Source organism: Zootermopsis nevadensis, unplaced genomic scaffold (genome assembly GCF_977971745.1).
Source record: "Zootermopsis nevadensis isolate Lab colony 2312 unplaced genomic scaffold, Znev_1.0 Znev_ptg000057l, whole genome shotgun sequence".
NCBI lineage: Eukaryota > Metazoa > Arthropoda > Insecta > Blattodea > Termopsidae > Zootermopsis > Zootermopsis nevadensis.
Window position 1 is genome coordinate 872,708 of NW_028259188.1, and position 122,714 is coordinate 995,421.

The 122,714-nt window shown below is 42.4% G+C and overlaps 5 protein-coding genes across 12 annotated transcripts in view; 2 read left to right on the forward strand and 3 right to left on the reverse strand.

Moving 5' to 3' along the window:
* spz5 (spatzle 5 Toll-1 receptor) overlaps positions 1–40 on the reverse strand; it is a 21,612-nt gene extending 21,572 nt beyond the window's left edge. For both annotated transcript variants that reach the window (XR_002546118.2, XM_022081667.2), the window contains exon 1: positions 1–40. This exon is cut by the window's left edge and continues 117 nt beyond it. The gene's annotated coding sequence lies outside the window, so the exon portion shown is untranslated.
* A 9,843-nt stretch (positions 41–9,883) lies between these two features.
* Positions 9,884–17,224, forward strand: LOC110838464 (uncharacterized). Of its 3 annotated transcripts, none has more exons than XM_022081668.2 (4): positions 9,884–10,107; positions 12,179–12,249; positions 14,750–14,900; positions 16,790–17,224. In XM_022081668.2, exons 1-4 carry the CDS (start codon positions 10,055–10,057, stop codon positions 17,040–17,042), a joined length of 528 nt encoding a protein of 175 aa, XP_021937360.1. In that variant the 5' UTR covers positions 9,884–10,054; the 3' UTR covers positions 17,043–17,224. The 3 variants fall into 3 exon arrangements, with proteins under 3 accessions (XP_021937360.1, XP_021937361.1, XP_021937362.1); XM_022081669.2 differs by lacking the exon at positions 9,884–10,107 and adding an exon at positions 10,726–10,943; XM_022081670.2 differs by lacking the exon at positions 9,884–10,107 and adding an exon at positions 11,651–11,732.
* Positions 17,225–20,242: 3,018 nt separating this feature from the next.
* On the reverse strand, positions 20,243–21,295 carry LOC147871368 (uncharacterized). Its single transcript, XM_087361262.1, has one exon. The coding sequence runs from the start codon at positions 21,293–21,295 to the stop codon at positions 20,243–20,245; it is 1,053 nt and encodes a 350-aa protein (XP_087217388.1).
* Positions 21,296–21,365: 70 nt separating this feature from the next.
* Positions 21,366–21,803, reverse strand: LOC110838457 (protein CFDP2-like). The gene has a single exon (XM_022081661.1). The coding sequence runs from the start codon at positions 21,801–21,803 to the stop codon at positions 21,366–21,368; it is 438 nt and encodes a 145-aa protein (XP_021937353.1).
* A 2,309-nt stretch (positions 21,804–24,112) lies between these two features.
* On the forward strand, positions 24,113–116,007 carry sfl (N-deacetylase and N-sulfotransferase sfl). Of its 5 annotated transcripts, none has more exons than XM_087361391.1 (17): positions 24,114–24,499; positions 81,103–82,100; positions 87,781–87,981; positions 89,360–89,612; positions 90,650–90,850; positions 92,199–92,402; positions 93,055–93,181; positions 93,593–93,708; positions 94,371–94,556; positions 95,859–95,987; positions 97,231–97,413; positions 97,502–97,722; positions 101,084–101,210; positions 102,991–103,142; positions 104,481–104,657; positions 106,445–106,565; positions 108,856–116,007. In XM_087361391.1, the coding sequence occupies exons 2-17, from the start codon at positions 81,859–81,861 to the stop codon at positions 108,964–108,966; spliced, it is 2,751 nt and encodes a 916-aa protein (XP_087217517.1). In that variant the 5' UTR covers positions 24,114–24,499; positions 81,103–81,858; the 3' UTR covers positions 108,967–116,007. The 5 variants fall into 5 exon arrangements, 4 of the variants coding, with proteins under 4 accessions (XP_087217517.1, XP_087217520.1, XP_087217518.1 ...); XM_087361394.1 differs by having other exon boundaries at positions 24,114–24,382; XM_087361392.1 differs by lacking the exon at positions 24,114–24,499 and adding an exon at positions 58,764–58,933.
* Positions 116,008–122,714: the final 6,707 nt, after the last annotated feature.

The window sequence follows — 122,714 nt, forward strand, 5'->3', positions numbered from 1 at the left end:
GCAGACAACCTACTTGCCGGGGCACGACAACTTTCACTGCCTCGCACTGAACTGAGTCCTCGCTCCTTCGGCCGATCGAATTTTACACATCAGGTGGGAAAGAAATTGTGGAGGGGTGGGAGGGGAGTGGAGACCGAGCTGCCTCGTGTCTGGGAGGTCCAGGGCTCGAACCGGGCCTTCGGTCCATCCAGGCCTCCTTCCGCATCCTTACCAATTCATCATCCGTCGTCGTAAACAGACGAAGATTTGGAAACGATTTTCGTTGGGTCGATTGTAACAAGAAATTGTTTGGACGTTTCGGAGGGTAGACTAGGCATGTAGCACGCGAGGGAGATGAAAGAAACTCAACACGAGGTTTTTAGAAAACCCGATCGTCTGTGTGTAAATGTGAGCACAAGATTCAAGTGCATCGTAAAACAGCGGGGTGTGATAGAGTAGTTTGGATTCTTCTGGCTTAGGGTTTGGTACGATGAATAGAGTAATAAAAGCGGGGAATTTATTGACGAGATGAGCAACTATCAGGTTCTCAAGTACTCCGCTCCGTGGAGTTGGCTGGTTACGTACGGGTTCAACAAATTACATTTTTAGGCGACGTTTTTCCGTGACTGCAAATACTAGGCTTTAATTTTCCCAGTATTCTGTAAAGGTATCCTGACTCGGTTGTCAGAGCCTCGTTTGTAGACACCTCCTGGTGTCTGAAGCAGCCCCCCCTCCCGCATCAGACTGAAACCTTTTAATCGATCTACCATTTCGCTGCTATGAACGTTAACACACGCGCGAGGTTAGGTTAGGTTAGTTTAGGTTAGGTTAGGTTAGTTTAGGTTAGGTTAGCTTAGTTTAGGTTAGGTTAGGTTAGTTTAGGTTAGGTTAGGTTAGGTTAGGTTATTTTAGGTTAGGTTAGATTAGGTTAGGTTAGGTTAGTTTAGGTTAGGTTAGGTTATTTTAGGTTAGGTTAGGTTAGTTTAGGTTAGGTTAGGTTATTTTAGGTTAGGTTAGGTTAGATTAGGTTAGGTTAGGTTAGGTTGGGTTAGGTTAGGTTAGGTTAGGTTATTTTAGGTTAGGTTAGATTAGGTTAGGTTGCGTTTAGGGAGGACGAACGTCGCTGTGTCATTAATAAAACTCACGCAGACAGTCTGAATCGGCCACGGTCTCAGACCCAGTTGTTCCACCTTCTTCCGCGGCAGAAAAATACATTTCCTAAAGACTCTTCTGGGGCACAGAACGTTCACACTTTTCGATATGGAATTCATTTGCCGTCAGCTTCTGAGTCGGTGAACACTTTTCGTACCACCCGGTAGGACCTCGTCCCGATCCGGTAGAGCCGGTTTTTGTAATTACAGGTGGGGGAGAACCCGCTTGGATCAGCAAGCGTGAGATTGTGCTGGAAATCAGTTTTCTAGGAGACCTGCCAATCAGGAGACACGGATTTATAGGCTGCCCGCGTCGCCTTAAAGGCCGTTCTAGCTGCCAAGACAAGCTTGTAGTCACTCATCTTGCCAAAACATTCCCCCCCTCCACTTTTACGGTGAACGGAAGTTCATTACCCTGTTCACAAAAGAGCGCCAAATGAATCCAAGTCTCCGCCCCCACTCCTTGTTTGTAGTCATTTTGTTCCATCTATGACCAGGTCTTACAAGTTACGTCTTCTGCGTAGGTTATCCAACAATTTTCCTTTGACTGATCGACGCCTGGTTTTGGTAAAATTATCAGTCGTTGAGCTTTTGGGTACGAGACTACAGAAGCAGATGTCGCTGTGTAGATCTGGGGGAATCTCTCCTCTGATTTAATCCGACGCCCGGCGCCACACACAAACGGGCGGACGCACGGACGTATAAATGATCAGCCATTGATGAGTTGCTCCAAGTTCCGCTCTGGGACTGAGACTCGGCATGTGCGAAGGTCCTTTCATTTTGCGTACTCAGAACTTCGCCGCTCGCGTGGAATGCGTAAAAGACCCGGAAACTACTTAGATTCCTGGACTCTGTTCGCGTTCTCAAAGAGACAAAGGAAATCCGGGATCAGTCGCCTGGCGTTCAGAAGAACACGACGTTTCGGAGACCGAATATGTTTCCGTCCTCAGGTCGAAAAGAGCTAACCTCAGTCACTGGACTGAAACCTGACGGTGGAGGGAGGATTATCAGATGGGCTAGTCATTTAGCACATACAGTCAGATGAGAAATGCGTCCAAAATCTTAGTAGGGAAAATGAAGACAAGAGACGCATCTTCGAGAACGTAGTTGTGTATGGGAGGATAATATTAAAATGGATCTTAAAGAAATATGGTGTGAGATGAGAAATGCGTCCAAAATCTTAGTAGGGAAAATGAAGACAAGAGACGCATCTCCGAGAACGTAGTTGTGTATGGGAGGATAATATTAAAATGGATCTTAAAGAAATATGGTGTGAGATGAGAAATGCGTCCAAAATCTTAGTAGGGAAAATGAAGACAAGAGATGCATCTTCGAGAACGTAGTTGTGTATGGGAGGATAATATTAAAATGGATCTTAAAGAAATGTGGTGTGAGATGAGAAATGCGTCCAAAATCTTAGTAGGGAAAATGAAGACAAGAGACGCATCTCCGAGAACGTAGTTGTGTATGGGAGGATAATATTAAAATGGATCTTAAAGAAATATGGTGTGAGATGAGAAATGCGTCCAAAATCTTAGTAGGGAAAATGAAGACAAGAGATGCATCTTCGAGAACGTAGTTGTGTATGGGAGGATAATATTAAAATGGATCTTAAAGAAATGTGGTGTGAGATGAGAAATGCGTCCAAAATCTTAGTAGGGAAAATGAAGACAAGAGACGCATCTCCGAGAACGTAGTTGTGTATGGGAGGATAATATTAAAATGGATCTTAAAGAAATATGGTGTGAGATGAGAAATGCGTCCAAAATCTTAGTAGGGAAAATGAAGACAAGAGATGCATCTTCGAGAACGTAGTTGTGTATGGGAGGATAATATTAAAATGGATCTTAAAGAAATGTGGTGTGAGATGAGAAATGCGTACAAAATTTTAACATGGAAAATGAAGATAAAAGACCGTGTCCCGAGCAAGATTGGTGTAATCCTCACCATCACACCTCATCCATTTTAATATTATCCTCCCACATACGCGGGACTTCTGTGGAAACAGTAATGAACCTCTCGGCGCCATAAAAATCGAGAGGTCTCCTGACTGTGTGAGCGACTTTCAGCTTGTAAGAAAAGGACCTCGTTCCGTGACGCTTTCGTCCTGAACCTTTCACTAACACGCCAGGTCGTGGACAGACAGAGTCTTCCCTTGCCGGTCGCTACGCCTGGCACGTCATTTGTGACACGTTAAACAATGCGACACACGTGACGTGCTTGGGCGCAGCGAACATTGACAATAAGTCACAGTACGAGGTGTCGAAACAAGGACCTTGAGGCAGACAGACCCCCGACCTCTGGAATCAAGTGGCCCACACGATCACCTGACCTCATCTTGTGTCAGGAGAATTTGGGCAAAGGCAGTCATGGTCGGAAAACTAAAGCGTAGGAGGGAAGATAATATTAAAAAGATATCTTGAGAAAACAGGGCAATGCCAGAATTATCTTGATCAGTCGACTTAGATCCTGAACAGAGTTTGGCCAATTAATGGTCTATCATTAACCGTAGTTGCGTCACGTGACAATCGCTCGATGCATTAAACAGCTCCATGCAATGCAACAGAAGTGGACTAATCAGAGATTTCGCTTACGTGTAGACGTGTCTTCACGATAATTACACAACTCTTCGTCAGATTATGATAATCGTGCTGACTCCACTTTAAACACAGACCTTTGCGTGATGCTGGTATTCTGGGCCGTAACGCCGTGTTGAGTTATAATGAAGCCCTGAAGATGGTAGCAGTATTTTGCCCCGAAACATTGCTATGTATCTAGAAGTCAACAGGGAGTTCGGAAGTTTCCTGGGATGGAACTTTTGTTGGCTCGTGTAGGTACTTCCCACTCCACACTCAGAGAAAAATGCTTCGAAAATTTTGAATCTGCAAAACGTGATCTCTTGTCGCAGTGGGGAATTTTGAATAATCTGGAAATAGACGAATGAAGTGGATTAGGGTGGGTTGGGTATGTAGCATGACGGAGAAAAGGCAACGTATGGATTTTAAGAATTGTTTCGTAGAAAGCTTGCAGAACCGGGGCATGGGTGGATGATGTCGTGACGACTATTAAGGGGCCACATTAGTATTCAGGGTCAGTAGCCGCCATGCTTATTTTCCTTTTATATGCGAGCTTGTTCAGGTCCAATGTTTCGGGTTTAATCAAAGTTTATTCTCGTGTAATGGACAAAGACACTGACAGGTTATTGTATTTTTTTAAGAGTCAAACTTCGTGTTTACCACAAAAAGTCTGTTGCCGAAACTATTTTAGATCGGCGCATGACAGGCGAATGTGAATTAGTCTTCCTTTCTATTGTTTCTAATCGTCTCTTACTGACTGAATGGCTTTTTGAACGATCAACAATTAATATTTCGTCTCTTAGAACGGAAGCAGTAACTTCGTAAACAACGAGTCAGTTTTTTTAGTGTTCTGTCTGACGACAGGTCCATATGAAGAGGATCCTTCCATCCTTTTCTCGGACTGGGACCTGTTCATATACGTTCTTGGCAGATGATCCAGAAGTGGTTTGCCATTGCCTTCTTCTGTGTGTGAATGGAGTAATTGTTGGGATGCCACGGAGGAAAACTCCGTGATGCCTAGACCTCGGCCTTGTCCAACACAAGTTATAAATTCGGGCACCGCCGGGAATGGAACCCGAGACCCCAGGATTACAAGGCCAGCGTTCTAATTGCTAGACCACCTCATCTTATTATTATTTAGTGTTCTGTCTGACGACAGGTCCATATGAAGAGGATCCTTCCATCCTTTTCTCGGACTGGGACCTGTTCATATACGTTCTTGGCAGATGATCCAGAAGTGGTTTGCCATTGCCTTCTTCTGTGTGTGAATGGAGTAATTGTTGGGATGCCACGGAGGAAAACTCAGTGTTGCCTAGACCACGGCCTTGCCCAACACAAGTTATAAATTCGGGCACCGCCGGGAATCGAACCCGAGACCCCAGGATTACAAGGCCAGCGTTCTAATTGCTAGACCACCTCATCTTATTATTATTTAGTGTTCTGTCTGACGACAGGTCCATATGAACAGGATCCTTCGATCCTTTTCTCTTCTCGGACTGGGACCTGTTCATATACGTTATTGGCAGATGATCCAGAAGTGGTTTGCCATTGCCTTCTTCTGTGTGTGAATGGAGTAATTGTTGGGATGCCACGGAGGAAAACTCCGTGTTGCCTAGACCACGGCCTTGCCCAACACAAGTTATAAATTCGGGCACCGCCGGGAATCGAACCCGAGACCCCAGGATTACAAGGCCAGCGTTCTAACCGCTAGACCACCTCATCTTATTATTATTTAGTGTTCTGTCTGACGACAGGTCCATATGAACAGGATCCTTCCATCCTTTTCTCGAACTGGGACCTGTTCATATACGTTCTTGGCAGATGATCCAGAAGTGGTTTGCCATTGCCTTCTTCTGTGTGTGAATGGAGTAATTGTTGGGATGCCACGGAGGAAAACTCCGTGATGCCTAGACCTCGGCCTTGCCCAACACAAGTTATAAATTCGGGCACCGCCGGGAATGGAACCCGAGACCCCAGGATTACAAGGCCAGCGTTCTAATTGCTAGACCACCTCATCTTATTATTATTTAGTGTTCTGTCTGACGACAGGTCCATATGAAGAGGATCCTTCCATCCTTTTCTCGGACTGGGACCTGTTCATATACGTTCTTGGCAGATGATCCAGAAGTGGTTTGCCATTGCCTTCTTCTGTGTGTGAATGGAGTAATTGTTGGGATGCCACGGAGGAAAACTCCGTGTTGCCTAGACCACGGCCTTGCCCAACACAAGTTATAAATTCGGGCACCGCCGGGAATCGAACCCGAGACCCCAGGATTACAAGGCCAGCGTTCTAACCGCTAGACCTCCGTGGCTATAATGAGTCAGTACAAAAGGTTCTTATTATTGAAAATAAACACGCACGGAAATCTTGCCTCGCGTCTGTGAACGGGTGGGATTTAGTAAGGCTACGTACAGACTTTGGTTAAGGCTCTTAGCACAATAACATTTTATAAATAAACCGAACGTACTAGATCAATACGTTGTGTCACTTCAGAATGGTCATAATTCTTACGGATATATCTTTACTACTAAACACGATATATAATTTGACCCGCATTCGATAATCGATAACTGTTGTTTCGATAGTATCGATAACGCAGGCCTTTTTTTTAAAAAAGATTCCCTCTGGATGCAAGACCAGACGGAAAGTGTAATTATCCGCCAGTCATTTTACTTTGAGGTTAAGGCTGCAATTTAAATATTCTCCTGATGAAGGTATAGTTAGAGGCGTAGGCTGTACAGTGTGCGTGTTTCCTTTTGCGTCCTTGAAAAGTAATTTTCTTGAACTTACACGTTCCCTGTTGCAGCTGTATTAAACAATGGCGTTCATGAAAGTATTGAAATAAACGCGTATCCTACATTCTAACATACAAATAATTGAGCGATCTAAAAGCAGATGGCGAACGCGTCGCCTGCCACACGACGCGAATGCTCTCAGTGTCATGGCCACCTTTGTTTGCAAGCGAACATTTCTACCCAGTTCACATCTGAATCTCTTTCCATTGTCACTTTCACTCAGAAATTTCTTGGCATTTCTGTTTGTGGGTTTCCCTACACTGAAATGTTGCCAAAATTTTCGTATCACCTTGGGAGTCCTCACTTTCTATTCTCAGTATTTTTACTGACAAGGAGTGTTTTGGCCGTCACCGTGTGTTCAGGAAACCGTGGAATTGTGCGTCTGATTTCTAAACGGGGCCAAATTTGAATTATCCTATGCCAGATATCCTAAATTCGGGATGGACTCTTGTAAACAGCCATTTTTTGTTCTTAAACCATGTTACTCTGTAAAAATTGTCGTAAAAGATTAATTATGTTTCAGGCATCGAAACTGTTACAGCGGATCTGAAATTCCAATTCATAAAGAAGACTTCTTATTAATTTTATCTTTTCCATTCTATATCAGATCCGATAACTTGAGGCTTTCTATATCTTAGCCCACGTCCATTGTCATAACTTTCACAACACTGCCATCTCTGATTTTTTGGGCGTAACTCATCTACTTTAGTTCCAGAAATTCACGTCTCGATCGATACAAGGCATTATATCGATGAGGATGGCAATGAAATGAGATTCGATTTTCTATTATTTCTGAATGCGTTCACGTCTGAATACCGTGTCAGAGAATGTTTGAAGGCCGAGAAGTGTTTAAGAAACTTTTGAGCAATTTACGTGGTCATTAATCACTTGAGATATGCAAATATCTCAGTATGTGTTCCAGATGTTATCAAATAGTCTGTTCTGTTAAATTACGACACACACATGAAAGGATTGTTTGTACCTCGCAGATTACAATTGCAATAAAAAAACAGAACAAAACAGGACCTACTCACTCTCTTAACAAACGACAGCTGATGACGTACGAATCCTTGATCCATTATTATAAAGACTTAAATAGTAAAAGTTGGAGATCGATTACGATATTTGTACGCCCATGTTCTGTAGCCAAGCCCTGTTGCCTCGTGTTGATTGGAATGGCTCAGATTTCCTGTCAGTGATCTTGACAGTAATACGATAGAGCAGTTCTTGTATCAAGATGGCGTGTCCATTCGCTACTGTTCAGGAGACAATGCGAGCTGGAACAGGGAATAACAACATCCCCTGTTCTCTTTTCATAGACATTTCCACTGTACGGACGTTTTTAAACCAACGATGGCATTTGTTGATAGACGTTTTCCTGTTCCAACTACGAGGTGCGATCAGAAAGTTTAAAGACTGTGTCAATAGAGGGCGAAACGGAAGTAGGACGAGCTTCTGCCGCTAGGGGGTGCGGCCTACATTCATAGTGAATCAGTGTGCCAGCCGGCATCATCGAATTAGCATTTGTTTCTTAGTTACGGGCGTTTTGGTAGTGCATTACACCGACCCTCCTGCGATTTCGGAATGGCGTGTGCATCAAATTTTGCCAGAGACTCGCCAAAACGGCTATGGAAACCTATTAAATGCTAAAGCAAGCATTTGGGAGTCCGCAAACTTTTGTGTGGCATTCACGTTTTAAAAATGGCCGAACCTCTGTCGATGATGACGAGCGTTCTGGACGACCATCTTCGAGCACAACGCCCGAAAATGTTACGAAGATCGACGTCGTACCATCAACGACTTGTGCGACATTGTTGGGACCTGTCAGCTGATTCTAAAGGAAGAACTCCACATGCGACGCATCCTGTCTGAGGACCAGAAGCAGAATCGACTTGACTTCTCGTTTGTCAGGAGCTCAAAGATCTTGCAAGAACCGACCCCAACTTCCTTCCTAAGCTCCGTGTGACTTCTTCCTCTTCCCAAAGATGAAAATTCAGCTAAAGGGAAGGAGATTTGAGACGATAGAAGAGATTCAGGCAGAATCGCAGATGGTGCTTGACAGGCTGACAAAGAAAGATTTCCAGGGATGCTTCCAGGCTTGGCAGCGGCGCTGGGATCGTTGTGTTCACTCCCAGGGGAACTACTTCGAGGGTGATGGATGAATTTAATACCTGAGATAAGTGTACGGGTTTTTATACGCGCAGTCTGGAAACTTTCTGATCGCACCTCGTACACGTAGACAGTATAAAAACGAAAATGAGGTTATATTCGCCCAGCTGCTGAATAATTTCATACATTTTGAGGAACTCGAACGTGGACCCCACTCTCAGCCAATCCAGATGTGTTTCTTTGTAAGATCCACTTACCATTATCCTTCCATTTACTTTTGGTTCATGCAAGCAGTGGTTTTCTTTCAGTTATGACGAGCAAAATGTGTGTAATCGTCTAGTCAGGAGGTCGAGCCCAGACTATGACCATCCTCAAAGAATGTCACGAAGGTTCAGACCTACATTTGTCACTGTCAGCTGTCATTTTCGAAAAAATCCACATTCAAAACTTCTTTCAACTGGCCGTTGAAGTATTTCACCCCTGTGAGGTCGGACCCCCTATTAATTGGGTTTTATGCAAAAAGTAGGCATAAGTGACCTAGTATTGAACCGACCAATCAGAGAAAAGTTATTTTGACTTAAATTTGAATTATTCCACCAATCACGGGATGTCGAAGCAATGCCGTTTACAAAATTCAAGATTTCGGAATGATAGACGAACTTCTTTTAAAGTCGAGTCGTCAGTTTTTGCAAGTTGAAACTGTATCACGGACTCATCGGTGTATTGCATTAACTTTGACCAATATCGTGAGGAGAATTTAATTCAGCAATCACTTGAAAATAAATACCTAAAGCCACAGCTGATGCGATCTTTAATTAAACCCCTGTAAACCGAGCGTAAGATTCTCATAAATCCCTTCATCGAACCCGATCCCACCTTGGCAAAGAAAGGAAACATTACATGTGTTTCCTACGCCTGTTATGCGCGCAACATCTGTTCAAAGCCACGATCCTAGAAGCTTGCTACACGGAAGGGTCATTCCAACAATGTGTAAATATGGAAAAAAAAAAACCAACCGACAATGGTCAGCTTTTATATGAACACCTGCGTCTACAACAATGTAAGAAAAATTATTCGAATTTCTAACCCACGCCTGCAACAATGTTGGTTCACCATGCCATAAGGCTCTTTTCTCGTTCCTTATACATGCAGTATAATAGCCTGAATGAACCGTATTGCACTCAATTCTTTTACCGAAGAAACTAATTGTAACGTCATCTGTTTATTCGGCATTGTTGTGGTACATTATCGCCGTCAACAATCCGCTTTCGTTATTGTGGAAAGAGCTGAGCTGTGAATCGGTTGTAGAAAAAGTGCGTCGTAGAGAAGATAATTTTGTGCTCTTAAAAACCTTTTAGAATATCACAAGTGTTTATCTTACATAAGAATTATTAAGAAATCTGTGAAACTGCCCTCAACTCTCTCCATTTTAGTTTAGATAAAATGGATCATTGCAGGTGGACGTCGTGGTCTGTCAGAATTCATTACGGTATGAGGTAAGAGATAAATGCGCATCTCACTTCACGCTACTCCTGCGTCTGCGCAGTTGCGTTATAATACGTAGAGATAGCAAGATGGATGACATTGAAGCTAAGAGTCCGTAATGCAGAATATACGAGACAGTACGGAAAACTTAAAAAATAGAAGTATTAAATAATGAACCTGAAGTTAATGTATAAACAGCCTTTCATTGTATTTATTGCCTAATTATAATTTAAATACAAAGACGTATTTACGTCAAATTCTCCGGAACTGTGGTTCCACTGTCACTTTTTTTGTTTTGAAATCGTCGGCAAACAATTTGTAATCAAAAAATGACGTCACCAAACAAACATTTGTTTACTCGCCATTGTTGTATTCTATTTATAATATAAATTGGTTGTTTACTTGCCATTGTTGTGAACAACCAATTTGTAGCCATTTGTTTACTCGGCTTATTATTATTCCAATAATAAGCGAAAACTGCAATTGGTATGTATTGTACACTAGTTTAGTAACTACGTAGTTTGTAGATATGTTGATAGATGGCTGTTACATCCAGTCGAGTTTGACGTTTCTCATGTCTTGTGAAAAAATCCAGAAATATAAGTTATCGATTCTCGATGGTCGACCATGGTTTGTCGATTGTGGAACGCATTCATCTAAAGCTTGTTTTTTCAAATCACTGTTGTTCTGTCGTCAGCTGGGACATTGCTTTCTTTCATAGATTCTGCTCACTGGTGTGGTTTTAAAGTTCGGATAAAATAAAATTACAAGTGTTCTACGAAGCAGCAAACATTTTCTTTTAATTTCGAGATATACTAATAAACTTGTTTTGTGCTTTGCAAGTGAGGTATGGCAGTAATTTGTCTTGTTTAGTTTTGTCAAGGAAATTAAGAATTTATATACATTCCTTTGCAGTGATGCAAGCACGAATGGGAATTGTATGCTGTTTCATGGGTACCACGAAATATTACATAGCGGCATCCAGGGTTTTTGAAGTAGCAAAAATATTATTGCTGTAACTTTTACAGGAGGAGATTTCTTTTAAAGTTGAAATCAGAGTTTTGTTATTTTAGTGGTTTCCAATGAATTCCAATATAATCTTTATTTTCATCTTGCGCATATTAACAAAAATGTTACATGTTCATACAGCGTTATATAACTACGAAAAGAACCCAAATTTGTATACCTTGTAAATGTGCACATTCATACTTTTGATTGAACACACTTTTGTCATATTTGTGTTTTGTGTTCGTAAAACTGTAAAAACTATCATTGGGCTGTAAAACACAAATGTTCCTCAGCTTTTATGACAAAGTACTCTCAGAAATGGAAGTCCATCAGCTGTTTACCAAGGATGTAAAATGAAGAACATATGTTTGTTGAACTTGGTTAATCTTTGAAGCAGATTTTGAAACTGTTGTCAGTTTGCAAGAAGATGGTGAAACACTTTTTGTGTAGTTCAACTTACTGTTCATGCAACATTTTGTTCAGCATGTTAGCAAGTTAGTTTGTTTTAGGTTATGTTAAAATAATAAACTTATCGATCTTCCACGTCTACAGTCCAGCAGGCTGTTAAAGTATCACGCCAGTGTTTGTAGTTGATAAATTAGATTTCACAACCCACAAGCTAATGCAGGTAAATATAACAATAATGGTAACTGGCATGTGTTGCTAGAGGCTCGTGTTTGTGTATGAGCGAGAGAGAAGGGCATGAATTCTGTAAGCATTGCGTGGTTAAGTATTTTTTCAATGCTTGTGACCTTGATGATGTAGGCAGCAAAGACTTATGAAATGTTGGTAAACTTCTATCAGATTGCACGGTGCTACAACCCAGAAGATGGCCATCATTTGTCTGGAGACAGCATGTCATACCCATTACACCCTGAGAAATCCCCCACATACATTTTCAGTTTTTGGAGAAAATTGTAGGTTATGTCTGAATGATGTAATATTACAAAATAGTGCCTAGTTACACGTGCCCCTGAGTTTCACCATGTTTTACATGTTTGTTGTTGTGTGTCTTCAGCTGCAGTTGTGTGGTGATATTAACAATTAAAACTTTTTCTAATTCTCAAATTCTAGCTGTTGCAATTGCAGGATGACTACAAAACCAAGGAGAGAATGTTGCAGGCGTGATATGAACTCTGATCCAGGTTTGTACAGAAATTTTCTGCACTTTGTCACTCTGTGTTCTAAAGACGGTTAAAATATGTTCCTGTTAGCTGCAAACTTTCTTCGTGTTATATGGGAAGAAGTGATTTGAAGTTATTCACATCTGAAGATGGCTGTTTTTTGGGATTGCCCTGATGATGGAGGCAGCGAGGACCTCTGAAACATTGGTAAAATTCTACCATACTACATGGCGCACCAACCCAGAAGACAGTCATCTTCAGACTCACCACCGTGAAAACCTGAAATCCTACATATTTAAATTTGGTTTGAGTTTGCTGCAATGTTGCTTTTTGTTGGATCACTGCTCCAGAAGCGAGGTGTTCAGTTCTTTTATGTGTGCAAGAATATTTATGTAAAGCAGTGAAAGTCTGTTGAATTTTGTGAGGTACTGTGGTCCGATAAATGGTATTGAACTTGCAGAGGTAATTATTCAAACAAATTTAGAATTTGCCAGTTCAAGACTGGTAAAGTTGGTAGACTGCAACTAGCGACAATTCTGGTGACTGTTCTTGTAGCAACACCGTATTTGCGTGCTCCTAGTTATATTATTTTGTTCTTATGTTTTCCATGCAAAGTATAACTTCCTTTTATGTGCCAATTGTATGCGCGGTAGCTTGTATTTATTCAGTCTGTCTTCAACGTCTTGTATGTGTGGCGATCACTCATCAAACAGCATCATCACTTAACAAAAGCACAAAATGCTATTTATTTTGCTGATGGCCTCACCTGGGTGCGAAACATGGTCTCTCACTCAGAGGGAGGAACACAGATTGCAGGTGTTTGAGAATCGGGTGTTGAGGAGGATATTTGGGCCTAGGAGAGAAGACGATGGGGCGTGGAGAAAACTGCACAATGATTAGCTTAAAAATCTGTACTCCTCCCCCAATATTGTCAGGGTGATTAAGTCGAGAAGAATGAGATGGGCGGGGCATGTAGCGCGCATGGATGGGACAAGAGGTGTGCACCAGGTTTTGGTTGAGAAGCCTGAGAGGAAGGGACTGCTGGGGAGACCTAGACGTAGATGGGAGGATAATCTCAGGCGGGATCTATGGGAGATAGGAGTTGAAGGAGATTGGATTTTGTTGGCCCAGGACAGGGACCGGTGGAGGGCTTTGGTTAGTTCGGTGATGAACCTTCGGGTTCCGTAAGCCATCTGGTTGGTTGGGTCCACTATTTGGGAAGCCTGAGAGGAAGAGACCTCTGGGGAGACCTAGACGTAGATGGGAGGATAATGTCAGGCGGGATCTCTGGGAGATAGGAGTTGAAGGAGACTGGATTTTGTTGGCCCAGGACAGGGTCCGGTGGAGGGCTTTGGTTAGTTCGGTGATGAACCTTCTTGTTCCGTAAGCCATCTGGTTGGTTGGGTCCACTATTTGGGAAGCCTGAGGGGAAGAGACCCCTGGGGAGACCTAGACGTAGATGGGAGGATAATCTCAGGCGGGATCTATCAGAGATGGGAGTTGAAGATGATTGGATTTTGTTGGTCCAGGACAGGGTCCGGTGGAGGGCTTTGGATAATTCGGTGATGAACCTTCGGGTTCCGTCTAGTTAGTTAGTTAGTTGATAGCCTCACCAACAACTTTTTTGCTTGCATTAGTGATAAAGGACAAAATCTGAACCTCAATTACGAAAAAACTCACATGAATACAGATGCATCAGTGTGTAGTGGTCGTCTATGGCATTTTATTTAATAGAAGAGTTTATTGAAGGCATGGTAGTTGTGGGAGGGGAGAAGGTACGAGCCAGTTCTAATGCCAATTTTCCCTCTGACAGATTCAATGCTTTGTGTGTGTGACAAATGCTGGATCCCACATTGAGCTTTGGGTCCCAGCTGGTGGCCATCATCATCCTCAGTGTCATTCTGTCATCACATCTGTGGTCAAATGCAAGCCTCGCACATGTGCTTCCGTTCCTTTCTTTGTGTCTTAGGAAAGTTGTCAAAGAGCATACCTAGAGGTGTGAGAGCCATAACACAGCGCATGATTAAAAAGCAAGCATTTGTATGTTCATGTTGAGCTTATTTGTTGTGTGACCTGAAGCACAAACAGTAAAGTAATGTAAAGCAGACCAGTTTGGGGGGAGACGAGGTATAGCTTGACCTTGTCACTAAATGGGGATCAGCGGTCAGTATCACACCCTGGCCGCGCTTTACCCCCAGGAAAGGACCCTGGTGCTCATTGGATAGGAGGCTGGGTGGGCCCCAGAGCCAGTCTGGACTCAGAGGCTCTGCCCCCGTCGGGTATCAAACCCCAGTCGTCCGGTCCGTAGCTAGTTACTATGCTGAGGGAACTGTCCTGACTTGAAGCACAAACAGTTACTTGGAATAAAATGCTGATTTGATGATCACTGTCATTGGGACATTCAGAAAATTGAAACGTGTGTTGCTCTCTGTTCATGGCAGTGAATTTGTTGATGTTAGTTAGTGTTAGATGAGAATACATCCATCACAGAGCTAGGTGTTATGAATTGTGTTTATTTCAGCGTACGTGGTTGACCTGACTATAGACTCTCCTATGAATCATCCCATACAACATGAATCCTTGCCTCAACGACGGGCCAGAATGCAGAGGAGAGAAGGTGTCCCTGTGATTGATGACATCATTGATATTTCCACACCGGTGAAACAGAAAAGGTAAAGATGCGTATTAAGTTTAGGGCAGTTGCCTGGCACATGGCACCTCCATCTTTTTGTCTTCGCTTGTGTTGCGCGGGATCCGATACGGTTAGGTACAGATCTACAACACAAGTGTAGGGAATATTTTAGGTAACATGAATAAGTACTTCAGTGTGTTTTGAATTTAAGTGCATGCTTTTCTCTTTTTGGAAAATGTGACTGGGCTGCTTAGGTGGACCTGAAAGCTTCTTCAGTTCTTTCGCTTTTTATGACAAAGTGGTAGGCGCATGTTATATGACTGCCTTGAAATGCAGTTTTACAGGTATTTCAGTCTATATACCATGCATTTGGATATGTTGCAGTTATTATTATTATTAAGTGTTCTGTCTTACGACAGGTCCATTGCTCTGCCCAAAAAGAGCTCTCCAGTTGTCCCTATTCTCGGCTTCTCGTTTTAATTCCTGGAACGTCATCTTCTTTCCTTGTTTAAGGTCGTCGGTTAGCTGTATCCGTCTTCTTCCTAGTCCTCTCTTTCCCTCAACCTGGCCTTCGATGATATCACTCATTAATCCATTCCTTCTCATAATATGTCCCAGCCAGTCAGTATCACACTAAAAATATATAAATGTTTTTGGTTCACAATCATCGGTCAGCCAGTGTAAAAGAAGTGGCGATTAAAATTCCACTGTCGTTCTGTAGCGGTTGATGCTTGAGAGAATTATTTTTCTGATGCACCCCGTCATCCCATCTCTATGGGACATGATGTTGCACAGAACTATGTCCATTAAAAATGAAGTAAGTTTCCTGCACACTTCGGTTGAATGTAGTTCACTGTTGCCACCATTGTTTAACTGTATTGGTATTTATGAGGTTGGCATTTTTTATGTTGCTGGTGTACGGTCAAATTTTGATGTCTGGTTGTTATTAAGCTTGACTGTTACGATTCATGTGTTCTTTGTGCTAAAATGTTTCTTGTTGAGACAACAGTCCTGCTTAATGCCATCATCAACATTTGAACAAACTTTATGTAAGTAAAGTAAAACTGTCCCGCTGTATGCCATGTAGGCACTTGGGGGGGGGAGAGGTGTTATAGCTCCTACTCATTCTTAACCTTGGCACTAGATGGGGGTGAGTGATCAGCTTTACGCCTCGGCCACGCTTAACCCCCGGGAAAGTTCCCCACACCCCATTGGATAGGAGGCTGGGTGGGCCCCAGAGCCGGTCTGGACGCACAGGCTAGAGGAGAAATCCCCTGCCCTTGTCGGGGATTGAACCCCAGTCATCGGGTCCATATTAATTATAACATTTGGTTTGCTGTCGTGATCTCTGTTTGTTGTTATCAAAACATTTACATGCAATGAATATACTTACTATTCTCCATTAACGTCCATTATATATTTGTCTAGTACATTTAATACACAGTTTATGCTAGGGTTCAGGATTATTTGAAAGTAAATTGTAATGTCTTGTTGACTTTTTTGTAGATGCAGTGGTGTTAATACTTATTTAAATACATTAGTATACATTTTTATCGGGGTTCGATCCCAGACGGGCAGAGGATTTTTCTTGTAGCGTCTGCGTCCAGATCGATTCTGGGGCCCACCCAGCCTCCTATCCCATGGGTACCAGGGTCCTTTCCCGGGGGTAAAGGGCATCCAGGGCTTGAAGCTGACCACTCATCTGCATCTAGTGTCAAGGTTAAGAATGAGTATGAGCTATACTGCCTCTCCCCACAAGTGCCTACATTGCGTATAGTGGGACAGCTTTAATTTTTTTTGCTTTTTATTCATTGGGATATAAAATATTCCATGTACACTGTGTCGCAATGTAAGCTACAAGAAAACATGATAGACCGTGTCCAGATGTGAAATTTCATGACTGTGGTGCAAAATGTGTCATTGTTACAGGGTAGAGGAGTCACCTAGGAAATCCTGCAGGAAGAAAGTTGAAAAAAAGTCTTCATTGGTATGTGGAATGTGTCCGGTTTGTATGGAGGATCTGGAATTCGTTAATCCAACACCAGAGAGGCAAGTCATGTCAACACTGTGTGGGCACACCTACTGTCGTGCATGTATTGAGCAGGTCCTCGAAAAGAAGGAGGAGTGTCCCAAGTGTCGTAACAGGCAGACAGTTGGAGATATTCATCCCTTGTACATGTAGTACGGCAGAATTCCATGTGTTGTATTTTGTTTTATAGATCATTTAATCAGAATTTCAATGACTAAATTTGTATCAATGTATTACTTTACTTACTGAAGAGTTTGATTAGCTTTTAAGGTTTTGTTTATGCTTTGTGTGGGTAAATTGTCTTGCATGTGTTAGTAAAGGTGAATTAAATTAAATTATTATTATTATTTATTAACTGCAAATGGGTTTTTACCCAGTGGCAGTGGTGCTACAATAAGACACAACAAAACAATGAGACACAAGTAAACGATAAGACACAACAAAACAATGAGACACAACAAAACAATGAGACACAACTAAACAATAAGACACAACAAAACAATGAGACTCAACAAAACAATAAGACACAACAAAGCAATGAGACACAACTAAACAATAAGACACAACAAAACAATGAGACACAACAAAACAATAAGACACAACTAAACAATAAGACACAACAAAACAATGAGACTCAACAAAACAATAAGACACAACAAAGCAATGAGACACAACAAAACAATAAGACACAACAAAACAATGAGACACAACAAAACAATAAGACACAACAAAACAATGAGACACAACTAAACAATGAGACACAACTAAACAATAAGACACAACAAAACAATGAGACTCAACAAAACAATAAGACACAACAAAGCAATGAGACACAACTAAACAATAAGACACAACAAAACAATGAGACACAACAAAACATAAGACACAACAAAACAATAAGACACAACAAAACAATAAGACACAACAAAACAATAAGACACAACAAAGCAATAAGACACAACTAAACAATGAGACACAACAAAATAATAAGACACAACAAAACAATAAGACACAACAAAGCAATGAGACACAACAAAGCAATGAGACACAACAAAACACCATACTCAAAATGAAACAACTCATAAGATTACAAAACCATAAGGCACAAGTATTTAAACACAACAGATAACCTAAAGTAGATAACTTAAAAATTAATACCAACTAGACATAAGAAAGTAACAGTAATGAATTACATACGTCGTGAACTGATGCACTCACATTTCATCAGGACCTTGACCCAATTCAAGGCTTTCTTATATGTTCGCTAATGTTTTGAAAAATACCTCAGTTAAATTATTTGTCACCAGTGTCAGTTTGGCATTCCGTTGAAGTCGGAAAATACTTCGACCATAATACTTTTGTTATAGATTGAGATTCCTTTTGACATTTTGAAAAAGAGAGAAACATAAAACATAGTAAAATAAAAAGGAGATTTGTGATAACATAGATCATGAATTTGGAGTATCAGTGGTGGTTCTGAATTGTGAAGCTCGTGACTGTCTGCCACAGAGTCTAGACACTCTCTGTGCCTGCATTCTTCTAACCTGGTACAAAAACTTCCTTTTAGCCAGAGTGGACAGTGAATAGATACGAATATGCCAACTGACTTAAAGACGCTGTATGTTTACAACATTATTCAAGAGAGACACCGGGTTAACAATCATATAGAGGCCTAATTAATTACATTCTCTGCTGGTTTCCAGTCTTGCCATCATTCTATTATTTGTAATCTTGGAGTGTGTCTTTATGTTCGGCCACCTCAAAAATCGATTCTTTCGTGTAGCTAGGCGACCAGAGAGGCCAACACGCAAAACGGGTGATTAAGAAGTCCCGAAGTAGAGGAGTCTTTGAACTGATAGAAAGGATTGGTTGATGATATTTTCTGGTTTGATTTTAAAATCTGATTTTATTTGCACAAAGTGATTGCATATTTGTGATCAAGGAGCGTAGATACGAGGCTCGTCCTCAAAGTAAGTTTCCCTGGGGCCGTTTACAGAAACAAAACACAATTTCATGGAAATATTTATTGCAACAGATACAGCAAGTGTCCAGCTATTTTTCAACATATTCGCCACCGGAATTGAGACATTTGTCATACCGTGGGACCTACTTTTGAACACCTGTGTCGTAGAAGTCTGCCGCCTGGGATTGGAACCACTGTGTGACAACCATCTCCGCCTCTCTGTCATTCTCAAAACCCTGACGCTGACCGGACAGGAATTTCTTGAGGTGTAGGAAAAGATGGAAATCACTGGGAGCGAGGTCCGGGCTGTAGGGTGAATGATTAAACACCTCCCAGCTGAACTCCTGCAGGAGACTTGCTGTCCGTCGAGCCGTGTGCGGCCTAGCGTTATCACTGACCGCACTTCACAGTCGGCGGGAGCTGGAATAAGAACCTCCATCTTCAACAGCTGCAACGATGCTACTGTGAGAACGCGGGAGGTGCCGTTAGTGCATGCGCCATGCTACGGCATTGCTCTATCACGTACGCACAGTCGCTTCGCGCAATATAAGGTTTGCTAGCTGTGGGACGAGTGGGAAACTTACTTTTGGGACGCGCCTCGTATTTGAAAGACTCCACCCTTTCAAATTCCCTCCCAGCAATCTCTACAACCCCAGGTTCATTGGTTCCGCTCGTCTTGTTCGGCATGTACTTGCTTTTGGTGTTGTTGATCTCAGGGCCTACTTTCTTGGCTGCAGTAATTATCTCTTCCACTGCTTCTGTGAGGTACTTCATGCTTCTTCCCAACGCCACCAAATCATCTGCGTATGCGAGTATCTGACAGGTTCTATTAAAGATGTGTCCTCCAGGGTTTGTTTTGATTGCTCTAATGACCTTTTCTAGACAAATGTTAATTAGCTGTGTAGACAGAGGGTCGCCCTGTCGTAAGCCTGCCACTGTTTCACAGCTGTCAAGAGACCCTACCTTGTATTTTCACCTTATTGCAAGTATTTGTCAGGGTAATTTTCACCAATCTTACTAACTTTGCAGGAAATCCGAATTCTCTCATTATTTCTATTAGCTGATTTCTATCTATGCTATCGTAGGCCTGTTTGAAGTCGATATATAGTTGATGCACTTCGATGTTTCATTCGCATGTCTTCTCCAGTGTAGTTCTAAGGCGATGAATCTGGTCAGTTGTTGATCGGTTTTTCCCAAAACCACATTGGTAGTCTCCTAAACAATCTTCAACATAAAGCTTGAGGCGCTTAGATAATACTGCTGCAAATATTTTGTGGGTGACATTGAGGAGTGAGATCCCTTGGTAATTCCCGCAATCTAACTCGCTGCCTTCTTTGTGTATTGGGCAGATAATTGCTGCATGCCATTCTTCAGGCATGGTCTCCGTCTTTCACAGCAATTCACATAAAGAGTGTATGTGTTTCCACAGCGTTCTAGCACAGTATTTAATCAACTTGGCTGAGATAGAGTCTTCCCCAGGAGCACGATTTAATTTCAATGCTCTTATTGTTACAGTTACTTGTAAAGAAGGTGGAGTGATTTCCCTTTCTGGTCCACAGTATATTTTTCCTGCTTCTTGCGTTGGTGTTCCTTCTCCTGGGTTGAGCAGCTTCTCAAAGTATTCCTTCCAAGTATTAAGGACACTCACTTCATCCCCTACCAATTCTCCGTCCTTGTTTCTGCACGTAGATGTTCTTGGTTGGAAGCCGCCTCTCACCTGCCTTACACTTTCATAAAACTTTCGTACGTCGCCTCTTCTTTGCCTGTTTCTTACTTCCTTGTACGTCTGTACGTTTGATCTTATACATGTTTGTACCATCTTCTTGCGTGCTTCATTTCTCTTTTCCAGGGCCATTCGACATTCGTCATCATACCAGTTGTTCCTTTTCTTCTGTTTGTATATTCCCAGCGTGTTTTCAGCTACTACGTGTACTGCATTCTTGATTTTGTTCCACCTCCTTTCAACCCCGTATTCCTCCTCTGTTTCCACTGCCTTCTCCAAGGTGGATTCCAATTGTATTTTATATTCCCTTGCTATAAGACCATCTTTTAGTTTATCGGTGTCAAATTTTTTACTGGTGTGTCCTTTTGTACCACTGGCCCTGGAGATCCGTTGTCTCATCCTCACTTTCGCCATATTATGATCGCTGTCGCAGTCTGCTCCTCTGTATGTCCTGACGTCCATGACATCAGAGGCATGTCGAGCATCTGTCAGCACGTGGTCTATTTGGTTGTGGGATTGTGCATCTGGTGAGATCCATGTTTCTAAATGTGTTCTCTTATGAGAGAAGAGGCTGCTACTGACGGTCATATTTCTGGTGGTTTCAAAGTCTACCATCCTCCAACCATTATCATTGGTTTCCTCACGTAGGGTATACTTTCCTACGTTTGGGGCCATTGCATGGTCTTTCCCTACTTGAGCGTTGAAGTCACCGATAACCATTTTTATGTCACTTTTTTGGGGCCTTCATATAGATGTTATTTAGTCTTACGTTGAGACCATTCTTTTGCTCTTACTCCTTGTCTTCTGTGGGCGCATGAACGCAGATTAGGGTTGAGTTGAAAAATCTTCCTCTGATTCTTAATGTACACATTCTCTCATTTACTGTTTTAATACTTCTATGTACCAAGAAGCCAGTTCCAAACTCCGCTCTTGTTATCTGCCCACTGTAGCAAACCGTATACTCGCCAGAGCCCATAATGCCACCTCCGTTCCACCTCATATCTTGCACCGCAGCAATATCAACTATATATTTGCCTAATTCTTCCTTGAGCCTTGCCAAAGCGCCCGGTTTTCGTAAACTTCCGATGTTCCATGTGGCCAAAATCATGTCCTTTTTCCGTTTTCCACGTCTACCAAAGGGAGTCATGTTTCCGAGGCCTCGTCTCAAGAGTGTCTGAACGTCATCTTTTTCCAGAATTGGGTTGTTAACCCAATGTCCAACTCCCATCTTCCTGGTGGACCGGAAGTTTTTATTTAGGGTCCATTCCCTTAGAAGGGTTCAAATATCTAGGCTCCTTGATCACAAGCTGTAATGACATCCTCACAGAAATAAAAGCAAGAATCGCTGCGGGTAACAAAAGCTACTATGCTCTAGGCCAAGTTCTCAGGAAAAGGTTTATCCACCAAAACCTTAAAGTGCGGTTGTACACTACTATAATACGACCTATAGTATTGTACGGTTCTGAATGCTGGACTTTAACATCTCTAGCTGAAAGAATGCTTATGTCCTGGGAAAGGAAAATTTTAAGGTAGATTTTTGGTCCAATATGTGACAATGGCCTATGGAGAATTAGAATGAATATCGAGCTGGAGAAGCTATTCAAAAGCTCAGATATTGTAGCTGTAATAAAGGCAAGAAGGATAGAATATACTCCGAGTGAGTGACGATAGAGGATGTAAGATGACCATCAATAGTAAACCTCCTGGCAAATTAAAGAAAGGAAGACCGAAACTCCGGTGGATCAAAGACGTGGAGTCTGATCTTAAACAGATGGCCGTAAGAGGCTGGAGAAGGAAAGCACAGGATAGGGAAGACTGGGCATCGATCGCAACAGAAACCAAGGCTACACTGAAGGGGCCGTAGTGCGAAAGAAGAAGAAGAAGATTGCATATTTAATGTTGCTGGAAGCAAAACACAAACACTGAAAGACTAAATATAGGTGGCTTTTATGATATTGTAATGTTCCTACATTTGTTTCTTTAGTTAGGATAGTTTCCCTACTTTACCCTTGAGACTGATGTATAATTTTGAAGAATGTAGGAAGTCTTATTAATTAGTTTGGGGACAATATTTAATTATAGTTAAATTATTTATTGTAATAAAATTGCAGAACTTCATATTTATGTCATTTTTCCGTTGTCGCTGCGTAATCGATGTATTTAAATACTGACAACGCACCTGCTTCACTCTCTACAAATTGGGTTTTGCTTGAATGTTGAGGTTGCGGCATACGGTTACCACTAGCACAGTTAATATAATGACGCTTTATGTACATTAGAAAGTGAGAGAGAAATTATATATTTCACTGGTATGAATGATGATTGAGGCACACACATTTATTCAATTATAAGGTGACCTTGGCAAATTTAACTCTGTCAGAATTTGTACTATGCATGGAAATTTATTATTGCAAAGTTGAAAGGTACCCACTGGACGGTCTAGACATGGTAGCAATGAGATATATCACTATCCCTGCCAGGACTCAAACTGTGGAGGTTGAGCCTGTAGCCTGATCTCTGTAGTGACTGAGGTACTCTGCTTGTCGACAGTGTATAATTATTAATGTGTAGCTACTGCTGCCATCGACCAGTATAAAATGGATACAGTGTTTGAAGCGAAAGTTGATGTGTCCATCCTGATCAAAAGTGGGAATCAAAGTTCATAGAAATGGCTGTCTTCTGGGTTGTTGTGCCACATAGTCTGGTAGAAGTTTACCAGTGATCATCCTGATGGAGGCAGCAAGGACCTCTGAAACGTTGGTAAACTTCTACCAGACTACATGGCGCAACAACCCAGAAGACAGCCATCTCCATTAACTTTGATATAATGAAAACCTCAAACCCTATAAAGTGCATGGAACTTGTTGTAACATGTTGAAAAAAAATGGGTGCTAGGATGCTGTATAGTTTCATATTGCTCAAAAGCCAGGGCCTTTACCATTAACATAAATAGGTGTATATAGAAATTTTCAACAGTATTTTGTTTATATGTATTATGATACGTGTTCATAATGTACGGTTAATCTAATACTTCTTCTAGTTGTCTTGTCTTGCCTTGCAGCAGACTGTATGTGCTGTAAATGAAGCAGTCTTTGAGAAGATATTTGCTTAACTGGCCAAGAGAGCATAAATCACTTTTAATTAAGTGTTCGGCCATTACATTTAAAACAGTAGTGGGTGGTGCTGTTAGCGTACTGTAAGTGGTATTTAAAGTATAAGTCAGATTTGTGAAGGTTATGTTGTGTTAGAGGTGACACCCTTTCAATTTTAATTTACTAACTTGGAACTGCAAGGATGTGTTTGTTAGTGGATATTTTGTAACAGATTATTTGTAACTGCATAATTTTAAGTACCCACCACAGTAAACAATTTGGTTCTTTATTAAGCAGACATATGGCTTCTAACGTTGGTTATTCTGTTGCGAGATACCACGCCCATTATGTTGGTATTAACTTTGCCTATTAGTGCCGCCTGTTGATAGAAGTATTAACCATTATTGAACGTCTTATTTTCCTGTATTTTAGCGGCGCGTGGCGTCAATAGTACATACTATGAACAGTGTTTATGTTTGCTGTGAGTGGAATCGGAAATTTTGCCAAATGAATATTAACAGTTTCTATAAGATATTTTCTACTTTCGATTTGTCAGAATATATATTGGGAACTTACGTGAATGTTACCACATAAAAAAGTTTGGCATTTGAGTGTGAAAGATGTAGTATTTATATAGTGATGTGATTTGTGTGTTGGTGCATCTGATCACTCGCATTTTACGTGCGCATAATATACAAAGATTATACCAATATAGGTAAATTATATCTGTATTTATGCTTTAAGGGTGTAATTGTGAGTTATTATTATTGAGTGTTTTGTCAATGCGTGGAATGTTAAGGATTGCCTGGGCCACTACTGATAATCTTTATATGTAAGTATATTTTCATACTATTGGGTGTAGAATTTTATAAATATAAGCGAAATGTGTTTTGTAGTTTATTTAAGGTGTGTTCAACTTGTGGCATTTGTTCACTTTGTAACACAACTAAAATTCTTTAGTTGTTGCAAAACTTGTCGCGTCATTTGAGTTTGCAGGAAACGTAACTATAACTGAGGTTATGTATATCGCTGTATGCTGATGGTTAATTGCTTGGTGTGCCTGGCTGCAGTTTGATCAGGGGCAAGAAATGTTCTCTTGTCATCCATGTACAACGGATCCTGTAATGGCGTCCGTGACCCAGTGCGAGTGGGGAGGGGGTAGTTCTACACGCCGTGGCGCAGAGTCCTTGCGTAGCTCATAGTTGCTCATCTGGCCAAGAAATATGACGCTTTTTGTGAAACCTACTATTCCCGTGTCCCGTTGCAGAAGCACCATGTCTTGAACAAAATCCAATGCCAATTCTCATACTCGATTTCTTCAAGATTGGTCGTAATGGTATCCTGCCGTCGACTCTGTTGCTGCTTACAGCGTCTTTAAATAAACCGCAAATAAATAATAGTATTGCCATCTATGCCTAGGTCTCTCAAATGAGTCTCTATGACAAATTTTGTATAGATTTGATGTTTCTGCTATGCGTGTTACATGACGTTCGTCTTTTTCCTCCGTCTATGGCGAACAGTACGAAACAAAAATCTCTTCATCATTGCCTCAAACCATGTTCTCATAAATTCTCAGTCCATGTTATTCAGTTCGTGGTGAGAGACCAAGTGTCTTATCAGCTAATTTTTATAATCTTAAGTATTTTCCGTCTCTGAATTCAAATTTTTTTGGCGAGATTTATTTTTTCATTCGATTCTTTACCATTTTCATACAAAGTAAGTGAAGTTGTCCCACTATACGCCATGTAGCCACTTCGGGAGGGGGAAGGTATAGCTCCTACTCATTCTTGGCCTCGGCACTAGATGGGGCGGGAGTGGTCAGCGTCACACCTTGGCTTTACCCCCGGGAAGGGACCCCAGTCATCATTGGGTAGGAGGCTGGGTGGGGCCTACAGCAGGCCTGGACGGAGAGGCAAGAGGAAAAATCTCTCTTCAGCACGGTGTATTGTTTAACTTCCGGTTTTCTGTTATAATTTAATTTCTTCCGTTTCAAAATTCTCCAGAACTTAATTCTTGCTGATCTCTACAGCCAGCCAACCGGGTATTAGTACGACAGACCTTAGGCTGGCCTTAATAACACGTGGTTCTCCCACCCCTACGTCTGTTGGTCGTTGTCGTCTTCCGTCTGACGTGAATATCCGCGGACCTGCAGGGGCAGGAAGCCAACCAGACCCTCATCGACGATTGGACCCGGTCCTCAGCGTGTCCTGTGGTCGTCCACGTGAGTGATGTTCCCGGAGGGCGACGCGACGTGAGCTTTTAAACTGCCGGGACTTTATTTTTATCCGGCCGTAAATATTACAGGGCGCGTGTTTCGGAAACTGAAATGATGCACGCGTAACCCCCCCCCCCGCCCCCATGTCTAAACGCGTTGTCATTAGTTACCCGGTTCTGATCCCGGTTTTCTTCAGTCGCACCAGGTAAAGTTAGCGGAATGAGAGTTTCCCGACGAGAAGAGACCACTCGAAAGACCTAAGCGTAGATGGGATGATATTAAAACGGAGGTCTTAAGGAAACGGGGCAGGTGGGTGGATACGGACAGAATTAAAATTCAACCTGGAAGATGGTGACAGCGTGTTTCTCCGAAACGCTGGTTATCTGTCTATGTGTCTACACGGCGTTTTCACTGCTGTGATAACCTCAAACCTAGTGTGATAGCCTGGGTTTGAAGCATTTGCATAAATGCGGTGGACTGTCGCACAGGAACTCGTTTTGGAAGTTTCTTTATTGCAACGTGGCGATGTTGAAAGCCAGTTGAAAGCTCGGCAAAATAATATTTAAGAATTCAGTCCGTACCGCGAAGAAAACACAACTCTTCACCGTTACATCACACCGGTGGTGGGCAAACGCGGTCATAGAGCTTTAAAGGAGATGGTACAGAAGCCATTGGTTTTTAAAGACGAAGGGAGACTCTCTTCTGTCCACAAGTGGGTGTTGGTGACGTGCTTACAGGTGGTCATGGAGCGGAAGTGACGTCAGCATTTGTCGCCTACGCTCGAATCTTTTTTGAGAAGCGTCAGGTATAATTTGTGTTTTGACCACTGATGTTGTGGTAAAATATCCGATGTCCATGTACACCCTCGTTAATCGCGGGGGGGGGGGGGGGCGTTGGACGAACGTAGTATTGTGTGGGATGGGCTTACAGATACGCGACCACGGAAAATCATAGTAAATAAATAATGAAATCTTAAACTCACTGTTATTATATCAACAACAAAAATTATACTTTTAAATAAAATGCCAGGCACAAAATTTGGCTCCAAATTCCATCATATCGGCAAACAGTAGGATAGTGGCCACCTGTAATAGATTTTTGGGTCTTCGGAAAATAATTGTTCCCCCCACCATAAAGATCCGCTGTCAGTTGTTACGGGCAAGCTTATGGAAGAACAAAATTTCAGGACGGTTTCTCCTATCAGCGGTTAATTACCGAGTTCGATATTAAAATGCGTTGCAGTCCATGGATCATGCCTGAAAACACTGCGCAGATAGACTTATCCATTCATATCAAACGCCAGTGATTGAGTGATGCGATCCGCGAACCTCTCAGGTTCGTGTCTCTGTTATCGGACGATAGATGGCATTACCGTACTGAATGCAGTTACGTCCTCTCTGAACCAGTTCATTATCATTTCTGGCAATATGACAGAAACCATTCGCGAATGTCTTCACGCGTTATGACGTCGTAAAACAATGCGGACACATTCCATTTTTCAGCCCGCGCCACCTCCAGTCTATACTGATGAGTGTTCGTGTCACAATCGATAGCTCGAAGATGGATGAATGGAGTCGATTCTGGTTTTGAAAAGTTGGTAGCATCTATCTACGACGTGGCAACTGATCACTGAATGTAAAATGAGAATGTTTTGTTTCACTTGAAAAATGGTGTCGTATCTTTTATAGAATAACAATGTGGCGTGTTCCATTGTGATCGAATCGTAACTAAACACAGATAACACGATGACAAATGCCTGTCGACAATGGGCATTTGGCATCAGGCCTCTGGGCTTTGCTGTCTTGGAACAGAACGACGGTCGATTATGACGTCAGTGATTGATAGGATTTGGGCGGGCGTGTGTCATGGCACGATGTGTCGCAGGTATAAACCATTGGCAACACTGTGCCTTTATCGCCGGTAACATGACTCGAGTTGCGCTGTTGCCAAGATGCACGCTGTAACTGCCTAATTCGGTTTAAACCTTGTTCATCATTTGGTTATCGCTTGAGCTACTGGATTTTGAGTGTTAAGTCAATAAAACAAGTGACGTACAAACCGACTCGAAAGACAAGCCAACTTTGAGGCTGATTTAAAGTGAAGTAGGCGTCTTAAGTTATTTTGTGTTCAAAGCTGAATATGTTTCGTGTTTTTTTTAAAGCATGTTTGTACATTTATAAGAGGATGTTTTTTATAATGGGATAGGACTGAGGGCCAGATGCTTTCTCGATGGTTAGTACGCGGCCCCGTTATTGATTTTAATAACTGTAGTTTCAGGAATCTGTGAGAGGAAATTATGCTGCTATCTTCACATTGCGACCCCTCTCGTAAGTTGGCAAAGTTTTGCGTAATTCGAACTGCTACGTGCTAAAGTGGCGTTAATTAGACGACTTTGTGCCCAATTTCCCGATCCCAGAGTGCACTTAATGTGACGTAATTTACGAAATTTCTCTCAGAGTGCCGTGTGTCTTGTTGACAATTTCTTTTGCTGTTTGTAATTTTTTCCGTCTCTGAAAAAAAAAGAAAAGAAATATACGTCCCGCAATGCAAAACAAATGGTTAATGTCCTTTTATCTCTGTCTCTCAACTCCATTGTTTTGGAAAGGTGACGACGTGATACAAGTTTTCTGAATCCTATTTTTGTCTTCATTTGACAATGTTCTGTTATAATTCCCACCGTGAAGGCAGTAATTTTCTCTGTTTCCGCCAAGCTTTAGGGAAATATTGCAAGCAGGATTAAAAGAAGCGAAAATTTCTTGAAGTAACGAACTTTCTGTTAAAAATACGACGTTTCAGAGACGACTCTTTCTCCGTCCTGAGGCAAAAACCTACTCTGTTTTGGGCCCAATCGATGTAGCTCGCCCCAATCTCCGAAACGTCGTGTTTTAAAATAAAAATCAAGAAATTTCTTGAAGTAACGAACTTTCTGTTAAAAATACGACGTTTCAGAGACGACTCTTTCTCCGTCCTGAGGCAAAGACCTACTCTGTTTTGAGTCCAATCGATGTAGCTCGCCCCAATCTCCGAAACGTCGTGTTTTAAAATAAAAATCAAGAAATTTCTTGAAGTAACGAACTTTCTGTTAAAAATACGACGTTTCAGAGACGACTCTTTCTCCGTCCTGAGGCAAAGACCTACTCTGTTTTGAGTCCAATCGATGTAGCTCGCCCCAATCTCCGAAACGTCGTGTTTTAAAATAAAAATCAAGAAATTTCTTGAAGTAACGAACTTTCTGTTAAAAATACGACGTTTCAGAGACGACTCTTTCTCCGTCCTGAGGCAAAGACCTACTCTGTTTTGAGTCCAATCGATGTAGCTCGCCCCAATCTCCGAAACGTCGTGTTTTAAAATAGAAATCAAGACGAATTTCTTAACTAGTCGACCTAACTGTCTCCTCCTAAAGAAGATTGTCTGCCCATGGAGTTAGTTTAATATTTAAACCCCTCGTTATGTAATTTTCTCCAGTCTTGTTTTGTTTTCGAATTCCCTCGTTCAGGGGCGCCGTGTCCGCTCCATTTCAGCTGAAGATTGTTGTTCCTGCTGGAGAATTTTCTGGGCGTGGCCCCCTGTCACGTGACAGCCCCATCCCCTCGATTTGTGTACCTTTCACACCGCCATCTGTGTCAATTTAGGAACTAAGATGTCTGTCTTCTGGGTTGTAGCGCCGTGTAGAAGTTTACAGACGTTTCAGAGGTCCTTGTTGCCTCCTTCGTCAGGGCCCTGATGATGTAGACGGGTGACAGCCATATTCAGACTTTTCCAGTTCCTCCGCATTCGAAGTGATCACTTTCGAGAAAATTTTCTTATCAAAATTACGTAAGCACATCGTGTGTCTTCTTCTCCGGGCGCCCTGACTTTAAATAACGCCACGCGGCCGAGATGTCCTTCCTGAGTCCTGTTGACATCCTTTTACCTTAAGAACACTTTTTTTACATTAAATACCCATCACGTTATCACTTTAATGATACGCATTCATCCTCCGTCCATGTAATCGACCACATTTGACTCCAGTATTGAACAATTGGAATGTTCAAGTCCTTTACTCGTTATCAGACTTATTTTTTTTTACTATAAAAACTCGTGATTTGTCGTCTATCAAAAAATGACGTCATCAAACAATGTTACGTTATAAAATAGTGTAGTTGCGTCATATTGTGATTTATTAAATTAAAATTAAATTATTCGGTTATTCCGTCAAATCACAATGTATTTAAAATAAGATAAATTAAAATAATTAAAATATCATTCTGTGTTCCATATCGAATAATCGATTTACAATTGGAACAGTTACGAGGTGCGATCGGAAAGTTTCAAGACTGCGCCTATAAAAACCCGTACACTTATCTCAGGTATTAAATTCATCCATCACCCTCGAAGTAGTTCCGCTGGGAGTGAACACAACGATCCCAGCGCCGCTGCCAAGCCTGGAAGCATCCCTGGAAATCTTTCTTTGTCAGCCTGTCAAGCACCATCTGCGATTCTGCCTGAATCTCTTCTATCGTCTCAAATCTCCTTCCCTTTAGCTGAATTTTCATCTTTGGGAAGAGGAAGAAGTCACACGGAGCTTAGGAAGGAAGTTGGGGTCGGTTCTTGCAAGATCTTTCAGCTCCTGACAAACGAGAAGTCAAGTCGATTCTGCTTCTGGTCCTCAGACAGGAGCCTTGGCGTCGCATGTGGAGTTCTTCCTTTAGAATAAATCAGCTGACAGGTCCCATAGCCTATCCCAACAATGTCGCACAAGTCGTTGATGGTACGACGTCGATCTTCGTAACATTTTCGGGCGTTGTGCTCGAAGATGGTCGTCCAGAACGCTCGTCATCATCGACAGAGGTTCGGCCATTTTTAAAACGTGAATGCCACACAAAAGTTTGCGGACTCCCCAAATGCTTGCTTTAGCATTTCATAGGTTTCCGTAGCCGTTTTGGCGAGTCTTTGGCAAAATTTGATGCACACGCCATTCCGAAATCGCAGGAGGGTCGGTGTAATGCACTACCAAAACGCCCGTAACTAAGAAACAAATGCTAATTCGATGATGCCGGCTGGCACACTGATTCACTATGAATGTAGGCCGCACCCCCTAAAGGCAGAAGCTCGTACTACATCCGGTTCGCCCGCTATTGACACAGTCTTGAAACTTTCCGATCGCACCTCGTACAACATGTTTCGGTTTTATTAAACCATCATCAGGTGTAAAATTATATTAAATTTAAAACTCAATTACAATTTTGTTTACAATTTTTCGTAGTGTAGTTTTTTTTGGAGGTCGTGTCCAGATATTTTCATATAATGGATCAACTTTATTGTTTGAAGTGATGCTTTTGATGTTTACATCTGTCAGAGATGAAATAGTAGACAACGCAGTTGTGTCTGGAGGTGATCCAGAAGTATTACCGTATCTGATCAAGGTTTATTACTGAATCTGAATACTTTATATCTGTTTACTCGGTATTGTTGTACCAACACAACAATGCCGACCGCTGGTTGAATAATTTTTTACGAATTTAAGAATGAATTAGAAAGGCGTTGTGATTATTTTAAGGCTGGTGTAAGGAGAGAAAATTACCACTCAATTTACGTACCTAACTCTTCATAAATATGTCAGCACTTTTGGTGTGCGTGGGAAAAGTCAAAATATCTTGGAGGTTTTGGTTGGCTCATTTGCATATCGTCTGAGACTTGGTCCGTTCTCGCTCCCACTTCATTTAGTTCAAAGACGATGAACAAAGGACTAATTGTTAGGGAAGTTAGAAGTTGAGCGGTTATAATTCTCATAATGTCAGCACATGCGCAGGATCCACTCCCTTTGATTTACGTCAGAATTTTAAGTTCTTAATCCTTATGTAGAATTTCTGTTTTATTAGACGGAAGAAATGTAAATTTACTCTTTCAAATTATTTTTGGTGCTCGATTTAGTTGATGCTGTAAGTTTCTCATACGAGGTGCGATCGGAAAGTTTCAAGACTGTGTCAATAGAGGGTGAACCGGATGTAGTACGAGCTTCTGCCGCTAGGGGGTGCGGCCTACATTCATAGTGAATCAGTGTGCCAGCCGGCATCATCGAATTAGCATTTGTTTCTTAGTTACGGGCGTTTTGGTAGTGCATTACACCGACCCTCCTGCGATTTCGGAATGGCGTGTGCATCAAATTTTGCCAAAGACTCGCCAAAACGGCTACGGAAACCTATGAAATGCTAAAGCAAGCATTTGGGGAGTCCGCAAACTTTTGTGTGGCATTCACGTTTTAAAAATGGCCGAACCTCTGTCGATGATGACGAGCGTTCTGGACGACCATCTTCGAGCACAACGCCCGAAAATGTTACGAAGATCGACGTCGTACCATCAACGACTTGTGCGACATTGTTGGGATAGGCTATGGGACCTGTCAGCTGATTCTAAAGGAAGAACTCCACATGCGACGCATCCTATCTGAGGACCAGAAGCAGAATCGACTTGACTTCTCGTTTGTCAGGAGCTCAAAGATCTTGCAAGAACCGACCCCAACTTCCTTTCTAAGCTCCGTGTGACTTCTTCCTCTTCCCAAAGATGAAAATTCAGCTAAAGGGAAGGAGATTTGAGACGATAGAAGAGATTCAGGCAGAATCGCAGATGGTGCTTGACAGGCTGACAAAGAAAGATTTCCAGGGATGCTTCCAGGCTTGGCAGCGGCGCTGGGATCGTTGTGTTCACTCCCAGGGGAACTACTTCGAGGGTGATGGATGAATTTAATACCTGAGATAAGTGTACGGGTTTTTATAGGCGCAGTCTAGAAACTTTCCGATCGCACCTCGTACGTCTACGAAATGATGCTATTTTAGATTGCAGTAAATTAACATTTTTGTTGTGTTGTTTTGAAACACGAAATCGAGGACTGCCTGAGTAAACTCACGAACTCCAGAGAGAAATATTTGCTGATGAAATAATCTCGTAACAGAATGAAAGATGTTAAGTAATTACACGGGTCATTTGAACAAGAGAGATTACAACTTGTTGCTTAGAAACGTGGAAACAAGAAATTAAACATAATTTTTGGAAGAAAACTCTCAGTGAGAAGTGACTGAAGTGGATTCTGTGGTCCAGCGGGTGTTCCCTGCACGTGCCAAGACGTGTCTGCCTCTGGTAGTTAAGATTCCAGGTTCGTAATGACATAAAAATGCTCCTTCAGAAGATATAATAGGAAGAATCAATATTTTATGTTGAAGGAGGGATCCAGTCCGAATCGTCTGTTACTAGGACACGTGAACCGGTCGTGACGAGGCTTAATTTGTTCCTGGTGTCGTGGTTAGAGTAACGAAGGCTCCGACGCGTTCAATTAGCACGAGAGTGTGACGTCTTTATAGACTCACCGTGTTTCGTGTTTCGACAAACGCGCGTGTTTTCGTGTTAACAGACGAATCCACATTTCATTAAAGACGTCTTTGTCAGTTGTGTGTTGTTTTGCACAGAAGAAGACGTGAGAACGCGGTGAAGGTAGGCTGATCACTTTTACGTTCGCTTCGAAGGAGTTTGAAACAGAAGGACAGTTTTCTGCTAGCCGCCATCTTGTGCAGGTATCACGTGACGTTCCGCGCGATGTGCGCGCGCCCTAACGAATAACTTTGCTGTGAATTAACTAACGCTTTCATAAAATAAAATTATATAATACATGTAACACGTATTAAAACCAAAATGTATTTCGGAAATAGCTACTGCACTATGTACCTTAGGTTAGGTTAGGTTAGTTTAGGTTAGGTTAGTTTAGGTTAGGTTAGGTTAGGTTAGTTTAGGTTAGGTTAGATTAGGTTGTATTAGATTAGGTTAGGTTAGTTTAGGTTAGGTTAGGTTAGGTTAGATTAGGTTAGGTTAGTTTAGGTTAGGTTAGGTTAGTTTAGGTTAGTTTAGGTTAGTTTAGGTTAGGTTAGGTTGGGTTAGGTTAGGTTAGATTAGGTTAGGTTAGGATAGGTTAGGTGAGGTTAGGTTAGGTTAGGTTAGGTTGAGTTAGGTTAGGTTAGGTTGGGTTAGGTTAGGTTGGGTTAGGTTGGGTTAGGTTAGGTTAGGTTAGGTGAGGTTAGGTTAGGTGAGGTTAGGTTAGGTTGGGTTAGATTAGGCTAGGTTAAGTTAGGTGAGGTTAGGTTAGGTTGGGTTAGATTAGGCTAGGTTAAGTTAGGTTAGGTTAGGTTAGGTTAGGTTAGTTTAGGTTAGGTTAGATTAGGTTGGGTTAGGTTAGGTTAGTTTAGGTTAGGTTAGGTTAGGTTAGATTAGGTTTGAAGTAAATACCCTGTAAGTGGGGAGTAGATGGGATATTTAATAACTGATCCTAGTGGGATTCGATCGTATGATCATCGAGCGATTCCGGGAAGTTAACTCGTGAACTACACCTGAGTTATTTGCAAGATCATGAACTCACATGTAAATATAGCATAAATCCGTAGGGTTTGCGAGTTCGACATGGATATACTTGTTCTGAATGTGATGGAAGTTTGTGTAGTTAACGTTACAAGGTAGATTAGAGGCTTGGCAGTGTTGCCAATGTTTGGAATAAGTGGCGTGCCACACTGCACCATCTATCGGCGTTGTTTTTCAACTGCTCAAGGACGTTTTTCTGTACAAACGTTGGCTGTGTAAACAATTTCTGTACCGGAAATAGGTCCATTGTTTAGATGCCAAGATATGACACGTGTTCCACTTTCGATTTTGTGAGTGCTTCATTGTTTATGACAACAATGACATTGGCTTCGAGATGAAAACGTACTAATTGCAAGCAAAACAAGATTACATAATGTAACTACAAGCAGAATTAATTTTAAAGTGTTTCGAAGTCGTAAATATCTTCAAACTTCACGAACCAAACATGGATTTCGTAATGAAAAAATAAAGAAATGTTTAATCGGGACGGTAACAACAATGAACGAAGTAAGTGAATTGTTGCTTGCACTCAGCAAAGTTGCGGTGTGTGTGTTCACTGCATTGAGTATTTTTTTAGGTTTAACGACGCTGTTTCAAGTGCAGAGGCTCAGAGCGTTGCGTTGTAATTCTCCGCTTTTGCAGCAGATGGTGTTAAAGAGAGTGGCGAGGTGGCCCGGAGGGGGGGGGGGATAACAGGATACTGGAAAATGCAAAGAAACTTTTAATCGTAAAACCTGAAGATGAGAGTCCATTTGTGGGGGACAGACTTCGTCCTCTTGTTAGTGTGTCCGGTCGATATTAAGACCGTAATCCTGTTGGAATAAACTAGGCTTAGATCCCGTAGGAAGTTACGTGTTTCAGCGCTGTTCTGATATTCTTAGAATCACAGACGAAGAAGTGACATAAGATGGAAGTCTTTCGTAGGATTTTAGGTTTCAACGAAGATGGCTGTCTTCTGTGGTTGTCTTTAGTCATCGCCCTGATGATGGGGGCAGCAAGTACCTCCGAAACTTTGGTAAACTTGTACCAGACTACTTGGCGCCATCTTTGAAGGCAGTTCCTTAATGCAGTGGAAAATTTATCAAGAGGGAGCACCGACTGTTTTGAGGAATGTTTGAACAATAATCGATCTCCACGAGAAGAATTAATTTATAAAACTCGATTTTTACTCGGTTCTTCCAATGAAGACTAGTTTTCGGCGCACTTAACTCTCTTTGCCTCAAATCCCTCTCATTCTTGACGTAAAGACAGCGTCTAATGTTGCAAGTAATGTTATTAAGGAGGTAGGAATTTGAAAGGAGGCGGTCATACTAACTCGGCCTTACCTGAAGACGTGTAGGAACAGGATGGTTAGTATTTGAACTGGATGTGGCAAGTATATGGCGTTTTACCGCTGCGTTAACCCACTAGGCGAGTGGACTTTGTTAGGTTAGAGTTAGCCTACTTCTTGCGTGCTGGGCTGGTGGTTATGAAATATGTCTGCCCCCGTTAAAAGTAAGTTTACGTCTTGTTTTGGTCGAGTTGTGTGGCAGGATATGTTGGCACTTGAAAGACCAGCTTTTTATATTTGAACATGGTAATTAGACGTCGGGTTCTTTGAAAGTTGTGGAATTTTCTTGGGAAGGTGAGAAAGTATATCGAGATGCCACTTATATCGCCATCAAATGGATTAAAACACACAAAATGCACAAAAATATTAGTAGGTTTCTGCCCCTGTAGATTTATTTCGTAGTTAATGTTGGGGAGATTAGTCTATTTTTGGAAAGATATATCAGAAACTCTTAAAAGAATTTAATTTTAAAATCTCCGTTACCTTGCTGTTGTAGCCACAATAAAATTGTAATAAATAAATTGGAGTAAGAAAGATGTTCTGTCTGCTAGGAGTTTAAAGCATTTGATAATATCGACAAAATAAGGGGGCAATGTATGATTAATGTAACAGCTGTAAACAGGAGATAGAGTTGAAAATTTTTTTTACCGTCAGTGTGGTAAATATTACAAAAGAGTGAACTGTAACTGATTATCACAAACATATATATATTTTTAAAGGGCATAATTGGCGGAGTAAGTCAGATGAAAATACACAATTTTTGTTTCTAGATACTAAAAGTTTATACGAAAATTACTTCAGAAGAAATTTAAATGGGTTAATGCAAATTTGGAGGATTTAATTGAGGTCTTATATGACCAGAGTTTAAATAAAAGGATATTTTTAGAGGTAGATCTGAGTTACATAAAATATTTAATGATTTGTCATTAGCACCTGATTTAAAAATAAAAATAAATTCAAAAGTCATGGCAACTAATTTTTTTTTGGGGGGGGGGCAAACACGTTATATTGAAGAAAGTTCAAAATATTCATATGAAAGGGCACGATGTACTCCTCCGATTGGCGTAGTCAGATCAGGAAGCTGTGAATGGGGGTGGGAATAGTAGCCAAGAAAAGAGCACATTACGGAATGACCTTTATTCATTCTTTAATCCTCGAAAAATTCAATTGTGATTAAAAGAATTCAATGTGAGTTAACTCAGAATTCTTACATTAAGACTAGCAACCTTCAAAGTAGTCTCCGAGTGTCTCTAGTACTCGCTGCCTTCGACGAGGAAAACGTCGAATACCATCAGCTTCACCATCTCCAAATCTTGTCATCTCGCGCCGAACTGCGTTCGAAATGTCCTCTCGTGTACGAAAGCGTTTTCTGGCTGTTTCAATTTTGGGTGTTAAGTCAAATTCGGGTGAACATTCTTAAGGGCTTTTGTGAGATATGTTTTAATCACTCTGGGATGTGTTTCGCTCGTGCAATGCTCAATATATTTGAGATACTGAAGGAGATAAATGATGAACTATGAATATTATATCCTCTCAAATCACATTCCACTCCAATATTTCTCATAATTGAAGCATAACGAATATAAATTAGGTTTATGGTTGGACATTGAATATTAGACGAGACTTTGACTGACTGGAGTTGATAAGGCAGTGGCTGTTGTCATGTTACTGGGTGTTATTCTTTAATATACAAATATTTTGCTGAAACACATTCTTATCACATATCAATACCACTCTCTCCAAATATAAACAGTGAGATTAGTTAGGGCCTCCAAAAATGGAGCGTAATATCAATGCCTATAGTTGTACAGGACGCACAAACACCTTTAATAAGGTCAACAGGACAGTGTTTGAATTTTTAAAAGAAAAAAATAGGCTATATAAAGGGTCTCGGGTTCGATTCCCGGCGGTGCCCGAATTTATAACTTGTGTTGGGCAAGGCCGTGGTCTAGGCAACACGGAGTTTTCCTCCGTGGCATCCCAACAATTACTCCATTCACACACAGAAGAAGGCAATGGCAAACCACTTCTGGATCATCTGCCAAGAACGTATATGAGCAGGTCCCAGTCCGAGAAAAGGGTGGAAGGATCCTGTTCATATGGACCTGTCGTCAGACAGAACACTAAATAATAATAAGATGAGGTGGTCTAGCGGTTAGAACGCTGGCCTTGTAATCCTGGGGTCTCGAGTTCGATTCCCGGCGGTGCCCGAATTTATAACTTGTGTTGGGCAAGGCCGTGGTCTAGGCAACACGGAGTTTTCCTCCGTGGCATCCCAACAATTACTCCATTCACACACAGAAGAAGGCAATGGCAAACCACTTCTGGATCATCTGCCAAGAACGTATATGAACAGGTCCCAGTCCGAGAAGAGAAAAGGATGGAAGGATCCTGTTCATATGGACCTGTCGTCAGACAGAACACTAAATAATAATAAGATGAGGTGGTCTAGCGGTTAGAACGCTGGCCTTGTAATCCTGGGGTCTCAGGTTCGATTCCCGGTGGTGCCCGAATTTATAACTTGTGTTGGGCAAGGCCGTGGTCTAGGCAACACTGAGTTTTCCTCCGTGGCATCCCAACAATTACTCCATTCACACACAGAAGAAGGCAATGGCATACCACTTCTGGATCATCTGCCAAGAACGTATATGAACAGGTCCCAGTCCGAGAAGAGAAAAGGATGGAAGGATCCTGTTCATATGGACCTGTCGTCAGACATAACACTAAATAATAATAAGATGAGGTGGTCTAGCGGTTAGAACGCTGGCCTTGTAATCCTGGGGTCTCGAGTTCGATTCCCGGCGGTGCCCGAATTTATAACTTGTGTTGGGCAAGGCCGTGGTCTAGGCAACACGGAGTTTTCCTCCGTGGCATCCCAACAATTACTCCATTCACACACAGAAGAAGGCAATGGCAAACCACTTCTGGATCATCTGCCAAGAACGTATATGAACAGGTCCCAGTCCGAGAAAAGGATGGAAGGATCCTGTTCATATGGACCTGTCGTCAGACAGAACACTAAATAATAATAAGATGAGGTGGTCTAGCGGTTAAAACGCTGGCCTTGTAATCCTGGGGTCTCGGGTTCGGTGCCCGAATTTATAACTTGTGTTGGGCAAGGCCGTGGTCTAGGCAACACGGAGTTTTCCTCCGTGGCATCCCAACAATTACTCCATTCACACACAGAAGAAGGCAATGGCATACCACTTCTGGATCATCTGCCAAGAACGTATATGAACAGGTCCCAGTCCGAGAAGAGAAAAGGATGGAAGGATCCTGTTCATATGGACCTGTCGTCAGACAGAACACTAAATAATAATAAGATGAGGTGGTCTAGCGGTTAGAACGCTGGCCTTGTAATCCTGGGGTCTCAGGTTCGATTCCCGGTGGTGCCCGAATTTATAACTTGTGTTGGGCAAGGCCGTGGTCTAGGCAACACTGAGTTTTCCTCCGTGGCATCCCAACAATTACTCCATTCACACACAGAAGAAGGCAATGGCATACCACTTCTGGATCATCTGCCAAGAACGTATATGAACAGGTCCCAGTCCGAGAAGAGAAAAGGATGGAAGGATCCTGTTCATATGGACCTGTCGTCAGACATAACACTAAATAATAATAAGATGAGGTGGTCTAGCGGTTAGAACGCTGGCCTTGTAATCCTGGGGTCTCGAGTTCGATTCCCGGCGGTGCCCGAATTTATAACTTGTGTTGGGCAAGGCCGTGGTCTAGGCAACACGGAGTTTTCCTCCGTGGCATCCCAACAATTACTCCATTCACACACAGAAGAAGGCAATGGCAAACCACTTCTGGATCATCTGCCAAGAACGTATATGAACAGGTCCCAGTCCGAGAAAAGGATGGAAGGATCCTGTTCATATGGACCTGTCGTCAGACAGAACACTAAATAATAATAAGATGAGGTGGTCTAGCGGTTAAAACGCTGGCCTTGTAATCCTGGGGTCTCGGGTTCGGTGCCCGAATTTATAACTTGTGTTGGGCAAGGCCGTGGTCTAGGCAACACGGAGTTTTCCTCCGTGGCATCCCAACAATTACTCCATTCACACACAGAAGAAGGCAATGGCAAACCACTTCTGGATCATCTGCCAAGAACGTATATGAACAGGTCCCAGTCCGAGAAGAGAAAAGGATGGAAGGATCCTGTTCATATGGACCTGTCGTCAGACAGAACACTAAATAATAATAAGATGAGGTGGTCTAGCGGTTAAAACGCTGGCCTTGTAATCCTGGGGTCTCGGGTTCGGTGCCCGAATTTATAACTTGTGTTGGGCAAGGCCGTGGTCTAGGCAACACGGAGTTTTCCTCCGTGGCATCCCAACAATTACTCCATTCACACACAGAAGAAGGCAATGGCTAACCACTTCTGGATCATCTGCCAAGAACGTATATGAACAGGTCCCAGTCCGAGAAGAGAAAAGGATGGAAGGATCCTGTTCATATGGACCTGTCGTCAGACAGAACACTAAATAATAATAAGATGAGGTGGTCTAGCGGTTAAAACGCTGGCCTTGTAATCCTGGGGTCTCGGGTTCGGTGCCCGAATTTATAACTTGTGTTGGGCAAGGCCGTGGTCTAGGCAACACGGAGTTTTCCTCCGTGGCATCCCAACAATTACTCCATTCACACACAGAAGAAGGCAATGGCAAACCACTTCTGGATCATCTGCCAAGAACGTATATGAACAGGTCCCAGTCCGAGAAGAGAAAAGGATGGAAGGATCCTGTTCATATGGACCTGTCGTCAGACAGAACACTAAATAATAATAAGATGAGGTGGTCTAGCGGTTAAAACGCTGGCCTTGTAATCCTGGGGTCTCGGGTTCGGTGCCCGAATTTATAACTTGTGTTGGGCAAGGCCGTGGTCTAGGCAACACGGAGTTTTCCTCCGTGGCATCCCAACAATTACTCCATTCACACACAGAAGAAGGCAATGGCAAACCACTTCTGGATCATCTGCCAAGAACGTATATGAACAGGTCCCAGTCCGAGAAAAGGATGGAAGGATCCTGTTCATATGGACCTGTCGTCAGACAGAACACTAAATAATAATAAGATGAGGTGGTCTAGCGGTTAAAACGCTGGCCTTGTAATCCTGGGGTCTCGGGTTCGGTGCCCGAATTTATAACTTGTGTTGGGCAAGGCCGTGGTCTAGGCAACACGGAGTTTTCCTCCGTGGCATCCCAACAATTACTCCATTCACACACAGAAGAAGGCAATGGCAAACCACTTCTGGATCATCTGCCAAGAACGTATATGAACAGGTCCCAGTCCGAGAAAAGGATGGAAGGATCCTGTTCATATGGACCTGTCGTCAGACAGAACACTAAATAATAATAAATAAATTAAGCCTCTAATATCTGATACGTCTGTATTTTGAATTAATTTTATTGGAATTCCAAAAATGTCCTAATTTCCAGTGAGATAGCTATGTTGAGGGGCAGAAACCAATTTATGTTTTTCTTAGCGTGTTTTTTAATTAAATTTATTGGGATTCCAAAATATCTCGCTTCCCATGCTGGGTGTTGTCTGAAGATGAAGCCTCACAATTTGTAAAATCCATTGTAATAATTCAAGAGAATGGCTGATGTTCTACCGGAAGTTTTTGTCGATGGAAATAAATTGTTTAATAACTCATTTGAATAAAAAATTTTCTTGGATATTATCCATCGTCTAGTAAATAAAGTATAAAACGTAAAACGACGTTTCGGATATGGGGCTCTATCTCCGTCTTCAGGTTCCTACTCGGTTGGGCCCACGTATAATTAAATCGTCACACACTCTTTTTAAAAGAGATGGTAGGTTTGTTCGCCTCAGGTGTGATCAGCGTTACACTGTGTATCCTTTAAGCTTTGCCATTTTATATGGTTGCATCAACTACGGATGTTACTTAATGTAGAAATGAAGACTGTGGTCTCTTCCGGTTTCTCCCGCAAGAGCTGAGAAAAATTTCGAGGCTAGTACGATGTATCAACTGATGACGTTATTTTAGTGCGCTGACGAGTAGACTGGCCCGGTTTTCTAAGACCCCGGGTTCAGTCCCAACTGTCGTTACTAAAACAAGCGGACAACTAGTCATATTAACTGGGGAGTGGAACCAGCTCCCGAAACGTCGGTTGCATAAACTTTTACGAATAGAGAATTGCCATGAAACTATTTATGTTGGGACGTTGCAGTAGGCTTGTGTGTGTCGTACGTATTCAATTTTTAATGAATTTTTTTATATACGTGGTAATATTTCTTCCATCTTCTTCTTGGTTTTCCAAGAGGACTTTTTCCATGAGAATCCCCCCCCCCAACAAAGTCTTGTACATTTGTTCCTGTTACTTTTTATTGTCTCAGTGACAGCAGGTGACCAAAATGCATAGCGGATTACTTCCTTGTGCCAATTCGAAATTTCGCTCTCACTTTTTGTTTCACCGGTGGGTCTCAGTACATTCCTCGTCGCTTCTGGCTGGTTCTTGTCTTTCTTGACAACGTGTCAGTGTCATGAACAGAGGTTATAAAACAGGGGACCCAGAAACCTGTGTGGTCTTCAGTAGAACAAGAGTAATTGCATTTAAGAAGCTCTTAATTCTTATCTACTGCACGGGGTTTCGGAGATAATACCTGTCAAATGTTGAGGAAAGGTTTTTAGTATGGTAGTGACTTTGAGGAAAGCTACGAAATTCCTATACCTGATCTTCGGGTCGAGATCTGAACTCGGTACGAGCGGAACACGACGGACCGCAATGTTCATTTGAACCGATCTTGAGTTTCCACTAGCGAACGCTACCGAAATTCGTCACAAAATCATTGAAGCAAGTAGTTGATTCAACGTGACACGAACAAGCATTCCCGTTGGCCGACGTCCTTTCAGGTGGGATGTGAGGTTTTCACGGCTGAAGATGGCTGTCTTCCGGATTGTCGCGCCTTCTTGTCTGGTAGAAGCTTACCGACGTTTCAGAGGTACTTGCTGGCTCCGTCATCACAGTGCGCTATCCCAGAGGACAGACAGCGGTGGTCAATCTAGCTTTAGCACTGTAACCCGGTTAAATTCGCCGGGCATCAAGGTCACAGATTAAAGAAACGTAGGACCACGTGCGTTCGTGTCCCGACCAGAAGAGACGCTTTGTTATAACTTTCTTTTGAATTGAGAATTGACGTTTGAAGGACCTTAAATGAAATGGCAGGTGTGCTTTGATAACTTTTAAAGTTCGCTTCGTTTCATGTCCTAAGCTGACTCTTCTGTTTGTGTCGTTAAACATTGACGCATTAGAAAATAATGTAATTTCAGGGCGAAGTTCATAAGTTCATGAAACATTTCAAGGAAAAATTCGTTCTGTTTTAATTTTTAAGTACGGATAATCGTTGAGGTGAAATTTATATCGCGTGTTCTAGGAGAAAAACTTGAACTCGCTCATAGTCTACTTATTATTTTTCTTATATAATCGTGGCAGGCTCAGAGAATGTCGTGTCTTTAAGAAACTTAACTTTCTCGTTATCACACTCAGACATAAAGCCTTTGGGTTCAATTGCGGGGGGAGGGGGGGGGGGGAGATGTGTAGACTAAGTGAGCGAGTGTCAGCTCCTCAAGATGGACCCTGGTCAGTGGAATTATGTCGTGCAACGCAGTTAACATTGTGTGAGGTGTCTGATTACAGACACGAGGTCAAAGTGTTGTTCAGTAAGACGTGTCCCAGTTTCTGATCCGACGTTCTTCATCGAATTGGACAGGTGTCCACAGCGGTACGAACTGCCATATACTGACGACATTAGAAAGATGGCGTATTATTACAGGCTAATGTAAGCGGGCCGCTGGTTGAGAACACCTGTCGTAATTCTTTACGATCCGATTTAATTGAGTGCAACAAAGACAAAGGGACTGTACTTAATTGCGCCTACTTGCCTGCGTATACCTAATTGTAGTTAATCCTTTGACGCTGGATATCGCAGATACGTAATTTAGATTCATAATCCAGTCCGTACCGCGAAGAAAACACAACGCCTCACCATTACGAAGATCAACTGGTTAACGCTGTTTAAGGAAATAATAGGTTTTTATTCTGATAATTAATTAACCCTTCGAAGCCGAAGCTCGTCTAAATAGCATTTAAGAATCCAGTCCGTACCGCGAAGAAAACACAACGCCTCACCGTTACGAAGATCAATTGGTTAACGCTGTTTAAGGAAATAATAGATTTTTATTCTGATAATTAATTAACCCTTCGAAGCCGAAGCTCGTCTAAATAGCATTTAAGAATTCAGTCCGTACCGCGAAGAAAACACAACGCCTCACCATTTCGAAGATCAACTTTTTAACGCTGTTTAAGGAAATAATAGATTTTTATTCTGATAATTAATTAACCCTTCGAAGCCGAAGCTCGTCTAAATAGCATTTAATAATTCAGTCCGTACCGCGAAGAAAACACAACGCCTCACCATTACGAAGATCAACTGGTTAACGCTGTTTAAGGAAATAATAGATTTTTATTCTGATAATTAATTAACCCTTCGAAGCCGAAGCTCGTCTAAATAGCATTTAAGAATCCAGTCCGTACCGCGAGGAAAACACGACGCCTCACCATTACGAAGATCAATTGGTTAACGCTGTTTAAGGAAATAATAGATTTTTATTATGATAATTAATTAACCCTTCGAAGCCGAAGCTCGTCTAAATAGCATTTAAGAATCCGGTCCGTACCGCGAAGAAAACACAACGCCTCACCATTACAAAGATCAACTTGTTAACGCTGTTTAAGGAAATAATAGATTTTTATTATGATAATTAATTAACCCTTCGAAGCCGAAGCTCGTCTAAATAGCATTTAAGAATCCAGTTCGTACCGCGAAGAAAACACAACTCTTCACCATTACGAAGATCAATTGGTTAACGCTGTTTAAGGAAATAATAGATTTTTATTATGATAATTAATTAACCCTTCGAAGCCGAAGCTCGTCTAAATAGCATTTAATAATATAGCCCGTACCGCGAAGAAAACACAACGCCTCACCATTACAAAGATCAACTGGTTAACGCTGTTTAAGGAAATAATAGATTTTTATTCTGATAATTAATTAACCCTTCGAAGCCGAAGCTCGTCTAAATAGCATTTAATAATTCAGTCCGTACCGCGAAGAAAACACAACGCCTCACCATTACAAAGATCAACTGGTTAACGCTGTTTAAGGAAATAATAGATTTTTATTCTGATAATTAATTAACCCTTCGAAGCCGAAGCTCGTCTAAATAGCATTTAAGAATCCAGTCCGTACCGCGAAGAAAACACAACGCCTCACCGTTAAAAAGATCAATTGGTTAACGCTGTTTAAGGAAATAATAGATTTTTATTCTGATAATTAATTAACCCTTCGAAGCCGAAGCTCGTCTAAATAGCATTTAAGAATCCAGTCCGTACCGCGAAGAAAACACAACGCCTCACCGTTAAAAAGATCAATTGGTTAACGCTGTTTAAGGAAATAATAGATTTTTATTCTGATAATTAATTAACCCTTCGAAGCCGAAGCTCGTCTAAATAGCATTTAAGAATCCAGTCCGTACCGCGAAGAAAACATAACTCTTCACCGTTACAAAGATCAATTGGTTAACGCTGTTTAAGGAAATAATAGATTTTTATTATGATAATTAATTAACCCTTCGAAGCCGAAGCTCGTCTAAATAGCATTTAAGAATCCAGTCCGTACCGCGAAGAAAACATAACTCTTCACCGTTACAAAGATCAATTGGTTAACGCTGTTTAAGGAAATACTAGATTTTTATTCTGATAATTAATTAACCCTTCGAAGCCGAAGCTCGTCTAAATAGCATTTAAGAATTCAGTCCGTACCGCGAAGAAAACACAACGCCTCACCATTTCGAAGATCAACTTTTTAACGCTGTTTAAGGAAATAATAGATTTTTATTCTGATAATTAATTAACCCTTCGAAGCCGAAGCTCGTCTAAATAGCATTTAAGAATTCAGTCCGTACCGCGAAGAAAACACAACGCCTCACCATTTCGAAGATCAACTTTTTAACGCTGTTTAAGGGAATAATAGATTTTTATTCTGATAATTAATTAACCCTTCGAAGCCGAAGCTCGTCTAAATAGCATTTAAGAATCCAGTCCGTACCGCGAAGAAAACACAACGCCTCACCATTTCGAAGATCAACTTTTTAACGCTGTTTAAGGAAATAATAGATTTTTATTCTGATAATTAATTAACCCTTCGAAGCCGAAGCTCGTCTAAATAGCATTTAATAATTCAGTCCGTACCGCGAAGAAAACACAACGCCTCACCATTACGAAGATCAACTGGTTAACGCTGTTTAAGGAAATAATAGATTTTTATTCTGATAATTAATTAACCCTTCGAAGCCGAAGCTCGTCTAAATAGCATTTAAGAATCCAGTCCGTACCGCGAGGAAAACACGACGCCTCACCATTACAAAGATCAATTGGTTAACGCTGTTTAAGGAAATAATAGATTTTTATTCTGATAATTAATTAACCCTTCGAAGCCGAAGCTCGTCTAAATAGCATTTAAGAATTCAGTCCGTACCGCGAAGAAAACACAACGCCTCACCATTTCGAAGATCAACTTTTTAACGCTGTTTAAGGAAATAATAGATTTTTATTCTGATAATTAATTAACCCTTCGAAGCCGAAGCTCGCCTAAATAGCATTTAAGAATCCAGTCCGTACCGCGAAGAAAACACAACGCCTCACCATTTCGAAGATCAACTTTTTAACGCGGTTTAAGGAAATAATAGATTTTTATTCTAATAATTAATTAACCCTTCGAAGCCGAAGCTCGTCTAAATAGCATTTAAAAATTCAGTCCGTACCGCGAAGAAAACACAACGCCTCACCATTACGAAGATCAACTGGTTAACGCTGTTTAAGGAAATAATAGATTTTTATTCTGATAATTAATTAACCCTTCGAAGCCGAAGCTCGTCTAAATAGCATTTAATAATTCAGTCCGTACCGCGAAGAAAACACAACGCCTCACCATTACAAAGATCAACTGGTTAACGCTGTTTAAGGAAATAATCGCTGTTTATTCTGAATATCTTACGAAACACATACACTGTGCGGGCATAATGCAATATTAATGATTGTTAAAACAAGTGCCACTTATACATATAGTTACCATTACCACTGTGCCGTGAAGGGTTAACAGATGACTTTTCTTCTGTTAACAGACAGTTTCTCAACGCCTCATGTTTAAGAAATGATTTATTTGTTCTTGGGTTTTGATTATTTAAGGCACAATCTCGGTATTTGTGTGACGTAAGAAACCCACAAAAGTCTCTCGGTTTTAGACTTAAATCCGCTACTTCTAAAATACGAAGCTTTCGAAATGAAATTAGTTTGTATTGCTTGTCGGAGACCTAACTGGCCGCGATTTCTCGTTTTGTGCACACGTAACTACTTCAGAATCCGGGGCACTGAGTCCTTGTTAAGAATATGATAGTCGCTCAGCTGATCAAGAAATTTCCCTGCCTCTTGTGGAACGCGATGGTTCATTACCGCGTCCACAACATTTGTCTGATTGTTGTCCTCCCATCGATGTCTCTGTCAGAACGGAAAGAAAATGATAAGATTAGAGCTGTGTACGACCCACGTGTGGAAATCTCGGTTTATTACCAAACATCGATTTTCTAGTAACGCTCCCGGCAAAGGAGACCCTTCGCGTCTCTCTGTGGCTGGCTGTCTCCTCTCTCAGCTTTTTGTCAAATCATTTCACGGTCTGGACTGTTCCATCACTTGAGTGCACAGCTGCAAACTGATCCTGGTGGCTTTATGGCCTTTTGTGTACACACTCAGCTAGTGGTTGGTTGGTTGCCAGAAATAACCGCAGGTTCACTATATGGACGTCTCAAATGTAAGAATCATCAAATGGCTGAATTATAGGAGAGAGGAAGCCAAAAAGGGACGAGCTATTAAGAAATGACAGCCAGGAGCTGTGATTCATAAACAGACTGATACACTGTCGACGTATTTGAAGCATGTTTGCAAACCAACCCGTAGATTAGACTTTACAATAATCAGCATCCCAAAATGAAGTCACTTTAGTGTTACAATAACTAACAAACCAACTAACTAGATGGCTTATAAAACCCGAGGGTTCATCACCGAATTAACCAAAGCCCTCCACCGGACCCTGTCCTGGGCCAACAAAATCCAGTCTCCTTCAACTCCTATCTCCCATAGATCCCGCCTGAGATTATCCTCCCATCTACGTCTAGGTCTCCCCAGCGGTCTCTTCCCCTCAGGCTTCCCAAATAGTGGACCCAACCAACCAGATGGCTTATGGAACCCGAAGGTTCATCACCGAACTAACCAAAGTCCTCCACCGGACTCTGTCCTGGGCCAACAAAATCCAGTCTCCTTCAACTCCTATCTCCCATAGATCCCGCCTGAGATTATCCTCCCATCTACGTCTAGGTCTCCCCAGCGGTCTCTTCCCCTCAGGCTTCCCAAATAGTGGACCCAACCAACCAGATGGCTTATGGAACCCGAAGGTTCATCACCGAACTAACCAAAGCCCTCCACCGGACCCTGTCCTGGGCCAACAAAATCCAGTCTCCTTCAACTCCCATCTCCCATAGATCCCGCCTGAGATTATCCTCACATCTACGTCTAGGTCTCCCCAGAGGTCTCTTCCCCTCAGGCTTCCCAACCAATACCCGGTGCACACCTCTTGTCCCATCCATGCGCGCTACATGCCCCGCCCATCTCATTCTTCTCGACTTAATCACCCTGACAATATTGGGGGAGGAGTACAGATTTTTAAGCTCGTCATTATGCAGTTTTCTCCACGCCCCATCGTCTTCTCTCCTGGGCCCAAATATCCTCCTCAACACCCGATTCTCAAACACCTGCAATCTGTGTTCCTCCCTCTGAGTGAGAGACCATGTTTCGCACCCATACAAAACACAGGTTTAGTGTTATCATATATGTTATTTTATGTCTGTAATATTATTAATATAAAGTAACATTATCAGCATTGATGTCATGAGAATAAAGATAAGGGGAATTTTTGTTGAACGCTGAATTTAAAAATGCTTTGTGAGGTGAAACTGCATTTTCTTGGTCCGAAATCGATATTTTAAAAGTCGATGCACGAAGCGTGTCTTTTGTTTCGACTGTCAGCTGGATTGTTGTGTCCGGACGGGATGAAGACATTTCGCTGCCAGAGAGCGTGTTGAGATTCCGATCTATGAAAACTGTCGGCGTACAAAATTCTTTTTCCCAAAAGCACGCGGGGCGTGACTTTTGACGTATCGGTAATTTATAAATCTGTTTTCGAAACGCACTGCAGTCAACGAAGTGCAAGGAGCTACGTTCGATTAATTCGTGAGAAGCTGATAGTGTCTCACGTTGTCTTGTATGGTAGCAAAGGGCCCATCATTGTGCCCAGTAGATACTATCGTAAAACCAGGTTATGGAATATCAATTTTAATATTCTCGCCGTCTGTTACCTTCACATTTTAACTACAAAAAATTTTGTATGCATTTCTTGTTCCTACATGTCCGCATGTCTACCATTTAATATTCCTGAGGGTGCATGATGTTTTTGAAATTCAATTAAAAACCAAAACACGACTTACAATACTAAAAACCCACCAGTTTGGTCCTACACCTAGTAAATTATATCGTGTCAACACTACCGAAACGTCCTTCTTGCTGCTGCATTGATGTTCAAGTGTTTTTTGAGCTACTCTGCGGTTGGAGAACTTTTTGAAGCTTTGCGCCCGTGAGCGTCCACTGTGGTTATCAAACAATTCCGCTGCCCGTTCCTCCTGCAGCAAAACTGAAGCTTCACGCATTACAGACGAGTCAGAGAAGTTGCCGCTCTGTCACGGCGCACGTCGAATAAAGTCTTTGCTACAGAAGTGTGACGCTGTTTGGTCTGAATGTAAAGAACGTCTATAAATGAGCGTATTTCTACGTTTCTGTACGAAATGAATGAAGCCTCGTAGCCTGCATGGTGCAGTAGCCATCGTAAGAATGACGGGATTGAAACTTATGATATTTGGACGAAGATACCGAGATAATATTAAAATTAATCGAGGTAGAATACAGTGGCGAGCGGTGTGTGCCTTTTGGGTGCGTGACAGCGTAACATAACGCGGTGCATCAGAGCACGTGTTGACGAGCTCAGAGCCTCTCGGGTGATCAGGAAGTTCTCAGGATTTTATGGCGTCACATTTATCCTTGGTCATAGGCTCGTAGGCCACAAGGCGATATATGAGGATAATTTATTAAAAAATCTGCCGTATTTATTACTTTTGCGAGCAGGCCGTGGTCTTGGCATCACGGAGTTTTCCTCCGGGGACTTCCCCGGTTTCTCCATGGCATCCCAACAATTACTCCATTCACACACAGAAGAAGGCAACGGCAAACCACTTCTGGATCATCTGCCAAGAACGTATATGAACAGGTCCCAGTCCGAGAAGAGAAAAGGATGGAAGGATCCTGTTCATATGGACCTGTCGTCAGACAGAACACTAAATAATAATAAGATGAGGTGGTCTAGCGTTTAGAACGCTGGCCTTGTAATCCTGGGGTCTCGGGTTCGATTCCCGGCGGTTCCCGAATTTATAACTTGTGTTGGTGGGCAAGGCCGTGGTCTAGGCAACACGGAGTTTTCCTCCGTGGCATCCCAACAATTACTCCACTCACACACAGAAGAAGGCGTTGGCAAACCACTTCTGGATCATCTGCCAAGAACGTATATGAACAGGTCCCAGTCCGAGAAGAGAAAAGGATGGAAGGATCCTGTTCATATGGACCTGTCGTCAGACAGAACACTAAATAATAATAAGATGAGGTGGTATAGCGGTTAGAACGCTGGCCTTGTAATCCTGGGGTCTCGGGTTCGATTCCCGGCGGTGCCCGAATTTATAACTTGTGTTGGGCAAGGCCGTGGTCTAGGCAACACGGAGTTTTCCTCCGTGGCATCCCAACAATTACTCCACTCACACACAGAAGAAGGCGTTGGCAAACCACTTCTGGATCATCTGCCAAGAACGTATATGAACAGGTCCCAGTCCGAGAAGAGAAAAGGATGGAAGGATCCTGTTCATATGGACCTGTCGTCAGACAGAACACTAAATAATAATAAGATGAGGTGGTCTAGCGTTTAGAACGCTGGCCTTGTAATCCTGGGGTCTCGGGTTCGATTCCCGGCGGTGCCCGAATTTATAACTTGTGTTGGTGGGCAAGGCCGTGGTCTAGGCAACACGGAGTTTTCCTCCGTGGCATCCCAACAATTACTCCATTCACACACAGAAGAAGGCAATGGCAAACCACTTCTGGATCATCTGCCAAGAACGTATATGAACAGGTCCCAGTCATTCATCTACCACAGACCCATCTGAAGCCTTACTAATTCAAGTTTAATAAGCAATGTCTTAATCAAACTTTACTCAATTGTAAAGCATGTATAAAGGAAATATTTAGAATAAAGCCAAAATATTAAATTCCTTTCCGTATAGACGTATTTACTTCAAATTCTCCGGAACCTTGGTTCCACTGACAACTTTTTATTAAGATGGACAGGTGCTCATAGCGGTACGGGTCGCCAAATATTGACGGCATTAACAAAGCGTGTTTCGTCACTTCGGGGGACTTCTTCAGGACGACGCAGTTTTTGAAAAGATCGAATTGAGGTAAAAACTAGGAGTGCGCGATTTGAGACAATTACCGTAAAAAGGAACATAAGCGATGTTTGATTGTATGATGATAATGGAGTCTTGACTTGAGATTCTACGTCGGTGGTTGACTGGTAGAATAGATAATGGAGTAGGCACGAAGGAAGTAAGGCGACCAGGAAGTTTGTGTGAGTTGTAAAGACGCAGAGAAATGCCTGATATTTCCCGTTTGATTTGCATCTAAATATTTACAGTTTTTCGTACGTTGCACTGTCCCGTGGGCCGCTGTTTGCTTACCACAGGTTTTCATTGAGTTGTTTTCACGTTCAGAATATTCGAGACGACTGCCCCTCAGCACAGAACTTCGCTCGTCTGAGAGAGATCAACTTGCTATCGAGGTGGCCGGTCACGAGGCCTGTGGATCGAATCTCTTGCCAGTAGGTTTGCGAGTCGAGAGACGTTGTGGCGCCACCATGTCGGTCCGCATGTAACAACGTGAGAGGCGCCGAACGGATTTTCATGAAATTTGGTATTGGTAAGATTCGATGATGCCACGGTGGTCTAGCGGTTAGAACGCTGGCCTTGTAATCCTGGGGTCTCGGGTTCGATTCCCGGCGGTGCCCGAATTTATAACTTGTGTTGGGCAAGGCCGTGGTCTAGGCAACACGGAGTTTTCCTCCGTGGCATCCCAACAATTACTCCATTCACACACAGAAGAAGGCAATGGCAAACCACTTCTGGATCATCTGTCAAGAACGTATATGAACAGGTCCCAGTCCGAGAAAAGGATGGAAGGATCCTGTTCATATGGACCTGTCGGCAGACACAACACTAAATAATAATAAGATGAGGTGGTCTAGCGGTCAGAACGCTGGCCTTGTAATCCTGGGGTCTCGGGTTCGAATTTATAACTTGTGTTGGGCAAGGCCGTGGTCTAGGCAACACGGAGTTTTCCTCCGTGGCATCCCAACAATTACTCCATTCACACACAGAAGAAGGCAATGGCAAACCACTTCTGGATCATCTGCCAAGAACGTATATGAACAGGTCCCAGTCCGTGAAAAGGATGGAAGGATCCTGTTCATATGGACCTGTCGTCACACAGAACACTAAATAATAATAAGATTCGATGAAATATGTCGACGTGTTACAGTTTTTGTTTAAAATCGATCGACTCAAGTTTCTTCTCGCATCTGGGGCTGTAAACCGTAAAAGCTGTAGAGAACATAAAACGACAATTTAATTCTATTACCGATTTTCATTCTGTCTTATCGATTCTCGAAAAAAAAAATTTGTCCCGTGTGATTTTATATCTCGACGTCAGTTCACTGATTTTGATCAAATCTTAAACCCCTCGGTCCGCGAGACCCACCGTAGCTCGGCTCTCGCAGAAGGAAGGTCCTATATCGAATCCTGAGAGACACCTGTCATGGATATATTACATTGGTTTTCTCGTGACACTACCGGGAGAATTTTTTACATGGTGACATCTTTTATTCTCACAAGGACGTCGAAATTATTGACCGTCTCAGTTTGTTCCACCATCGCGATAAACCTACGAGGTGCGATCGGAAAGTTTCAAGACTGTGTCAATAGAGGGCGAACCGGATGTAGTACGAGCTTCTGCCGCTAGGGGGTGCGGCCTACATTCATAGTGAATCAGTGTGCCAGCCGGCATCATCGAATTAGAATTTGTTTCTTAGTTACGGGCGTTTTGGTAGTGCATTACACCGACCCTCCTGCGATTTCGGAATGGCGTGTGCATCAAATTTTGCCAGAGACTCGCCAAAACGGCTACGGAAACCTATGAAATGCTAAAGCAAGCATTTGGGGAGTCCACAAACTTTTGTGTGGCATTCACGTTTTAAAAATGGCCGAACCTCTGTCGATGATGACGAGCGTTCTGGACGACCATCTTCGAGCACAACGCCCGAAAATGTTACGAAGATCGACGTCGTACCATCAACGACTTGTGCGACATTGTTGGGATAGGCTATGGGACCTGTCAGCTGATTCTAAACGAAGAACTCCACATGCGACGCATCCTGTCTGAGGACCAGAAGCAGAATCGACTTCTCGTTTGTCAGGAACTCAAAGATCTTGCAAGAACCGACCCCAACTTCCTTTCTAAGCTCCGTGTGACTTCTTCCTCTTCCCAAAGATGAAAATTCAGCTAAAGGGAAGGAGATTTGAGACGATAGAAGAGATTCAGGCAGAATCGCATATGGTGCTTGACAGGCTGACAAAGAAAGATTTCCAGGGATGCTTCCAGGCTTGGCAGCGGCGCTGGGATCGTTGTGTTCACTCCCAGGGGAACTACTTCGAGGGTGATGGATGAATTTAATACCTGAGATAAGTGTACGGGTTTTTATACGCGCAGTCTTGAAACCTTTCGATCGCACCTCGTAAATTGTCTCCTGTACTCATAAGTGACTATGGAGCCCTGCGTCTCGTTATGGTGAATGTCCATTAGAGGAGCGTACGAATTAATTTGTAACAAACCCAGTTCTTTTTCTCGTGTGTTTAAATCTGACGTTTCTCTTAAAGGAACACTCACGCGGGTGCAGCTGCTTGGACTGATGATATATTTCCTTTTACTGTGACGTCGCGGAGGACGAGCCAGACGGAGACTCGCTCCGTGCACAAAGCTTTGTGTCTCCCGTCTGCTAATGCAATTTAATTAAAAACGAAACCCACAACAAACTGACCGCTTCTTGTCCTCCGGGGTGGGCGTAGCGACCGCCCCGGGGCGGTGCATACGAAATGTCTTAAATTCGTAATAATTCGTTGTGTCGGCTGCAAACCCTGTCCCCTTTTTTTCAGACCGGGACATTTTTAAAAATAAGATACCGCTACGTCACGAAACACGATTTCTCGACGAAGTACGATAGTTTCCGAACAGGTTCATATGAAAGGAAAGTTTTTGTGTGTCCGTCATATGGAAACAAATATTCGGTTTGTGAATCACTGACGTCGAAAACTACTTGTGATGACACTAGACACAATTTATTCTATCATTTAATCAGCAGCTACTTGGATGTTTTATCTGCACACAGAATTTTTTAGATACCAACATTGAAAAGCTTAAGGTACAATTTGGCTGCACGCGACAGAGGCAAGCGACCGAGGCAGGCGACAGAGTTACGAGACCGAAACTGGTCGCTTCCTGTCTGCTCTCTGTACAATCGTATGAAGTACAATTACGAGCGCGAGACAGAGACAAAGCACAGGAGACCGCTCTCGGACCAGTAGTGTCTCGCGACGGGCTCAGGCAGCACGTGTGTTGTTGAGTAAAATAATGGCAGAAATTAAATTTACTGGTGACCAAGATGAGCAATTGGTAGAATTAGTGGCAGGAAATAATAAATGATTCTTTATTAACAGACAGAAAGATCCTTCTTCACGTCTGGCTTTGAGTATTGAAATCATAGGTTTTCTTTCTTTCTTTCGCAACAAATAACACAGCAACACATCATCTTCTTCTTATTCTTCGAGTAACCTTTTTAGAATCATTTTTGTACTCATTTTTCACAGAATATGTGCACGTATGTCTCAACAAAACAAAGAAAACAAACACTTTGCCGCATGTCTCGGTCGTCACCTCAAAAGTGTCCGTCTCTCGTCTCTGTCGCCTGCCTCGGTCGCTTGTCTCTGTCGCGTGCAGCCAAATTGTACCTTTAGAGCTGCATCCAATTCACTTCTCTGTGATATAATGTGTTGCTAATTAGTGCAGTTGATAGGGCGTTGTTAAATGCCTTACGAACCACAAACAGCTACCCCTGAGAGGTCCAGTGCTTATTGCGTTTTGGTGTTGATTTCTGCATTAGAGACGAAGGGATGACTAATGTTTGTTTCCGGTTGCATGAAATGAGATCGATTTGTATCGGAAGTATTTCTGTTAACTTTCGTCAGCGTCGAACTGTGGACAGTGGTCTGATACCTTTCAAAATTCGCGCCGCGTAGCTTCAAGGTTCTCTGATCGATGTTTTTAGAACCGATAGTAGTCTGCGGTGTAAAACATGGAGCGACACCACGCCCATTCCATGCCGTATTATGTATGCGGTATATAAAACAAGCTCGGTACTTGAGTAAAGTCTGTGAAATGTAATTATGTATGCGGGGTATCTGCAGGCAGAATATTGATAAAACTCGGGCTCCGAGTGAGGGAAATTTATAGGCGACGAGAATAAAAAAATAGGGAAATGTTGTGCGCTCGGTGGCGCTGGGCCGCCATTAGCATCGGAGACATTTTGGATACGCCGGTCGCCCGCGGGGATCAGCTGTGGATGGAGCTGTAAGTGTTGCAGAACGCAAAGGGGCAGAGAAGGAACTGGGAGCCAGGACAGATAGTTTTTTTGAAGCCTGGGCCGTCGCGATTTTTCGCTGGGGTATTTCTATAAAAGAAGGGCACATGTTAGTATCTCGTCGTCAGAAGACAGGCGGGCAAAATTATCTTAGGGTGGCTAATAAGTCCTTTGAAAGGGTTACAAAGTTCAAATATTTGGGAACAACAACAACAAATCAAAATGATACTCGTGAGGAAGTTAGGAGGAGATTAAATTCTGGAAATGCTTGCTACTTCTCAGTTCAAAATATTTTGGCTTCCCGTCTGATTTCTAAGAACCTGAAAATTAAAGTATACAGAACAATAATCTTGCCTGTTGTTTTGTATGGGTGCGAAACATGGTCTCTCACTCAGAGGGAGGAACACAGATTGCAGGTGTTTGAGAATCGGGTGTTGAGGAGGATATTTGGGCCTAAGAGGGAAGACGATGGGGCGTGGAGAAAACTGCATAATGACGAGCTTAAAAATCTGTACTCCTCCCCCAGTATTGTCAGGGTGATTAAGTCGAGAAGAATGAGATGGGTTGGGCATGTAGCGCGCATGGATGGGACAAGAGGTGTGCACCGGGTACTGGTTGGGAAGCCTGAGGGGAAGAGACCTCTGGGGATACCTAGACGTAGATGGGAGGATAATCTCAGGCGGGATCTATGGGAGATAGGAGTTGAAGGAGACTGGATTTTGTTGGCCCAGGACAGGGTCCGGTGGAGGGCTTTGGTTAATTCGGTGATGAACCTTCGGGTTCCGTAAGCCATCTGGTTGGTTGGGTCCACTATTTGGGAAGCCTGAGGGGAAGAGACCTCTGGGGAGACCTAGACGTAGATGGGAGGATAATCTCAGGCGGGATCTATGGGAGATAGGAGTTGAAGGAGACTGGATTTTGTTGGCCCAGGACAGGGACCGGTGGAGGGCTTTGGTTAATTCGGTGATGAACCTTCGGGTTTTATAAGCCATCTTGTTAGTTGGTTCTTTAAAAGAAATTTTGATGAAAAACGAAAATCACCGACGTTCCATTAATATCCTTTGGCGCCGCGTTGTGGTCTTATGAGGTACTAAATGTTAACCAAGCTGGTCGTGTAGACAAGAGTTTTTCAGCATAAACGTGGATTGTGTTCACGTAGCAGGACGACAGACACCCAGGAAAAGAGACCGCTTGAGTCCTCGTCATGAACGTCGTGTGTTTTCAGATCTGGAACGATTTCTCACGTCTTTAATCAATTTTTAATGGAATCAACTGTTCATCGTCGCATTAATTTCGTGTCTGCGTGCGCAGAGCTGGAAGTTCACGTGAACGGCAGAGAAGAGATCTTAAGCCAAATGGTGCCACTTCGGAATGACCCCCACGTCCGAGGGCATCATAACCGATTAGAACACTGGATTACAAACCCAACACCTCTTCCTAAGAAACTTGTAGTTGCCCAGCTAGTCAAGACACTCTCGCGTTTTTTCAGACCTGAAGATGTCCGTTCTGGATCCTTTCCTCGGGCTAAGTGAATGAGGTTAGTCCACAGTTTCGCATCGTGTTTATTTAAGATTCATTTTAATATTATATCGCTATTTATATGCCCGTAGTTGTGAAATGTGTGTCTTGGCTCGCGTTGTTCGTGGTTTTAACGCTGCTCGGAGATTTACCCTGGAAAATAATTGTGTGTGTTAGTCAGAAAAGTTTCCGGTACTGAAGAAGGTCTTTGCACTGACGGGAGAAGATTCTTATTACGTAACGTCACAGTTGAAAGATGATTTATGGAAAATTCGAATGAAACGTTTTATGGGATGGGAAAATATTTGCGCTGGATTCCATCGGCTCGCGTTTACCGTACCTCAAGTTTCGTGTTTTTTTAACCCAGAGAAATTCTCGCGGGACGCAAAATCTCTGATCTCATGTGCATGGGGTAAATCATGTTTTTTATATACACACGGTTCACTTGTCGGTCCCTGCTGTAGTGGGAGGGGATTGCATCTGGCTTGTAAATCGATAGGACGGGCATTTCGCGGGAATATTCAGCATTTCTCAGAAACCAGTCGTTTTGTGCGTAGAAAGATGATTTTCCTTGAAAACGTGCTTTGCGATGATCACTGAAATGAATTTGATGTGATTTTAGAAATTTTGTGTGGAAATCTTTTTTGATTTGGATAAAGATATGCCTATAATTTGGATTGAAGTGGCTCAGGTTAAGTTCGGGTCGCGACCAGAGTGATATTTAATAATATAAGACTAAAACGGACGGACGGACGGTCTACAACATTGTGCAGTTATCGTAGTAGCTTCGCCTAGACTGTTATGTTGCCAGCTCTGAAAGGCATATTTATGCGAAAATGTCTTCTCTGGGTATAATGTGAGAGAGAGAGAGAGAGAGGGAGAGAGAGGGAGAGAGAGAGAGAGTAATTTGGATTCAGGGCGAACAACGCCAAGATATGTCTGCTTTTTTTCCTTTCAAATCAACCGAGTTTGCATGTTGGCGGTCTGACGATCCAGCTGAGAAGGCGCGTCCAACGGCACGTGGAAGCTTGCGAAATTCAGATACGGTCGTTTGTTTCCGTATTCTGCTCCGGCACGTAGCTATTACAGTGGTAACTATATATACCACATGCTTTAACCTTCAGTAAATCAATGTTTTGTCCACATTCTGTATTTATGTGTATTGTATGATTCTCATATTAAATAGCGATTATTTCCTTAAACGGAGTTAACCAGTTGATCTTTGTAATGGTGAGGCGTTGTGTTTTCTTCGCGGTACGGACTGGATTCTTAAATGCTATTTAGACGAGATTCGGCTTCGAAGGGTTAAACATGGAACTAAAGTCACGGACACACACAATATTGGCACCTTGAAGTTAAATTTCGATCCATAACCACTTCCCTGTACCGCATTTCGTCGAAATTCGCCGGCGGAGCGCCGAGTTGCGTCATAGGTACGTACGAGCCGACAGAATTAATTTCCGCTTCGCAGTTTAACTCGAGTGATCGCCCCCGCGACCTGCTCACCTGCTGAATATTACATCAAGTGTCTACGACGGAAGTTAGCCACAAATGAGAATGATTTTCCCATACGAATGCACCAGTTTTGTTGCTAGCTGATTCTAGCCGTAGCGTATTGGTGGAATTTGTCTGGTTTATGTTGGCTGCACTGTGCGCGCACCCATAGAAAGCAAATGATGTGGAGCCATACCAGTCAGTGCTTGGAGGGCTTGGGTTGAGTGAGTGCGGTTTGTGTTTTAAGTCCTAAAAGAGTTATATTTTTTTTTGTGAAATGTCCGTGTGTTGCGTGTGTCGTCCGCACGTAGAGGATTATTGAGAAGGTAACCGAATGTTTGTGAGTGACGTAGCAAAATTGTAAGTCATCTTAACGCTGCTGTTTATTTTAAAGTGCCTTAACGGTAATTAACGTTTTACCAGTGTCTGTGGTCAGACCATTAATTATTTTCTCTTATTAGACGTATTTATTCATATATGCATGCGTGAAAATGTTTTGTAACACTTGGATGTTTTAAGGGAACAAAAACTTTTTAGTCATTTTACGTGACGGTTCGATGAGTTGTTTGTTAAATGATTGTTGAAGGTGAAGTGGATGCAGTGTTTTGGTTGCAGTATGTGTAATGTTACATATGTGATTTGGGGGGGGGGGGCGGTTTCTTTGTGGCCGATGTTTTTAGTTTTTACGTAGAAGTTGGAGAACTGAGATGTTGAAGTCTGTGTTACAGCTGTAATTTGTTGGTCCCGGGTCTGGTAATCGTTGTCTGAGCCTTGAAATGAAACGGATTTGAAATTTTCTAGCCGTTGGTTGTTACGTGATGACGGATCTGTGATGTAATGTGAAAGTTATTTAAATTTGAGTTTTGCGAATGTGATTTAATTACCCAGATATGGGCTGTGAGTAGCTTTTAATGTCTGCAGAGAGTTCTTTTTTGTTAATTCCACAAGCGAGGAGAGAAAACAAAAACATTGACGCGCGTTTTAATCTTTGTGTTGAGTTGTCACGTGGTACGGAGACTCGTAACGTGCTGTGTGTCTTTTGAAATGGAACTTTGTGGGGTAGATCGTCTTTTGTTCGAGTGTCGATTATGTGGAAAAATCCGTTAACGCGAGGAAACGTTGGGTGCGTTCATTTGGTCCGGCGTGGCGTTTCTAGAATGCAGACCGTTTCCAGATTTCGGCTGTCCGAATAGTGGTAACGTTTTTGTAATTTATTTGTCGTGAATTTTGGTACGTAAGAGAGTTTTAAGCATATTCATAAACGTAGCTGTGACGTGGGACCATTTGCTTGTGAAAGTCTTCTAACATGGACTCCCATGCCACAAAGTGAAAATGTGTCACATAATCTAAGGATAATGTCAAGGAAACGAAGATCGAAGATGCATGTCGATTTGTGGTCGATATAATGAATGATCGATCAGTGCCGTAGATTATATTATATCGAATTATACAGTGGCACAGATGATTGATGATTCTGGATGAATATGGAAGTGACGCTGACGTAGTTTAATGTAGTACCAGGGATTTTTTTCGTGGTGGGAGTGAGGAAAACCACGAAAGGGAGTGTAGAATGTGTTGGGGCCGAGAACTGAGACCGGTACCTCCAGAATAAGAACCATGGCACGTGAACACGTGTACGTCAGTGAATACCGCGAATTTGAGAATGCTTGATCCATCAGAAAGACAATAATTTTGCCTGTTGTCTTGTATGGTTGTAAATCATGGTCTCTTACCTTGAAGGAAAAACATGGATTACAAGTGTTTGGGGGGAAAAAGGTGCTCAGGAGGATATTTGGACTTAGGAGGTATGAAATAAGCAGGGAATTTAGAATATTCCATAACGAGAAGCTACGTGAATTGTCTGGGTCACCTGGAACATTAATGACAGTGAAATATAGAAGGCTCCGATGGGCTGGACACGTAGCTCGCATGGCGGGGAAGGCAAGAGGTGCATACAGGATTTTGGTAGGGAATCCTTCTGGAAAACGTTCACTGGGAAGACCAAGAAGGAGATGGGAGGGCAACATGAAGATGGATCTTAGGGAGGAGTTGGCTCAGGATCGTGGCCGGTGGCGGGCTCTGGTGTTGCCGGTGTTGGACCTGCGGGTTCTGTTAACAGGGGGTTAGTTATGAAGCTTCAAAATCTGTATTTTTCACCCGGTCTTGATTGGGAGCTCGTAGAGAAGAAACCGATTCCGTGACGTTCAGTTGACAGAGGCACTGCACCTGATCGAGTGTTGGGGCGTCTCTACATGAGTCCCTGCTCGTTACGGCGTCGGATGAGAAGCTGAGGACAAAGATGCCTGCAGTTGATTTGTCTCCTGGGGGCGTCTGTGCGATCTCACTGATGATGGAGGCAGTAAGTGCCTCTGAAACGCCGGTCGATTTTTACGAGGTTGGGCGTTGAAAATCCGAGGCATTCATACTCACAGAGACAGAAATGTAATCTGAAGCCAAAGTCCGAAATGATAACATTCTTCGGCACTTAAGAGATCCCACCGCGTAGGTAGCCACTTTACAGATACAGGTAGCCTTCGATTTACGCCGGGGACGTGTTCCTGGACGAATCGGCGTAAATTGGAACTCTTTTATAATTTAAATCAATGGGAAGTCAACGACACGCGTTCACAGCATCCAAACATTGACGATTAATATAATGGCATGGCATTTGAAGCTCTGAAATAACGTAAATAAAATAAAGGGAATTTAAAAAATATATTTTATACACTTACAATCGGCAATTCGTTGGTCCCCGCGATTATTTCGTGTGATTGATGTGTACAGTCATCTCTGCTGTTATGCGACAGTTGCATTCATGTAAGACGCCGACCTATAGAAAATCGCGTAGTAAAAATAACCCCGGGACCTCCGCGGAGGTTAAATTAGTCCTTTGAAAGTTTAAAGCTCGAGGAATGAAATTGCATAAGAGCAAACTCGCATATGCAAAAATTTGCATTTCACAAACAGCTTTTACCGATTCATCGATCTCATTGGAGCAAATTCGCGTTAACGTAACTTACGTAATTGCAGAGATGACCGTATTTATAATTTTTAATCCAAATCAGCGATGTAAGTATTACGATTTAATATAAGAATCAGTACTAGAAACGTTATAAAGAATAATAAAATATATTTTTATCACTTTTTGACTTTTTGGTTTCAAAATCGGCGCAAATCGAGGGCTACCTGTACTTACTTTCGAGGCGCAAAAGGCTTCCGGTCAGCCTAACCTTTCCCACAGCATTTTGACCCACGCTTACTAATGGACGAAGCCGTTATGACCAAGACCTTTGTCCCTTTGATGGGGAATTTACCGCTTTTCTGTGCAGATGAGGGAATCCTGTCCTTTGAAGTTGCAAAGCATCGCGAGGCCACTTCATCTGGATTTGAACCAAGGCTTGAAGGCGTAGACTTCGGTTCTTGGTTTTAAAATGAGTAAAAATTCTTATATCTTAATTGCGTCATGCTTGTGTTCTTCAATACAATAATTTTATTCACCGTCTTTACACAAGCTTATAGATTGTTAAAATCACATAAAATTATAACATTTCAACATTTTAAAATGTAACAATATCAAATGTTGAAATGTTATAATTTTATGTGATTTTAACAATCTATAAGCTTGTGTAAAGACGGTGAATAAAATTATTGGAGTAAAAATTCGTAACTGCACAATAGACAGTTATTTGGTCGTAGTTCAAAAGTCCATAGTCGAGTCACGTTCTTAATGAAGATTGTGTGCTTCCTTTCCAAGCTTCATTAAAATTCGTCCTTCCAGACCTAGCAGCTGTTTATTTAGTGTTTTGTCTGACGACAGGTCCATATGAACAGGATCCTTCCATCCTTTTCTCGGACTGGGACCTGTTCATATACGTTCTTGGCAGATGATCCAGAAGTGGTTTGCCATTGCCTTCTTCTGTGAGTGAATGGAGTAATTGTTGGGATGCCACGGAGGAAAACTCCGTGTTGCCTAGACCACGGCCTTGCCCAACACAAGTTATAAATTCGGGCACCGCCGGGAATCGAACCCGAGACCCCAGGATTACAAGGCCAGCGTTCTAACCGCTAGACCACCGTGGCTCTCTGCGAAAATATGACAGAAATGATCACAACGTGGCTTCATGTTGAAAGAAATTTGGTATTGTGGCGTTTTATAGAACACTTTCGAGTTGTGTTTTGATCGGAAAATTTTACGACCATTTTACTTGAGACCACAAATACATTTTTGGATAGACATGGAAAGTAAGTTGCACAGATATATTTTAGTGTACTTGTACAAACGTTCGCTAGAGTACAAATGAATTAAAATAAAGATGACGTCTTGCGGAGTTTGGTTCAAATTTCGTAAATGTATCTGAGTGTAAGTGGGCCGATCTCAGAATGATGCCAAGAGATGAGAAGTTTAAAATCATAGATCGATTTCTTCAGCGGTAGGATTGCGCTTTAAATACGTATGATACGTTCTGTTTTCGTCGAAAAGGAACAGACAGGCGTAACGTTATGTGAAACGCTTTCAAACCTGAATTTTTGGAAGTAAACGTGTTTTAGGGTGTACTTTAACCACGAGCTTGTTTCATGAACGCCGGTTTATCTCTTTTAAGCCCAAAGCTCGTCTAAATTGCATTTAAGAATCCAGTCCGTACCGCGAAGAAAACACAACGCCTCACCGTTACAAAGATCAACTGGTTAACGCTGTTTAAGGAAATAATCGCTGTTTATTCTCATATTTATCAGGCAACAATTTTTCATTTTTTTCCGGGTAACATGGACAATTTTTTGTGTTATCTACCGATTTTGGGGCGCTGATTTCAAATATGATCTTGAAAAATACCTAACACGTAAGATATTTTGATACGATAACTTTTTCTCGTTTCCGAATACAGTACAAAGTTTAGTCTACAACTAATGTCATTTTTATGGGTTTATTTAAAAAGCTGATGGTAGTTTTCTTCCTTTCGCTTTCTAAGAAAAACTTTCACCCCAGATAAAAATGATTTCCGAGCTGCGAGTTCTTTAGCAGAAAGTCTGGCTCAAAAATTTCCATCGTCCAACAGTTTTCTGATCTGAGGCCCGACAAAAATCCCTTCTTTCAATTTGGCATCACTAAGATTCGCAAAAATTCCCCTCAGATATTCGATTCCTTCTCCTTCCTTGTCCATTCCTTTAACAAAATGTTTGATAAGTCCTAGTTTAATATGAAGTGGTGGTAAGAGAATATTTTGTGGGTCAACCAAAGGCTTGAACTTGGTTTTAATTTGTCCCGGAATTAATTCATTTCTTCCTCGCCAGTCTTTTGTTTCATAGTGACTCTCTGTTTGCTCTACTATCCCACAATCAGAGGAAACAGCTGTGTTTAGTGAATCCCCCTTGGAGACAGAGTAACAACGCTGTGACTTTAAAATCACCTGTGTTCCTCGTACTTCACACTTTTGATGATTCGTTCAATATTTTCATAGGATTCTTTTTAGGCCTACAGAATGTGTTACTGGAACGGAAGATTTTTCATTCCCATTGTGTAACAGCACGACCTTCAAGCTGAACTTTGACGAATCTATAAATAGTCGCCATTCTTATGGATCATAAATGACTCCTATTTCTTTCATAAGGCCATTAATGTCATGACATGTGCTTAAACTTCGAAAATCACACTTAAAGTGAGGTTATGGGAGACTGCCAGTGTAGCCAACCTGCAAAAAAATCCCTGTAGAATCAAGAAATTCAATCATTGATCAACTATTTGAAGCAGAAACTCGTCTAAATAGCATTTAAGAATTCAGTCCGTACCGCGAAGAAAACAACGCCTCACCGTTACAAAGATCAACTGGTTAACGCTGTTTAAGGAAATAATATAATTTATTCTGATAATTAATTAACCCTTCGAAGCCGAAGCTCGTCTAAATAGCATTTATGAATCCAGTCCGTACCACGAAGAAAACACAACGCCTCACCATTACAAAGATCAACTGGTTAACACTGTTTAAGGAAATAATAGATTTTTATTCTGATAATTAATTAACCCTTCGAAGCCGAAGCTCGTCTAAATAGCATTTAAGAATTCAGTCCGTACCGCGAAGTAAACACAACGCCTCACCATTACAAAGATCAAGTGGTTAACGCTGTTTAAGGAAATAATATAATTTATTCTGATAATTAATTAACCCTTCGAAGCCGAAGTTCGTCTAAATTGCATTTAAGAATCCAGTCCGTACCGCGAAGAAAACACAACGCCTCACCATTACAAAGATCAACTGGTTAACGCTGTTTAAGGAAATAATAGATTTTTATTCTGATAATTAATTAACCCTTCGAAGCCGAAGCTCGTCTAAATAGCATTTATGAATCCAGTCCGTACCACGAAGAAAACACAACGCCTCACCATTACAAAGATCAACTGGTTAACGCTGTTTAAGGAAATAATAGATTTTTATTCTGATAATTAATTAACCCTTCGAAGCCGAAGCTCGTCTAAATAGCATTTATGAATCCAGTCCGTACCACGAAGAAAACACAACGCCTCACTGTTACAAAGATCAACTGGTTAACGCTGTTTAAGGAAATAATAGATTTTTATTCTGATAATTAATTAACCCTTCGAAGCCGAAGCTCGTCTAAATAGCATTTAAGAATTCAGTCCGTACCGCGAAGTAAACACAACGCCTCACCATTACAAAGATCAAGTGGTTAACGCTGTTTAAGGAAATAATATAATTTATTCTGATAATTAATTAACCCTTCGAAGCCGAAGTTCGTCTAAATTGCATTTAAGAATCCAGTCCGTACCGCGAAGAAAACACAACGCCTCACCATTACAAAGATCAACTGGTTAACGCTGTTTAAGGAAATAATAGATTTTTATTCTGATAATTAATTAACCCTTCGAAGCCGAAGCTCGTCTAAATAGCATTTATGAATCCAGTCCGTACCACGAAGAAAACACAACGCCTCACTGTTACAAAGGTCAACTGGTTAACGCTGTTTAAGGAAATAATAGATTTTTATTCTGATAATTAATTAACCCTTCGAAGCCGAAGCTCGTCTAAATAGCATTTAAGAATTCAGTCCGTACCGCGAAGTAAACACAACGCCTCACCATTACAGAAATCAAGTGGATAACGCTCGATGCTTGTTTTGAGATTCATACGAAACACACAACTGCACTCTGTGGGCAGAATGCGGAGTTGCTGACGTGTTACAGAAGCGCTCTTTAACTGTCGTAGATCGACAGCTGACGACACAAATCGCGCATTGTACTGAAACGTTGATTAGCGTGGCAGATTGGACCAGCGAATTAAAACCCAGCTGGTTCATTCGTTTGACGGACAGATTATTCAAGAGCGCGCAACCAAATGCCCCCATTTTTATCGCATTTGTAGATGATAAAACTTCTCGCTTCGCGGTATTACCGCAATCAATAATCGGCCTCCTTATGCTGGAAGCTGATGACGTGAATGTGAAGATGGCTTCTGGGTGACTTTTCGTCTCCAAACATCGTAATCGCCCGATGATTTAATGTAGACCTTGAACACACTCCAGCCTTGCATCATCGCTTTGTTCCGCGTGATACTCGGTCGGTCGCCGAGTTCGTAACATCACTCGAAATGAGAACATTGGACTGAAACGGCGTGGAACTTTTGAAAGCGGGGGTCAGACCCCTTGTGGGGCCTGCACTTCGCTTCCAGCGATATAATACGTACGAGGTGCGATCGGAAAGTATCAAGACTGCGCCTATAAAAACCCGTACACTTATCTCAGGTATTAAATTCATCCATCACCCTCGAAGTAGTTCCCCTGGGAGTGAACACAACGATCCCAGCGCCGCTGCCAAGCCTGGAAGCATCCCTGGAAATCTTTCTTTGTCAGCCTGTCAAGCACCATCTGCGATTCTGCCTGAATCTCTTCTATCGTCTCAAATCTCCTTCCCTTTAGCTGAATTTTCATCTTTGGGAAGAGGAAGAAGTTACACGGAGCTTAGAAAGGAAGTTGGGGTCGGTTCTTGCAAGATCTTTGAGCTCCTGACAAACGAGAAGTCAAGTCGATTCTGCTTCTGGTCCTCAGACAGGAGCCTTGGCGTCGCATGTGGAGTTCTTCCTTTAGAATCAGCTGACAGGTCCCATAGCCTATCCCAACAATGTCGCACAAGTCGTTGATGGTACGACGTCGATCTTCGTAACATTTTCGGGCGTTGTGCTCGAAGATGGTCGTCCAGAACGCTCGTCATCATCGACAGAGGTTCGGCCATTTTTAAAACGTGAATGCCACACAAAAGTTTGCGGACTCCCCAAATGCTTGCTTTAGCATTTCATAGGTTTCCGTAGCCGTTTTGGCGAGTCTTTGGCAAGAGATTCAGGCAGAATCGCAGATGGTGCTTGACAGGCTGACAAAGAAAGATTTCCAGGGATGCTTCCAGGCTTGGCAGCGGCGCTGGGATCGTTGTGTTCACTCCCAGGGGAACTACTTCGAGGGTGATGGATGAATTTAATACCTGAGATAAGTGTACGGGTTTTTATACGCGCAGTCTGGAAACCTGCCGATTGCACCTCATATTGTCTGAATTTTGAGGATATTACCCAGCGGGTTGGCTCAGCGGTGCGACGTTCAAACGCCCACCTGCGACAGAGGACAGAGGAAAGGACCTTGGCCACTCGTGGCGAGCATCCAAGGTGACATCGTTATGTTTAGGTCGTACGCTGTTGCCATAGGAACAGGGAAAACTGTGGTCTTGAAGGCTAATTGGGGGGAAAGGGTGTATAGATCCTCGCGTTTTTAAATTATAGTAGATGGAGGTGAGTGGTGAGCTTCACGTTTCGGCCGCTTTGCACCCTAAAAGGCGTTGTATAAGGGGCTGCTGCCAGGAATCGAACTCCAGACTTCGTGCTGACTTTTGATTTCTGAAAAGTGTGGAACTTGGGGTCTTTGACGTGAAGGGGAGAACACAGATTCCGGGTGTCTCAGAACATGGTGATTGGGAGAATATTTGGGCCCAAGAGGGATGATGTGATAGGAGACTGAAGAAAACCACGTGAAGGAAGAGGTTACTCGAGAGTTCTTTGCGAAGATGGAGGATAATATTAAAATGGGCGCGAAATAGATGGTTGTGGCTATTCGAATTTACGGTCCCGATGGAAGTTGCATTTTCAACGCTGTTCACGAGTCTTGGACGACTTCTAACGCCGAAGAACCTGGTAATTGAGTGACGGACGTCAGGGTTGATGTAACCTGGAGACCCCATGAGAAATCCTGGCTGGAATTACGAGGTGCGATCGGAAAGTTTCAAGACTGTGTCAATAGAGGACGAACCGGATGTAGTACGAGCTTCTGCCTTTAGGGGGTGCGGCCTACATTCATAGTGAATCAGTGTGCCAGCCGGCATCATCGAATTAGCATTTGTTTCTTAGTTACGGGCGTTTTGGTAGTGCATTACACCGACCCTCCTGCGATTTCGGAATGGCGTGTGCATCAAATTTTGCCAAAGACTCGCCAAAACGGCTACGGAAACTTATGAAATGCTAAAGCAAGCATTTGGGGAGTCCGCAAACTTTTGTGTGGCATTCACGTTTTAAAAATGGCCGAACCTCTGTCGATGATGACGAGCGTTCTGGACGACCATCTTCGAGCACAACGCCCGAAAATGTTACGAAGATCGACGTCGTACCATCAACGACTTGTGCGACATTGTTGGGATAGGCTATGGGACCTGTCAGCTGATTCTAAAGGAAGAACTCCACATGCGACGCATCCTGTCTGAGGACCAGAAGCAGAATCGACATCGACTTCTCGTTTGTCAGGAGCTGAAAGATCTTGCAAGAACCGACCCCAACTTCCTTTCTAAGCTCCGTGTGACTTCTTCCTCTTCCCAAAGATGAAAATTCAGCTAAAGGGAAGGAGATTTGAGACGATAGAAGAGATTCAGGCAGAATCGCAGATGGTGCTTGACAGGCTGACAAAGAAAGATTTCCAGGGATGCTTCCAGGCTTGGCAGCGGCGCTGGGATCGTTGTGTTCACTCCCAGGGGAACTACTTCGAGGGTGATGGATGAATTTAATACCCGAGATAAGTGTACGGGTTTTTATACGCGCAGTCTTGAAACTTTCCGATCGCACCTCGTAGAACTTAAAGTGAGGATTTAAAGAAATCTTCTTGTGTCTTGAATTGCGTTTAATTGCCAGTTTGCATATAATAGGGGGCACCTTGTCTTTTTAAACTTCGCACGGATTTAGTGGAGAACGCAGAATTGTCTAGTGACGTAGACACCGATCGTTTGGCCCCGCGCGGCTGTCGCTTTCGACGGAGACGGAGCGAACGTGTTTTGTCTCTTGGCAGACGTTTGTCTTAAATGAACGCGTTCAAAGGAGATTCTGATCGGAGAATTTAAACTGATAATTCTTCTGTTTCGGACAAGATGGCGTCGATCGGCGCCCGCGTGTCTCGAGCCTGAAACGTCGTCTTAAGCCTGCGTCACGTACCGTCTTGCTGTCTCTAACTCATAAACTATACCTTAAGATGGCTGTCGCCCTGATGATGGAGGCAGCAAGGACCTCTGAAACGTTTATTCGCTTCTACCAGACTACACGACTCAACAACCCAGAAGAAACATTTCCTCGCCTGTGCTGTTGGATGATCCCGTGAACGTCTCTTGGCGTGAGAGATCTTCGATGTTCACATCGGCTTCTGTCGGGAAGGTTCGGAAAATTTCGTCTGGTTTATATTCTCGTTACAAAGCATCTTTCACCTTGAAGAACTCTACCATATTTAGACTTTGCTTTTAACTCTCAGAAATTAATAAATATCATCGTGGAACAAAGCCCTTGTTGACAAGCTGATAGTTGGCCAGCCAGTCGAGAAATCCCACACGTCTGTTTTGGAAACCGAAGTTGGCAACAAGCGTCCGCCATTCTTAACACGATTACGTCTTTGAACAATGAAGCCAAATTTAACCGCGTTCTGATCCTGTGTGTGCAAAACTGCGCTATGTCCAGTCGCCCAGCCACACTGATTCTTGCTTTGTGCTACGGATAACACGTGATGGGCTGAACGGAGAAGAACAGCTGTTGCCCTGGTAACGCCGTGGACTTCCTCTGGAGGTAACCGTCCGAAGCTTTTCCTCAGATGTTCCAGACGCTTTTGTTTCGCCGCGAGTAATCATCCGGTCGATAAGAAAATGTTAATCTAACCTCCACTCCCCCCATACTTCATCACAAGATTCAGCTTTCGACGTTGAATAACCTCTGGAATTGATACAGTATCGTTAAATAACCGACGCCCCCCACGACTAGGCCCACTTCTCTCCACGCCTCTCCCCCACTTACGTGTGAGTTGTGTTAATTTTCTTGGATTGCGGGTTTTATGGATCCAGGGTGAGTGTGGCTGACACACTGAACTCTGACCTTTGTGGCGGCGTGGCGAGTCTCATCTGTTCGCTGTGTGACGTCGAAGGGACTTGAAACTCCGGTGACTTGACAGACGCCAGTGTAGGTGGTGGGGGGCCTCAGAATAGGCCACGGCCGTCTGTGGATCATTCCTACTTCGCCGTCCTGCAACCGGACGTGAGTTTCTTAACGAACGACATTGGTGCATCCACTGGGAGACCCCAGACCTGGTCTGGAAATGGACCCCGGCGGGTTTCCCCTTCTGCAGGAAGTAAACAGCATGGGGAATGGAGATAATTACACAGTGAGAGCATTATTAAAGAAGTAACGTCAGCTTCACTCACCGGCCGCCTTTACCCCTGTAACAACTCTTGACGGAACTGGATGGTATTCGTAGTGAAAGCGTTTTCTTGTGTGTCAGACGAGCTTTATTGGGAAATTGGTTGAGGTCATTTGACCCGGCTTGGGGTGCGTCATTTCTCTCTGCCAGCAGCTGCTAATACCTTGACCGGTCTGAACGCTAACCTCCCCCAACACAGACATCAGTCCTGGGCCAGGTCACTTCGCACGCCGTCCAAAAAATATATATATTTTTTTAATATTGTCATCACATTCCTCTGGGCACTTCTTGAATGTCTCCTCAACATCCGAATGTGTGGCTTCTCGTTGCCCGAGCTCTGAACTTTGTTGGATGATCGCGAAGGATCTGGTAGGAGGAATATGTCGTGGTCTTTGTTGCGATGTTTACCTGGTAATTTGCCAGGATATCGGAGCCGTTGGAACGTGACTGTGACGGAGTTTGTCGGTCACGGAGGAACCGAAGTTGGGCACGGGCAGAGGCGCCCTGAATGTGCTTCGCCGTTCTATTGATCGCTCTCCGCTGCCGGCTGCTCCGTGCAAGCTTTGTGTTGTGCATCCACAGTGCCCGCCCGGCCTTCGGACCGTCGGCGCAAATCTCGACGTGACTTCGTATCTCGTCGCGTGTCATTTAACAAAGGTCCGGATGCAGACTGTCAGTTCAGTCCGAAATGTTCAGAACGTGGTGTTGAACGCCCTTATGACGTTTCTGAACGCGCGTTTGGCAGTCGTGGAGCATTTATGAACGCGGTGTTGAACGCCCTTATGACGTTTCTGAACGCGCGTTTGGCAGTCGTGGAGCATTTCTGAACGCGGTGTTGAACGTCCTTATGGCCGTTCTGAACGTGCGTTTGGCAGTCTTGGAGCATTTCTGAACGCGGTGTTGAACGCCCTTATGGTCATTCTGAACGTGCGTTTGGCAGTCGTGGAGCATTTCTGAACGCGGTGTTGAACGCCCTTATGATCATTCTGAACGTGCGTTTGGCAGTCGTGGAGCATTTCTGAACGCGGTGTTGAACGTCCTTATGGTCATTCTGAACGCGCGTTTGGCAGTCGTGGAGCATTTCTGAACGCGGTGTTGAACGTCCTTATGGCCGTTCTGAACGTGCGTTTGGCAGTCGTGGAGCATTTCTGAACGCGGTGTTGAACGCCCTTATGATCATTCTGAACGTGCGTTTGGCAGTCGTGGAGCATTTCTGAACGCGGTGTTGAACGGCTTCGGGCGTTCGGAACTGGATAATCCCAGATGCAATCGAAACGTGACCCCAGCCGGGCCTCTAATTATTATTTGGCGGCACGTTAGAACGTCTCTGTACCAAATTGTACAAGAGTATTTCAACGCGGTCCTTATAAGGAATTCTGAAACCGCGACAGACACGAAGTGCGTGTTGTGACCCAGTCTTGAACGCAACTTCACCTCCAGGGAGACGCTTGTCGTTGCTTAGCATTTCTTCTCATTAGAATGGTCTCGTGGCTTGGATGTGTTTGCTGTGACACACGACAGATGAAAGCCAAGACCCACCTAAGAAATTCAGTAATAATTTTTATTGTCTTTCCGATGAGAGCTACGCTCTCGGCGAGAACCTGTTACTGTCTAACGATGCATTTTATTTGATGGTGTGGAGTACCACTGAACCACGACAATTTTGGTTTACGGGCTTTTACTAGAATTCAGAGATCTACGTAAGCCTCGTCTCCGTGGTCAGTGACACTGTCTGCACTTTTATGGAAAATTCTCGCTATTAAATGAACTTTGAGCCATCCGAACCGACGGACGTCTCACAGCTGTAGGGTCTACAGAAGACGCAGCTGCTTGTGGCTAATCTCGCCATTATTTTTTTTTTTAAAAATACTGCCTTTGGACAGGACGTGGGCACTCACTCGTTCATGCCTCTGACAAATTTAAATGCTGTCTTGATGTAATGCCAGTGATTGATTCAGCGTTATTATTTTAATTTTAGTTTTTATGCTTAGAGAAAACGTCACTTGGAAGGCCTTAGCTTGCTCGCGGGTTTCTGTGAACGCGGTGATTACCATTTTTTTAGTGTTCTGTCTGACGACAGGTCCATGTGAACAGGATCCTTCCATCCTTTTCTCGGACTGGGACCTGTTCATATACGTTCTTGGCAGATGATCCAGAAGTGGTTTGCCATTGCCTTCTTCTGTGTGTGAATGGAGTAATTGTTGGGATGCCACGGAGGAAAACTCCGTGTTGCCTAGACCACGGCCTTGCCCAACACAAGTTATAAATTTGGGCACCGCCGGGAATCGAACCCGAGACCCCAGGATTACAAGGCCAGCGTTCTAACCGCTAGACCATTTAGGATCAGTAAAAGACGGAATTTATTGACTAGTTGAGCGACTGTCAGCTTATGAAGAAGGACTGCGATCTAATTTTATATTTAGCGATGAAAATTGACTTGTCCAGTTCACAAATGCATTGAAAGTTGAAGTTTATTTTGTTACGTGCTGTTTTGTTTCGCGAGTGGTCAGTTCGGTTGTGTTCGGCCGCGAGGCGAGGCGATCGGTCTGTTCGCTGCTAATTCTGTCGCGCGTGAATAGAAGTTCAAGATCTGAGTGAACAGGCGGAGGAAATGCGAGGACCTTGAAGCAATTACAGACTCCACAAAAGCGCATTCTGTGGCGAGACGCGTCTGGCCTCCGTCCGCACGACGTGGCTCTGAAGCCAAACTGCTCGAAGTTGCCGTGGCTGTTCGATTGCTAATCGATTGTTACCACTTTATGAGCGTGCTCATGTCTGATCTCGAAAGAGACGGCGTATGACTCATTATCTCGTAAACCGCGAGATTTGTGTTGGCCTGAAACGCGCGTCTAATTTTTTCTGTGCGAATTTTTTTTTTTAAAAAAAACGGCCTGCTGCTGTCTCCTTCCTGATTTTTCACCCAAATTGCAAAACTTCCCGATATCTGTCGTCATGACAACCCGCCCAGTCCTTAGGGTTCCGAACGCGCCTTTGAAGTGCACAGCGACATCTCCGTTTCGTCTGTTCGTTGGTTATTAAACGTCGCGTATCAACTCCTAAGGTTATCTATCTTCTAGTTCACATCTCGTTCCATAATTTGTTCCGCCATTTTGTATCATCGCTCATAACATCAGTTCTAAGTAACCACATACCCCATGAAGTATTAATCGATAATAATCATTGCGATTATTATCGATTAATTGGATAAGTGCGAGATGCTTCGTGTTTTGACCTAAACAGGACCGCAGACACCGAGTTATTTTGACTTTCGGGTTGTGAAGAACGAAGATCTGTGACGTCATTGCATATTTTCTATTATTCACTCGTAGTTGCACAGCTGCGAGGCGCAGATGGGAGGATAATATTAAAAAAAATTGGGGGGGCGTGGAGTTTTTTGTTGTTGTGGATTTGACTCAGTCGACTCAAAAAACTTTTTATGCATCAAAATTCATTAGACGTCTTGTCTACCTGCGCGTACTGTTATATTCTCAAGAAGTATGTGCTCCAATTGAGTTCGTAACACTTTCGAATTTAGTACTCAAATTCCCCTGACGGCTCATTATCGCTTCCACAGCCGTTTCCTTTCTGATCCCAGTCCGCGCCGCATTCCGTTGGCCGCATCTTAATGTTATCCTTCAAGTGACGTCACGCGTTGTCTGGCACGAGGCCTGCAGTAGGATCGGTCGTGTGGTTTGGACGAATCTCCGTTATTTTACGACGCTGTCCCAAGTGCTGAGGTTATGTCTCTCTCGCTTTCTTTCTTTCTGGCATTTAGCGGCGGTCCCAGGTTCGAATCTTGGCCCGGACGCCGTGACTTTCTTCGTGGTCGTCCTCAGTTCTTCCCCAAAATTTCCGGGAATCGTCGCCATCTTTGTCTGAAGGGATGGGCGCGTCCTGAGGGCGCTGAGAGGAATATTTGGATCTGAGAGAGGGGCGAAGTGACGGGAGACGGAGGTGCTCCAAGCCAATGAACCTTAGAGACTGGCTGGATATGTAGCACGCATGGGGGAGGCTTTAAAAGCGAACGCGTTGAGGGAGAACGGCCGAGGTTTGAGAACGAAGCTGTTTATGGGGGGAAGTTAATGGTTTAAATGGGGCCATCTGGATTCTGCTGGCTCCAGAGGCCGTGAAGGTTGACGGTAATGAACCTTTGGGTTGGGGGGGGGGGGGGGGGGTTCATCCCGACCGGTTTTTGATGTGGGTTTGGCGCTAGAGTGAAGCCATCACGTCGCATACCTGTGTGGGTTGAAGGAACATTCCACACACACACGAACCTGTTCTGTGTAAAGCTCTTATCCGTCTTCGATTTATCTCTCCGCGTCTCTCGGTCTTCGTGTTTTTATTCTGCTAATAAACGCGGCGGCGAAAAGATCTTCTCGAGACGTTCCCAGGATCTTGGGAGGAAGGGCGGGGCATGTAGCGGGCTTCTGTTGCAAAGACACCAATCGGGATTAATATGACTGGTGATAAGGATCGGTGGTGGGATGGTGTGAACGCGGTGATGAACCTCCGGGTTCGACAGAATGAATGAGCCGTGTTTTCTGCCAAAGTCTTCAAGGTCTCTGCCGACGAGGTACTTAAAAGTCTTTGTTTGGTCTGTGCGCTGTTCCTTTCAATATTAACCAGGTCTCAGATTTCAAGACCCTAACTCCGTCTCTCTGACGCCTGATTACTCCAGGTCAGTCCTTACAAGGGATGTACAAAGTCTCCTCCAGCGCTCTGTGGCAGTGTCGAGAACATTTCCTCATCTTCCGATTAAAACACTCGCTCTGGATGACCATCGATTCAGCATGTGATGTGTTTTTTGAACATGGCTGTGTTCTGGGTTGTAACTGCTTCCGTCATCAGGGCGATGATGGAAGGAGTGAGCACCTCCGAAACGTCGGTCACCGAATACACTTCACATCGGTCAGACCTTCGAAGAGGAGAATTCTGTGCGGTGTTGACGTAATGTCACGTGGTCAGAACCGCCGTGTTCGATTGACCGTGTCGAGACCTTCGATTCGAGTTGCGGATTTTACATCAGTTACTCGTCGCAAAATTCGTCTTATTCACTTTCGATTTTAGCCTCGTTTTTTTTAAATTTGTTCTCAGAGGTTCTTGCAGACGCTGCTGGTGGTAGCCCGGCGAGGTCAACACTTGCGATATTTCTGACACGTCTCATGTCCACAGGCGATGTCCCATGCAAATTAAGGCTTTGACCGGGATGTTCTTTTGTTAAATCTTATGTGGTACCGCCTGATTCGACTTCTAATGGTGAAGCGTTGTGTTTTCTTCGCGGTACGGACTGGATTCTTAAATGCTATTTAGACGAGCTTCGGCTTCGAAGGGTTAATTAATTATCAGAATAAAAATCTATTATTTCCTTAAACAGCGTTAACCAGTTGATCTTCGTAACGGTGAGGCGTTGTGTTTTCTTCGCGGTACGGACTGAATTCATAAATAATATTCAGACGATCTTCGGCTTCGAAGGGTTAATTAATTATCAGAATAAAAATCTATCATTTCCTTAAACAGCGTTAACCAGTTGATCTTCGTAACGGTGAGGCGTTGTGTTTTCTTCGCGGTACGGACTGAGTTCATAAATAATATTCAGACGATCTTCGGCTTCGAAGGGTTAATTAATTATCGGAATAAAAATCTATTATTTCCTTAAACAGCGTTAACCACTTGATCGTAGTAACGGTGAGGCGTTGTGTTTTCTTCGCGGTACGGACCGAAAGTTTAAATAATATTTGGACGATCTTCGGCTTCGAAGGGTTAATTAATTATCAGAATAAAAATCTATTATTTCCTTAAACAGCGTTAACCAGTTGATCTTTGTAACGGTGAGGCGTTGTGTTTTCTTCGCGGTACGGACTGAATTCATAAATAATATTCAGACGATCTTCGGCTTCGAAGGGTTAGTGCTCTCTAACGCCTTGTTCGTTGTTTTGTTAATTTGACGACGATTTATCAAACACATGAGATAGGGTATCGGTTCGTAAGGAACATGAAGTAGCTTTCAGTTTGCCGCTCCTTGATATGCCAAAGACACACGGACTTATCGAGCCTACACTACGAAGTACTGCTCCGGTAAGTTGCTAAGTGACCTTGCATTCTGCTGTTGGTTAGTAAACACGGACCGTAATCAGATCTCTCATTGCTGGCGGACGGTTGCCATGTAGTGCAGAGAGCGGGTTAGCTCAGCCTCGTTTACCTGATCGTCTCCTCCCGGAGATGTCGGAATAAGATAACCTGAGGGAACTGATACAACTTTAATATTTAATATTTTCCGTCAAATCACAATTTTAATAAGATAATAAAATATAAAATATTTTTAAATATCATTTCACGTTCCGCATCGAATGATCGATTTACAAATTGGAACGTCTCTTACGACATGTTTCGGTTATATTTAACCGTCCTCAGGTATAAATTAGATTGGTAAAATTTAAAACTCGAATTACAATCATTTACAAATGTTATGCAGTTTATTGAAGATGTTCTTATCAGATTACTCTTATATATTAGAACGAAGGTATTGTTTTTTTATATGCGGAACGTGAAATGATATTTTAAATATTTTATATTTTATTATCTTATTAAAATTGTGATTTGACGGAAAATATTAAATATTAACCTAATTCACAATATGACGCAAATATACTACCTTATGATACAACTTTGTTAAATAGCCAAGCTGGACTTTTGCGTTCTGAAGGATATTGAAATCACTGCTGCTCCGTGTTAACGAGGTCCCTAGCTCGATTCTCGACTCAGAAATCCTGTGTTTCTTACTCGTTGTGGTAGTGAGGATCCGGTTTGGTCGATGGATTTTAGTGGTGGCGCCAAAAACTTCAGCTGTCACCACGTGCAGACAGACGTCGGTGTCCCTCCCCTTTCCGCCTCTGCCCCTGTCTGTGCCGTCGAGACGATTTATTTCTGTTGAGTGTCGGAGTGGTTCAGGCAGTAAAGTGGAATCTCCAGTGCATGGAAATCTCCTCTAGATTATCTCGTTTGGCATCGAGAGGGAATTTCTTTGTCTTATCTCTCGCCACATCTTCAGAACTGTTCTTATGTCTTGACAAATCACAACGCAAGGATGTCCAGAGTCTTCGGTACTTTGATCCGGTCCGGCGAAGTTTCAGGACGTCGTGAAACATTTCTGTTGTAAGTCTTCTAACTTCACGCATCTACCAAATTTAATGACAATTGGTCCATCCGTCTTATAGTTATTAAGTGAATACGAATATCTCGGTGAAGGTTTGAAGTTACGTCAGACATGCGCAGATTGTCGTGAGTAATGGCGTCATCGTATCCCCACTTCACGAATTTGAGCGTCTGTAGCGTCGGTATTGGCGAGCGTAAGAAAGTAAACTAGGCGAATTCTTAGTATTCCCTAATGGCACGAAGTCCATACCAAATTTCATGAAAATCCGTCCGTCGACACTCTGCTCTTCGCACATCGTGCATGAAGTGAACGCGTTTTTGGACTGAAATGGTCTGTCTTAACAATTCAATTTGAGAACCGCTTTACGGATTTGGATGATATTTGGTATGGACGTTATACCATTGGGTATACCCAGTCAGGGGCATCCAGAATCTGAAAGGAATGCGGATGTCTGTTTCGAAATGAATTTTACCTTTCCAGTCTTGTTTCAGGGGTCATTGAATAGACTGTGTAAGAGGGCCTTATTCAGGTAACTTTGCACTCGAACCCATAACGGAGATAGCCGTGGTTTGGGGATAATTTTAAAATGCATCTTGAAGAAATAGCATATCAGAGTGTTATGGCATATTTATCGCGTGCCTCAATCAGAAATGAGGAAGTTTATGCTCTTGGCGACTACTTCAGACTGCCCAATGACGAGCTGAAGTGATAAGACGTCATTCAATATGTGTTTTACTGTACGAGTGTATATGTCGCTGTGTTAGACGGCAGTAATTTCATTGCATAGCCGTGGAAGCATCAGCCCTCAGTGTCGCCGTTCAAACGTGGAGGGAAATTTGTTTATGGACGTCGGTGTCTTAATGTAAATGCACTTAGGGCGGTTCAAACAGACCTTTGAGCTCACGGAAGCTTCGAAACAAATGACGGGACAACAGCACCTGGGTTCCTGGTTACAGCACCGCGTCTCTGTGGCGCTCCAGTTGCGTATTCGCGAGTTCGCGACAAAATTCCTGGTTGGTCCTCAGCGCACGTCATCCGTAAACATTCACAGGTGAGATGCTTGGAAGTTTTAAACGAGTAGTACCCGTTAATATGAACGGGAAGCGGAAATTATGATTTTTCTCTCCCCTCGGTGGACTAGTGGTTAGCGTGCTCGTCACAGGACCCCAAAGTTCACGGGTTCAAACCCGGCCGAGGTCAATGGATTTTTAAGGGGTGATACGAGGTGCGATCGGAAAGTTTACAGACTGTGTCAATAGAGGGTGAACCGGATGTAGTACGAGCTTCTGCCGCTAGGGGGTGCGGCCTACATTCATAGTGAATCAGTGTGCCAGCCGGCATTTGTTTCTTAGTTACGGGCGTTTTGGTAGTGCATTACACCGACCCTCCTGCGATTTCGGAATGGCGTGTGCATCAAATTTTGCCAAAGACTCGCCAAAACGGCTACGGAAACCTATGAAATGCTAAAGCAAACATTTGGGGAGTCCGCAAACTTTTGTGTGGCATTCACGTTTTAAAAATGGCCGAACCTCTGTCGATGATGACGAGCGTTCTGGACGACCATCTTCGAGCACAACGCCCGAAAATGTTACGAAGATCGACGTCGTACCATCAACGACTTGTGCGACATTGTTGGGATAGGCTATGGGACCTGTCAGCTGATTTATTCTAAAGGAAGAACTCCACATGCGACGCATCCTGTCTGAGGACCAGAAGCAGAATCGACTTCTCGTTTGTCAGGAGCTCAAAGATCTTGCAAGAACCGACCCCAACTTCCTTTCTAAGCTCCGTGTGACTTCTTCCTCTTCCCAAAGATGAAAATTCAGCTAAAGGGAAGGAGATTTGAGACGATAGAAGAGATTCAGGCAGAATCGCAGATGGTGCTTGACAGGCTGACAAAGAAAGATTTCCAGGGATGCTTGCAGGCTTGGCAGCGGCGCTGGGATCGTTGTGTTCACTCCCAGGGGAACTACTTCGAGGGTGATGGATGAATTTAATACCTGAGATAAGTGTACGGGGTTTTATAGGCGCAGTCTTGAAACTTTCCGATCGCACCTCGTATGAGATGTTTCATGAAACATAAATAATCTTGAAATCTTAATTGTGCACGTTTTCCAAATAAGTCGGTTATGCTGACCGTATCAGTGAACTCCTTATCAACGGAGATGCTAAAACGTGTCTCAGTAGATCGGGAAGGCGACGATAAAAGATATTTGTCTTCCTGTGGTTGTCGATTCTGTTATCTCGGGTTGTGACGCCGTGTGGATACAAGATTCAAGGAGGAATTTACTGTGAAACGAGAATTCTGTGGCCTTGCGTACTTTTAAGGTTGTTTTACGTAATCGTTAACTGTTGCTACCTGAAGCTTGGACACTGAAGAGTATTGTACCCGCCTCTCCCCCAAACAAACTTAACTCATACACGTTCGTTTTATAATGGGACGGAATTTCAACACGCGGTTAAAACTGTGTCAGTTGCATCGAGTAGTCTGGTCTGGCTATGACGTAAACACAGTGCATAAAAGACGGCTAATGTATTGGTTAGCTGAGATACAGTCAGCTTCTTCAGGGCTGGCTGCTGCTCCGAGCCCGCTGCGGTCCAGGTAGTACGACACGAGACCAGAGTGCAGTCGGCAAAACAGGTCGCTACTTTAGCTATCGATTTGCCTTGCTGTATATACAACCCGCAGCTCCTGTGTGTTCCCAGCATTCCATCTGATCGCCTGCGGCCTTGTGCCTAGTTGAGCTCGGGAACAGCGACACACACACACACACACAAGACTTGGGACAGACTGGGGAAAATCACGAAAAGTATATGTCGACGTGTGTCCGCAACAGACTGGGATCGCAATTTGGATCGGATTGATAATCGATCGGTCGATCTAGAAGGATCGAGGTAGGTTGAAATGGCTGGAAATTTTTGTAGGAACGCTCGAAGGCCGATTGATGCTGGCCCGGGGGCCCTTGGGACAGGGAAACGAAAGGAGAAGTTTTTGATGCTTTTAACAGGAAAAGATAGCTGAGCTTTTTTGCGTTGTGAATTTTTTTTTCTGACCGGAGAAACCACGGACCCCCGAAGAATCGTGTTAGTAACTATGTGTATAGGTTGGCAGCAGTGGACCAACTAACATCACAGGGCAGGTGCGGAGTTTATTGCTTGTTATTGAACTCTCTTGTCATCACTTGAAGCCCTCCTCAATTTTACATTGCCCTGAGCTGTTTATATCTTTGTACTATTACCACAGAATATTTATCTGGGATTAATTTTAATATCGTATTATACCTTAAGCCTGTGGAATTATACAAGATGGAGTCCTTACATTTTCCGAATCTACTGGGTATTTTTATCTCTTGGAGCATATTCCTTTTCTGTGTCCGATTTCTCAAAAACTCGACAAGATGTTTGTAAAAAGGTTGTCTTTAGTGATATCAGACTGTTGATAACTAGTCCAAATTAAACTCTTTCCTTATCATCGAAGTTATACCCACCGAAATTGAAACTACTCGGTTCAAACGACGTTTCCGGCTTGAATCGGGCATAAGGAATATTCTCTGGCCCCCATATATAATAACGCTGAAGGCTAATCCAATCTGTCGTCGTAACATTTTGTGTTGATTCTGAAGAATGTTTTCATCTCGTGAACTATCTGACACACATTTTATCTTTTCAGGCTGGCTTTACGTCATCTTTAAATTAAGAAACTGGTGACCACTCACCATCAGATAGAGAGAAGGTCTCGCTTGATCTCTGACGTCACCATCTTCCATCATCGATTCAGCCGGAGCAGAAGAGGAAGGCCTGTTGTGATGCATTGTGGTTGTGACTGCATTGTGAGTTGCTTTTCTGTTGGCCGGAAGAGGCGCTGCGTCTTACTTCCATTACAACATGGCTGCCATTCTGTGTAGTTTACCCGCAGTTTGGAAACACAGCAAATGGCGAACTGATAAAAAAATCGATAGATAAATATATAAATGTTGGCCATCGCCTCATTATGACGTAAATGTTGACAAATTGACTGATTTTCGGAGAACAAATTAAGAAGAGTCGCGAAATATTTTTTTTTTTCGCCCGTTGCACATGGTAGCTATAAAATGGAATCCCAGACTTTTATGACGCATTTTAACTTAATATTCGAATCGTTTAATCATTCCATTTTGCACATAAATTCAAGCTTGTTTTAAGTGGGTTTGCAGATAAATGCGAATTAATGCCACGTGTCGTGAGAAGGAGATGGGAACGAAGTGTTTCCGGAGCATCTGGTGGAGGAAATCGAAGTTAGTCTTCGTCGAAAATACTTCGAGTCAGTGAAGTGTTTTTTTTTTCCCCTGTAATAAACGTCAGTGTTCATGTCTCATATTGAGACAATATTTTAACGCGTATATTTGTATCATAAATCACGTAGTGTTGTAAGGAAAGTCACGTCGCCATGGTGACAGAGAACTCTTCGGCGGTGGTGACGTCATCGTACAAGCCTTTGTTGCCGCTAGAGGAGAGGAGGGCCAGCGGATTGGTAGGCCTGCGAGTGCGACGCCATCTTGCATCCAAGAGGCCGTGGTGCATTATGGTCAGGCAAGGGACCGTGAAGCGATGCGTGGTGGCGCTGTTACTGCTGACTATCGTGTCCATCTTCTGCTACGCGCATTACCTCATTAGCTCTCCGTTCTCCAGGTAATGTACAGCCTTCGTACCGTTGAGCATGCCTTCTGTGACTCTTGGACATCAGATGATGAATCCGTCTGTCTCTGTTGCCAACATACGACTACGAAATTCCCGTACTCTCGTCTCCCTATTCCGATCTTTACGGCGAGACGTTGACTACGATTAGTACAGACCGCGGAATATCAAATTTAATATAAATCCGTTTAGTAGTTTTTGGAGCTATAACATGGCTTCAGACGGAAAGATAATCCTGTCTTATATGAGACACTGGACCCAAGGTTCGCGGGTTCAAACTCGGCCGAGGTCGATGGATTTTTAAGTTGTGATAAAAATCAATAGCCGGAGGTCCCATGTCGTAGATTTACGGCATGTAAAAGAACCTTACGAGATGTTTCGTAAGTAAAATTCAGCGGCCATTTCTCGCCCAAGTCTCTCCTGATTCACTACTAGATGGCTCTGGTAGTCAAAATCAGGATTGAGTAGAAATTGTGCAGAGGCAGTGGGTTGGTCACTCACTACTCAAATGCACACTTCAAAAGACTAAGAAACCCCTGACAAAGGAGGCTGCGAAAACCCCGAAACAGTGTTGTAAAGCCGGGAAACAACAACAACAACTATAGGGACAGAACAGTCAGTCTTTATTATATACGAGGTGCGATCGGAAGGTTTCAAGACTGCGCGTATAAAAACCCGTACACTTATCTCAGGTATTAAATTCATCCATCACCCTCGACGTAGTTCCCCTGGGAGTGAACACAACGATCCCAGCGCCGCTGCCAAGCCTGGAAGCATCCCTGGAAATCTTTCTTTGTCAGCCTGTCAAGCACCATCTGCGATTCTGCCTGAATCTCTTCTATCGTCTCAAATCTCCTTCCCTTTAGCTGAATTTTCATCTTTGGGAAGAGGAAGAAGTCACACGGAGCTTAGAAAGGAAGTTGGGGTCGGTTCTTGCAAGATCTTTGAGCTCCTGACAAACGAGAAGTCAAGTCGATTCTGCTTCTGGTCCTCAGACAGGAGCCTTGGCGTCGCATGTGGAGTTCTTCCTTTAGAATCAGCTGACAGGTCCCATAGCCTATCCCAACAATGTCGCACAAGTCGTTGATGGTACGACGTCGATCTTCGTGAATGGCAACATTTTCGGGCGTTGTGCTCGAAGATGGTCGTCCAGAACGCTCGTCATCATCGACAGAGGTTCGGCCATTTTTAAAACGTGAATGCCACACAAAAGTTTGCGGACTCCCCAAATGCTTGCTTTAGCATTTTATAGGTTTCCGTAGCCGTTTTGGCGAGTCTTTGGCAAAATTTGATGCACACGCCATTCCGAAATCGCAGGAGGGTCGGTGTAATGCACTACCAAAACGCCCGTAACTAAGAAACAAATGCTAATTCGATGATGCCGGCTGGCACACTGATTCACTATGAATGTAGGCCGCACCCCCTAGCGGCAGAAGCTCGTACTACATCCGGTTCGCCCTCTATTGACACAGTCTGGAAACTTTCCGATCGCACCTCGTATATAAAGAAAATAAAATTTTTGCGGAGGCAGGCCGATGTATTTGGAACGCTTAGTACGTGTTTCTCAAGGATTCTGTGACTGTCCATTGTGTTTTGAAATAATAAATAGTGAGAGTGGCGAGTGGAGACGGATGATGCCCTAGTTATCGCTGGTTTGGGTTTGGCGAAATATTGTTCAGATCACAGCGTTCATCGCTAGATTTTTTAACGCACGATGACTGTGGGTTCGTAAACACAGCAGTTCGAACTTCCTGTGAAAATCGATTGTGTTCACGGGAAACGCCTTCTTTCCGAGTTGCATAATGGGGCTTTTGAGTGTGTGTGTGGTGTTGGGTGAGAAGATGAACTGGAAGGGGCTGGGAAGGAAGCAGTGCGACCCTTCCCACCAAAAGTAACGCGGAAACAAAGGAAACGCCTGGATCACCGGACGCTTGGCAGACGAGATGCATCCAGGGCCGCAGAGGGCGAAGGACGACCTTGTGGGGGCGTGTGGGGACGTGGAGATCAAAGTACTCGCGGTGCCCCCCCTTGCCGGAACTCTCAGTCTTTCGGCGAGCTGGAAAACGTCTCGCTCACGTGAACATCGGTGTGGCTTCTGAACTAGGAGTTTGTTTCTGTAACCACGGCGTAATGTCGCCGTTAGACACGATCCTGAGTCATTTTCAGGTTTGATGTCTGACTTTTGCAGAATTATTACCGCAGTCCCCTGTTTGCGTGATACTGACAAGCAGATTGCATTTCTGATGATTTATTGCTGGTGATTCATATGACGGTATTTTAATTTTACTGTGTTGGAGTCCCAGGAAGTCTTGCCTTCTCATTCTTTGGGGCTTATTGGACCACGGCGGAAGAACAAGGCTTATCTCAACAGCATTTAAGAATCCAGTCCGTACCGCGAAGAAAACACAACGCCTCACCGTTACAAAGATCAACTGGTTAACGCTGTTTAATGAAATAATAGATTTTTATTCTGATAATTAATTAACCCTTCGAAGCCGAAGCTCGTCTAAATAGCATTTAAGAATTCAGTCCGTACCGCGAAGAAAACACAACGCCTCACCGTTACAAAGATCAATTGGTTAACGCTGTTTAAGGAAATAATAGATTTTTATTCTGATAATTAATTAACCCTTCGAAGCGGAAGCTCGTCTAAATAGCATTTAAGAATCCAGTCCGTACCGCGAAGAAAACACAACGCCTCATCATTACAAAGATCAACTGGTTAACGCTGTTTAAGCAAATAATCGCTGTTTATTCTGATAATTAATTAACCCTTCGAAGCCGAAGCTCGTCTAAATAGCATTTAAGAATCCAGTCCGTACCGCGAAGAAAACACAACGCCTCACCATTACAAAGATCAACTGGTTAACGCTGTTTAAGGAAATAATAGATTTTTATTCTGATAATTAATTAACCCTTCGAAGCGGAAGCTCGTCTAAATAGCATTTAAGAATCCAGTCCGTACCGCGAAGAAAACACAACGCCTCACCATTACAAAGATCAACTGGTTAACGCTGTTTAAGCAAATAATCGCTGTTTATTCTGATAATTAATTAACCCTTCGAAGCCGAAGAGAGAGAAAGCTGAGGCTATTAATTTGGAGGTTTAATACATAATTTAGAAGTTCCTACTGAGGGGAGGGGGGTAAATTTTGACGGCGTTAAGGGGAGGTAAATTTTGATTAATTTAAATCGGGAGGGCTGCATGAGAAGCTTGCAGTGGCAACTTGGAACTTGGGACGAAGCTCGTCTAAATAGCATTTAAGAATCCAGTCCGTACCGCGAAGAAAACACAACGCCTCACCATTACAAAGATCAACTGGTTAACGCTGTTTAAGGAAATAATAGATTTTTATTCTGATAATTAATTAACCCTTCGAAGCCGAAGCTCGTCTAAATAGCATTTAAGAATCCAGTCCGTACCGCGAAGAAAACACAACGCCTCACCATTACAAAGATCAACTGGTTAACGCTGTTTAAGGAAATAATAGATTTTTATTCTGATAATTAATTAACCCTTCGAAGCGGAAGCTCGTCTAAATAGCATTTAAGAATCCAGTCCGTACCGCGAAGAAAACACAACGCCTCACCATTACAAAGATCAACTGGTTAACGCTGTTTAAGCAAATAATCGCTGTTTATTCTGATAATTAATTAACCCTTCGAAGCCGAAGCTCGTCTAAATAGCATTTAAGAATCCAGTCCGTACCGCGAAGAAAACACAACGCCTCACCATTACAAAGATCAACTGGTTAACGCTGTTTAAGGAAATAATAGATTTTTATTCTGATAATTAATTAACCCTTCGAAGCCGAAGCTCGTCTAAATAGCATTTAAGAATCCAGTCCGTACCGCGAAGAAAACACAACGCCTCACCATTACAAAGATCAACTGGTTAACGCTGTTTAAGCAAATAATCGCTGTTTATTCTGATAATTAATTAACCCTTCGAAGCCGAAGCTCGTCTAAATAGCATTTAAGAATCCAGTCCGTACCGCGAAGAAAACACAACGCCTCACCGTTACAAAGATCAACTGGTTAACGCTGTTTAAGGAAATAATCGCTGTTTGTAGCGAGAATCACACGAATCACATTGTGGGCGAAACGCAGAATTAATTGACGTTAAAAGCAGATGGTACTTTTAGTTACCGCTGTGCTCTAAAAGGTTAATCACCGGGTGTATGAAGTTGAGAAAACAAAGGAGACCGCCGATGTCAACGTTGGTTTGATTTTGTTCCACCGTTTTCAAATTTTACGCAGTTATAATGATCGCAATTTATGTTATTCGAATTTCAGTTCAGAAATATTTCTTGTTCGCGACGAAACAAAGTTCGTCTCTTCTCCCTGCGGCTGTGTTTATTGACTTCGTGATCCGGTTACACTTTGGATTGCTAACCACTTACGGTAAGGACACTTTTTATTGTCAATAAAATACATTTTAATGGTGAATTTATACGAGAGTTACTTCAAAAGTCATGGCAACTAATTTTTTGGGGGGCAAACACGTTATATTGAAGAAAGTTCAAAAATACGAGGTGCGATCGGAAAGTTTCCAGACTGTGTCAACAGAGGGCGAACCGGATGTAGTACGAGCTTCTGCCGCTAGGGGGTGCGGCCTACATTCATAGTGAATCAGTGTGCCAGCCGGCATCATCGAATTAGCATTTGTTTCTTAGTTACGGGCGTTTTGGAAGTGCATTACACCGACCCTCCTGCGATTTCGGAATGGCGTGTGCATCAAATTTTGCCAAAGACTCGCCAAAACGGCTACGGAAACCTATGAAATGCTAAAGCAAGCATTTGGGGAGTCCGCAAACTTTTGTGTGGCCTTCACGTTTTAAAAATGGCCGAACCTCTGTCGATGATGACGAGCGTTCTGGACGACCATCTTCGAGCACAACGCCCGAAAATGTTGCCATTCACGAAGATCGACGTCGTACCATCAACGACTTTTGCGACATTGTTGGGATAGGCTATGGGACCTGTCAGCTGATTCTAAAGGACGACGCATCCTGTCTGAGGACCAGAAGCAGAATCGACTTGACTTCTCGTTTGTCAGGAGCTCAAAGATCTTGCAAGAACCGACCCCAACTTCCTTTCTAAGCTCCGTGTGACTTCTTCCTCTTCCCAAAGATGAAAATTCAGCTAAAGGGAAGGAGATTTGAGACGATAGAAGAGATTCAGGCAGAATCGCAGATGGTGCTTGACAGGCTGACAAAGAAAGATTTCCAGGGATGCTTCCAGGCTTGGCAGCGGCGCTGGGATCGTTGTGTTCACTCCCAGGGGAACTACTTCGAGGGTGATGGATGAATTTAATACCTGAGATAAGTGTACGGTTTTTTTTTTTTAATAGGCGCAGTCTTGAAACTTTCCGATCGCACCTCGTATGCATATGAAAGGGCAAGATTTACTCCTCCGATTGGCGTAGTCAGATCAGGGAGGTGTGAATGGGTGTAGGTAATAGTAGGCATTTTGAACAGCCCTGAAAGAGCAGAATGTGCACCAGTAGGAGAACTCTCTAATGCAGTTAACGAACACCCGGAGTCAGTACTGTGGTATTGAGGAATGCCATGACGTATTGAACCGGAACTAGGGCGGTTTTCATTTGCTAACGGTTCAGGACACGATACACGCCCTCGTTTCGATTAATGTAGCTCGTTTCGGTTGTGTTTCAGTCTGATCCGTCGGGACTCACGACCAGAGCCGTCGATCCGCTGCGCCATCTTGACTGGCGCCACTCGCGTGCCCGCCGTGGCTCACGACCACAGGTCTGCAGCGAGACTACGCATCGACGCCAAAGTTCTTGTGTTCGTGGAGACGACGTACTCGCGCCTCGGCCGTGAGATTGCAGAGCTCCTAGTCTACAACAGAATCAAGTGAGTTCCACTAGAGGCTATGTGTAGTTCCTAGTCTACAACATAATAAAGTGAGTTCCACTAGAGGCGCTGTGTAGTTCATAGTCTACAATATAATAAAGCGAGTTCCACTAGAGGCGCTGTGTAGTTCATAGTCTACAACAGAATCAAGTGAGTTCCACTAGAGGCTATGTGTAGTTCGTAGTCTACAACATAATAAAGTGAGTTCCACTAGAGCCGCGGTGTAGTTCATAGTCTACAATATAATAAAGTGAGTTCCACTAGAGGCGCTGTGTAGTTCACAGTCTACACCAGGATTCAAAGGAGTTCCACTAAAGGCGCTGTGTAGTTCATAGTCTACACCATGATCAAGTGAGTTCCCCTAGAGGCCATGTGTAGTTCCTGGTCTACAGCAGAATAAAGTGAGTTCTACTAGAGGCGCCGCATAGTTCATAGTCTACAACAGAATAAAGTGAGTTCCATTAAAGGCGCCGCGTAGTTCATAGTCTACACCAGGATCAAGTGAGTTCCACTAAAGGCGCCGTGTAGTTCCTAGTCTACACCAGGATCAAGTGAGTTCCACTGAAGGCGATGTGTAGTTCATAGTCTACAATAGAATAAAGTGAGTTCCACTAAAGGCGCTGTGTAGTTCATAGTCTACAATAGAATAAAGTGAGTTCCACTAGAGGCTCTGTGTAGTTCATAGTCTACACCAGGATCAAGTGAGTTCCGCTAGAGGCGATGTGAAGTTTACAGTGCAGCAGAATCAGTTGAGTTATGTCATGAAGTTTCTCTTGGCCAGTAAGCCCATGGTCCAGGTGTCAGGGCTTGACGCACCTGCTGAGACCTGGAAAGAGCGCACAGTCTCTGCGTCTCCCATAGCAGCTTCTACCTAACAGAACAATTCGAGATTTGTACCTCACCTGTTGTTATTGTATTTTTTGTGTGGCACTACTGCTTTGTGCCAGGAGGTCCCTGGTTCAGCTACTGCCACTGAAGTTTTACATGGTTTTCCTCTGTCCCCGCACACATATGCTGATATTCTACCTCACATTCGGTCACGACCTCTTCCTTTCCTGTTCTTGCTTTTGAGATCTGTGGTCTGAGATGCTAGAACTAACTTCTTCTGAAATAATCAAGTTGCTTATTTTAAGGAATTATCATCACTTGCAATGCAACAGGTCAGTGTTGGACATAGATTGCTTTAGCGTCGTGATTGAAACTGAAGTCATGACTTCTGCGTAGACGTTTATCTGGATCTGCTTGCAATTCCTGGATCCTGAACACTTCTGTGCATGAACAGTTGGGACGTCGCTGAAATCGTGACAATATTTGGTTGACAGAATCTTTACTCTAAATATATTAAGATGCTCGGTGGTTGTGGTTTGTGTGTCGCCAGGTACAAAGTGGAGGTGTCGGGTAAATCGCTGCCGGTACTCACGAACCTTGACAAAGGCAAGTACGGCGTGATAGTGTTTGAGAACCTCAACAAGTACCTGCAGATGGACAAGTGGAATCGGGAGCTGCTCGACAAGTACTGTCGCGAGTACAGTGTCGGTATCGTGGGATTTAACCCACCAAGTGAGGAGACGCTTGTCGGGGCCCAGCTGCGAGGGTTTCCGCTCTTCATACACACCAACCTCAGGCTAAAGGTCAGTTCACCATGAGGATGGATACATTGCATCTTTGTTAGGTTATTTAATGATGATGTTTCAACTCCTGACACTTGTTTAAAGTGTCTAGGTAGGGAACCGTTTAGGAAGTGGCGTCTTGGAAGACCAAGAAGGTTTGGGGCAGGGGGACAACACTACGATGGATCTGTGGGAGATGGGTTTTGTGTATGGAATTGGGTCGGGTGTTGGCTGTCGGTATCAGCACTGTCACATCTTTTGATTCTGCTACTGCGGAGTTGTAGATAAGCGAGGTCATATGAGAACAACGTACAAATTTGATGAACCTCCACAGGAATCAAGTTAAAATCTGGTTATTTGTGTTTTGATCTGCTGTCTTTTCCAGGTAAAATTAATATTTGTCACATGAAAAGTATTTTAGTGAAGGTCGTAGTTGTCTTCGTTCCAAAATTTAGCTGTAAATGAAATGCAATAGAATCCTCATGGAAAAGAATAATTTGAAATGAGGACTGATCCTGATACCTGGCTGCAAAGAGTTTCTGCTCTCCTTGTGGCGAAGCTGCTAATGGATTTCGGCTGTTTATCGGCGAGTGACCAGCGTGAGTTCTTGTTATGCACTCAGGGCGGTCAGTATGAACTGCAGAGTTTGGCTTTTATTTGTTCATATGAGTTGTGCTACAAAGACTCGTGATTTTTGTGGCCTTTGTTGTATTATAAAATGTTTCTGACATCGCAGCGAAGTTAAGAGATGTTTAACGTCAAGAAGTGTCTTTGTTGCTGTTCGGTATCTGATGTTGGAAACATTAAAATTAAAATATGTTCAACACAGATTTTATGCATTTATTGCTGCGAAACCTCAAAGATGAAAATGTAAATCTCATATATTTGGGAAAGAAAGTGGGTAGGAAAAAGGATGAGATGAGGAGTTTAAAAAATTTGACGCTGTAGTAAGATTTTCGCTGTGATGTTGTTATTGCCAGCTATCAGAGTGGAAGATGATTCTGAATCTGATTTCTAGTGTTTATGTGAATTTAATTTCCTTCTGCTGCTGTTCTTAGGACGCGGCGCTGAATGCGGGCTCCCCGATTCTGCGGTTGACGCGTGCGGGAGAGACGGCGTGGGGTGCTCTTCCAGGTGAGGACTGGACAGTGTTCTCTCCAAACCACTCGACGTACGAGCCGCTCGCCTGGGCCACCCGCAACTCCGAGGACTTCCTAAGTGAGGAGACAACCAGGGTTCCACTCCCGACAGTGCTACAGGTTTGTCTGTCTTATCAGTTTCAGTTTCTCTTGTCATTTCATTGCCTTTATCAGGGATTCTGTTACGTATTTTCACCATATGTTCACTTCCATGACAGTCCTTTGTAGCTGGACAAGTCTGTGGTCCATGCCCCAGTTTGTTTCCCTAAGATATTATCTAACGGTTTTTGAAATTTATATTACGCAAAGAACATGGGCTGGCAGCCCGACATAGTGGAAACTTCCGTTGAGGGTGTTTTGGTTTACCTCACACCCTATTTCTGCCCGTCTGTGGCTGACCAATAGGAGAGGAATTGCTCTCACTTGAACTAGTTTCTCGACCAAGAAGTGGATTAAGTTTCAGTCTGGCCGACCAATTAGAATTTGCAGATTTAAGCAAACAAAAACTTTGTTTTAAAAGAGAAAGTTTTTGTTTAGCGTTGGTGACGCTAAGAATACTTGCAGCTTGGTCCTGGTACACAGCGTCGCCCCTTTGGTGCCGCTGCACGGATGATCAGTTTCAAATTATTATTCAAGTTATCCGAGAGATGGCCAGAAGAAAGGTGATTCATGTTTCCTATTTTTTTGTTTTGTTTTGTATGAACTTCAACGCCAATAATAATTACTGGCTTATTTCAAAACTGCAGCACAATTGAATGCATACCCATACCCCCGAGATGACGTCATGACTCCACTAACAGCTAGGCAGCACCCACGTACACATCACCTCACTCCGGTTTACCGTTAAACCAATAATGGCCCCATCCCTGAGTAAGAAGAACCGAAGTTGATGGCGAGGAGGTGTACGGGTGGACCTTGGTCTTTGCCTTAAAATAAATGATACTCGTTATGTCTGGTTTAATTACAGCCTCGGAGAGCAGCAGAAACTTTACACCCGTAACAGTTTCTAGGCTCATTTGCAACCTTTGCGCAGTGCCCATTAAAATCATTCCGTCTGCGTGGATGAGACAACTTGAGAACGGATAAACTAATTTTTATTAAATATGATACTGGAGAATTTTATGAAAAATTGTTGTGCCACATCAGTTTTCATTTGTTTCAGACAAATTTAGTAGCGACTTTACATAATAAAATTTTAATTCCTTGATGAACCTTGTGACAGTAGGTCTAGGAACACATTTAAAAAAAAATATAAAATTTTAAAATTGGTTCATAGTGCAAAGTGATAAAGACAGCGCTTGATGACTCGTGCGTGTGTGTGAAATTGTCGGACATTGCGTGCCACGTGATCGTTGGCTTTGTGAATAATTTCTTACATGCCATGTGTTAAAAGTCAGGAATATGTAAGTTTCAGTATGTCAGGGCGTTAAAAATGCTCAATCGTTTCCCGTGACTTTGTTGTCTGTAGGATCACGGCGTTTATGACGGCATCCAGAGAGTTCTGTTCGGTGGCGGTCTTCGCTTCTGGCTACACAAATTACTGTTCTTGGATTCTCTGTCGTACTTGAGTCACGGACAGCTCAGTTTGAGCCTTCAGAGGTTTCTTCTCGTTGATGTGGATGATATATTTGTGGGAGAGAGGGGCACACGTCTCAAGAAGGACGATGTAGTGGTAAGTATAATATACAGATATTGAAGGACCTTACTCTCGGCTTGTTTGGTTATGTGCGTTTCATGTTTGTTTTTGTGAAGTTGTCACACTTTCTCACAGATCATATTGTGTGCTGTGTACGGATGGATGGTTTACTAACCACTAATCAGAATCAAGCATTGCTCTTGTTATGCTGGGTCGTGATACCGTATGGTGGACTTGTACGTAGAAAGCGTTTTGCTGAAAAGTACAGTCTCCATCTTCAGGACTGGAGACGCAGTATTTAACTGCGCGTCAACGTGGAACCACAGCCCAGAACAACGTCAATTGCGTTATCACCGTGAGAACTTAAAATCTCAGTGATAATGAGACGTGAGCTGTTGTGATTTTTTTAACCCTTCTACAGTTATGAAATGCAACAGAATTTAGCGTGTTTATTTAAATACGGGATAGGGTTTGTCATACTGACAATTCAAGAAACATGACAAAGCGTAAATCATTTGAACACGTACTTATATTGAAGTTTTTCAGATTAGCTGTCACTAGAGCACAACTTCAGATGTTGAAACTTGTTAAAGGTAGCGAGCAGTTGGCACGGTTCCAGTGTGAAAACCTTTAGAAATTTAGTATTTAGAATGTGATGCACTTTGTATGTTAAATGTGTTTGCTGCAGGCGCTCTTAGCGACTCAGCAGCGAATTCAACAGCTGGTGCCCGGTTTCCGCTTCAACTTGGGATTCTCAGGGAAGTACTTTCATCATGGCACGTCTGAGGAAAACTTAGGAGATGACATGTTACTTGGTAAGTTGTTGATGGATTTTAAAAAGTATTTTGTAGGTATTCAGTAGTTCTCTGTTTGCGTTCCCAAATTTTGATGAAATTGTGCGTGTGGAGTCTTTAATAAGTTTGGTATAAATTGTGAATTTGGGCGTATTGGCTAATGGGGATTTGTGAATAATTTTAAGGCTTAAAATTAATTTTACCTCTGTTTCTTTGAACTGAACTTGTTAGAACAATTGTTTATGTGAATTTTGTGTACTGACACAGTATCAGATTTCCATTGTATATTATTTCGTGATTATTTTCGAGATACATTACTGAAATGTGAGGCGGTGCTGGCATCTGCTTCTTTTTTTTTAAAAAAAGGGGGGGGGGGGGCTGCATAGAGGTGACACCTGGAGGTGCGAGCAATGCACGTGACTTGTGTTTCAGAGAATGCCGGAAGCTTCATGTGGTTCAGTCACATGTGGAACCACCAGCAGCCCCATCTGTACGACAATCTCACGCAGCTTGAGATGGATATGGTTCTCAATAGAGAGTTTGCTAAGGTAACTAACCTCAGTTCACTTGCCAAGTTACCTCAGAGAGCAGAGGTTAGAAAAGGCAGTTTTCTGTAAAATTTTCTCTGCTTCAAGTCGTATGTAATTTGAATGAAACAGGATTCATATTGAGTCGGAATTCTGTGTGTTAAGCCAAGTAACATTTTAAGACACTCATTACTACTTTCAGGTGTATGGACCCAAACTCAGGATATTTCATTGAACTTTAAGTACTGCATTTTATTCCGTAGCGTATTGGTAACTCTATATTCATTATAAATTGAGAAATAAAAAAATATATGCTCATGTATGTAAAAAGTAAAGCCATCCCACTACGCGCCACGTAGGCACTTGGGGTAAGAGCTGGTATAGCTCCTACTCATTCTTCACCTTGACACTAGATAGGGGTGAGTGGTCAGCATCGCGCTCGACTGCACTTTACCCCCGGGATAGGACCCCGGTACCCATTAGATGGGAGGTTGGGTGGGCCCCATAACCGGCCTGGACGAAGAGGCAAGAGGAAAAATCCTCTACCCCGGGGATCGAACCCTTGTTGTCCAGTCCGTAGCCAGTCACTATACCGACTGAACTACGCCGGCTCACAACGTGTGCGTCCACATATTTTAATTGCCATTTGTAACGTTCCCGTGATGCAGGTAGTTCTGTTTCAGGAACATGGCATTCCGGTGGACTCTGGTTACTCCATTGCACCTCACCACTCTGGAGTGTATCCGGTACATGAACTACTGTATGAGGCCTGGAAGAGGGTCTGGAATATCCGAGTCACGTCCACAGAGGAGTATCCGCACTTGCGTCCAGCTCGACTGCGAAGAGGTTTTATTCATAGAAACATTATGGTAATGAATTATTTTTGTACATGCCGCAGCCTGGTGACCTACATTTGTAATTTCATGACATGTCCTTGAACTTTTTATAGCGCTGTTGAATCAGATAAAATGTAAAGGAGTTCTTTCGTCTGTCTTTGCTCGGTACTTTCTCTGTGTCGTGCTGACCTCTGGTGTAGTAATTTGCTACATTTGTGTGATGTTACTGTGAACTATAAGTAGGCCATCTTGTTCTGGTTCCGACAGTTTCTGTTCTATGTCGGTCGACAAGCGGGTGTAGCGTTTGTACGAACGTGCCCATTCAATGTTACTCTGTATTGATTTGCAAATTAACAGTTATGTCTAAATATTTTTCTCTGCATGTAAAAGTAAATAAAGTTTGTCCCACTATACGCCATGTAGGCTTTTGGGGTGAGTGGAGGTATAGCTCCTCTCTTCCTTGACCTCGGCACTAGATGGGGGTGAGTGGTCAGCATCACGCCCCGGCCGGCTCTACCCCCGGGAAAGGACCCCGGTACCCATTGTAGAGGAGGCTGGGTGGGCCCCAGAGCCGGTCTGGACGCAGAGGCCAGAGGAAAAATCCTCTGCCCCCGTTGGGGATCGAACCCCGGCCGTACAGCCCGTAGCTAGTCACTATACTGACTGAGCTATCCCGGACGTAAAATCTAAATCGCACATTTTTTTAAGTGCGTTGTTTGAAATTTTAAGCGTTTATGGATTTGTTTAAGAAATACTTGTGTATGTGATTTTGGGCCTGCTGTTTCAAATCTTACATTTATTTGTTAAAATATATTGAGAAATATAAGTGTCTATGATTTGGAACTTATGTTTTTTGTGCGTATTTTTCAAGTACTATACAGCTTCTCGTTTGTCATCTTCCTTCTCTTGTAAGGGTCACGTTCACTCTTCATTTGCGTGTTCTGCCTGACTTGTCAATTGGTTAAGTACGAGCCATGTGTCACATGGCTCGTCCTTATTTTTCAGGACAGTTTGTGAAAAACAAAAATGAATGTACGTTGATTATTTTACATTTAAGTGAGATTTATTGCCTGGAATTCAGTAATATTTTTGTGGTTGATGTAATAACCGTGATGAAAGAATTATGATTCAACTACTCGGTTGCTGCATTAGCTTGGTAGTTTCTAGAATTCTGACTAGCATTTTTTTAAATTTGGTGTTCGAAGATGGAAGGGGAAATGCTTGGATCCTAGTTTATTCAGAGTGAAACTTTGAAAAACCTGAAATCTTTTTGATCCTGACTTCGTTGTCTCGTCTCTGCTCGGGACTGTAATTTACATATTTTCCGCTGTGTAGGTCCTGCCAAGACAAACCTGTGGATTGTTCACACACACAATAATGATTGAGCGATATCCAGGGGGCCGGGAGAAACTGGATGAGACAATTCAAGGAGGAGAACTGTTCCAGACAATTGTGTACAATCCGGTGAGTTTTGCTATAACTATTTTTAAATGTACAACATTTTACACGCAGGACAACCAGATATTTTGTTCAGGCTGTGAAGTTATGATGATAATGTTTTTGAACTTTGTAGCTGTCAGAATCTTGAACAAAATGAATCTAAAATTAAAATTTAACTTTATTGGACTTAATAGAAATTATGGTACAGTTCTTTCAGGCCAGATGAAAGGATTTGGTCACGTGACCTGCAGTGATCAGTAACAATTCTAACTCTTGTCGTCCCATTAGGGCTATTTTAACGGACAGCTGCCCTGTTCTTTATAGTTATTAATTAATAATCACTGAGCATCAGTGACCCATTGCTTGGTCCATTGTGCTCTGTCAGAGTTCGAAGATTGTTTGGTTGGTACAAGGTACTGTAGATAATAGAATGTTTGCCGTGGAGGTGCTGGTTTAAAGTCGCTGTTATGTGATGATATTCTTATGGCTCACGGAGCACTTTAATGCAGAATATACGACTTGATGTGTTACGGTTAATACCGAGGTCGCAACTAATATAAGACCAGTTTGCTCATATTTGTAAGACTTGAGGTTCTCACAGCGGTGAGTATGAAGATATCCGTCTTCTGGGTTATTGCGCTGTGTAGTCTGGTCGATGTTAACCAACGTTTCATCAGGGCGATGACGGAGGCAGTATGACCTCTGAAACGTTGGTTAACATCGACCAGACTACACAGCGCAAGAACCCAGAAGACAGAAATCTTGAGACTCACCGCTGTGAAAACTTCAAATATCGTCCTGTTGATGGAGGCAGTATGACCTCCGAAACGTTTGTTAACATCGACCAGACTACACAGCGTAACAACCCAGAAGACGGATATCTTCTTGCTCATATTTTATTAACAAGTTCCTTTAGCGTAACAGAAGCTGACGCTGAGTGAACAAACATGGAAGAATGGCGACAACGATTGCTCTGTGAGGTTAAGGAGAATGAGAGCCAGTCGCGTCGAGAATTAAGAACAGGTCTCGTCAAATTCAAAATGATTACTCGTAAATGAGGCTTCAAGTTGTGGCCTGCTCAGACTGAAGAATACTTCTGTGATGGGCAACAGGAAAGAGGACCGTCAAATTGAAATTTGTGTGCGGCATCTCACGTTAAATTTTTTTCCACTTTTCCCACCGCAGTATTCTCTTGATCTCTTAGTTTCAGATTTTTCACGACGCGGCACAGTGTTCCATTTTCACTTATTTACGTTGTGTTCTTCAGATTAACATCTTCATGACTCACATGTCCAACTATGGGAACGACAGGCTGGCGCTCTACACGTTCGAGTCCGTTATAAAGTTTCTGCAGTGCTGGACTAATTTGAGGCTCACAACAGCGCCGCCACTGCAGATTGGTGAGCGTTACTTCCAGCTGTATCCTGAAGAGGGAGATCCTGTCTGGGGTGTACGTATTCTGCTCTTTTGAGTCGCTTCATCTTTAAAATGTACGCGTGTTACTGTTGGCCGACCACTAATTTGTTTCTCTGCTTCAGAATCCTTGTGATGATGGAAGGCATCAGAAAATCTGGTCGCATAACAAAACATGCGAACAGCTGCCTAGGTTCCTGGTGATCGGGCCCCAGAAAACGGGTACCACTGCGCTCTACACGTTTCTTTCCATGCATCCTGACATTAGTAGCAACTTCCCGAGCCCTGACACGTTTGAAGAAATCCAGTTCTTTAACGGCAAGAACTACTACAGGGGGCTGGATTGGTGAGCACATAGCGGACTGAGCGTTCTTACGTAGCATGACTAGCGTTCTTGGTTCAGGTTAGAACAGGAAGGAATTTGTCTCTCTCTTCCACCTATCTCCTTACTTCCTCACTCTTTTTTTGTCTGTCTGGTCCACATTTTTTACTCTCTGTGGCTTGTGCCGTGTTTACTTGCTGTGGATGTAGGCAGAGCTAAATATTCCGAGTATAGCGCGTGTTCAACTCTTCACTGCATCTGGTATTGTTTGTGTCTCAGACAGTAAGCGCTACAGTGAAACGTCTATCCATCGTTCCCGGATGCATTGTCTGTTTTGTTCGGTCCCTGATATGTCCCATATAAAACAATGTTACATTTTCCCGCTTCTATCGTTCCTCGAACTATCGTTCAAAAATCTTAGTCCCGGCCCACAATTTTCCCTCAATGATCGTTTCTGAGAAATTAAAATGCTGGGTTTTGAGATAAATTAATACCGAAAGACTCACAATGTTTTTGGAATACACAGTAGCGGTAACCTGTTATGTCGCCCAACCAGCACAGATTCTTTTAGAATGAGGGGTGATAGTTGGAGTGAATGGCGGTGCTCATTGTCAGAAATTTTAAGATTTTAATTAGGGTGCACTCATATTTCGTTCCAGCGATGCCAGATGGCATGTGCAGTGTGAATTTCTTCACAAATGCTTTTACGTATTATAAGTACAAAGGAAAGGCGGGCGACACTTTTCATTCTTCTGGTTCATCTCGTGTCTTCTACAGCTACGTTTCGTTTCTTTGAGTTTGGCAGTAATAGTATTTCCATTCTTCCTGTTATTGTCCGCGAAGGTTGAGGGAGTGGTGAGGAAGACGACGAATACGAGCCCGAAGCTATGCCGAGTTTTGCCGAAGCATTGGCAAAAGTGAAGTCGTTCTTTTATGCGCTTAATATTAGTGAACGTGACGAAGAAAACATTTTGAACGTGGAAAGGGCTCTGTTTGGCCTAAAACGTAAAGTTTCGACAAACCAGTTGTCCATTAAAGACTTTTTTGGTAAAAAGAAGTAACTCTGAAAGAGAAACATTAAGTTTTTTAAAATTTTTAATGCTTTCCCGCAACTATCGTTTTCCCGTATTCATCGTTTTTATTTCCCACCCCCGCCGAAAACGATGCATCGAGGTTTCACTGTATTCTTTATATTCTTATGTTGGTAACACTATAGCACTGTTTAAACAGTCATATAGTTAGAGGTCTCGGAACGTGTCTAGAGAAGTTGCCGTATCGATATTTTGTTGACAATTATGAAACAACCGAGGCTGGATATGTAACGCAAGGTGGAGGGAATTATCAAGTAGGAGCAAAATGCTGTGTTGCTGAGCGGTGCCTACTCTTTCTCCTTTAGTTGTGGCATTGAAATGCACGGCTGTGGATGATAAACGTCGTTCGTGGACGGTGTTCTGGAGTGATGCTTTTGAAAAAGCTTTGAAAGTCTGCGTTTTATTGTACCTTGAAATTGTCATTGTCTTCCACTGACTTGATGTCATTCTTCCAAGAAATACTTGAGTTTGGGGGACGGGAAGACATCGCATTATGTGAACGTTGAAAATTTACAGCTGTGTGAATTGAAATGCACCCAAACTTGCCCTTACTGAGAGAGACGCTTCATTTTCGGATGCTTTAAGTCTGTCAAGTATAATTGTGATTTTACCCTCAGGGACAGTCTGAATGGACAGTACTTTTAAGTTTTGAGACAAGAAAGCTGAACATTGTCTTCAGCTGTAATTTTAACATTTGTGTCAACTTCTTGTCTGGTGTCTTGCCACGTGTGTTAATGTCATTATTTTTAGAGAGGTAGTTGAGGATGAATGTATTTTGAACGGTCAGTACATTCCATGTTATTCTTCCTGGCCTCTCGTTTGTGGGTGCGTCACGGGTTTGGGCGAGTTCACATTCCGATATTGCTTCACAAGGGGGTATTTGCGTTGGATGCGTTGCAGCTGTGGACACGTGAGTTTGTATTGCTGACACTGCTGAGTCGTGATACTAACGCACAGACAAACATTCGGTACCTTCTAAGATGCCCCCCTATTAAAATACTTTGAAATACTTAGGTAAAGTGAAAGTGTCTTGTAGTGGCGTTGTCACAGCCTCACTAAAGTAAAGTAAAGTTTGTCCCGCTATACGCCATGTAGGCGCTTGGGGTGAGAGGAGGTATAGCTCCTCTCTTCCTTGACCTCGGCACTAGATGGGGGTGAGTGGTCAGCATCACGCCCCGGCCGGCTTTACCCCCGGGAAAGGACCCCGGTACCCATTGTAGAGGAGGCTGGGTGGGCCCCAGAGCCGGTCTGGACGCAGAGGCTAGAGGAAAAATCCTCTGCCCCCGTCAGGGGTCGAACCCTGGTCGTCCAGCCCGTAGCTAGTCACTATACTGACTGAGCTATCCCGGCTCATCACAGCCACACTATAGTTCTATAAAAAATGTGGAGTTGTTTTCTGCGTGTCTCGAGTATTGGGTACGCATGGCAGATGTTTTTCATTAGACTAGTAGTTGCAGACAAGCGTGCTACAGCGAAGTACGTTGCTTCTGAAAAAGTTCCTCCATTACGTTCCCCTAACACGCCGGCCAGAGGCCAGGAAGAAGAATAATATGGACTATTATAGCCGCTCAGTAATAGGAGCTTCGCTCCTTGGTAATCACTTGACTCTTTTCAGGAGTGTTAACGGTATATAACTCCCGACAACTAGAAGCTTCCTTTATCGCTGAATATAATACTTTATTTATACACAATTTAATTATTTAAGAATAAATACAGATGTGCAGATGATAATACTTGGCTTTAGCCACAAGACGATGATCTCAGAACTGTTGGGTTTGCGTGCAGCTACCTCGAAAGTTTGTTGAAGAGTATCCTCTCAACCTATTTAATGCATAAGGTCCAGCAACATTATCTGCTGAGTCACAATGAATCATCAAGTCTAACTAACTTTCTACACATTTCCGCCATAATAATATGACACTTGGGACTACAACCAATTCACAACAGTTTATTGCCCTGGTGTAGAAACACAAGACTCCTGGGAACCGAAGGTCCTCGGACGTCTTTGTCGTAAACAGTTAGGTATATGCCATGAACTGGAAGTAAACATCCCAGTATTACCCTCGAAACACAACAACAAGTTAGAATTTTGAAAGGAAAAGTAAAAAGAAATTCAGCCTAATAAAATAATAAAAGAAGTAAATGGTAGGATCAAATTACCTCAGCAGAAGATGTAATTTGGACCGTTACACTATGAATGCATTTGAATTGCATTGCATAAGCACTGAATACTCAATAAAATAATTTTTCTGATTAAAGTTAACGTCGATGGTAACTGTGGTGCTGTTTCACAGGTACATGAGTTTCTTCCCAGTTCCTAAGAATGATACAGCTCGCTACCTGTTCGAGAAGAGTGCAACTTACTTCGATGGGGATCTGGTTCCAAGGCGAGCGCATGCGCTGTTGCCTCATGCAAAACTGGTGAGACGCTGTGCTAAGGATCAAACTTTTGGGACAGGTGGTCTGTTTGCAACCGTGTAAATTCATTTTTAATAATAACCGTGTTCGGTAACATCTTGGTTCTGAATTCAGTTGTATGGATGCCGTATGCTTTCATAGTTTTTGAATACAATAGGATTTATTTGCATTCTAAAGAGTTCTCATAGGACCAAGCAAAAGGTTTTAGAACATGACGTAACACAAATACAATACTTGTTTCCAATACAAATGTAAATTACGTAGTTATGACAGTGATTTATAGTCGGTATTACCACAAAAATAATTACATAAGAAAGCATAATCATTTTTGCTTACGTGTTTTTGTAATAGCTCAGAATTTTTGGCTGATATAAATTCTTCTGTTTAATTGAATGAGTGAGATAGGAGATGCCATTTTAGTTCTGGCTTAAACTTCTTTGTACATGATTCAGACTTTTTTCTAGTGGGAGGGAAGATTTCTGAATAGCCTAATTCCTGTGTAGTAAACTCCATTTTGTGGATATCCGACTTTGTTTGAAAATTCTCTACGTTGTCAGCTACAAATGATGATAATGAGAGCAAGAATTTGCTGGCTAGTGGAAGAATATTAAACTTCTTAAATAATTCCATACATGAGGCTATCCTTTTAGTGCCTGCCATTATTCTGATGATCATCTTTTGAATGTAAAATACTTTTCTGCTATCTGTTGAGTTTCCCCATAAAATAATTGCATTTGACGTGATCGAATGGAAGTAAGCAAAGTAGCCTCTGGGCCAAGATTTGAACCTGGGACCTCCTGAATATGAAGCAGGAGGGTTACCCACTCAACCACAACATTTGGTGTCTGTCCTGTAGTAGAGGGGCTGGCGTGTGGCAGAAGAGTTTAAATCCCCTATTCCAAAATGGATAAAAGTTACTGTAATTATATCATACTTTTCTCTTCATCATAATAGTATGATCTGTTTTGCAGATTTGTAAGTTCTCTTAAATACAGGTAATGGCAGGTGAGATGTGAGGTTCTCGCAGTGGTGGAAATGTTAGAGTTGTTCTTCTGTTGTGTGATGCCGTGTGGACTTCTAAGTAGACGCCAGTGTTTTGGAGAGATGTAGTGCCTGCCTGAAGGTGGAGATGATATGTCTCTCCGAAACATCGGCATCTACCTGTAAGTCCACGACCCACAAGACCTACATTGGCAGGCTGTTGAATAAAAGCTGAGCTGACGACAGATTTGTACTGTGTTCCTCTGATGAATTACAGGTATAAAGATATCCGGCTCTTCCCAAATTTGAAATTATACAGCATCACATCATAAGACGTGTCTATTGTGTTTCTTTCTTCTGCCATTTATTTCCATCTTACAGCAGAGGATTTTCCCATGAAAAATGTCATTATGTTTTCGTGTTTCACTGCCCATAATCATTTTCACTTCTGTAAGTTGATACAGTGTCTTTAAGTGATCTGTGACCGTATTATTTTGTTATCTATGTTTAGATCTCCCAAGTAGTCTCTTCTCTTCAAGTTTTTTGACTAATATTATGTCAACATTTTTCATCTCTTCTTTCCGTGTTATATCTGTCTCATACGCCTTCATCCGATCACTTTATAATGTTTTCTGAATCATGTGACTTACTAACCTAACCTCATTGTTCAGTTTTCTCCGTCCTCCTATTATTTCCTCCTCAGGTCCAAATGTTCTCCTTTCTATTTTGTTCTCAGACGTCCTCAGCGTGTGTTTGAAGTTTGCTTAGTTCGACGTGGTTGTTAATATGCGTGTACTTGCAGGTGACCATTCTCATATCGCCAGCACGTCGAGCATACAGTTGGTACCAACACACACGGGCACATGGCGATCAAGTGGCTCTCAATTATTCCTTCCACCAGGTCATCACAGCGAGCGACACGGCGCCCAAACCTCTGCGTGAACTCAGAAACAGGTCAGACATGGTGAGACTTCAGGTTCTCGCACCAGTGAGAAATGTATTTCTGTGCTTACGAGTTTACTCAGCATTGCAACCCAGAAGACGAACATCATCAGGCCAGGCACTGCGTGTTAGATTTTGTTGAGTAGTCGCTGATAAGTCCAGAAGAGTGGCCGTCCCAGTTAGCACCGTGGCTCCTGAACCCAGTATTGGGAAAGTCTGATTGGGTTTCAGTAGAAGAGACAGCAGTGTCGGAATGTGGACATTTCTTTACATTCTGATGTTTTACTGTTTCAGTTTTGTGGATCAGTGGGTTTGTTGTGATTGTTCTTTTTAAATCGTTGCTTTTGAAAATAGGCCAGGTCGCCGGTCTCGCGCTGTGTTAAGATGTAATGACGTGGACAGTAGTACAGATATTAGGAACGTATGTCGTTCCTGTTCATTTTGTGGGTTAATTTAAATTACTAATTTTAATTCAAGTTGATTTGTTCGATAAAATTAGCTTTCTTCATTATTTCATCTGCTGGAAGTTTTATGTTCCAGAGTCAGAATTCGGAAGGAACTTTGTGAAACTGGAATCGTGTGGGACTTGGAACATATTTCAAAAGTGTTCCATTATGTGTATTTTTTTATGAACTGCGTCCTGTGTTATTTAAGTCTCTAATACACCTGTGATGGGGTAATACACGGCCGTAGTATGAAGCAAGCGCTCTGCAAGAGATCATAATGTCAACTGGGGTGACTGAAATACATGTATAAGTAGGATTTGAGGTTTTCACATGGTGATCCAAAGATGGCTGTCTTCTGAGTTGTTACGCAGTGAAGTCAGGTAGAAATTTACCAGCGTTTGAGATGTCCTTGCTGCCTGCATCATCAGGGCAGTGGTGCATCCAGCAAGGGACTCTGAAACGTCGGTAAACTTCTACCTGACTTCACTGCGTAACAACTCAGAAGACAGCCATCTTAAAATAAACATATGTTCTGTGGTGCAGTGTACTGATTTTATGAGGACAAGTGCAATGCATTGAAAGTTCTTAAGTTGTGAGGGAATTTCTGAATTTTGTTGAAGTGTGTTCAGTTACAGTTTTGGTACGCTCAAATTTTAATGGATTTTTGACTTTACAAAGCGAATTGTGACCTGTTTTTGATTTTCATTTCATACAGATTATGTATAACTTCCGGCGGAGAATCTGTTGTTGAAAGTCTGAATTTAGTTTCATTGCATGCAGTCATTTTTTTTGGGACCAGGAAACTTGATAATAATTTTGAGAAGTTTTTATGAAGACTTTCATATGTGCATGACCACCCACGACCGTTCAGCAGATCGTTGGTTTTATTTTGTGTTGTCATTAGGTGCCTGAATCCTGGCAAATACTCGCAGCACCTGGAACGCTGGTTGTCCTATTATCCGCCCCAGCAGCTACACATCATCGATGGTGACCAGTTACGGTCGAACCCTGTCGAAACGATGAACGAACTGCAGCGTTTCCTCAAAATCCAGCCACCTTTCGATTACTCCACACACCTCAGGTATTGCTGAATCTGTACTTGGTGATGGACACTAAATTATTGGTGCATGAACCAGAGGGTCTACGTCGCTTGCTGCAATGTGGGGACTTAGAGAGGCTGGAAGGAATCTGGTGGTTCTGACAACAAATAACTTTAATTGAAATTCAAAATAGAATATATATATATATATATATATATATATATATATTTGTGTAAGATTGTGGTGATATGTCTCTGTGAGAAATTTTAACTGGGATAGATGAATTTTTTTTTTTCCAACTTAAAATTATTAGCCATGAGGTTTTAAAATTTTTCCACATCCATGTTTTTGTGATTTTATACACACAGAAAACATTTAATTAAAGCATTTGCATGTGTCGCAAAGTTTCACAAGTGTCAGTTAACCCCCCCTCCCCCATTCCCTTTTTTTTTGGGGGGGGGGGGGCATTTTAATTATATGACGCTGAAAATTTATTTTATTTCAAAGGCATCTGTCACTGTTGATGCTCCCAGCTTTCATGAGCACGCTTTAAAATATGGAGGACAGTCTTTGCTTTGAAATGTTCACGAGTGTCTGTGTGTGTGTTCGTCCATTTTACTACTTGGCTTTTCTGTAAATTAATGCACATATAAACAATTCTTTGTTAATCTGCAGAAAATGGATATCTGAAAGTAGCTTAATTGGTCCACATCCTGGAGAAAGGTTTTTATGTTATCGTTTCGGATTTTGAATCTTCTAAACTGTAAGACAGAGACAAAATAGAAAATAAAGAAAAATGTGTGTTTTCACAAGGCATTTCCAAAACCGACAGCATTCTTCACCAAAACGGTGCTCAGGAGGATGTTTTGACCTAGGAGGGATGAAATAAGTGGGGAATTTAGAATATTGCATAACGACGAGCTGCGTGAATTGTACAGGTCGCCTAGCACAGTGAGGACAGTGAAATATAGGAGGCTCCGGTGGGCTAGACATGTGACACGGAGGCGGAGGCAAGGAGTGTACACTGGATTTTGGTAGGGAATCCTTCTAGAAAGTGTTAACTGGGCAGACCAAGAAGGAGATGGGAGGATAACATCAAGATGAATCTTAGAGGGGAGTTGGCTGTGAGGATGGCAAATGGATGGAGTTGGCTCAGGTTTGTGGCCGGTGGCGGGCTCTGGTGTTGTCGGTGTTGAACCTGCGGGTTCTGCTAACAGGGAGTTAGTTAGTTACTTATATTCCAGCAATAGGGTGCTCTTGTAGAATTTTGTGTTCTGAACAAAAAAATGGCTGAAATACAGAAAGGAGTAGAATTTTCATTATCCATATATGCCAGAAGAGCAGAGAATTATTGAGTTTTCAACATTAGCCACAGGATTCTTCATAAATGTGTTCACAGAATCTAGTGATCTCTGAGTAAGGTAAATAAAATTAATGTATGTCTCAAAACTTGTGACAGGTCCTTGAAGTTGGGAGGGGGGGGGGGGTCCCCATGAATCTGGATATGTGCATTGCCCAACACGCAGACTGATAAAGAAACTCTAAAAGCAAACTGTTCTCTATTGCTCGTATATACAAAGAACTCCGCTTAGAACCTGTGCCTGGAATTTTGTATAAACAGATCTCATTGTGGTTTTGAACACCGAAAAGGTCTGTGCTCTAGCGCGTGCATTTCAGTCCGGAAGCCGTAAGTCGTCGTCCTTGTATAAACCAGCCCCCTTCCAGTCACCTCACTGCCGAAGGCATTTTCTATTTTGGCTTATGCAAGAAGTGGCAGATGATAAGTTAATTCTTTTTCTTAATTCTGTTCTTACAATGTTCTGTCCAGGTATGACCCTAAGAAGGGTTTCTTCTGTCAAGTGATAAACGGGGACCATACAAAATGTTTGGGTCGGAGTAAAGGTCGCCAGTATCCCCCCATGGAGGACAAGTCTTACAAACTGTTGCAGGTAAACAGCTTTTTATGTGTCTCTATGCTTAACTTCTCTGTTATCTTATGGCGCCACCTTTGCGTTGTAAAACGGCTGTTGCTGTTGAGGAATTGCATGATTAAATTCATTTTTGACAGTTCCAGAATCTGATGTGCAAATAAAAAATTTAGCTACTAAATTTTCTTTGGGTGTGCAAATTGGTTCCTTCGTACTTTTTTGTATTAGTCATGAAACTCGTTGGTGGCCGCACATGGTAGAGTGTCTGTAAATGAAAAGAAAATTTGTGTGAGCATCACATTTAAAACCTGCCCCAGATGGTAAGTGCAATACGAGGTGCGATCGGAAAGTTTCAAGACTGCGCCTATAAAAACCCGTACACTTATCTCAGGTATTAAATTCATCCGTCACCCTCGAAGTAGTTCCCCTGGGAGTGAACACAACGATCCCAGCGCCGCTGCCAAGCCTGGAAGCATCCCTGGAAATCTTTCTTTGTCAGCCTGTCAAGCACCATCTGCGATTCTGCCTGAATCTCTCCTATCGTCTCAAATCTCCTTCCCTTTAGCTGAATTTTCATCTTTGGGAAGAGGAAGAAGTCACATGGAGCTTAGAAAGGAATTTGGGGTCGGTTCTTGCAAGATCTTTGAGCTCCTGACAAACGAGAAGTCGATTCTGCTTCTGGTCCTCAGACAGGATGCGTCGCATGTGGAGTTCTTCCTTTAGAATAAATCAGCTGACAGGTCCCATAGCCTATCCAAACAAAGTCGCACAAGTCGTTGATGGTACGACGTCAATCTTCGTGAATGGCCTGCCGAATCTTCGTAACATTTTCGGGCGTTGTGCTTGAAGATGGTCGTCCAGAACGCTCGTCATCATCGACAGAGGTTCGGCCATTTCTAAAACGTGAATGCCACACAAAAGTTTGTGCACGACCCATTGCGGACTCCCCAAAAGCTTGCTTTAGCATTTCATAGGTTTCCGTAGCCGTTTTGGCGAGTCTTTGGCAAAATTTGATGCACACGCCATTCCGAAATCGCAGGAGGGTTGGTGTAATGCACTACCAAAACGCCCGTAACTAAGAAACAAATGCTAATTCGATGATGCCGGCTGGCACACTGATTCACTATGAATGTAGGCCGCACCCCCTAGCGGCAGAAGCTCGTGCTACATCCGGTTTGCCCTCTATTGACACAGTCTGGAAACTTTCCGATCGCACCTCGTATATGTGTGAAACATTACTGAGCAGGGTGTAATGGTTTGTTGGTTTACCATTGTGTGTGTATTTGGAGTTCGTAATTTATTTTGTAAGCTCTCATAGGATTGCTTCAGTATGAAGCTCTCTTGGTGTGCGGTTGTCTGCGAACTCTTATCGCCATCTTCAGACGCTTCTTTTATATGTTGTCGGAAGAATGGCTGCATTCGTGTAAAGACAGAGGGCAGCTTTGCACCAACATTCTTTTATGCGGAATCACATTTTATAAATTTCATCAAGAAAGTTTATTATACCAGGAACGTGCGTCACGAAAATATTTCTTTTCCGGTTTTCTCGTCATATGTTGTTACCATTTTCTTGACAGCTGTTTTAATGTTGGGGTTTCATGAAATTTCTCTGTTAGGTTTATGTTTATTCAGTAATTATAATACTTACCATCAAATTTTTGTATGCATTTATTTCCAAAGAAGCATTGCCTGTACTGGGTCACTGCAATACAAAGTCTTCAAGCTTTTTCATGCTTTCTCAGTGCCTTTATATAGAATCCATTACAAAATGAAGTGAGAGGAAATTCCATGTAAGACTTGAGGTTTTCACAGCGGTGAGTCTGAAGATTTCTGTCTTCTGGGTTGTTGCGCCATGTAGTCTGGTCGATGTTAACCAACGTTTCAGAGGTCATACTGCCTCCGTCATCAGGGCGATGAGTATGAAGATTTCCGTCTTCTAGGTTGTTGCGCCATGTAGTCTGGTCGATGTTAACCAACGTTTCAGAGGTCATACTGCCTCCGTCATCAGGGCGATGAGTATGAAGATTTCTGTCTTCTAGGTTGTTGCGCTGTGTATTCTGGTCGATGTTAACCAACGTTTCAGAGGTCATACTGCCTCCGTCATCAGGGCGATGAATCGCAGTATGACCTCTGAAACGTTGGTTAACATCGACCAGACTACACAGCGCAACAACCCAGAAGACGGAAATCTTCAGGAAATTCCATCATTCAAGCTGTTAAAATGGTAGCTTCTTGTTGTTGAAATCAGTATGTGGGGTTTGTGCAAGACCCATTTTCTCTCTGACAGTGTATGTTGCGTGTGTGTTCACAGCGGTACTACTTGTCGCACAACACGGCTCTCGTCAAGCTACTGAAGCGGCTGGGGTATAGATCTGTGCCGCAGTGGCTGAAAGATGACCTCAGTGATACAGTAACTGCTTGACGCCATAGTGGACCTGTAGCAAGGTGTTTTATGTGGACAGATGAGTTAGCGAGTGACTGACCAAGGTATGTCCAGTGGCTTGGTCTTCTGACAATGTGGTGGACAGATCTCGTGCCCCAGTAGACTTAGCTCTGCAGCTGTTACCGTTAAACCGAAGAGAATATTAGTACCTGCGGCAGGCGAATCAAGTGGTGTAGTATTATTTGGATGTGCTTCCAAATCTTCATGTCTTTGGATCATGCCACTTCCTACCGTGTTCTGTTTTTAGACGTGTTTTAGGGCGGGATCACCAGAATTTTTTTGGCATTTTAAGCAAATTCTCAAGGCCAAATTGCATTTTGCGCAGTTGAAGTTTTGTTTGTGAATATTGTTCCAGGATGAGAAATTGCAGTTACGCATTGAGTAGGCAATTCAGATATGCAGGTCTTCGGCTTCACGTGGCACTCGGCACTGGTTTTCAGTTTGATCAGTATCGTAAAATGAATATGTTCTTTCGTGCTACAATACTTAAGTATGAACAGAGCGTTGTTTGACTTGTGTTATTTTATTTGAAACCAAGTTTTATCTGTTATTTTATCCCAGCAAAGAAATTGTAACAGAATACAGGTTATGCGACGTGTAAGCTGTCTGAATGAAAATTGGGTTTCTCTCTCCAAAACAGAAACATTTTACTTTCAATTTTGTTACATTAAGCACCAGCTGAAGGTTGTGTGGTTACTTATAATCTTATCTGTTTGATACCATCAACTGTCATGTTTTTATCCTTTGAGTATTTAATGTACTTTATGTGAAAACTTTAAGGTTACCTTAACAGCAAAGCACAACGGTATTTCGCAAAGTTTTCAAAACGTTCTTTGACACGTTGAGCTTGGACCTGTACCACTGTAGAGTCTCTATTTTTTTTTGTAACTGCAGTGGTCTGTTTCCATTTTTATAATAATTCTCAACATTTATTGTCAAGTAACCATATTTCCAGCTGGCGGCTTCGTGGGTTTCAAATGAGCAGGCTGTAGGAGTTTAAAGTCGTAGTAATGCATATTGGCTGCCTTGGTTCAAAAGTGATATTTTAGGCTATGATTTTAATTTTAATTATGATTTTGAGTCTGCAGATTTTTCTGCAAGAACGGATATTTTACATTTCTGTATAACATTTGGGGCCGCGTGGTACGAGGAGTGGGCCTTGTGCCGCTTGGTCGCTGGGACCGTGGGTTCGAATCCCACTCAAGCCATGGATGTTTGTCCGCGTTTTCTGTGTTGTGCTGTCCTGTGTACAGGTAGAGGCCTTGCGACGGGCCGATCCCTCGTCCAAGGAGTCCTACCGAATGTCCATAGATCAAAACCAACGCAAATTGGGACCCGCAGTGCTCAGGCACTTGAAGAACGGGTCGTTCCCAGTATCCAGTAAAAGTAAAGTTTGTCCCACTCTACGCCATGTAGGCGTTTGGGGTGAGAGGAGGTATAGCTCCTCCCTTCCTTGACCTCGGCACTAGATGGGGGTGAGTGGTCAGCATCACGCCCCGGCCGGCTTTACCCCCGGGAAAGGACCCCGGTACCCATTTTAGAGGAGGCTGGGTGGGCCCCAGAGCCGGTCTGGACGCAGAGGCTAGAGGAAAAATCCTCTGCCCCCGTCGGGGATCGAACCCCGGTCGTCCAGCCCGTAGCTAGTCACTATACTGACTGAGCTATCCCGGCTCATTCCCAGTATCCAGTATAACATTTAATTTATTTACATTACACACTTAAGGAGTACTTCCGTTTCACTCTGGATGCTAGGAGGAAGGCCTGAAGATAAGCAAATTGCAAAATCAAAAATTGAGCTGTGATAAGTTGCGTTTAACTGCGGCAATTGTATGCAGCGCTGTTTTCAACAGCTTCTTAGGCGAGCGCTGATGTGGATCTTTGACTGCATGAGAATGTGTAGCGCACGAGGTTACACGGCATGAAACTTTTGTAGCTCACGCTGTAGACTAATGGATGCAGATACACCGTTCATGTGTTGTACACAGACTTGCTAGCCCTCGATTTCCTGCTGACTGAAATGTCTGAATGTAATACTTCATGTGAAGATTTGTAGCATGATTGTCATGCTACATTTGATCTGGCTGTATCACAAGGAGTTGTGGGGGGGACATGAGGAAGTGGCATGGTTCAGTGGAGAATGAATGTGTCATTTTTTATTTGTCGTCTGTATGGGTCCTAAAACGGATGTGTACAGTTTGTATATAGGTGTAAGTATATATATTGTGTGGACATTTGTGTTTTCCTTACCTTTCGGGGATTCGTCGTTCTCTGATGTACCGAGAGACCGAGAACCCTGCACAAATGCGAACCCCATCCATTGAAGTCCTGCCTGTGAGTGGTTGCCCAGGCTCATCACACGATTTAAGTCCAGGGTTGTTACAAGTGAGTATTCAGCATAAAGAGTTTATTGTGATAAAACTGTATGATTGCACTGCTTGCTGGCCGTACGCGGCTACCGATCTGTCTGTGAACGAGATACGGTCCAGTCCTTCTGTGACATATTTTGATGGAGGTTTATTCTTAAACAAGTTAAATACATGCAAGAAAAATTATCTGTGCTAGTCTGTTAACTTCTGTGCCATGTTACCCATATTAAAAAATACAGAGGATGCGGAGAGAACCTTTGCTCTGTATACATACAGTTTGATTACAGTCAGTGTTTTAATTTGCGTATCTCGTTTGTAATAAGTCTGGATTTATAATGAGAAACTGAAGTGTGCATATACCAATGTCAAAATAATTACATTGGTTTTCAGTTGATTCGAGTTGTGTACAAAAAAAAAAAAATACTGAAAGGAGAAATTGCTACGTACGAGTAGGAATTTGTGCACATATTTGCCACTACCAGCGCTCTGGAATGAAAAAATGAAGACCCCCAGTGATTATAATTAATTCTTCTTGGGCTAACAGCCGTTTCAGGTGGTCGAATCGATAAAAACACTGACGTTTCAAGAACCTTCTTTATCTTTGTCCTCAGGGTACTTAAGTTCAACATTTTTCTCCATTCAATCACCTGACATGGCTGGTAGCCCGAGAAGAATTCATTGTACTTAGTCGTCATGAAAGTTTCAGATCATACACCCCAGTGATTTTCAGAATTATAACGTATGTTGGACCCGAATCCAGTTCCAGGACAGCCTTTAAAGCTGTGCTAAAGATTTGCATGAAACCATTTTTATCTGGTAATATTAATTGTTAGTTTGTGAAGGAACTTGCATGGCCAGTATGGAAATGGTGGGGTAGGTGATTCAGGCAGTACACTGAAAACATAGTTGTTCAAAGTTTTGGTTACATTCGTTGAAACCTGGTTTAAGAAGTAAGAGCATGTAGATCCAGGGTCCTGACTCAGTTTCAGTGGAGTGGGTTTCATTCAGTGATGGTCGTTGTTTGGTATATCAGGTGTCGTGATTGACCTTGTGTGTGTATATGTTTACCGGCAATGTATAGATTGCCTAAAGTCAGTAGGCAAAATAGGAAATGAATCATAATTTTAATATTGTTTGGTTGTGTAAATTAAAATTAATCAAAGTTGATTGGGTAAGCTGTCAAGATGGAGGTTGTGAAAGATAGTCGCGAAAACACCAAGCTACAGAATCTGAACATAAAAGTTTGGAGAATTAAACAAAAATCGTTTTATATTCTAACCTAACCTAACAAAAGTTTTGAGAATTAAAAATTCGTTTTATATACTAACCTAACCTAACAAAAGTTTTGAGAATTAAAAAAAGGTTTTATATTAAGTTTTTGCAAATATAAAATATAAAATAAAACTGTATCAATTTTATTATAGAAACTCCTTTCTTTTATACTTTGCCTAAAGAATCTGAGGCATTTTATAAAATTCCTAGGTATTCTATAGAATACCTAGGCAAATTATAAAATAAACTGTTTGTTTCATACATTGCCTAAAAGTTCTAGGCATTTTATAAAATGCGTGGGCATTCCATAGAAAGCCTGAATTTCCTACTTTGCCTACCGACTTTAGGCATTCTATACATTGCCGGATTTCATAGTTTGCCGGTAACATATATACACTATTTGCCCGACCTCTGTTGATGGAGGTAGTAAGTTACTCAAAAACATTGAATGTTTGTCGCGAAAGGTTTGATGCCAAACCACTGTCAGTAAGAAGTCCTCAAAGTACGTCATGATGGAGTATGATTCGCAGCTGAAACAAAGAGGCCAGTGACCACGAAGACCTGAACAGACTACCCCATCATTATCGGAACTGAATGACGTGAATGTAAACGTGAGGTGACGCATCGTTTGAATTGTTACTGCCGTGTCAGCGGCTGGTTCAAGCATTTGCTTTTTTGGCAGCATTCTTGTAATTAAACGTCTGAAATAGTGTAATTGGCCAGCCTTTTACAAATTATACTTAATGCTGAAAGGAAATAAGGGCTACATTCTTGTATTTCCATTGATTTATATTTACTTGCATATATTTTCTTTGTTTTATCTACATTTACGTACTCTTTAAGGAACAGTAAGCTCATGACGTGCCTGTAATGACCAACCAGGACTTGATCCAGACGCCTCGTGAACACAGGTCAGCTGTTGTGGTGCACAAAGTATCAGCAGTTACAACGTATAGAGGGCATGTAAATTTTACAAGGGATGTGTAAGCAAAAATTGAGCTTTGGTACTGGACTTTAGTGTTATGGCTGACCTTTGAAACAGGAATAACTTGTGTTAAAAGTAATTGCGTCACTTGTAAAAATAGCACATTTTTTATCTGCTAATGTCTACTTTATATAAAAGCTTCAAATACGCGCTAATTTATTTATTATCAATGTATGAATGTAATGATTCGGCACGTGCTTCAAAGTTGGTAGTTGGGGTCACAGAAATCGCAACTGAATGTCAGTAGTGACTAGTCATTGTGGCAGCAAATTGACTCATAATACACGCAGAAGTTGTGAAAGTGTAAAAACTTTGAAGATATCCGTCTTCTGGGTTATTGCGCTGTGTAGTCTGGTCGATGTTAACCAACGTTTCAGAGGTCATACTGCCTCCATCATCAGGGCGATGAATATGCCAATAGGGTGTGAGGAGCTGGATTTATAGGCTGGGAAGTGAAAGGTGTAGCTTGCCCCGAGCCAACAAGTGAGTACCTGGCAGCTGATACTTCACGAATGAAATCCTTGTGTTTCAAACACTTGGGCGTTAAATTATGTATGTAAAAATTCACGTAACATATCGAGAAACAAACACTTATTTTCAGGCTGAAATAAAGTGTTATATATGCAAGTAAATATTTCTTTTTGTGCTGTGGCAGTGTTTAATTCCTTTGCCTTTAGATTAATTTATGAATACATTCTTTATTTTTCCCTTCTTAAACTTAAATGTATGGCTATTTAAGGTTAATCTCAGTACAAACCTTGTTATCAGCAAAGGTTGTAAAGCAATGGTACGAATCAGGTGGGAAAGAGGTTTTGGGGGGGGGTTTGTTACCAGAACAAGTACCCAGTGAGGAACATGAGAAATAAAGAAAACAAATTGTGTCAAGCAAACATTTGGTTGTGTGGATTCTGCACATTTGTGTGCTGTTAAACCATAACTCATATAAACATCTTAGCGTGCATGTGCGTACCGCATCGTCATGCAGGGATGGAAGGCTGCGTTGTTTACCGCGTTTCTCCGCAGGTGAACAGGTTCTGCGACATTGTCATTTTACTACGCGTGTTTCTGAACTTTGGTAGCTGTGGCGTGATTGGTTGTCACATGTTTCAGAAGGCTTTATTTTTTGTAGTTAGTAAACACAAACAGTGTCGACCATAATTTCTGCTTTTGTTTTTGTCAGAAGCCAGAATGTAAATAAAACATAGTGATTGAACTGTTATTCTGGTAAGATCCACAGGTAAACCTCGCTTTTGGATCAGAGATTGATTGTTTTACCAGTAAACCTATTGTTTTTAATTAAGTGTGATCAAAAAATATAATTTCAGATTTTTTTTGGACGCTTGAGGGGTTGCCTTCCTCCTCTTAGACGCCATATTGTTATTGTAAATGTTCCATTTAAAATTACGATGAAAACTTTTTTCCTGGTGAAGCCAACATATATGGAATTCCTTGATTTTGGGTTTGTCCGTCACAGATGCTGTGTTGTAAGTTTGGGGCAGTAATGGCTGCACAATGTGTTCGATATTTATCGGAACATTTTGACTTTTAGCTACTGCCTTTTACCTGTTTCGTGATATTGCGCAGAGTTCCGTTCATTCATTCATTCATCCTCGACTGTCTCAAAGTTTGGCCGCAGCGCCATCTTACTGTTACTCAAATTTTGTGTTTAATGAGGCTTAGGTTAGGTGTTGACTGCAAAGGTTTATCAATCATGTGAGTGTACAGTAAATGTGTGATTTGACTCTGGGGCTGGGTTTACCTTAATCTGAGCTTACGTTCGGTGTTTACGTGAACCGTTCTGTAACTACCACTGTGTTGTGCCATAAGTCACGTGCTCTGGTTCAATGATGTATTGTTGAGTAGTTTTAGAAGTGTTCAGAAGTGTGAGAAAACAGAATGGTAAGTTCCTACGAGGACACGGTGAATAAAATATAAGCTTCAATTACTTCAAAAGCAACATTTAACTTACAACTGAAACACCTTCTTGCACAAATGATTGTTTCTAGTCTGCTTAACTTCCTTAAGGAAAGAAATTATGCCTGTCATACCATCATGTATTTGTATGCCCCATTCAATGAGGTTAAGTTCAACAAATTTAACGCAGACAAAGTTTTTTTCCCCCTAAAAAAAGAAATGTAATTTGTGAACTTGAATTAATGTAAACCTGGTGGTAGGAATTAGTACCAACCTCACACATCATCACAATTATGCCTTCATAGGCCCATTGTTTGTTAATTTATACCTTTGAATGTAGTTTCGGTGAGCCTCCGCCTCAAAGTGCCATATTTACAGTAAGGGCAGTAATTAAGGTGAACTTGATCTTCAGATCACATATGAAAAGACTTACTATGTGTCTCGGATTTAATGTGGCAAATATATTTTTATTTTTGAAACTAATTTGGATTTGTTTTATTTTATGTTAATATTTATGTTCCTTTATTTCATTGCCTTATTATTTTATAAGGTAGTATATTTGCGTCATATTGTGAATTAGGTTAATATTTTAATATTTTCCGTCAAATCACAATTTTAATAAGATAATAAAATATAAAATATTTAAAATATGTTGTAAGAGACATTCCAATTTGTAAATCGATCATTCGATGCGGAATGTGAAATGATATTTTAAATATTTTATATTTTATTATCTTATTAAAATTGTGATTTGACGGAAAATATTAAAATATTATTATTTTATGTTCAGTAATTGGTAATTATTTAATTGTAATATGCAGATACAATTAATCATGGTACAGTAGTGTAGTGTGGTTTACTTTCAGCTTTTTGTCTTGCGGATTGTGAAATGTATAGAATCTTAGATGTTTGAGATGACAAAATTCAGAGTATGTTTTCTGATTCAGAACCAGATTAAGTCAAAACTCAACCGTAAACAACTTCAACTGAAACCCAGTCAAAGATCGTTCAGGAACTATAATGTGAGTAAGTACAGATTTATGCAAGAGTATGGCCTAGTTTCTCCCATAATGTTAGGTTTGTGTTCTTGGAAGAGAATGTGAAATGTTCATATACAACATATTTAATTAAAGTGAAGCTTTCGCGGCTAGTGAAGTTCATGAAAGACTCTTGGTCTACAAGCCGTGTCAGGTGGCTGAAAGGTCAATAAACCAACATTATCACTACCTGTCTTCCTCCGCCAGTTCCCATCAGCTGGCGGCGCAACAAAGGAATGGACTGGTTACCCAGCAGCCTTGAGGATGAGAACAGAGATTGTTCTCGAAACGGTAGTTGATACGGTTTATTCACCTGTCATCTACCTGACGTGGCTTGTGGCCCGAGAGTCTTTCATCAGGAAAATAATTAATAATGAAGGTTTGTGACGATGGTGCGTTGTTGAAGCAAACTACTTTCTGGACATTATCTGTTGATAAGGACTAGCTCTATCGATTGGACCCAGTAGAGTAGGTTTTTCCCTGAAGACTGAGATAGATTCCAGTCTTCGAAACGTCATGTTTTATTAAATCTGCGACGATGGACAATGTCCTGAAAGTAGTTTGCTTCAGGAAATGACTTGTTGTGGAAAAGTAGCGTAAAATCATGGATTACCGTCTCCTTGCTTACGATGGTGTGTAGTCTTGTGCATGGTTACAGTGTTGATAACCACCTGCAAGGCCATGCAGTGTCATAACTCAGATTATAACAATCCACTTTTTCAACATTATGAAACCTCAAATTTCATTTAGCTTAAATGAGTTGTCTGTGCTCTGTACATGTGTCCAGTTTGGGGCAGCCTATCGGTGTTATGATGCCAACAGCAATCTGTTTTCGTCCCTTGTTCTATCTTAGGTCTGCCTTCCTGTAGCGTTTGATGGTGTCTGTAGCGTCTCCGACTGCCCAGTTCAGAGCCATGCGCTGTGCTGTTGCCTGTGTGTTTCTGCCACTCTTACTCGTTCATGTTTTTCTGCCTGTATTTTATCCTGAAAGTCATTTAATAATAACAGAAATTAAATCTGTAAAATTTAGGAACCGCATGTCAGACAAAAATCTGTAGCATGACTGCCTTCGGAAGGGAAGTAAAGCCATTGGTCTCATGTCGTAGATTTATGGCGTGTAAAAGAACCTTGCGAGCATGAATGACATGTTTTGTAAGCAAAATTGAGTGGCCATTTCTCACCCATGTCTTTGGTAGAGGCCTTGCGATGGGCTGATCACTCGTCCGAGGAATCCCTACAAAAATGCCTAAAAAATTAGATCAGAAACCTCCACGTAGGAGATAAAAGGGTAAATGATGGTGATGTTGTCAGACTTGTATGGAACTTAACAGTTGAGTGATTAACCTTTAATGTCTGGTCTCACCGCACGTGTCAACTGTTTGATCTGACATGAAATGTTTTGTTGTAGTTTATTTTTGGAGCCTCGGTTCTGGAATGTTATTCTGCGTTATGGGACCTCAAGAGATTCTTGTTGAAGGCAACTTTCACATAAGGAATGTTGAGCCCTTTCAGTGTCTTGGCTTCTTAATATGGAATATTTGCAGATGAGTATCATACAATTTATGACTGTAAAATCCATCAACATACAACTATTCCCATTTTTGATAGTTGTTTGTGATGGCTGGACAATATGAGATAACACATTTATGATTTACAATTTTGTCGGGGAAACAGTCGCAGGTTTCTTATCGTATTAACTCGTGTCTCATTCCTTAGCAGCACTGCAGGGAAGGTCATTTTTATAACACTAAAATTTTGCATAAGCAGGTATGGATGTGTTCCACAAAAGTGTACTAAATCATTAATTGTGTATTTCTATAAATCGTAAATCGTGACCCAAGTAAATCCTTTTGTGTTCATGTCACTGTCTTCTTTAGCAGAAAATTTGGAGGTGAGCCTATTTTGAATTGTGAATATATTTATTGATATTTAGACAGTGTTCCTCGGCTGCAACCTATAATCTTGCTGGAGGAATCTTACTGTAGCTTATAATGTCACGGCAAGATGTACTCTGCCCAAAAATTTCTGTAAGACAATTGCAGTCGAACCACGTAAAATAAAAATAATTTTTTTTACTTTTAAATCCTCCTCTGTATATAAGCGAAGAAGTTCTTATCTTCTTCTTTTTAATTCTGTATTTCGTTTCACTCTCAAGATCCTGTTTTAGAATACGTGTAGTGTGTAAAAGCTAATATTGAAAACATCTCAATTGGTTTGTTGTGTGCTGGAGTTTTGATGGAAGAGAATTGTTTTGATAGCATTAATATTGCTAGTAGATGCATCTGTATATAACGTATGAATTATTGAAATTGGATCAAAATATTTTCTGGTCACCATTTTAATTTTTTGTTTTCCTAGAACCACCTTGAGGAAGGTTACATACTTTTGATAGATTTTCACAAAACAGTTCCTCCTACTGTAGAAAGTAGCATAGTTGCCATGTCAGCATCATCAGTGACCAGGCGCCGTTATCAAGAAGGAATCTTCCCGAGTCCATTGATCAGTGCTTGTTGGATGAATAGTGATCTGTCCGGTTCTCTTCATGTGTAATCAGAGTGATTGCGTGCGCTGTGCTCTATTTGGCTACTCTGAAGTTATCTGTTGGTACTTTTTCATATCTTCACCATCTGTGGATGTTTCCACAACTGTTAATGATTTTTTCGTGTAACAGTTGAAAGTTCCTTTGCTCTTACACATATGCCAATTTTTTTTAGTGTTTCTGTTTATCTGTACTTTGTGACGCCGCTTCGTTCGTGGTCTTCCCGTTTTACTTGTGTCAAGGTGCCCTTGGTATTTTCCTGTCACCTGTTGCTTCATTGTGAATCCTACCTTATTCCTTTGAGAGGTCTGTAAGCTGTCAGTTTGTGTTGTGATTCATGTAAGATGTATGTAATAAACAGTTCCTCTATTCTGCTGTAACACGCGTAATGCCCTATTCATCCTTGCAGTTTGTACGGTGACGGTCATAGAACTATGGCACATGGCGTCAGATGCAAGGAGAAAGTTGTTTCTTTAGCGGTTTTGAAAGATGACGAATGAAGGAGAACCTGTCATGGTATTAAAATTGTGTTAATTGTAACTTTGATTATTGACAATACTAATCTTACGTGTATTATTGATCTTAAATTGTCGATCATTGTACCGTATGTGATTTATTGATATTTCTAACACTTCGTTTGCTGATATTCGTGGGGGAGAATGGCGAGGAGGAAATGCAGTTTGACTTTTGTCTGTATGCATTCTAGTACTCGACTAGGTTCCAAGCGAGGGAGAATGATAACAGTTGTTTTGTTTCTCTGAGTGAACTTCTGCACAAGAAGACTTAAAAGAGGCCAGTTTCTATGCAGTGTTGTGTGCTCAGAATCAATAATATATTAGTTGTCTTTGTTCTCACAGAGTTACAACATAATTTATTATTCTGTTAAAATGTTTTAAACAATTTGCATTTGTCATGTGATGCACCTCCTAACTGCGTCTGCTTCATGTGACTCTCTTTGGTGTATCAGCTGACTACCGGCCTGTAGTTTCACTGCAAACCGTCTCGTAATGCCGGCAGAGTCTAGCCTTTCAAATCCCAATATTTATTTTGTTGGTCTTAAATACGTGACTGTGATGTGCCACTCAGCACAGTGACTGGCTATGGGCTTGCAAGGCTGAGGTTGAAATTCTGGTAGGAATGTTTGGATCTTCTTTTCGTCATGTTTGCCATGATACTTAGTACAGTGAGTAGGCGGTCTTGACATACAATTTCAGTCTCCATTTTAAATCTCCCATGTTTAATATTAGGTTCTATGGTCTTTGAGGATCAAATTTTTTGGAAGCAGCACCCCCAGGTAGTAAGCTCACTGTCGTCAGGCTAATGAAAAGCAAGTTCTTGTCCCCATGTTATGTGTCAGCAATTTCTCATGAATTTTGGACAGGAAATGAGTTAATCCTGACTGAGGTATTGCGTTGTCTCGGAGTGAACGTCAGATGGACCACAGCCACCTGTTTCTAGTTCCTTCCCTTCTCACCATTCATAATTTGTTTCAGCGGTTGTAACGGCATTGGTAAACAACCCAAGAATCAACCGAACCTTCTTCGTTGCCTCACACACAACACTTAACAGACACTTCAGAGAGTAAAATTGTCCTGATTAAGAATTTGTGTACGTCTTCAGGAATCAAAATGTGTGCTCTTGTTTACGTATGCTGGTTGTTATGAAGTAGATATTACTCTCTGAGTAATTTTATGCAGAGCGGCTGTGCAAGTTGGAAGGTTTGTGCATAACATGAAAGTTTTTGATACAGTTTTATCAGCAAAATATTTTCTTGTGCTACAAGTCTACATAAATGGGACCATATCGTAGGATTTGAGGTTCTGATGGCGGTGAGTACGAAGACAGCCGTCTTCTGGGTTGTTGCGCCGTGTAGTGTGATGTTTGAGAGGTCCTTGCTGCCACCATCATCAGGGCGATGAGCTTGATGACGGAGGCAGCAAGGACCTCAGAGACGCTGGTAAAACTTCTACCAGACTACGTGGCACGACAACCCAGAAGACAGCCATCTTGGGGCCATATCCTTATCCATTATATGTCCTATAAAAAGATGAGGACCTCTGGCTAGGTGGTTGCTTGACGTGTGTTGTTTACATCTACAAGGCCGATGTATTGTCCATGGCCACAGCACTTACTTCAAGAACAGTTATGTGCATGAGTCACTAAATGAAATCTGTTTCACAAGAATGTAAATTTGCCTTCATGATATGTACATAAGTGTACACCTCGTTCGATTAATGTGTATATTAATTTTGTTAAGGGCCTATTGTTAAATACTCGTGAAAGAGAAGTGTTGACATGCAGAATGTATGTGTTTAATAGAATATAGAATTTATGGAGTTTTTAATTACATGTAATAGTTTGTTAATTGAAATTTGAATTTAGTTTATTTTTATTATGTGAAGGGGTTTTAAAAAGGGTTTATAAACCTAAGTGACCATGTTCCACTTACACAAACTTTGTGAACTTCATGCACTGAATGAACAATTTTGGAAAGGGGTGCCACAGGGTGAAGACAAACCAAATGAAGTAATTGATTAGGGTTATTTTGAGCGAGTGTGGTGTAATATTGCAGAAAGAAACACACATATGTGTGTATATAATGATTCATAGTGATTTAATGATGGTATCAAGTAATGATCGTACATAGCATCGAGCACTGGAAATTTTGACAAGTTTTGATGTGGAATTCTGAAACAGAAGAGAAAGTTGTTTTCTAGCTGGAATGGTTGAGGAAAAGTTGAATAAATCAAAAGCAGGTTAAGATACTTTACGACAGAGGAAACTTATTTGAAACTACTAGATAAATAATATGTTTTGACCACAAATAATGTGTTATGGAAATAGTGGAATTAAATTAGCTGTCGTTTACGTAAGAGACTATAAGACAGCACGTGATTTACCAAGGGGAGAAATATTATACAGCATTCTAATTGCATTTGACATAAGCATGAAAGTACTCATGCTAATTAAAATGGAACCTATGGTAAGATCTCTGTGCCTACAGGTAAACTTTTCCTTTGATGTATTTCCTGTTCAGAATGGTTTCAAACATGAAGATTCTGTGTCACCACTGCTCCTTATTTTGTTCTAGAATACGCAGAGGCTGAAAGGGAAGTTGATCTTGAAGTAGATGCAATGAACACTCCTCATTACCTTACTATAGGACAGAACTGTCATGTAAAGCCCTTGAAAATGTTTAAACTTCAAATATCTTAGAATGTTGGTAAAGAATTGCATAAATGAACAAACTAAGAGCTGATTAAACTTTATTGTATGGGTACGGGATTTGAACCTCTGTACATTGGCCCTGCTGTCCTGACTTTAACTGTTCAGTAGAATTCTGATATGATGTTCCATAGCTGATAAAGGTTAAATTCAAGTAATGCTGTAGTTTGGAATCTTTTATATTCCTGGCTGCTACAAAACATGTAAAGTTCAAAATATACAAAAATATACCTGTTGTTTTGTGTGGGTATGAAATTTAATCCTTTATTATAAGGGGACAACCCTAATTGTGTAGGAGTCGAAGTTTTCGTGGTTGTGAGTCTGACGATGGCTGTGTGTTCTGGGTCGTTGAACCGTGTAGTCTGGTAGAAGTTTAGCGACTTGCTCGG

Coding starts and splice junctions, on each gene's coding strand:
- LOC110838464 (XM_022081668.2), top strand. CDS start 10,055: ATGGATCATTGCAGGTGGACGTCGTGGTCTGTCAGAATTCATTACGGT. Junction 10,108..12,178: donor AGAATTCATTACGGTATGAG/GTAAGAGATAAA, acceptor CTCAAATTCTAG/CTGTTGCAATTGCAGGATGA. Junction 12,250..14,749: donor TGATATGAACTCTGATCCAG/GTTTGTACAGAA, acceptor TGTTTATTTCAG/CGTACGTGGTTGACCTGACT.
- LOC147871368 (XM_087361262.1), bottom strand. CDS start 21,295: ATGGTTATCGGTGACTTCAACGCTCAAGTAGGGAAAGACCATGCAATG.
- LOC110838457 (XM_022081661.1), bottom strand. CDS start 21,803: ATGGGAGTTGGACATTGGGTTAACAACCCAATTCTGGAAAAAGATGAC.
- sfl (XM_087361391.1), top strand. CDS start 81,859: ATGGTGACAGAGAACTCTTCGGCGGTGGTGACGTCATCGTACAAGCCT. Junction 87,982..89,359: donor CTAGTCTACAACAGAATCAA/GTGAGTTCCACT, acceptor GTGTGTCGCCAG/GTACAAAGTGGAGGTGTCGG. Junction 92,403..93,054: donor TCAAGAAGGACGATGTAGTG/GTAAGTATAATA, acceptor TGTTTGCTGCAG/GCGCTCTTAGCGACTCAGCA.